This window comes from Sus scrofa, chromosome 6 (genome assembly GCF_000003025.6).
Source record: "Sus scrofa isolate TJ Tabasco breed Duroc chromosome 6, Sscrofa11.1, whole genome shotgun sequence".
NCBI lineage: Eukaryota > Metazoa > Chordata > Mammalia > Artiodactyla > Suidae > Sus > Sus scrofa.
The window spans coordinates 134,996,564-135,116,700 of record NC_010448.4 but is presented as its reverse complement, the minus strand read 5'-3'; the positions used below and the strand labels follow the sequence as shown (position 1 = coordinate 135,116,700).

Genomic DNA, 120,137 nt, shown 5'->3' with positions numbered 1-120,137 from the left:
TCCCAAGAGACTGGATATAGTTCCCTGTGCTGTACAGTAGGACAGGCTCGTTTTAAAAGTAAATGTGAAAGACTATAGTTTCAGGGATCATTTCTATAGTTTGTAAAAGTAATTATGATGGTGAATTTTGTGAATTTTGTGACTGGGCCACAAGTTGCCCAGATATTTGATATTTGGTGTTTCTTCGAGGGTGGTTTTTTTTGGTTTGTTTATTTATTTATTTTTTAGGGCCGCACCCAAGGCATATGGAGGTTCCATGACTAGGGGTCTAATCAGAGCTATAGCTGCTGGCCTATGCCACAGCCACAGCAACTCGGGATCCGAGCCTCAGCTGCAACCTACACCACGGCTCACTACATCACGGCTCACACTGAATCCTTAACCCACTAAGCAAGGCCAGGGATCGAACCCACAACCTCATGGTTCCTAGTCGGATTTGTTAACCACTGCGCCACAACAGGAACTCCTACTCTAGTTTTTTATTGAAGATATCTATGTACCTGTATCTATATCTATGTATCTCTCATATACATATACACACACATGCACGCACCTGTATGGCTTTTAACGGTCTCTATTTTCTACAGAATAAAGCCCAAATTTTTAATTAAAAAAATTTTTTTTTGTCTTTTTGCCTTTTCTAGGGCTGCACCCGAGGCATATGGAGGTTCCCAGGCTAGGGGTCGAATCGGAGCTGTAGCCACTGTCCTTCTCCAGAGCCACAGCAACATGGGACCCGAGCCTTGCCTGCAACCTACACCAGAGCTCATGGCAACACCAAATTCTTAACCCACTGAGCAAGGCCAGGGATTGAACCTGCAACCTCATGGTTCCTAGTCAGATTTGTTAGCCACTGAGCCACGACGGGAACTCCCCAATTTTTAAAATTTATTTTTTCTTTTTCTTTGTTATGGCACCCCTCGCATGTGGGAGTTCCCAGGTCAGGGATCAAACCCATATCACACTGACAATGCCAGATTCCTAACTGCTAGGCCACGAGGGAACTCCCAAAGTCCAAATTTTTGCATGTCGTTCAAGATCCATAGCAGTTGGCCCAAATGGCTAACCCTTTTGAGTTCATTTCCTGCAACTCTCCCCGAGTGCCTACCTTTCAACCAGAGAGAGATCCCCACACTCCTTAGGCCATGTTGTCTATTTCACTCCTTTGCTGGTGTTGTTCCCTCTGCTATATGTACGTTAGTGACTATAAGAGATAAACCCCTAAACCTCCAGGGCTTAGTCTGATGAAAGTGTACTTATTGTATTTGCTCAGACAATAGTGAAATACAATCACTTCTGAGGGTGGCCTTTCTCCACATGTTTCAGGGCCTGGTTTCCTCTATCCCGTGGCTGCTCTACCTTCACACCACGACTCCCAAGGTTTTCCTCTTCATCTCCCTTCAGCTGGAAGGGAAAGGGCATGGAGGGTCATGTGTCAAGGGCTGCATGGACCAGGTCTGGAAGCAATAAATGTGATGTTTCGTTGGTCAAAAGTGATACGTGGCTGTGTCTAGCCACAAGGGAGGTTGGGAAACATAATCTAGCAGTGTGACCAGGAGAAAAAGGAAATGGTTTTCAGTAATTTGCTAACCAGTGTCCTCCACAGTCTTTCCTTCTGGCTACAAATGCTTCCATTCTTTCTTCTTTCCGTAGACACATTCTTTTCTCCCAAGAGGCAACCCCAAGACCCATGACATCATTGTAGCAGGACCAAGTTGAACTTCAGGTGACATACATGGTGTTTGGATGGGGCTTCTTGGGGAGATCTGTGAATAAAAAGATAAGCTGTTGGGGAGTTCCCATTGTGGTGCAGCAGAAACAAATCCGACTAGTATCTGTGAGGGTGCGGGTTTAATCCTTGCCCTTGCTCATTGAGTCAGGGATCCGTTGTTGCCATGAGATGTGGTGTAGGTTGCAGATGGGGCTTGGATCTCACATTGCTGTGGCTATGGCTGGCAGGGGTAGCTCAGATTTGACCCCTAGCCTGGGAACTTCCATATGCTGCAGGCGTGGCCCTAAAAAGCAAAAAAAAAAAAAAAAAAAAAAAAAGATAAGCTGTTGGTCCCTTCTCCCTCTCAATATATGTATGATAGTGGTCAGAGAACAGATTACTACAATAAAAACTCTCTTGGAAAACAAAAGAATGGAAGACACTCAGGAGTTACTGGTTGCTCCTATGAATGAAATCCTGCTGAGTGAGCCTCAGGAAGGCTGGCCCTGTGGGTGGGAAAGTCCTTGATTAGATTCTGATCCTGCTGCCCGGGGTGGAACTCCCGTGTCCACTTGGTCCATCCTCTGGGAGGGTCCTTGTCCTTGTCCTATAGTCCATGGCTGCAGCTGGAGAGGATACTTGGCAGTTTTTCCTTCTGAAGGGCTCTCCAACTCTCACAGCCTGCTTCCTGCTTGTGCAAGGGCAAGATCCTGAGATGGTTTCAGTGTTCAGACAGTCAAAGGCTTTTTCAGGTTAACCTCATATATACTTGGCAGTATAGTTTACCCAGAAATGTAGGTTTTTGATCTGTTAGCTTCTAGTTAGCTCCACCTGCCGGGAAATGTGTTCAAAGTTTTGCAGACATGTCATTCTTGAGTCTTACTTATTTGCTTTCTCGCCCCGTGCCCTTCTTCCTCGGTTAATGATGGTTACTTTGGGGACAATATATTGGGGTGGAGGCCACACCATTAATGCAATCTTTCTAACAACACTTGAGGTTTTTAAAATAATTGAAATGATTAATTCTTATTGATTGCTAATTGTATTACAAAGAGTAATACAATATTAAAATATAGCATCCTCAGTAAATTAATGTGCACTTAGAAAATCTAATGGTTAGGGGTAAATTATAGCATATAGAACTTTCATTAAAAATATAAATTTTATGAACATTTGTTTTTTTTGAGATTCGGGATAAAGACATATCTTAAAATATTGTGAAAAATATTCTTTATTCTGAAACAATGTCAGAAAAGAATATTCAAATTCCCCTAAAACAACTGGTTCTAGTTAGTTATCCAGTTGCCATTTTTTGGGCAAAATTAGCAAGAAAACGCATTTACAATTTTACATTGCAATCATATATCAGGTAATTAGGATGGAAGAAATATGGTGGACATAGACATTAGGTTGATTATTACTTATTTTCAAAACCAGTGTTCTTTCACTCATTTAAATTAAAAAAATTAAAACATCCACTTAAATCTTACGCTAGCATTCTAAAAATGTTTAGGAATATTTTTCTTATTTTTTAAGCCCTAAAATCCTTCCTAGGGCCTTTAGCAATAGTCCGTAACCAATGCAATGAATATTTTGTGGTTTTAATTGTTTGTAGGACTTAATTACATTTGAAGGTGTGATGAGGTAGCCCCATCTTTCCATTTGTTTATATGGTCTGAAATCTCGCTTTTGCACAGCAGACCTATATTCTCTCTGTAAAACAGTAAGGTAATGTACTCTTCAGAAAATACATGCTGACAGATAGGAAAAATAACTTTCTGAAATTCAGGTTGGCATATTGAACAAGTATCATCCACACCTGAGCAGGTCACTCCAACTTGGTCATGTAAAAAGTATTCACAAAAGCGCTCTGAAAGTTCTCAGATTTCCAAACAAACAAACAAAAAAACACAAAAACCCAAAGTTTCAAAATGAGGTAGAATAAAGATAGTAATATCCCAAGATCTTATTATTAAACTCCCTGTAGCAAATAAGGTAATGAAACCAAAACTGATATAGGAACAAAATTCAGTAAAACTGACATAATTCTTCTAAGAGCACAAGCCAGTAACCCTTGGATTTAAAAGGCATGATGAAAGAAGGCATCACTATAGCAAGACTTTTTGAGTCTTTGAAAAGCAATTTCAAAATCAAGTCTGTAATTCCAGTAATCCAAATACTTCTGAGAAGCCCGAATGATCCAAAGTAGGATTTACAAAGATTAAATTGTAATAAAATGGCTGAGAATGAAAGAGAACAGAAAATCCTGCTAATAATACTAGTAACCAAGCTTACTGAATCTCTGTGCACCTTTTTCTTAGAAAAGCCTGATTTACAGTGTTTCTGTGTGCACACATGAAAGTTAGAAGCCCAGTTCCAAGAGAAATTCCACATTTTCTGGAGCTTGGATTTTCACATCCTTTAGGCAGGAGGTTTATCCAAATACAAACATCTCAAGTGAAGACAAGGCCTTTCTCCTGTCTGTCTTGCACGGCCACTTTGGGAGATCTCAATGCCTGATTGGCGTGGCCCAGGAATACTTTTTCCTCTGATCCAGTTTCTTAGCAACAATGTTAGCAAATGCTTTGCCTGTGTATAAGGTGGGTGTCCACCTTTACAGCTCTGTAATAGATTCCTTTATAATGTGCTTTTTGTTTGTTTGTCTTTTTGCCTTTTCTAGGGCTGCTCCTGCGGCACATGGAGGTTCCCAGGCTAGGGGTCTAATTGGAGGTGTAGCCGCCGGCCTACACCAAAGCCACAGCAACATAGGATCCCAGTCGGATTCGTTAACCACTGAGTCACGACAGGAACTCCAGTAATGGTTGAAATCAAATGGCGTTAGGTTCTCTTTGTTCTTTTTCAGTGCTGTTTTGACTGTTATACATCCTTTGCAGATCTGTATGAATTTTAGAATCATTTTTTCCCAATTGCTGCAAAAGAGCCTGCTGTGGTCAGGAACCAAAGCTGGAGGAGTAGGGGCCGGAAAGGAGAGCTGGTGAATCAGGGAGGTCACTAAGTAGTTGTCCTGAAGCACTGGCTTGGTGGCCAAGTCCGAGCTTGAGGGAGTTTGCTGAGAGGGACCACAAAGGAGGCTGGCGTAGAGGTCTTTGGAAGGTCATGACTTGGTCCTAGCTATTGCCTCTGTGATTTTTTGCATTCCAGCTTCTGGTCACAGTTGCTTTCAGTTGGTGGGGCAGACAGAAGGGAAGAACAACTGGCCCCGGAGGTGGAAGAGGCTGCAGTGTGGGGAAGGAGGGCAAGGACAGACTGGCACCTGCCAGTTTCTCCACCTCTGCATCACCTTAACCTTGACAACTTTCCGAGCCTAAGGGCAGCTGCTTCCTTCCACTTTCTAAATCTTATCTCTAAATTTAGGGTAGGAAGGGAATTCTGAGTAGGAAGGGAATTCTGAGTAGGAGTGGAATTCTAAAATGTAGAATCCCTGGAGTTCCCGTCGTGGCGCAGTGGTCAACAAATCCGACTAGGAACCATGAGGTTGCGGGTTCAATCCCTGGCCTTGCTCAGTGGGTTAAGGATCCGACATTGCCATGAGCTGTGGTGTAAGTTGCAGACGTGGCTCGGATCCACCGTTGCTGTGGCTGTGGCGTAGGCCGGCGGCTACAGCTCTGATTCGACCCCTAGCCTGGGAACCTCCATATGCCACAGGAGCGGCCCTGGAAAAGGCAAAAAGACAAAAAAAAAAAAAAAAAAAAAGAAAAGAATAAAATGTAGAATCCAATGATTCCAACTCAGCCAGACTGATGTACAATAAAACCACGTTCTCAAAGACTCACGGGCATAGAAAAGAAACTTGTGATAACCAAAGTGGATAAGGGGGTGGGGGTGGGAGATAAATAGGAGTTTGAGGATTAACAGATACACACTACTGCATATAAAATAGGTAAACGAGGAGGACCTACTGTATAGCACAGGGAACTCGACCCAATGTCTTTATAGTGACTTATAATGAAAAAGAATCCGAAAAAGAATATGCATGTATATGTATAACTGAATCACTTTACACTTGAAACTAACATGAATTACGTAAATTAATTATACTTCAATTAAAAAAAATCACCCCACAGTCTCTTTGTTCTCTCTGCATCACTGTCTTTATCCAACCAGCCACCAGCTCCGAGTGATTCCACATCATTCTTTCTGCATTGTGACCCCTTCCCTTTTCTGCCATTGCCCTTTAGTTCAACCCTTCCTACTTTTTATACCTGGATCGCTTTGTTAGCCTCCTCACTTGCACCTTCATTAAATCTGGCTGTGTAGGATGGGCATTGTACCACCCATGGGGTGCCATTCACAGACCCATGGAGTGGCTCTCCCTAGGTTGTTTAGGGCACAATGTGCAGAACTGTAAGTAGCGGTTTCATCTCAGATATTCTTCTTCCCTCTAGTAACTTGGACCATTTTTTTACAAGGCAAAACTCACCATGTCATCTTCTTGCCTAAAATCCTTGGCCTTCCATGACCTTCAAGGTAAATATTTCTTAGCCTGGCATTAAAATCCATTTTATTTATTTATTTATTTTTTGTCTTTTTGCTATTTCTTTGGGCCGCTCCCGCAGCATATGGAGGTTCCTAGGCTAGGGGTCGAATCGGAGCTGTAGCCACCGACCTACGCCAGAGCCACAGTAACGCAGGATCTGAGCCGCGTCTGCGACCTACACCACAGTTCACAGCAACACCGGATCATTAACCCACTGAGCAAGGGCGGGGATCGAACCCGCAACCTCGTGGTTCCTAGTCGGATTCGTTAACCACTGCGCCACAACGGGAACTCTTAAAATCCATTTATGACCAGCAGATGGGCCTATGCTCTGAGATCAGAATTTCTAAATTGCAATTTTATCTTAGCTGTTTTCAAAATATATGACCTTGGGCAAATCCCTTAATCTCACTGGGCTTGTTTCTCTAACTGTGAAATGGGAAGAGGGTAAGAGGAGGGTCCTTTCCTCCACAAGTTTTGTCAGCATCCCCTGAGATGTAAAGATGGCATATTCCTTCTATGAGACAATCTCTCACTACGATCTGACCCTACCCCAACTCTACGCTTCAGCTTAACTGAACTCTTTATAGCAGTTTTCCATGCTGTGACCCATCCTGCCTCTGTGACTTTACACAAGGCCCTGGAATTACCCCTGGCTAGAACCTGCTCATTCTCTTGGACTCACTGACTCATCACTTCCTCCGGAAACCTCCTCTGATCCCCTCAGCATCAGTTAGTATCTGCTCCCTTGGGCTATATTTTAGCAGTCAGTGCTTGATTATACCACTGTAAATTCTCTTTTTCTGTTATTTGACTATCTCTTCTGCTGTGTAAACTACAGACTCTGTCCCCTGCCTGACCATGAACTCAAGATCTTGTTTCCCTTAAGGGTAGGAACTGTTTTACCTGCCTTTATCTGCAGCTCCAAATATAGCACAGCCTAGGTGCTTAAGAGTGTGTGTTTGCAGATTCTTAAAAATGTTTATTAAATTAATGAATATAATGAATGATGAGGGCTGGAATGGGCATTGTTTCACTTCAAGACAATGGAGAAACTTCAAGACAATGGAGGGAAGATTTGGGGACAATGCATAACAGCAGGAATTCCAGAATTCTGAAACTTAGTGATTTGGTAATTCTCTTAATAGAAAGAATGACTAAGGACATTTTTGTCAAGGCATTGTGTATTAGCAGTTGTCCAATATCCACTGCTTTGATACCTTTTATAGAAATATTATTGAGGGAGTTCTTGTTGTGGCTCAGTGGAAATGCAGCCAACTAGTATCCATGAGGGTGCGGGTTTGATCCCTGGCCCCACTCAGTGGGTTAAAGATCCAGTGTTGCTGTGAGCTATGGTGTAGGTCACAGGTGCAGCTCAGACCCCATGTTGCTGTGACTGTGGTGTTGGCTGGCATCTGGCAGCTGGCAGCTGGCAGCTGCAGCTCTGATTTGACCCCTAGCCTGGGAACTTCTATACGTCCACAGGTGTGGCCTTAAAAAGCAAAAAACAAAACCAACCAAACAAACCAAAAAACCCCCCAAACCCACCCCCCAAAAACTATTGAATAATCCATAAAAGTTATTTAAAGAGTATTCTCTTTGTCAGTGGTCAATGGTAATACCTAAAAACATAAAGCAGCTGTCCTAGGTAAATTATGGATCAACATTCTGGGAACTATCTGTTAATTCCATAATGTCTGTATGAATGCAATCATTTTGAAAGTGCACCATGCCTCAGTTAGTAGTTTATACCTGAAGTTTCTGATGGTGATCTTGAGAACGAGTAGTTGTTTTTTTCTCCAAAATTTCAAATTTCCGTGTATTGAATATGTAATGAAATAAAAAGTACATCTGTAGGGATTTTTTCATATTAGAAACTTCTGGATGAATAATCAAGTTTCTTAAAATGTATGATAAAAATGTCAGTGCATAGCCTTAATATCAGAAGACATTAAATCTAAGCACTTCTGTGCGGCTACAGAATTTGACCTTTTCCAAAAACCCATCTCTTCTTCCAATTGGTACGTGTTTTGGTACAAGTGAAATTTTAATAAATATGGAAGTACTCACGCTCAACACCAATATCATGCCTTGTTAGGCTTATGATTCTAACTGCTACCCCATGCATCACAATTCTAAGATTAAGGAGAGTGACTTGCTTAAATATTTTACATCTTACAAATGAATGAGACTATGAAGATCTCATTAAAGAAATGGGCAAAGGGCATATCAAAGCAGTCAGAAAAGAAGAACTAGAAATGACCAATACTTGTATGGAAAACTTTGCACGTGGAAAAACGCAAACCAAACAGTAGTGAGATACCATTGGAACCTATCACGATAGCAAAGGGTGTGAAGAGGAAGCAGTTTCATCTATCGCTGTTGGGAGTATGGATCTGTGTTGTCTTTCTCTGCAATTGGAGAATAAGTGTGAAGAGCTTCAGAAATGCTTTCAGCTTTGACTAGGAATCCTACTTTAGGAAATGCATTCTAAGAAAATAATAGGACAAATGGAAGGTCTATGTTGAAGCATATTTACTGCAACCTTGGTTTTCAAATGGCTTTGGGTGGGGAATTGGCTTTAGCCTGATTTCTCTGTGGGGGGACAGCTTTTTCTCTAATCGTTTTGGTCCCTTTCTAATGATACACTCTTGCTCTGGGGGAAAGAAGCCACTCGTTGGCGTGTGGAGTCAGGGCTCTGCTCCCTGCTCTCTGGCACTTTGGGATGTGCCTGCAGAAAGGACGAGCTGTCATCAACTTCCTGCAGGTGTAGTTTCTGTGGGGAAGGCTTCCCTCCACTGGGGAGGCCTGCAGTTTCCCATCTTTGTCTGCATGTTTGGGGAACTCTGTTAAATTCCAGGAACTGTGTTCGGAGTCTCAATGGACTGCATACCTGACCTATGAGCTATATCCAATTTTTATCAAAAATAAGGCCAATAGGATTTCCTGAAGTTGCTCAGTGGTTACAAACCCGACTAGTATCCTTGAGGATGCAGGTTCAATCCCTGGCCTCGCTCAGTGGGTTAAGTATCTGGCATTGCCATGAGCTCTGGTGTAGGTCACAGATGTGGCTCAGATCTGGTGTTGCTGTGGCTGTGGTGTAGGCCAGCATCTGCTCCAATGCAACCCCTAGCTTGGGAACTTCCGTATGCTGCAGGTGTGGCCCTAAAAAACAAGAAAACAAAAGAAAATTGATGTTTTGTATTCCAGCTGTCAGACTCCTATTGCTCAGTTAGTATTGAACTGGGACTTCCTGATGCTCTCAAGAAATAACAATGGAATAGAATTTGGGTATTTAAAAATTGATTGATTAAAAAGATGTGTGCATAAAATTGAATATGATGCAGCAAGTCAAAATGATTTCACTGATGCACTTATTGATAAATGAGGAAGGTTCTAACATAACATTTTGCATATTAACACATTTATTATATGTCTATAGTTAGTTCTTTTCCTATCTCTTTCCTTCCTCATCTGTATTTTCTAAAGCTTCCTTAACTACATAAAACAGGTTAATTTACACGTTTGTTTCAGTCCAGGCTGTTTTTAATCACTGTGTTTACTGTTCATGGTGGCTGGTGACTGCTTTGCCTTCTTCTTTTGTCTCACAGGCAATTTCCTTGGTGGGGTGAGCAGGGTCTTGGCCTCAGGCAGGAAATCTGGAATCAGGTCAACTTTTCCCAGCTGGACACCTCCTTACGTGGACTCTCACACAGGACCCAGCCCCCTTGTGGTCTATGGCTTCTGACTCCATCCCTCTCCCTTCTGTGCAGAGAGTGGGCCCAAGTGAAGCCATAGTCCTCTTATTCCTCCACCGCCCCATTTGGTCTCCTTCCCAGGCACCCGGGCTTATGTCTGAGAAGAGCCAGTGCCTCGGCCATCCTAGGCCCCTTGAGGGTTGGGAGAATTCTCCCACCGAAGAGAATAAAACTGTAGATAGTAACAAGCCCATGGTGAGCTGGTGCTCAGTTTCCTCTAATTTATGGAGATGCCACAATCTCCGTCTTTCGCAATGGATTCTGGGAAATGGAGTTCTCCACACCAGTGAGGCTTCTAGGTAACTAACATTTACTACCTGAAGAGCTGACACTATTTTCTCCATCATTTTTAATGGAAATCGTACGGAAGGGCTTTCAGTTTATTTCTGCATTCAGTATTTTCTTGATGACGCAGTCTCTCTTTAACAAGAACATATGTTATTGTGCTGTAAAAAGGTGATGTTCCCTGCACACAGTGTAACATGTAGTCCTGAAGAGCAGCTCCTGGTTGTACTTTCAAGGTCATGCTTGTGTTTTTCAATGGTTGGCCTCCTTTCCTTATGGACAATGGTTCCAGCTGACAATCTTTGTATCTGGTTGAGATCTTGCTATATTGAAAGAGTGTTTGGTTGGGAATGGCTCTGATGAGCACCAAGATTCAGCACCTTGTGGCAGACATTTCTGGCCATGTCATTTGCTTCTGAGTTTGCAGCTGTGTTTCTGTCACTTAGTTATAGTGGTCAGTGGTCTGACCTGTGGGTGAAGGGGCTATTCTTGCCCTTTGCAGCAAGATTTCTAGTCACCTTTTTGACAACCAAATTAAAACTCACATTTTCTTTTACAATCAGGCTTCCTTACAGATTAACGATCACTTACCTTGTAATTTTATGAACTGTGGTTCAAAGAAATGAAGTCAATTTTCTAATCTCGTTGGCAATGAAATGTTTATGAACTTCAGGATCTGTTCCTGAGGCTATGACTGGAAATCACAAGGTAGTTCTAAAAGAATTTTAAGGGGATAATTAAACGCTCATGCATTAATTTATTTAATAATGCTACTCAGCTTAATTAAGAAATTAATCTCTTATTGATTTTCCATTGCCGAAAGCGTGTAGTGCGATTCTTTTTAACATCCTATCATCAGGTGCCTTATTAGCTCAATAGGTAGCGCGTCGGTCTCATAACCGCCTATCATTTAGTTTGGCTGCCTAAGAAACACCCAGAACATATGGTTTAAAACAGGGTTTTGCTATGTTCTATGATTCTGTAGATTAGTCAGTGGGCAGCCCTGCTGGTCTGGGTCATCTTGGCTTGGGCTAAATGGTCTAGATTTGTATCACTCCCATGTCTGTTTGCTGGTTTTTGTTTTTGTCTTTTGGGTGCCACCCCAAAGGCATGCAGAAATTCCTGGGGCCAGGGATTGAACCCACGCCACAACAGCTACCCAAGCAAGGGCAGTGGCATGGCTGGATCCTTAACCTGCTGAGCCATTAAGGGAACTCCATTATATATTTCTGTTGCTCTGGGACACTGTGAAAAAATGAACAAGACAATAAGGATGGTGTGAACTAGGAAAGGTTGGGAACTACTGTTCTACATTTTTTTTTTTTCAAACTACCAGTAAAAGTAGAAAGTCAAGAAGGAAAGCTAGGTTTGGGGAAAGCTGAATGGATTCAATTTTGGATAAGTTGAGTCTGAGGACCTAATGAACCATTCAGAGAAAGATACAGAACTGGGATTCAGGCAGGAGATTTCGAGTGGAGCTAATTCCACCCTTGAATACTTGTGTGCAGGCTCTCTTGCTGACTGGACAGTGTATATACTCAAGAATTAAATGTAAAAAGAAAAGGTAAGGTTTCCAAAAGGGAAGGAACCTCAAAAAAACAAAACTCAAAACCAACCTGCAAAACAACTGTTCTTGGGCTTTTTGCCTTTTCTAGGGCTGCTCCCTCAGCATACGAAGGTTCCCAGGCTAGGGGTCTAATCGGAGTTGTAGCCACTGGCCTACACCAAAGCCACAGCAATGCAGGATCCGAGTCGCATCTGTGACCTACACCACAGCTCACAGCAACACCGGATCCGTAACCCACTGAGCAAGGTCAGGGATTGAACCCACAACCTCATGGTTCTTAGTTGGATTTGTCAACCACTGAGCCATGACGGGAACTCCAGGGCTTAATATTTTTGCAAAGGTTAAATGGACACATTTAAATTTCCCTCTCGTGTCATATTTTATTGCAAAGGAAGATGTCTAAGAGGGAGCCATGAGGTTTATTGCCCTAGAGAAAGAGAAGGTGAGCTTTCGACGTCTTAGCCAGATGTTGTGGACACAGAGGATTTGTTAAATTACTTTATTTCCCATTCCACACATCACTAGCTGAGCCCAGAAAACTTAGATCCTAAAGGGGTCCCCATTATACAATAAGAAGGCACCTTGGACAAGTTAAATCTTAACAGTTTTGACATCAAGAAGCAGGAGAGGGAGTTCCTGTTGTGGCTAAGTGGTAATGAACTTGGTTAGTATCCATTTGATCCCTGGCCTTGCTCAGTGGGTTAAGACTCCAGTGTTGCTATGAGCTCTGGTGGAGGTCACAGATGCGGCTTGGATCTGGTATTGCTGTGGCTGTGGTGTAGGCCAGCGTCTACAGCTCCGATTAGACCCCTAGCCTGGGAACCTCCATATGCCGAGGGTGCGGCCCTAAAAAGGCAAACAAAAGCAAAAACCCTAAAACAAAAAAACCCTGCCTCTTTCCCTGCATACACAGATTAATTTTTGGCTAAGGTGGTTGTGGACAGGAATAGGAAGACAAGATAATAATTACTGTCTTGTAACTCCCCTGACAGCTTGGAAAAAAATGATGTTTCAAAAATGAGAATAACAATAAAGGCAAAGGAGATGTTGCTTGTGTCCCAGCTGGGGGCTCTGGAAAGCTCATCTTTTTTTTTTTTTTTTTTTTTTTTGTCGTTTTGCCATTTCTTGGGCCGCTCTCACGGCATATGGAGATTCCCAGGCTAGGGGTTGAATCGAAGCTGTAGCCACCGGCCTACACCAGAGCCACAGCAACCCGGGATCCGAGCCGCATCTGCAACCTACGCCACAGCTCACAGCAACGCCAGAATCTCAACCCACTGAGCAAGGCCAGGGATCGACCCCGCAACCTCATGGTTCCTAGTTGGATTCATTAACCACTGAGCCACGATGGGAGCTCCTGGAAAGCTCATCTTTTATCCTGTCCACCTGTACCAACCTGGGGGTAGGACCACAACAGCACGGACACAAGGAGAACTTGTAGTTTTATTTTTCTACGTTGCTACTACTGCCCATGTTTTATAGATGGTGGGACAAGAGCTAGTAGGTTTCCCAAGGCACCATCTTCCCAGCCTGCCCCGCCAAGACAGGGTGGACTGCCAGGCCAGGAGCCTGGGCGAGGGACAGGGTAGCCACTGTATGGTCTGCAGCAGACACTATAGAGGTGAAGCTGAGTCATGCAAAGGTTCTGACTGAGCAAGAAGCCCCCAGTGAGTAATGGTAACTGTCTTGAGTCCAGTAGTAACTTCCTAATGCTTGCCAAGGACCCCCATGAAGCCAAGAGGCCCTTCCCTCAGTGTCCTGAGGACCCATTGACAACCCCCTCCTCTGATGTCCAGTGTCCTCTTAGGGAGAGATGCAGGGGAAGAAGGCATCTGTCTGAGGGCGAGCACTGGCTACATAATTTTCTGGGCCTAGTGCAAAATACCAAGCCCCTTGTTCAAAACTTATGGATTTTAAGACTGCTATAGCAGAGCAGTAAACCTTGCATTGAGGCTCCACTTCACAGGTCTTGGACCCATGAAGCCAGCTGAGAACCTAAACATTTTTTTTCCCACCAGAGATTCTCAACATTGCCCAAAGGAATTAAGTTATCAGAATCAATTGAATTTAAACTGCCTCGGGAGTTCCCGTCGTGGCACAGCTGAAATGAATCCATCTAGGAACTATGAGGTTGTGGGTTTAATCCCTGGCCTCGCTCAGTGGGCTAAGGATCTGGTGTTGTTGTGGCCCTGGTGTAGGCTGGCAGCTGTAGCTCCGATTGGACCCCTAGCTTGGGAACCTCCATATGCTGTGGGTGTGGGCCCTAAAAAGACAAAAGACAAAAAAAAAAAAAAAAAAAGAAAAAAGAAACTCAAACTCAAACAAAGAAACAAACAAAAAACTGCCTTGGACATTGGGTTAATTCTTTTCCCATTAACTAGTGAATAGGAGCCTGCGAGAAATACCAGATCGGTTTAGGACAATCAAGACTTTAGGGAGTTGGGTCTGTTGTCCTGTTGTAAAGGCATCCTGTCTCCCTTTGACTGAGAAGGACTGGTGATCTGAGAGGTTAAGGGATTGCTTATGGTCACCCAGGTAGTGGTGAAACTGAGGTTTGAACTTAGATGTGACTATAAAACACACATCACATTCTTCTTTGCAGATAATAGATTCCAAAGTCAAAGTTAAGTCTTCTAAAAAAATTTTTTTTAAAGGTTGATTTTTTTTTTTTTGTCTTTTTGTCTTTTTAGGGCTGAACCTGAGGCATATGGAGGTTTCCAGGCTAGGGGTCTAATCAGAGCTATAACCGCCAGCCTGCACCACAGCCATAGCAACGCCAGGTCGGAGCCACATCTGCAATCTACACCATAGCTCACGGCAACGCGGGATCCTTAACCCACTGAGCGAGGCCTGAGTGAGGCCATGGATGGAACTCACATCCTCATGGATACTAGTTAGGTTCTTAACCTGCTGAGCCACAGTGGGAATCCCTGTTCCCCAGTCTGGAAAACCACATCAGCCAATAACTAGGCTGCTTTTGACATTCAAATGCCCAATCCAACACACCTAAATTAGTCCTTGTTAGAGGTCGAGGTCCCATGGATTCCACCTGTAGATGCACTGACTGCTTCACTAGTCTTCTTGGAGCGCTATGCCTGAGCCCTTGGCATACACATTTTATTTTATTATTAGTATTATTTTTTCCTTTTAGGGCCACACCTACAGCATATGGAAATTCCCAGGCTAAGGGTTGAACTGGAGCTGCAGCCACTGCCCTATACCACAGCCACAGGGTGGCAATGCCAGATCTGAGCCAAATCTGCGACCTACACCACAGTTCATGGCAACTCCGGGTCCTTAGCCCACTGAGTGAGGCCAGGGCTCGAACCTGCATCCTCACCGATACGAGTTGGATTTGTTACTGTTGAGGTATGATGGGAACTCCACACATTATTTTATTATAAATTCTATTCTTTTTTGTTTCTCTATTGTGTTATAGTCTGGGCATTATGTAGTTTTGTGAAAAAGTTGTGTGTGTAGGTAGGTTATAGTTTGGTATGCATTCCATTTTAGGGAAGTCCAGGGAGTGTTGAAAAATATTTGCTCCAGAAAGGTGTGAGTCTGGTAGGCTGAGAACCACTGAGGTCAGAAACATAGTATTTGGAATCAGTAAAGAACAGATTTTTTTTTTTGCAAGAAAACACTGGAGTTATTGACTTTCCTTGAGGGCTTATTTGGTATGAGGGCAATATTACTGGGCCTAATGTGAGAGAATTATTAAATCTTTCAGAAGATTATATTTTGTGTGTTAGGCATCAGGATACCTGACCTCATTTACCCAAAGAATTGGGCTTTTTGGGTGACCTATTTTTTTTTAAGTTAATTTTTGTCCTCTTGGCTGGACAAAGTTGTGCTTTTCATCTGAGGGAACAACTTTTGGCAGGAAAAAAGAGAAAAACTCTTTTGGTTTACGTTTATTTTTTTCCTTTTGGGGAAAAATATCTCTTGGCAGGTAGAAGAACTGTGCAGGACATTGGCGCTGCAACGCAAAAGGCTCCCTGTTACTAATTGTTATAAGGAGGCTGGCACCAGGCAGGCTCTGGGCAAAATGTCCTGATCTGCAGTCAATCATATAAAAGTGGTTGAGGAAAGGTCACAATCAGTATTTTACTTTGGGCTGGACTCAAAGAGAGGGAATTCTTTGTTCTAGACACTCAGGGTCTTGCCATGTGGAGAGGTCTATTATGATCCTTGGGGAAAGACTTTCTTCTCCCTCCTTTGACCCTCTTTCCTCTGGAGATGTCTCTGCCCCCTGCCTTGCCTGGATAGAACAATGCTGCCCAGGCACTTGCCTCCTAGACGCTCAGTCTCTGGTCTGGGTAACTGGTCAACCAGGACGGAGGGAAGGGTGGGACAAGAAAATGCCTTGGCTCTTTCAGGCAGGGAGTCTATCCCTTAACATAAGAGCTTAGTGTTTTGTTTGAGAACCAGACTCTGGACCCAGACAGCCAGGATTTCACCTCTGGCTCTGTAATTAAGAGCTGTTTGGCTTAGATTCTCTGTGTTCCAGTTTCCTCATCTATAATAGAGGAATTATAATAATACTTAATCCTCAGGCTTTTGTGGTGATTAAATGTGTATATAAGTGGGAAGCAGAGAGGAAAAAACCCTCTCTCTACCACACTTACATTTAAGCAAAGGAATGTTTTGTTTGTCTCTGTCTCCTGGTTGGTGTTTTATTGCAGACTGGTTGAACCTTCAAACTTCTGGCTGGTGGGACTAAGAGAACAGCTTGATAGATAACAAGTAAAAGGAGTTATCAGCTTAGCCTTTAGGTGGAGAAGTTGGGCTCATTGAAGTCTGCACCCCAGCTGGACCCATCGTAGCCCAGAGAAATTGGTGACTGGTAGGAAATGGTTGTGAAGTCCTATTCATTTTAATGCTGAGTGCCTGCAACATTCCAAGCACTGTGCTCAGCCCTGTGGCTGAATAAGACATATATGTGGGAAGACAGACATACATACATACAAAGTAAACAGGCGAAGCCTGCTGCCGTGTCCTGTCCACCGGCCACCGCACATGGTAGGGTATCCATGTAGGACCTTGCTTCAGACGTGTAAGCTCCCCTCTATCCATTAAACCCCCAAAGTCTCTGAAAAAAAAAAAAGTAAGCAAGATAACTTCACCAAATTTGAAGACTCTAAGACCAAATTCCAACTTTAGTTATGGGGGTCAGAAGAGGCCTGATCACCCCTGAGTGGATTGGTGAATACAAAGATCTGGTGGAAAATACTGCGCATATAGTATAGTGAACAGCAAATATAAATTCCTATAGATGGTAGGACCAGTTGACTTATCTGTTTTCTCTTGAGTGAGCTTTGGCAGTGTGACTTTCAAGGAATTTGTCTATTTTATTTATAGGCATAGAGCTCTTCATTACATCCTTTTATTATTCTTTTCCTATCTATAGGGTCTATAATGATATCCTCTCTTTCATTCCTGATATTTTGTAATTTGTGTCCTCTCTCTCTTTTTTCTTTTTTGTCTTTTTAGGGCCACAACCATGGCACATGAAAATTCCCAGGCTAGGGGTTGAATCAGAGCTGCAGCTGCAGGCCTATACCACAGACACAGAAATGCAGGATCCGAGCTGTGTCTGTGACCTACCCCACAGCTCATGGCAATGCCAGATACTTAACCCACTGAGTGAGGCCAGGGATCAAAGCCACGTCCTCATGGACACTAGTCAGGTTCATTACTGCTGAGCCACAATGGGAACTCCTGTGTCTTCTTTTTGATCAGTCTGGTTAGGAGTTTACAAATGTCATTCATCTTTTCTAAGAGTCAGCTTTTTTATTTAGTTTTTCCTACTGCTTTTTTCAATTTTATCAATTTCTGCTGCTACCTTATTCTTTCTTTCTGCTTGCTTTGGGTTATTTTGCTCATTTTTCCCCTAGTTTCCAAAGGCGGAAACTTAGATAATTGAGAAGTTTCATATTTCTAACATAAACATGTAATGCTCCAAATTTCCTTCTAAGTATTATTTAAGCTGCATCCCACAAATTTTAGTATACTGTATTTTTTATTTTTGATCAATTCAAACATTTTGATGGAAAGCCAGACATCTGGAAGTGAATATACTTACTCCTTTGCTAGGCCTTTATTGTGGTGGCTGATTTATTTGCAAGCTCCCACTTTCTCCCCCAATCATTCTGTCACAGAGACAGGGAGAAGGGTTTTGGCAGAGCTTTGCACCTTTTCTATTTCGCTCGTGTCTCTTCTCAACCTCCCTTGGTGTTCCTTCTCTTCTCCTGACCTCTTTTATGTTGGCATGCTTGTTTAGTCTTTGATTCTCTTCTCTTCTCTATGCACAATCATGCTTGGAGATCTCTTCTAGTCACATGGTTTATTTTTTATTTTTATTTTTTTTGTCTTTTTGTCTTTTCTAGGGCCACTCCCATGGCATATGGAGGTTCCCAGGCTAGGGGTCTAATCGGTGCTGTAGCTGCTGGCCTACACCAGAGCCACAACAATGCCAGATCCAAGCCACATTGCCACCTACACCACAGCTCACGGCAACACCGGATCCTTAACCCACAGAGCAAGGCTAGGGATTGAACCCACAACCTCTTGGTTCCTAGTCAGATTCATTAACCACTGAGACGGGAACTCCAAGTCACATGGTTTAAATACTATCTACATGACTGCCACATCATTGATATCTTCAGGCCAGATCTCTCACTCGTTTATGTCTAAAAGTGAACTTCTGGTATTCCTTCACAAATCTGCTCTACCCTCAGTTCTCTTCTCAGCTGAGGGCTACTTCATTCTTCTAGTTGGCCAGACTAAAAACCTTGGAGGCAGCCTTAACTTCTCTTCCATACTTTGCATCCAACCCACCAGCAATCCCTGTTGGTTCTACCTCCAAAATATATTCAGCATCTGCCCCTCTACTGACCACCTCCACTGCCACCATTCCGGTACAAAACACCACCCTCTCTCCTTTGAGACACTCTAACCTAATCTTTCTGTGTCTATACCAGCTGCTCTAAAGTCTATTCACAACAGTAGAATAGAAACAGATAGTCAGAGTGATCCTTTCAAAATTGAAGTGATGATGTTACTTCTATGTTCAAAACCCCTTGAAGGGTCCCCACCTCATTCAGAACACAAACCAGAGACTTCACAAAACCTACAGGGTCTTGCATCAGCTGGATCTTTGTGACTTCTCTGACCTCATCATCAACTGCTCTCTCCTTTGTGCCCTTCACTCCAGCCCCACTGGCCTCCTGGCTCTGCCTCTGATGTGCCAGGTATGTTCCCACCTTAGGGTCTTTGCTCCAGCTGTGCCCTGGGTCTGGAATGCCTTTCTCTTTGACACCAGCCATGGCTCGCTCCTGCACCTCTTTCAAATCTTTGCTCCAATCTCACCCTCTCAGTGAGGCCTGTCCTGACACCCATCGTATTTAATGCTGCAACCTGCTCCCTGTGTCTACCACTAGCATTTTCCATTCCCTTTGCTCTATTTTTTCCCTGATAATGCATTGATCTTCTAATAAAACATTTAATTTACTTAGGTATTATGTTTATAGTTTCTGATCTCTCTCTACCAGAATGAAAACGTCAAATAAACAGGATTCTGTCTGCTCTTTTCACTTGCATCCTTAGAGTCTTGAGTGCTTGGCACATAAGAGGGACTGAATAAATATTTAGGGAATGAATGTATGATTCACTCACTGAGGCCGAGCACATTGCTGATCTAATCAAATCAGGATCTCTTAGCAAGAAACAAAGGAGAATATGGGTTGGATGGGCTGTTAACAATATCTGACATGGATTCTAAGGTGCCCAGCTACACATGAGGGAAACTGGATTTATGACTGCTGGAGGAGTTATCTGAGGATTTCCCCAAATATGATATGCAAATAAATAGGAGTTACATCTTATTTCTTTTTTTTTTTTTTTTTGTCTTTTTGCTATTTCTTGGGCCGCTCCCGCGGCATATGGAGGTTCCCAGGCTAGGGGTTGAATCGGAGCTGTAGCTGCTGGTCTATGCCAGAGCCACAGCAATGCGGGATCCGAGCTGCGTCTGCAACCTACACCACAGCTCACGGCAACGCCGGATGGTTAACCCACTGAGCAAGGGCAGGGACGGAACCCGCAACCTCATGGTTCCTAGTCGGATTCGTTAACCACTGCGCCACGACGGGAACTCCACATCTTATTTCTTGAACTTGTTTTACTTTTAACAAGAATAAAAGGAGTACATCTTTATGAATTGTATGCATGAGAGGTACCATTGAAATGGTTGTAGTCTGGCCGAGATGCTGTGGTACCAGGGGTGGAGGGATGTAGGGAATACATATAAAGACACGTGATTGCTGACACACAGAAAACACTCAGTAAACATCTGGCTATTTTTCTTTGTGAAAGTAATCAGAATATATAATCGAATATATTGAATATATCATAGTATCTTACTATTGGGAAGGATTGGAATGATGCTCCAGGACAGTGATTTTATTTCATTTGCATATACAACCAGAAAGGGAATCTTTGGATTATATGGTAATTCTATTTTTTTTCTTCTCCTCATTGTTTAAGAAAATGCTGTGCATCAAGAAAATTTCTAGGGGAGTTCCCAGTGTGGCTCATTGGAAACGAATCTAACTAGTACCCATGAGGATGCAGGTTTGATCCCTGATTTTGCTCAGTGGGTTAAGGTAAGGATCTGGCATTGCCATGAACTGTGGTGAAAGTCGCAGATAAGGCTTGTATCTGATGTGGCTGTGGCTGTGGCTGTGGCTGTGGCTGTGGCTAGCAGCTGTAGCTCTGATTTAACTCCTAGCCTGGGAACCTCCATATGCCGCAGGTGTGGCCTTAAAAAGACAAAAAAAAAAAAAAAAAAAAAAAAAAGAAAAGAAAGTTTCCGGGAAATAGATGGTTTATAAAAGTATAGGATGATATGATTTATAGAGGATCTACACTGCTTACTTTCTTCATGATGATTTTAATGGTTGAAGAGGAATATTGTATTGTTTACCCAAGATGTTTCATTCATTCTGCAGTTTGTAACAGTGATTGCTTATGGAATTTTCTTTTCTTTTCTAGGCTGCGCCTGTGGCATATGAAAGTTCCCAAGCTAGGGGTGGAATTGGAGCTGTAGCCGCCAGCCTACACCACAGTTACAGCAACTTGGGGGATCTGAGCCGTATCTGTGACCTATGTGGCAGCTTGCAGCAATGCTAGATCCGTAACTCACTGAGCGAGGGCAGGGATCAAACTTGTATCCTCACTGACACTGTGTTGGGTTCTTAACCCTCTGAGCCACAATGGGAGTTCTCAGTGATTCTATTTTTGATTTTTGAGGAACCTCCATACTGTCTTCCACAGTGGCTATAGCATACGTTTCCACCAACTATGCACAAGGGTTTTCTTTTCTCCACTCCTTCTCCAGCATTTCTTATTTGCAGATTTGTTGGTGATTGCCATCCTAACAGATGTGAGGTGGCTTTCATTTGCATTTCCCTGATGATCAGTGATTTGGGGCACCTTTTCTTGTCCATTCTAATGTATCCTTTGGAGAAATGTCTGTTAGATCTTTTGCCTGTTAGATCTTTTGCCTGTTATTCTTGATTGGATTATTTGTTATTTCTTGCTATCGAGTTGTATGAGTTTTTAAGTATTTTATTTTATTAAAAAAATTTATTTTTATTTTTATTATTTTGGCTGCCCCATGGCATATGGAGCTCCTGGTCCAGGGATTATATTCGAGCCACAGCCTTGAACTAAGTTGCACCGTGGAAACACCAGATCTTTAACCCACTGTGCCAGGCCGGGGATTGAACCCACGTCCCAGTGCTCCCAAGATGCTGCCAAACCTGTTGCGCCACAGTGGGAGCTCCTATTTTAGATGTTAAGCCCTTGTCAGATGTGCAGTTTGCAAATATTTTTTTCCCATTCAGTAGGTTGCCTTGTCGTTTTGTTGATCTGTTAAAATCTTTTGTGCTTATTTTCTGAGGCTTCTTATTTTCTTATTGCTGAGTTTTGAGTGTTCTTTGTATATTCTAGGTAAAAGACCATCATCAGTTATGTGATTTGTAAATATTTTCTCTCAGTCTTCTTTCATCTGTAGATTATTTGGAAGTGTGCTATTTAAAAATATTTGGGGATCTTCAGCTGTCTTTCTTTCATTGATTTAAAATTTACTTCCTTGCAGTTCCCGTCGTGGCTGAGTGGTTAACAAATCCGACTAGGAAGCATAAGGTTGCGGGTTCGATCCCTGGCCTTGCTCAGTGGGTTAAGGATTAGTGTTGCTGTGAGCTGAGGTGTAGGTTGCAGATGCAGCTTGGATCTGGTGTTGCTGTGGCTCTGGTGTAGGCCGGCAGCTACAGCTCGGATTGGACCCCTAGCCTGGGAACCTCCATATGCCACGGGAGCGGCCCTAGAAAAGGCAATAAATAAATAAATAAAATAAAATAAATAAAATAAAATAAAATAAAATTTACTTCCTTGGTGATCAGAGAATATACTTTATGGTTCTTGAATAAGGTTAAATTTTTTGAGATTTGTTTTACGGCCCAGAAGATGGGCCATATTGTGATACCTTGCACTTGAAAAGAAAATGTTTTCTGCTGTTGTTGGTGGAATGTCCCATCAATGTCAGTTAGGACAAATTACTTGACATTTGTATTAGTTTACTAGGGCTACAATAATGAGGTGGCTTAAACCAGTAGAAATTTATTCTCTCACATTTTCTGAGACTGGAAATAAAAACTCAAGATGTCAGCAGGGTCATGAAGGTGGTAGGGGAGGATTTCTCTGGCTTTTCCTAGCTTCTGGTGGTTGCTGGCAATCCTTGGTGTCCTTAGGCTTAAAGATGCTGCTCCAGTCTCTATGGCCATTGTCATAGGGTATTCTCTTTGTCTCTGTCCAAATGTCCCTCTTTGTATTCGGACACCTGTCGTTGGTTTAGGATCCCCCTCTTCTGGTACACACTTATCTCAACTTGATTACGTCTGCAAAGACCCTATTTTCAAAATAAGGTCACAGTCATGGGTACCAGGGGTTAGGGCTTGAACATATCTTTTTGGGGGACACAACTCAACCCAAAACAACAATGCTCTTCCATATTGTTACTGATGGTTCTATATACTTGTTTTATCAATTATTGAGAGAGGGATATTGAAACCTTTGACTGCAATTTGTGGATTTGTTTATTTCTCCTTGCAGTTCTATTGGCTTTGTTTCATGAATTGTGCTCTGTTATTAGGTGCATAAACTTTTATGATTGTTATGTTCTTTGCATGAACTGACCCATTTATTATTACAAAGTGACTCTGTATCTGGTAATATTTTTTACTTTAAATTTTACTTTAGATATATAATACAGTCACTAAATCTTTGTTTTGATTACTATCGACATCGTACGTTTTCTCCCATCCTTTTACTTTCAACCTATTTATGTCTTTATATTTATTTATTTATTTATTTATTTTTGTCTTTTTGCTATTTCTTTGGGCCGCACCCGCGGCATATGGAGGTTCCCAGGCTAGGGGTCCAATCGGAGCTGTAGCCACCGGCCTACGCCAGAGCCACAGCAACGCGGGATCCAAGCCGCGTCTGCAACCTACACCACAGCTCACGGCAACGCCGGATCCTTAACCCACTGAGCAAGGGCAGGGACCGAACCCACAACCTCATGGTTCCTAGTTGGATTCGTTAACCACTGCGCCACGATGGAACTCCTATGTCTTTATATTTAAAGTGTGTTTCTAGGAGGCAGTATTTAATTGGGCCTAACATTTTTAGTTTACTTAAATTTTATTCTGGAATTTCTAATTTGCTATTAATCTTACCAGTACATTTTTCAGACATTGTAGTTTTCATCTTTAGAATTCTCTCTCTATATATATTATATTATCATATATATCTTAGTTCAATACATATGGGTCTTGTAAAGTCCCTTGAACATTTAATTTTTTTATTTTTAATTTTTTTGACTTTTTAAGGGTCACACCCATGGCATATGTATGGTCCCACGCTAGGGGTTGAATCAGAGCAGTAGCTGCTGGCCTACACCACAGCCACAGTAGCACTGGATTCAAGCCGCGTCTGTAACCTACACCACAGCTCATGGCAATGCCAGATCCTTAACCCACTGAGTGAGACCAGGGATGGAACCTGCGTTCTCATGGATACTAGTCAGATTTGTTTCCTCTGAGCCACGATGGGAACTCCCCTTGAACATTTTGAAATAGACATATGAGTTATAAAATTCCAGTAATAAGTTGAATAAGTTCTGGGAATATAATGTGCATCATGGTAACTGTAGTTAACGATACTTGAAAGATGCTAGATGAATAAATCTTACATGTCTCACCATAACAAAATGGTAATTATCTGAAAAAAAAATAGAAATATGTTATGGCTTAAAAATACCTAGGTCTTGGGAGTTCCCCTTGTGCCTCAGTGGGTCATGAACCTGACGTGTATCCACAAGGATGTGGATTCTATCCCTGGCCGTGTTCAGAGGGTTAAGGATCCAGTGTTGCTGTGAACTATGGTGTAGGTCACAGATGTGGCTTGGATCCTGTGTTGCTGTGGCTGTGGTATAGGCCTGTAGCTGCAGCTCTGATTTGACCCCTAGCCTGGGAACTTTCATATGCTGCAGATGTGGCCCTAAAAAGAAAAAAAAAGTATGTCTTGGACTTCCCACTGTGGCACTGACTGCTTCGGCTCAGGCTCAGGTTGCTGTGGAGGTACAGGTTCAATCCATGACCAGTGCAATGGGTTAAGGGTCTGGTCTTGCTGCAGCTATGGTGTGGGTCATAGCTGCAGCTCTGATTCGATCCCTGGTCCAGGAACTTCCATATGCTGTGGGCTCATCTGGGCGCGGGCATAAAAAAAAAGGTACACCTTTTATGTCTCTACTTAATGTTTAATCTTTCCTCTAAATTTTCCAACCTATGGGGTAGAGTTATAAGCACTTTTAAGACGTATTTGTTTATTAATTTTATCATGAATGTCAGTTCAACTTCAGTTTTGATTACATTTTCTCTTTCTTATAGGTTATATTTTCCTACTTTATTTTGCCTACCAGGTAATTTTTGATTGGATGCCAGACACTGTGAATTTTACCTTCTACTTAGGTTCTAGATATTTTTGTATTCCTATAAATATTTTTGAGTTTTGTTCTGAGATATTCAAGTTATTTGGAAATGCTTTGGACCTTGTGGATCTTGATTTTAATCTTTATTAACTTGGCCAGAGTAAAATTCTTTCTAGGGCTAAATTTTTCCCATTTTCGAGGCAAGACCCTTCTGAATACCTAATGCCTTATGACTTGCGAGTTTCTTTTTTCCAGTCTGGATGGTGGAAACAGGCCCAGTTCCTGGATAGGTGGGAGCCTTAGGTATTGTTACTGTGATGTTTAATTTTATGTGTCAACTTGGCTGGGCCATGGTGCCAAGATATTTGGTCAAAGATTATTCTGTTAAGGTTTCTGTTAAGATTTTTTTTTTTTGGTTTGTTTGTTTCTGTTTTTGGATGCGATTAGTATGTAAACTGGTAGACTTTGAGTAAAGCATATTACTTTTGTAATGTGGCCAGGCCTCACCTAACAGACTGACTTTAGCAAAAAGGGATTCTGCCATCAGACTTCCTTGGAACTCGAGGTACAACTCTTCCCTGGGTCTTCAGGCTGCCAGCCTACCCTGCAGCTTTTGGATTTACCAAGCTTCCAAAATTGCATGAGCCAATGTCTTATAAGCCCCTGTTCTCTGTATACTTATATGCTATTGGTTCTTTTCTCTGGGGAACCCTAACACAGCTACTTCTTATAATTTCAAGTAGTTCCCTCCCCAGCTTCAGTAGTTTCTCACACAAGTACTCAGCTGAATACTTGAGGAGAACCTTCTTGAGATGTCCAAAGTTATCAGTCTCTGCAGCTCTCATGTCTCTGATATTATCTTTTGTAAGCTCTTGCAGACTTTGCCTTACTATGGTCTGAGCTCTGTTTCATCACCTAGGGAGTCTTCCCTGAGTGCCTGGAAACTCTCTGGAGACAGGAAGCTGTAGCAAATGTTGGGCTCATCTTTATCTGTTTCCCATTGTTCAGGGATCCATGTTCCTTGTTGCCTGATGTCCGGTATCTTGGAAATCATTGTTTAATGTATTTGCCTGGGTTTTTTGTTATTTCAGATAGGATGGTAAATCGGGTTCCTATTACTCCCTATTGACCAGAAATTCAGTTCTATTTTCGGTATCTTCTCTTATCAATCTCCTGGATTTATTCAGTGTTCTTGTAAACACATTGTTCCCTTGAAACTGTGACTTCCTTATTTCTCCTTTTGTCTTTTTAATGTATCTTTTTAGCTTCAGTTTTTGCAGACAGTCTACACATGGGCTGCCCTTGTGTTAAATGCTCTTCTCTTACTGAGCTACCTGGATATTGTGGATACAAAGCAGGACCGAATGTGCTTGCCTCATTTGCAACCAGGTTTTGTTTATTTTGTATTTATTTTGTTGCTTTTTTGGTCCGCACCTGTGGCACATGCAGCTTCCCAGGCTAGGGGTCCAACTGGAGCTGCAGCTGCCTGTCTATACCACAGCCACAGCAACATGGGATCCGAGCCACATCTGTGACCTACGCCAACAGCTCACAGAAATGTTGGATCCTTAGCCCACTGAGCATGGCCAGGGATCAAACCCATATCCTCATGGATTCTAGTCAAGTGCATTACCACTGAGCTGCAATGGGAACACCTCAGCTGCAACCAGATTTTAAATAATTTTTCTTAGAAGAGCTATTGGACAAGACAGCCCCTATCCAGAACAAAGCCTATTTTTATTTTATAGAAATGAAATAATTTTTATTTTATAGAAATAAAATAATTTAGACCTTTGTCACTTCTTAGGCCCCTCTGAGTCCCCTTAATTCCAGGGAGCTAAAGACTTTGGTGGAGATTCTGAAAGTGATTCTGAGAAAGTTGAATAACTCTATGTAATTAGATATCTTTGTTTAAGGATGGAGAGTAAGACTAAAAGACAGCTTAATAATGTAGAGAAAAATCCCTACCATAATAGAAACTGCACTATTTTAAGGAGATTAAAAAAATTAGAAATAGAAATAATATCCACTTCTTCTAGGCAGGTGTGATGATCTATACTTAGTGGTCTGATTGCATATTCTATTATTCTTATCATTCATTCATTCATCTATCCATCCATCTACTCATTTGTTCATCATATATTTGGTGAGTGCCTGTTATAGGCTCTGTGCTAGGTATTAAACAAATGGATAGGAAGAGTATTTTCTACCTATGGGTTTATTATATAGTTGGGAAGGTGGAGGGAAGGGGCAGGAGAACGATGCAAATGTGCACATGTATGTGCACACACACATGCAATATGTATGATAAAAGGTTGAGGTGTGTATTCTTTATAAATAATGTAAATATGTAAATAATGCTAGCCTATGCTTCTAATATCTCCCCTCAACTACCGGGACTCAATTCTGGAAATTATATTTCCTAGGCTACTTTAAGAGCAAGATTCTTACTAGAGTCTCCTAATGATAGGCACTCAATTTGAGATTTGGCAGGTGGAAAGGAAGGAGAGGTCATTATTTTATTGCAGGCATTGCAGTCATTAGCAGATGGCTGGTGTGAGTTTTGCCCATGGCTGTTGAACATACTTCTGGGATTATTAGTGATGTCTCCCAGAAGCAATAGAAACTTTCTAAATTTTGCTTATTTTGTTGCTGCAGCTGTGCCTTGACTCCTTGCTCTTGGAGATACCTAGACGTGGCCCCCCCAATCTTCCAACAGTGGTATAAATCTTTATTTCCTTATATCGAACTTTTTCTTACTCAAAAATCTAGTGTGGGAGTTCCCGTCGTGGTGCAGCAGAAACAAATCTGACTAGGAACCGTGATATTGCGGGTTCTATTCCTGGCCTCCTCAGTGGGTTAAGGCTCCTGCGTTGCTACGAGCTGTGGTATAGTTTGCAGACGTGGCTTGGATCTGGCATTACTGTGGCTCTGGTATAGGCCAGTAGCTGTAGCTCCGATTAGACCCCTAGCCTGGGAACCTCCATATGCCACGGGTGCAGCCCTAGAAAAGACCAAAAAAAAAAAAAAAAAAATCTAGTGTCGCTAGATATTCTAATTCAAATAACTCCGATTTAGGGAAATATTCTGTTGAGTAATTACTGTATCCTACAGATTACTCAGAGCTGCGGTGGGCAGAGAGTTAGAGGAGGAACTCTAAGGTAAAACCAATTCCCAGTGGGCAGAGAGTGAGGTTATCCTAAAGGAGGCTGGAGAGTTCCGCTCTGGAGGTTTAATGAAGACACGGGTGCAAGATTAGAAACTGGCAGGTGACCAACAGGACAGCACCGTGAGGGTTTTACCTTTTTTCCTGCTTTACCCTTGGCTATTAATGGCAATCTTATTTACCATAGAGTTAAGAACATTCACCCTCCATGTTATAATTTCCTTGGGCTATACCTAATCTGTGCTGTCAGTACAGTGGAGAATCAGAGGATGGGGAAGTGAAAAGATGTGTGGCCTGTCCCACAGTCATCTCTGTTCTAAGACCCATTGGCAGCATCAGCCTCCTATCTAGGGGGCCTGTGATCCACTGGTGGTCCCCAGTGGGCTTAGAACAGGGGGGGTGGAGCACAATTTACCAAAGGAAATATTTTACACACGTTTCAGGGACATTTCTGTAATGTAAATCTTGTGATTTTAGATACCATCAATATAATGACTCCTAAAGTCAAATCTCTAGCCCAAATGCCTCCCTGAATTTCACGCTCGTATTGTCACTACTTGGCAAATATTTCTGTGATCCTATTACCAACAGGACATTAGGTTAGGTCTTGGATAAATATTGAGGAACAAAATCCTCAGGTTCATATCTTCATGGGGTTAGTGAAGGGTCTCCTTTAAGCAAGTAAACTCACATTGGTCCGTATCTTGGATGGAGAGATGGGTGTGGCAAGAGAGACTAGAGTGAAGATGGAGTCACATCCTGTGGTCAGGAAAGGCCTTTCCAAGGAAGTCACACTCCAAGGCTGGGATCAAAGGATGTGATGGCATCTGAACCAGGGATGTATTGGGGAGACTGAAGGGGATGAGGTGATGGCTTTGACCTGGGAAAGACCTGACAGGTTTGAGGGCCTGAAGGAAGGTCAGTGAAGCTGGAATAAACATTTGAGTAAGTAGACTTTTTTTTTAAGTGTATGATTCCATTTATACGAAATTTCCAGAATAGGTAAATCTACAGAAGTAGGTTAGTAGTTGCTGAGTATGGGAAGAAGAAAGAGAAGAATGGGGTATAACTGTTTAACAAGTGTGGGGTTTCATTTTAGGGCAGTGGAATTTTTTTTTTTAATTTTTAAAATTTATTTTTATTTTTTAAGATGTTTATTTTTTCTATTATTGCTGATTTGCAATGCTCGGTTGATTTCTGCTGTATAGCAAAGTGATCCAGTTATACATTTATATACATTCTTTTTTTCACATTGTCCTCCATCATGTTCCATCACAAGTCACTAGATATGGTTCCCTGTGCTATACAGCAGGATCTCATTGCTTATTCACTCCAAATGCAATAGTTTGCATCTACTAACCCCAACGCCCCAGTCCATTCCACTCCTTCCCCCTCCCTCTTGGCAACCACACGTCTGTTCTCCATGAGTTTGTTTCTTTTCTGTAGATAGGTTCATTTTTTTTTTAATGATAGCAATAAATCAAGGCAGTCAGTCGGGGAGGGCTGTTGTGAGAGGAAGCAAATAAGAGGTGACTTGGAGCTAGTTTAAGGATTTATATATGAAAACCTGGGCTTTTTCTAAAACATCATTTTCCCCCCTCATGTCAGTTTTGTCTGTACATTTGATCAAGGAAATAGTTAAATACTTACTCTATGTAAGTATCTGAAGATTATCTGAAAGTGAAAATGCTTTCTCTGATTAATCGTGCTCAGTCATCTGATTGCAGGAGAACATTTTGTGTTGCACAGTTATTTGCATGCTAGTAGACTTCTGACCTGGGTTATTTAGTATTCACAATAGCTAATGAGACTGTGTGCTTGAAAAAGCAGAGTGGGTAAATCTACGACAATTTTATAATTAACTCTTGGTTCTTGGGTAGTGTTCTCTTTGTTCAAATAAAGTTGTTTAAAAAAAATTAGAGATTCTTATTTATGAAGTCCAGGCTGATTTTCCAAATTATTTTAAATCTTACTATGATTCATTAATTCAATTCATCCGTGGTTAACAACATTTTGCCTTGCCGCCTCTATCTTAACTGTCATCAAATTCCTTTGACCAAAGGATTTTGTTTTTCTTTATTTGCCAAGCTTTACCCTTTCCTTAGTCTTGGTGTCTTCTATTTGAAGATAGGTTTTCCATTGTTTTAAGAGTATTAGATAAACCTGGTAGAGCCCAATTTTGAAGACCACCGTGGTATGACTTAGTGGAATAGGGGAAATAGCATTAGTGTTGGTGTTGAAGCTAAACAAACTTGAGTGTGAACCTCAGCCCATTATTTACTTAGCTATGTCATCTTTGGTTAGTTACATAAACTTTTCTTTTTTTTTTGCTTATTAGGATGGCACTTGCGGCATATGGAACTTCCCAGGCTAGGGGTTGAATTGGAGCTGCAGCTTCCAACCTATGCCACAGCCACCACAACGCTGGATCAGACCCACGTCTGTGAACTACACCACAGCTCATGGCAATGCTGGACCCTTAACCCACTGAGTGAGGCCGGGGATCGAACCCACATCCTCAGGTTCATTACTGCTGAACCACAATGGGAACTCCCAGTTACATAAGCATTTGAATCTTACCTTTCTCAATGTATTTATTGGTGGCCATGCCCACAGCATGCAGAATTTCCTGGGCCAGGGATCGAACTCGTACCACAGTGGTGACAACACCAGATCCTTAACCTGCTGAGCTACCAGAGAACTCCCTTTTTTCATATGTAGAATGAAGATAAGGATTTCTTCCTCACAGGATTCATTGATAGGATTAAATGAGAGGATGTGTATAAAGTATAACCTGTGCCTATCACTTGCTATGCACGCAACCGTGTATGTGTTCTTTGGTAGGTCAGACAGACTGCTTAGAATTGCATTTCAAGCAGAGGATGTAGGTTTGCATTGGTTCTTTACATTTATGTCCAAGGATGTATTTATATCTCCTTTGGGATAGAGAAAAAGTTGCTGGGTGGCCCAAGGCTGGCTGTGGCCAGGAGGGAGCACCAGATTATCATACTACTTGCTGAGGGAAGTCAGGCTAGGGATTAAGTAAAGGGTCCCAACCTTGGGGAAGAAAGTGTGGTGGAAACTAAACCTCAAAGTGCAATCAGAGCTAGGTCAAGAGACAGGCCACTTATTCAAAAAGCATTGATTGAGAAACTTCTATGTGTCAAGGCTCTATTCTTGGCCCTTGTTCACCAAAGTGACCAAAGCACAGTGCCGGGGGGCTTCTGATATAGAAGGGGGTCCGCAAAGTTATACTGTAGTGAGGCAAGCATCATCCTACTGGTTCTAAGGAGGGAAAAGGGTTCGGGGATCTGAGAGTTTGAAGGAGGCAGGACTGGTTTATATTTCAGGAGAGGGGTAGATGGGAGGCAGAGTTTAAGAAACCTACACCTGAGCCAAGAATGAAATCAGTAGTTTAATAATAACAAGGATTCGGAGGTAGGTTGTGGGCCAAATGGTGAAGAATGGGTTCTGAATTGATGTTTCTGGTCCTTAAAGGGACCACTCAAGAAGCTAGAGGAGCAAGATGAGACTGGTTCTGATAGTACCTGTGGGATGATCTCTGCTGGGCTGAATGGCTCAAAGAACAGAGAGATGCTGCCTGATCCAACAGTGGGATGAAAATTTGAACCTGCTTTCATTAACTTGAAGCAGAAATGATTTCTATGACTCTGAACTGTAACCTGAAAGAGTTCATGTGTAATCTCTGTTGGACCTAGCTCCAAGCACGATAAGATTTACCTATAGAGCAGTCAACATTTCTGCTGGTTTTAGGGGATGGGAGAAATGACAGTGAACTACCTACTTTTTTACCCTGGAAATTCTGAGGGGCTGCTGTGCTTGGGAACATTTTTGAAACCTGGCTAAGTATTCTAAATCTTTCTATTTAAATTTTGGAACATTTTTGTTTTGCTGCACATTTTTAAAAATTAAAGTATAGTTGATTTATAATGCTGTGCCAATTTTTGCTGTACAGCAAAGTGACCAGTATTCTATATCTTAACTGGAAATCTCACCAAAGATTTGTTTTTGGTGGTTATGGGGGCTCACAGTGTGTATCGGTTGGTTTATCCTGTTCACCTTGTCTGGCAATGTCTAGCTGTACAGATGTAGCATGAACATGCTTCCAGATGCTGATCTGTCAGAGAGAATATAGCTCATCTGTGGAAGCCAGGAGAACTGAACGTTTATTCAGTTCTGGTTGTTTGTGTTCAATTCATCTCCTTTTCTTTAAAATGGACTCTCAGAATGGGATATAATTATACATATAACTGATTCACTGGGATATAATTATGCATATAACTGATTCACTTGGCTGTACACCTGAAACGAATACACCATTGTAAATCAACTATACTCCATTAAAATTAAAAAATAAAATGCACCCTCAGAAGACCCATTTCTGTGACTGTGGGAAGATGCAGCTGAGAGAGTTATGCTGGAGAGACTAGTGGTGTTACCATTTTTCTCTGCAGCCAAAGTTTGTCAGGTTGATTTCCTAGTAAGGGTTCCTTTGAGGATAAGTAGCAACACTAACTTGTGTTTACATGATTTCAGAATAACTCTGTTGCAAATTGTTCTCAAGTATTATAATTCTGGGAAAGTGAAGATTTATAAAGGAACTCTTTTATCTACTTCTTATTACACTTTATCCCTATAGTTCCTAGAGTTTCCCATTTCTACAGTTCATAGACATAACCATTTAAGTCAATAAAGATCTGGAAATTATTTGCAGATTGAGGCAGAAGGTACTCACTGGTTGAGTTACTAAAATCTGTGAATATAATTTAAAAATCATCAGGGGATTTAAAAAAAAATCACCATTTGAGTATAGCTCTCCTTTTTTTGGGCCATTTCCAGGGCATGCAGAAACTCCTGGGCCAGGGATCAAACTGACTCCACAGCAGTGACAAGGCTGGACCCCTAACCTGCTAGGCCATAGAGAACTCCTAACTCTCCATTTTATTTTATTTTATTTTATATTTTATGCCACCCTGTGGCATGTGGAATTCCCGGGCCAGGGATAAGATCTAAGCAGCAGTTTCGACCTATGTTGCAGCTGCCACAATGCAGGATCCTTAACCCACTCTGCTTCCAAGATGCTGCTGATCCCCTTGCACTGCAGTGGGAACTCCTATCTCTCCTCTTTTATTGTTGTATAGTCACTGTTATCTGGATTGTTGTTTAAAGCCAGTTTGCTTCAGGGTGGTTTGTTACACAGCAATAGATAACTGAGACAGTGGATCAAATAGTTCCTGATGGGTGGTTGTGGTCCTGTTGAGCATGAGTCTCAACTGGCCCCATAGTAAGCTAGGAGCTCTTTCTTAAAAGGTGAGTACTTAGTAGCAGAGGAGGACCGGAGGGCTCTTTGCTGTGATTCTTTTCTTAGGGCTTGGCAGAGCCTCCATACCATGTCTTTATTAACCACAGACACTTGGCGTTCCCTGGATTTACTGGTGATGAGCAGTGAGTGGGAGGTGATAGTGTGTACAAACTTGGCCCTGCTACAGAGAGACATTTTCCTTTTTGATTTAATGGGACTCATCATGCTCTACATTCCCAAGACTTATTTATCGTACAACTGAAAGTTTGTACCCTTTGACCACAATGTTCCCTGTCTCCAGCAACTACCTATTCTATGAATTGGTTTAAAAAAAAAAATGTAAAAGTTTCCGCATGTAAGTGAGATCAGGCGGTATTTGTCTTTTTCTGTCTGACTTATTTCACTTAGCCTAATACTCTCCAAGTCAATTCATGTTATCACAAATGGCAAGATTTCATTCTTTTTTGGGGGGAGGGGTTGGGATGGAAATGCTATCAAATTTGGTTGTGATGATGGCTGTAAAACTGTAAATGTAATAAAATTCATTGAGTAAAAAAAGATTTCATTCCTTTTTAACAGCTAAATTCTCTATCCATATATATATTACATATCTCCTATCTTCTTTACCCACTCATAGGCACTTGGGTTGCTTCCACATCCTGGCTTTCATGAAGAAAGCCAAAATGAACATGGGGGTGCATAAATCTGTTTGATTAGTGTTACTACTTTGGATAAATACCCAGAAGCGGAGTTGCTGGATCATATGATAGTTCTGTTTTTAATTTTTTTTGAGGAAACTCCATGCTATTTTCCATAGTGGCTGCTGCAGAGACTTCTTTAATTCTGGGCCCCCCTCAAAACTAGTAGCCTAAGTGTTATTTGGTACAAGGGGCAGAACAGCACACCCACTGTAGTATGGTTCCTCTAATCCAAAACAATGCTGACTTGCTTTCGGGGTTTATAATTTCTCCCCCAACTGGCGGTTTATGAGAATCCCCATTTTTTCACACCTTTACCCATGCTTGTTATTGCTGTGCGTTTTAGTGTTTACCAATCTGTTGGGTGTAAAATAGAATCTTGCTGTGGTGTGTTATGCATTATACTGATGGCTAAAGAGGTTGAGCATCTTTTTTTTTTTTTTTTTTGGTCTTTTTTTGCTATTTCTTGGGCCACTCCCACGGCATATGGAGGTTCCCAGGCTAGGGGTCAAATCGGAGCTGTAGCCGCCGGCCTACACCACAGCCACAGCAACGCTGGATCGGAGCCGCATCTGCGACCTACACCACAGCTCACAGCAACACCGGATCCTTAACCCACTGAGCAAGGCCAGGGATCGAACCTAAACCTCATGGTTCCTAGTCGGATTCGTTAACCACTGTGCCACGACGGGAACTCCCGAGCATCTTTTTATATATTTATAATTTTTGTTACTTCTCTTCTGAGACATTTGTTTGTGACTATTACCCATCTTTTTGTTGGATTATTTATCTTTCTTATGATTCTTTGGATGTTATTTTTATAGTTTGGGTAGACTCCTCATTTGCTTGCTTTCTTTTGGCAAGAAGAAAATGGTGACTCATAGTGGAGAAGATTCTTTCGCCAAGGGGTCCCCTAAATATTTCCTGGGCTGCTAGTTTTCCCTCTCCATTTACTTTTGCCTTGTTGAAGACTTTAGTGAACTTTCCTCAGGACTCTGTCACCTCGCCTTTTGTCCCTTGGGTTACTTGAGGTGTGGGGGTGGGGATTGGGTAAGGGTGAGTGTGGGGGTGGGGGAGAGCAATCCTCAATGCCTGGAATCTTCTATTTCTTTGTGTCCAGTCACTATTTCAAAGGTTGCCTTGTGGTTGAATTCCTTCCTTTGAGTCTCGCTAGTTCTTAATATTCATCTGCTGTTCATTTTGTTAGGTTTGGAGTGGGCAAGGGCCTGTGTTCTGGCTTCATTCTGCCATTTTACCCTGGCAGTCTCTAAGGCAACTTTCAAAGGCTGCCCTTGATGTTCATTTTAAACCAATTGCCTCAGGGTAACGATGTTGGCGAGAAGAGATTGTTTTTACCCTGGACGCTGTGTTTTTCCAGGAGGGCCCTGCCCATTGATGCAAAACTCCACTGGAAGATGGAAATGGATTTCACATGCCACAAACGGGACTATATAATAATGAAACCTCTCCCTACCCCCACAATTGAAAAATTCTAGCCTGAACCCCTATTTGTCTGACAGAAATCTTACCCCCAACATTTAGAAATAAACTCAGGTACTTCTGACTTTTTTTTTTGTGTGTGTGTGTGTGTCTTTACCATTTCAAGGGCCACTCCTGTGGCATATGGAGGTTCCAAGGCTAGGGGTCTAATTGGAGCTGTAGCTGCCGGCCTACGCCAGAGCCACAGCAATGCCAGATCCGAGCTGTGTCTGTGACCTACACCACAGCTCACAGCAATGCCGAATCCTTAACCCACTGAGCAAGGCCATGGATCGAACCCACAACCTCATGGTTCCTAATTGGATTCGTTAACCACTGAGCCACGACAGGAACTCCTGACATTTTTTTCTCATACATTTCAGGTTTAAATTCAGTCAAATTTAGGGTTTTCAATACCACCTTCCACAACTTTCTTGTGCCCAGAGTTGTCACTAAGCTTGGCTTGGGGAGAGATGCACATGCCACCTCAGCTAGGTGAGAAAGTTCCGTGTCTCAGGTAAACATGTCTAGGTCTTAGTTGCTGGCCCCCTGAGAAAGTTGTTGTCTTGTTAACTCTTTGGTGTCCCCATCCATGCCAACTGAGATGTTACCCATTTCCCCCCCAGTCCTTGGCCTTGTGGTCCAATGCTGCATCCTCTCATTCCCGGCTGTGTGAATTAGTTTTTTATTACTGCATGACAAAGGACCACAAACCTAGTGGCAGAAAACAGCACCTGCTGGGCTATACCCTATAACTGCCCAGTTGCAAGACTGAAGAAAGAGCCTGGGGTCAGTGACAGAGACATCAACAATTTATTGGCTAGGGGACCTTACACATACAAAACCAGGTCCTGGGGCGACACCCCACCATGTACAGCAGACAGCAGGCAGGACATGGTAGTGGTCCTTGCTACTGTGGGGAGAGGGAGGTTACCAGTTATAGAGGTTATTGATATCAGGTTGGCCCATCAGTTACCAGGGAACCCAGCAAAGGGGCACGTCCTTCTCCTCCTCTTTGAGAAACTATCATAGTGGAGATGTTCTGATCTCAAGATTAGAACAATCACTCGCTGGGGCCAGGGTGGAGGGGCAAGCACGTAGGCAGTTACTGATTAAGCTCTATGATTAAGAGGGAAGGTCAGCCAGGTGAGTAGGGTGCAGGTGAGATAGGAACTGGTTGAGCAGGGGATGTACAGAGAGCAAGACAACAGCCATCTTGAGTGGCCTCTTTGCATAAGACCCATATATATTCTAACAATATCTATGAGTCAGGAGTCCAGGCTCAGTTTAGCTGGGCCTACTGCCTGTGTCTTATAAGGCTGAAGTCAAGGGGTCAGCCAGGCTACACTCTCACCAGGATGTTCTGGGGAAGCATCTGCTTCTAAGCTCATTTAGGCTGCTGGCAGATTTTATTTTCTTATGGCTTAATGGCTGAGGTTCTCATTTTCTTGCTAGCTGCCCGGCAACACTGCTGTCATGTGGCCACCATGTGGCCCTCCTCCCTCAGGGCTGTTTGCTTCTTCCGGGTAAATAGAAGAATCTCTCACTTCCAGTCTCTCCCTACAGGGAAGGTCTTTTATTTTTTTATTTATTGTTCAAGCTTCCTGACTTCAGACAATACCACAAAGCTACAGTTATCAAAATCATATGGTACTGGAACAAAAACAAAAATATAGATCACTGGAACAGGATAGAAAGCCCAGAATTAAACCCACACACTACAGTCAACTAATCTATGACAAAGGAGGCAAGAATATGCAATGAAGAAAAGACAGTCCCTTCAATAAATGGTGGTGGGAAAACTGGTCAGCTACATGTGAAAGAATGAAATTAGAATACTTCCTAACACCATGCACAAAAATAAACTAAAAATGGATTAAGACCTAAATATAAGACCAGATACTGTAAAACTCTTAGAGGAAAACACTCTCGGACATAAATCCTAGCAGTATTTTCTCAGATCCAGCTCCTAGAGTAATGACATAAAAACAAAAATAAAAAAATGGCACCTAATTAAACTTAAAAATTTTTGCACAGGGGAGTTCCCGTCGTGGCGCAGTGGTTAACGAATCCGACTAGGAACCATGAGGTTGTGGGTTCGGTCCCTGCCCTTGCTCAGTGGGTTAACGATCCGGCATTGCCGTGAGCTGTGGTGTAGGTTGCAGATGCGGCTCGGATCCCTCGTTGCTGTGGCTCTGGTGTAGGCCGGTGGCTACAGCTCCGATTGGACCCCTAGCCTGGGAATCTCGATATGCCACGGGAGCGGCTTGAGAAATAGCAAAAAGACAAAATAAATAAATAAATTAATTAATTAAAAAAATTTTTTTTTTTTTTTGCACAGGAAAGGAAATCTTAAACACAGCAAGCAACAGAATGAGAGAAAATATTTGCAAATGAAGTGACTGACAAGGGATTATTCTCCAAAATATATAAATACTTCCTGAAGCTCAATTGCAAAAAACCCACAAACAACCCATCAGGAAATGGGCTGAAGATCTAAACATATAATTCTCCAAAGAAGACATACAGACGGCCAAAAACACTTGAAAAGATGTTCAGCATCACTAATTATTAAAGAAATACAAATCAGAACTACTATGAGGTACCACCTTATACCAGCGAGAATGGCCATCATCAAAGAGTCTACAAATAGGAATTCCCGAGTTGGTGCAGTGGAAACACATCTGACTAGTATCCATGAGGATGAAGGTTCAGTCCCTGGCCTCGCTTAGTGCGTTAAGGATCTGGTGTTGCCATGAGCCATAGGGTAGGTCACAGATGAGTCTTGGATCCTACATTGTTGAGGCTGTGGTGTAGGCCAGCAGCTGTAGCTCCAATTTGACCCCTAGCCTGGGAACTTCCATATGCCACAGGTGAGGCCCTAAAAAGCATCCCCCCCAAAAAGTCTACAAACAATAAATGCTGGAGAGGGTGTGGAGAAAAGGGAACCCTCTTACACTGTTGGTGGGAATGTACATTGGTGCAACCACTATGAAAAACAGTATGGAGATTCCTCAAAAAACTAAAAATGGAATTACCATTTGATCCAGCAATCCTACTCCTGGACATCTATCCAGAGAAAACCATGACTTGAAAAGATGCATGTACTCCAATGTTCATTGCAGTGCTATACACAACAGCCAAGACATGGAAGCAACCTATATGTCCATCAGGAGAGGATTGGATAAAGAAGATGTGGTACATATACACAATGGTCAGCCATTAAAAGGAAAGAAACAATGGCATTTACAGCAACATGGATGGGGCTGGAAATTATCATGCTATGTTGAAGTTAGTCAGACATTGAGACACAGACATCATATGCTATCGCTTATATGTGGAATCTAAAAAAAGGATACAGTGAACTTCTTTGCAGAACAAAACCTGACTCACAGACTTTGAAAATCTTATGGTTTACCAAAGGAGACAGGTTGTTGGGGGAGGAATGGGCTTGGGGTTTTGTTTGGAAATATTGTAAAGTTGGGTTCTGATGATGGTTGTACAAATCTAAATATAATAAAACTTACTGAAAAGTATTTTATTAGAGTATAGTTGATTCCAATCTTGTGTCAATTTCTGCTGTACAGCAAAGTGACCTAGTCATGTATATACACATTTTCCCCTCATATTATCTTCCATCATGTTTTATCTCAAGAGATTGGATATAGTTCCGTGTGCTGTACCCAAGGACCTCGTTTCTTATCCATTTAAAGAGCTGACCTAATCAGGATAATCTCCCTCTTGATTAAAGTTGATAGATTTGGGCACCTTAACTACACCTTCAAATTACCTTCACTTTTGTTATGGAATCACCTAATCCCACTTGTCAAACCTCATTATATTCACAAATGCTACCCACACTCAAGGGGAGGGAGCATACAGGAGCAGACGCAAGGGGGTTGAGAATCGTTGGGACTATCTCTGAACTCTGCCGACTAAACTGTGGGACCCTCAAGCTATAGTTCTGTCTGCTGACTCTTGTGTCTCTCTTGGCGTCTGGGGCTTAGGAATTACAGATGCTTTGCTGTGTCACTCTGGGACTGAGAGCACTCAGGTCTCTTTCCAGGCCTGCCAGGCAGGCCACCTTTTTCATCAGGCCTGGGGCTTCTGGCTGAGGTCTGTGTCCTGTCTTTAGGCTTAAAGGGAGAACCATCTCCTTTTCATCCCACCAGTCCCTGGATGGGCAGAGCAAAGAGCATAACCCCCATATCATTTCTAGTTCTTTGTTTTCTTCTCCAGACTCCTTCTACCACCTCCAGTCCACAGAGGTTTTATTTGCTTCTCCCATTGGTGGATGTGGGAGGAATGGAAGAGATGGATGGTTAAGTAGTCTTCCAGATCTATTGCTGACGGCAGGACCTCAGCTCTGTAAGTGTCAAAGCTAAAAATTAACTTCTTCTGTTCCTATTTGAATTTCGACTATGGTCTAAGCTTTCCTGGGGCAGAGGCCAGGGTTAGTTTAAAAGAAGTGGTGTGAATTATAGGGTACACAAAGGGATTGCAGGGCTATCTTCAGGCCCCTCTTCCCCCATTATATGTGAATTAATACTTCATATACAACCTTAATTTTCCAAAACAGTCTAGGTTTTCTGAATCATCCTGAGAATTCGTTCCATGTTAAATTTTTTTTTTTTTATTTTCCAGGAGTTGAATTCCTTTTTGCAATTGTATTAAAATTTATAGCAAAGGGCATGGTTGAAACTGGAAATATTTATAATGCTAAGAAGTAGGAAATTTTATCTAGAATTTCAGCCTCTTTCAATTTTCCTTGACCAAGTGGGGCTTTAAAATTGCAGACTCTTTGAAGACAAAAATCTGTTTAGCCGTAATGTCCATCCAACCTAATATTCTAATCACAGGGGGGGTCAATAAGCACTTGCCCATGTAAATGATGAAATTAACACAACATTTCCCTCTTCCCCACTCTGAGACAGGACAATGGGAGTTCCATGTTAATTTTTATGCCTCATCTACTGTATTCTTTATCTATGGACATTTTCCCTTTTCTCTGAGCAGGTGGAAACCCCAGGGAAGGGAAAATTGAAATAGTTCTTAGAAATTAACACATGTTAATTAAATTTCCTCTTACTGAGGGGAAAGCTGAACTAGGCAGTGTTTCAGAGAAAATAAAGGACTTGTGCTTATACTAATTAAGAGTATTACTCAAGTGAAATAATTGGAAGTCAATATAAACCCCAAAGCTAAGTAAATATAAAGAACTGTGCTGGATTGAAATAAAAGTAAATGGGTAAAAAAAAAAATGCATGCAAAAAAGCAGTTGCTACTTCTCACCAAAATCGCAGTGTGAGGATAATTTCACACTTAGCTATGAACCACCGTTTCCCTACATCCCCAACCCTCAATACCCAGGCTTGGTTGTCATTAATGCTACTTGTGGAAAAAATCTCAAAAGAGAACACAGTGATCTTGATTGGCCTGCTTCCTCAAAGCCAGATGGGGACCTTATCAGACATCTAATTCACCAGGCAGAGCTTCCAGGGTATTGCTTTTCTTTCCCCTTTTTTTGCCTTCCTGGCTGCCTTCTTCATATTCTTTCATCCCATTTCCAAAGGCATAGGACTATCTCAGACCCAGTCTATCTCATTTCCACATAGCTCATATCAGAATGCTCATTTCCTACCCACTTATAAATGACCTTTATTTTCTTTTGAATTTATCTGTACTTAACCGGGATAGTAATACTTTTTTTGTGAGTGAAGAACAGATCCCAGCATCTAAAATGAACACCTGGAACAATAGTAGCTGCTCGTTTTGTTGATGATATGAAAACATCAGTGAAATATTTATCTACTTACTTGTCTAGCTCCTCACTGGACAGTGACTACTTTGAAGGTAAGGCCCTGTTTCATGCATTTTGAATCCCAAGTACCAACACACTGCCTAGCACATAGCAAGCACTCAAGCAGATTTTACTGAATAAATGAATAGTAACCGGGAATTTACTGACACCTCCTAGCACACTGCTAAGGAATAATGAGCTCTGGTGTTATAATTTAAGAGTATAAAGTAGGGGAGCTCCCCTGTGGCACAGTGGGTTAAGGACCTGGCATCATCACTGCAATGGTGTGGGTCAGCGAGAGTTTGATCCTGGGCGCAGGAACTTCTAGTATAGAAGTAGGTAAGGTGAGGTTGCCAGGTTGGTCCTCCAGCAATTTTTTGGGAAACTGATCAGAAGAGAGAGGCCATGAGGAACAATCTTGAAGAAACTATAGGTGAGTGTTCAAAGTCAAGCATATTTCTGATCTGAAGCAACCCCCTTCTCCTTGAGAAAATATACAAACTTTAAATGGTCTCTGGAAGATCATTATGAAATCCTTTCAGCTGAATGGCTGTGGGGAATTGAAATCTGAGCAGACGTCTGAGTCAGTCAGGATAATTTTCATTAGCAGGACTACTTGTGCCACTGCTGGTTTGGTAACTGCCGCAGAGCACATCTCTTTTATTCCCAGAGTGGATGACCTTAATTTGCTTCAGCCAAAAATGAACAAGAACAGAGTCCATTTCTTTCTCAGTGGTGTGCTCAGGTTTGAAAATGAGATGATGCCTCTTTTTTTTTTTTTTCTCCTTTGTTTCCCTCAAAATTTTCCAGGCTCCATACGCTTCCCTCCACCTTTGCCCACAGTTTCCTACACATTTTAATTAACTAAATTGAGTCATTTTTCCTGCCTTGTTAAGCTGGTGGAGTCTGATTTTCTCTGATAATTCTAATTTAACGAAGGTAGTACTTTGATTCCATAAGTGCCATATTTTTCTTTTGGTCAACCCATACTTCCAAATTAATAATAATATCCAAATTTGAATGGTGTCTCAATTTCTTTGAGGTAGCATTATGCATTGTTAAGATCATAAGTTTTAGAATCAAACATATCTAACTCCTAACTCTGTTACTTTCTTCATGTCTCCTGATTAACAAAATGTGGGGGAAAAAAAATGCCTACATCATAAGAATTGCTTGAGATTATTATTATTATTTAAATAAGGTAAAAGGCCTCCTTAATAAATAACTATTTTTTTCTCCAAGCAAACACTGTATCTAACATCGAAGTGTTTTTGTTGTTGTTGTTTTATTTTGGCTGCACCAGTGGCATGTGGAAGTTCCCAGGCCAGGGATTAAGTCCGTGCCACAGCAGTGACCCAAGCCACTACAGTGACAAGGCTGAAGCCGTAACCCGCTGTGCCACAATAACTCCCAGCTAACACTGAAGTTTAATATTGATTCTCTAATCCTACTTTTAAAGAGCTTAGTGACTAGTCTGAGCATCAGTAAATGCAGGGATTATTGCCAATAAGGTTTTTGTGACATTAATTTATTTTTTATTTTTGTTTTTTGTCTTTTTAGGGCCACACCAACAGCATAGGAGTCAAATTGGAGCTGTAGCCACTGGCCTACGCCACAGTCACAGCCGCAGCGACACCAGATCCAAACTGCGTCTTTGACCTACACCACGGCTCATGGCAACGCTGGATCCTTAACCCACTGAGCGAGGCCAAGGATCGAACCTGTGTCCTCATGGGTGATACTATAGAGAATAGAGTTAACATAATATGGCATCAGTTAGTGACAGAGGTCATGAAAAACTGAAGCAGGAAAAGAAATTAGATCAATTGGGCCATCAGTGAGAATCACTATCTACAACCTGTGCTCTGGTTAAACTGAATCACCTAAACTTCCTTGAACACAATCCGTGCTTTTCTATGTCCAACCTTTGTAATGATCCTCTTTCTGCCTATTTTGTCTTTCTCTGCATTTTTATCTGTCATGATTAGATAAATTAAAAGGGAGAAGAGATATTGGGGGACCACTTTCAGTGTCCGTCATACTCCCCAGTGTAGGCACAATTCCAGGTAAAAGCTTAAAATGAGCAAGTAAGAAGTACTGAGATTCAAACTCAGAATGATTTGTTGGATAATGATTCAGGGGGACTTTTATTCACCATAATTTACTTTTTTTTAAGGGAGGTATTAGAAACGATGAAAGAACTCTACAATCTGTCTTTTCAAGCTTGATTATTCCGGGATTCACCAGTTGATCAATTGGCACTATTAGGCTGGGAAGCCATTTTTATTAGAACCCCGAGCTTGTTTTCACATTTCACTTTCTCCTGCTTACTTTTCCCCAGTGAGAAAGACCTCACCAAGCCCTTTATGCCACAAGTGTTCCCAAGCTTTCTGGTATCATATGATACCCTTGCCCTTAGGTCTCCCCGAGAACAATACTCCTCAGAAGAAACCCTTGGGGTCTTGCTCAGGTTATGAGGTTAGTCTGCATACTTGTTCCACACAAAAACAGATATAAAATATTTGCTATTTCAAGGCACTAAGAATATTGGGGGCATTGAACCTATGCTACATGTTTGCTTTCCAGTTTCGTCTCACTGCACGTAGATCTTAGCAGATGATAACGCCTGCCTTTATGTTTTGAGTCCGGATATTTATTTCCACAGAAATCTTCACTGGGATCTACAGAAGCATCCGTTGACTCACTTACCCTCTCCCTCCTCCATGCCTTTCCGCACATAACGTCTACTTCCAGTTCTTAGTGCTTTCAGAACCGTCACGCCTCCACAAAAACATCTGGGATTTCTTTCTTTCTTTTTTTTCCTTGCCTTTCAGGGCCACACCTGCAGCGCACGGAAGTTCCCAGGCTAGGGGTTGAAGAGGAGCTGTAGCTGCCAGCCTATGCCACAGCCACAGCAACTCGGATCTGAGTGTGTCTGCGACTTATACCACAGCTCACGGCAATGCCGGATCCTTAACCCGCTGAGCGGGGACCAGGGATTGAACCTGCCTCCTCGTGAATACTAGGCGAGTTCTTAACCTGCTGAGCCGCAATAGGAACTCCCAAAGTCTGGGATTTCTACACAAGTTGAGATACAAAAGAACCCGTTAGCAATGGCATTTACTGTGTTTGTTGTTATTTTGCTATTTGTACATGTCTTACTCTCTTTGGACCATACACTTCTTGAGGATCATCTCTGTGGGAAACAATAGTTATAACGTGAAAAAAAAAAGTTGCCAGCAGTTGACATAAATCAAGACAGGGATGGTGACAGGGGATTTTTTTTTTTTTTTTTTTTTGTCTTTTTGCTATTTCTTGGGCCGCTTCTGCGGCATATGGAGGTTCCCAGGCTAGGGGTTGAATCGGAGCTGTAGCCACCGGCCTACGCCAGAGCCACAGCAACGCAGGATCCGAGCCGCGTCTGCAACCTACACCACAGCTCACGGCAAGCCGGGTCGTTAATCCACTGAGCAAGGGCAGGGACTGAACCCGCAACCTCATGGTTCCTAGTCGGATTCGTTAACCACTGCGCCACGACGGGAACTCTGGGATTTGTTTTAATGGCATGAAATTTCCCCCAAATAAAGGGAAATTTCCCCCAAATAAAGACCATTACACAGGACTGCACCGGTTCGTTCATCTCAAAAATATTTATGGACCATCACCCCAGTGGTGAGCAGTCTTGACGCAGTCCCTGCCCTTATGGTACGTATGCTATAGAAGAGAAAGACAGACAAGGAAGTAATAACTGTAAGATACTGCGAACGCTTGTTGGGGGAGCACAGATGGCTATGGGGGTACTCAGGGGGGGCATTTACCCTAGTTAGAATCTTTATGGAGATTTCACAAACAAACACCTCATTTGAGCCTCACAAAGCCCTCTGCTATGAACAGTGCAGGGATTCTTCTTCTCATTTACAGATGAGGAATTAGTCTCAGCAAGCTTAGCAAGACCCAAGCTCCCATAGACCCTGATCTGGGCGTGGGACTCCAAACCCAGTGCCCTCATCCACATTCCACACAGCAGCTGCAGTGCCAGAGTGTGAGCTCTGTGGCTGTGCCACATATGCTTCTGGGCCTTGCAGTGTCCTTATCCCAAGCTTACAACTCTCACTGGCATCAATTAATTAATCCTTGGCGTCTACGGCAGCTGCCTGGAAGTCATGCGGGTGTTCTGGCCAGCGGGGCTCTGAGTGCTCTTTAAGCAGGGCTAGTCATCCAGTGTTCATGCTGGGAGCAGCCCCTGCAATTAGGAAAGGGGCCAGGGGATCCTTCAAGCAGACACAGAAACTCTGGAAGCCCAGCTATTACGCCTTAGGAGGAGGCACCAGGCAGCAGTCTGCTTGGTGGGCTCTTTTCCTGTCCTATTAAGTAGAAGACAGATTCTCCAAAAAGGATGCGTATTAACGTCCAGAGTTCCTTTTGCTTTATGTTTGGTGCTGTTGAGTTGAACAGAGGAATGAACACAGCTGTTGGGGAGAACATTTCCCCCTTACAGCTCTGGAAACCCAACTATATGCTATTCGCTGATTATTCCAGAAAAACTCCTTTCTGGCAATTTTTGAACCTGCTGGACATTTCAAGTGATCTTTAAGGGAATAATGTACTCTATTAATAGCTCTGTGAAGCTCTGGGAAAAAAAAATACTGTGCCTTAAACCACTTCTGGCCTTTTAGAGACTTCTGTGCCAATGATGTCATGGGTTTAAGCCAATTCAACCTGGTTTTTCTGCTGCCGACAACTCAGAGATTCCTAACTCCTTTTTTTTTTTTTTTTTTTTTTTGCGTTTACACCAAATATATTTCTGACTCTTAACATTTTACCCTTTGTAATTAAAATCTTGCTTATTTCTGAATTTTTATTATAGCCAGCTCCTAAATCACCACCTGTGAAAGTTAAGAACAAGAACAATTTATTTATTTATTTATTTATTTTGATACCAAAAAGAGTGAAGGTATAATTTACATACAGTTAAATGTATATAGTTCCAATGTAGATTGATTGGTTTTTGCATACATACCTGAACATTCATGAAACTGCCATGTTGATCAAGATAAAACATTTCTAGCGCCTCAGAAAGTTTGTCCATGTCCTTTTCCAGCCCACTCCCATCTTCACAAAAGCAATAATTAATCTTAATCTTTTCATCATAGTTTAGAACAAGAACAATTTAAAAAGCATCAGTGTTTGGCACACAGACGTTGCCTTATGAATATTTGTTGAATGAATGACAGTGAGAATAATTTAAAAGGAGGAAAGATGCTATTTCCTGGGCTGGAAAGTGGGGAAAGAAATTTTGTAGAATTTTCTCTTGGGAGAGGGGCACATGCTAATGAGGAAAGCTGTGGGCTGATGTTAAAGCCTAAACTGCTGGGCCTCTGAAGGCAAGAATTGTCCTTCTCTTTTCCTTTGTGATGTTGCCTAATGTTTATTTTCTTGCAGTTTTGAATTCAGGGAAAAAGAAGGACCTAAGGTCGCAAAATACACTTTACTTCCGTTGCATCCATTGCCCAACTTAGCAGATGTTGTACACTTAAAACAATCTCCGCAGTCATGAAGTTTGCTATTTAGTGGGGAAGACTGGTAAATAAATCAACAGTGACTACAAGTTGACAAATATTGTGAGAGAGGAAATACAAGGAATTATGTGAACAGAGCAAGGGGACCTAACATAGATCAGGGTAAAGAAGGCTTCTTTAAAAATTAAAAAAAACTTAAAAAATTGCAGTATATTTGATTTACAATGTTATGTCCATTTCTCCTATACAACAAAGTAATTCAGTTACACACACACATACATACACATATTCTTTTTTCATATTCTTTTCCATGATGGTTTATCATATGAAATTGAATAGAGTTCCCTGTGCTATACAGTAGGACCTTTGCTGTTTATCCACTCTACATATGATAGCTTACATCTGCTAACCCCAAACTCCTGATCCGTCCCTCTCCCCTGGCCCCCTTGGCAACCACAAGTGTGTTCTCTATCTCTAGGAGTCTGTTTCTGTTCTGTAGATAGGGTCATTTGTGCCATATTTTAGATTCCACATATAAATGATATCATATGGTGTTTGTCTTTCTCCTAGGGAAAGCTTCTTTGCGGAAAGGATATTGAAGCCAAGATCTGAAGAATGAGTCAGGTGGCAGATGACAATGGGAGGGGACGTGTGTTCCACATGATGACCCAAGACCCAGTGGTGGCAGGGATCAAAGCACCTGTGAGGACCCGAGAGAAGTTCAGTACAGATGAAAGGAAGAGGTGAATGGTGAGATAAAGCCAAGAAGAGGACCAGATTTTGCAAATCCTTGTGATCAGGTGAGGGAGCCTGGGCTTTGTTTAAAAGAGAGAGGGAGGCCTCTGCAGGGCTCAAGCAGAGGGGCAACATGATCAGACTGGCATCCAGCTTGGACCATGTCTGGCACAGTGCCCCCCGCCCCCCAGCTCTGTTCCTTCATGTGGCTGCACTGTTGATTCCACTTTCTCTCTAATTGCTGTCTCTTTCCTGTTAAAACACAGACAAAAGAGTGCACTCTTTGTTCCCAGAACTGGTTACAGTACTACCTGGTAAGCAATTGGTTTTTCCTGGTAAATCTAATTTACTCTTCCTTAATTATGGTTTGGGTTTTTGGTAACTCTGACCTATAATTCAGCACTGATTTTCAGCCCTTAAATCTTCAAAATGGGATCCAGCAGGGCAGGCATAGGCTCTCCTGGTCTGTGACTGGCTTTCCCTTGGCAGGAAGCTGCTGCTGGGGCTCACGCTGTGGCCCATTTTTGGTGCAGTCAGAGCTGCACCTAGCTCTTTTCTCTGAGGTGCAGAGTCTTTCTGACTCACAGATTTCTCTCTGTCCTCATTCTTTCCTATGGTTCTGTATACTGGAAATCAAAATAAGCCTCCAAAGCTATAAATCAAAGTCTTCAGTCCTCTCTTGCACCTGCTGTATGCACTTCAGGGCATGCATATTGCTTTGCTTTGTTTCACTCTAGAGGTTTGGGCCTTCTTCCAGAGTCTGACTGTAAACTCTTGGAGGGCAGGGACCTCCAATGGCCTCTTAGGCTTTGGACAGAGCGGAGTGCTGGCTAACAGCAGCAGAAGGATGGAAAGAAAAAAGAGTAAAACATTCTGAGCCTGGACTGTGTGGTTATCAGGAACAGCACTTTGCTGAGAAGAGAATGACTGGCAGCTGGGTGGGAAAATGTGGACATTTGGGTTTGATAATTTGAAGAGTACCTCATTGATTGGTGATCAGAATCACTGCTCTGAAGTCTACTTAGAGCCTGACTTATTGACATATAAGGATGCACTTCTCAACAGGGAACACACTGCTCAACAGAGGAGGTCCTTTACTGGGCACTTCCTCCTCTGAATCTCCAACATCGTTGAAAGGCTCAAATGAGATAAGCCACATAAAGTGCTTAGGAGGATACCAAGTATAAGTGAGCAATCAGGCTTGTTGCTGTTGTTATTCTTATGGAAGCTGCAGTCATTGCAGAACGCGGTCTGGTCTGTGGACAGAGCCGTAATCATTCTTCCTGCAAGACGGTAATCCATTCACTTATTTGTGGAGTCATTGATTTCTGCAACAACTATTTATCAAGCGTTTAAATGTACCAGATACTAATTCTAGCCTGTTAAAAGAGGTGTGGCAAGGTTGCTTTCTTTTCCGAGACTTTGGTTTCTTCCTGAGGCATATCATTCACTCAGAAATATTTACTGAGTGGAGTTCCCCTCATGGCTCAGCAGTAGCAAATCTGACTAGTATCTTTGAGGATGTGGGTTTGATCCCTAGCCTGCTCAGTGGGTTAAGGATCCGGCATTGTTGTGAACTTTGGTGTAGGTCACAGACGCAGCTCGGATCTGGCATTGCTGTGGCTGTAGTGTAGACTGGCAGCTACAGCTCCGATTTGACCCCTACCTTGGGAACATCCATGTGCCATGGGTGTGGCCCTAAAAGGCTGAAAGAAAGAAAGAAAGAAGGAAAGAAAGAAAAAAAAGAAAATATTTACCGAGTATTAATTAATGGTGTGGTCCTTGCTCACTTGAGGATTTAGGGCCAGAGGAGATGATATTGATGGAGTAATGCATGGTTTTTTTCTGCTTTACCATGAGAGTTATCCACCCTCGCTCTGTTTATTCCCATTTTTTGCTTGATTTTTCTCATAGCACATGTTACCCATCAGATGTACTATATATTTTATTAATTTAGTTGTTTATTGTCTGCTCCCTTGCACTGGAGCCTAAGCCCCCTTGTGCGGGAAGTGTGAGCTTTCCCACGATGGAAAGCTTTTGTCCATTTTTGTTTCATGCTGTACTCCCAGCTCTGGACTGTGCCTGGCACAGGTGTCCTAAAACTATTTTGTTGAGTGAATTTGCCCCACCTTTGAATGTTCCATCTCCTACTCTGCTTTTGCCATTCTTTCCAGAAACTCTTCCTAGGGCTGAGTTGTCTGGTAGGCTATCTGGCTATTTCGATTTAAGGTTGTCTTGCTCTGTGGCGCTTTGCAAATCATACTATTGAGGTACCCAGATAGCTGGTATCAAGGCAAAGTAGGATCTGGCTGGTAGCTCACCAGCCATCTTGGAGGTTTTATTCAGATGAGACCTGTTTGGTTTGTTTCAGAATCCATCAGGAATGATTCTCAAGTGGAAATAACATTTTTTTTTTTTTTTTTTTTTTTGCTTTTTATGGCTGCAGGTGTAGCATATGGACGTTCCCAGGCTAGGGGTCTAATCTTAGTTGCGGCTGCCAACCTATGCCACAGCCACAGCAACACCATATCCAAGACTCGTCTTTGACCTACACCACAGCTCATGGCAATGCAGGATCCTTGGCCCACTGTGCGAGGCCAGGGATTGAACCGGCATCCTCATGGATACTAATCGAATTTGTTTCTGCTGTGCCATAACAGGAACTCTTGGAAATCACTTTTAACACATATTTACTATGTACTACACCAAATGCCTTACCTATGTTTTTTCATCTCATCCTTACAGTGAATCTATGAGGTCTGTATTAGTATCTCAATTTTACAGGTGAAAAAATTGAGGCACAGACTGGCTAAGAAAATTGAAGGTCACACATCTTGTTAGTGTCCACAGTGGAATTTGAATCCTAGTCTCATTCTCCAAAGCCTACTAACTACTAGGCTACCTCTACAGGCTGTTTGGACTTCCTGTTGTGGGCTTTCTTGTGGATTTTTACCAATTCTTGCATCTTAAAGGAGGCGAACAGATTTGATTTCATTGATTCCCAAGATCAGTAGTGATCCTGCCTTGCAGTTGTACCTCACCTTAGTGATAGCAGTTCTTAGTGATAGAGTAGGGGTTTTCGTGTGGCTCAGTGGAAATGAATCTGACTAATATCCATGAGGACGTGGGTTGATTCCTGGCCTCGCTCAGTGGGTTGGGGATGTGGTGTTGCTGTGAGCTGTGGTGTAGATTGCAGACGTGGCTCAGATCCTGCATTGCTGTGACTATGGTGTAGGCCAGCAGCTGTAGCTCATGTTTGGTCCCTAGCCTAGGAACTTCCATATGCCATGGGTGCAATCCTAAAAAGCAAAGCAAACAAACAAAACAAACAAGCAAACAAAGAATACAGGATTTTCTGTTGAAGATAACTGTAAAATGTTCCAACAAATGAACTGGTAAGATAGACATATAATGCTTGGCAATGCAGTCAAGGCTTGTTTCGAAATGCTACAGATTTTAGGAAGGCAGAATAGTAGTTCTCAGACTTTAGAGTGCATAGAAAGGACAGCCTGTAAAATACCAAAAATTGGAGCCTTACTCCCAGAGATCATGACTCAGCTGACATGGAAAATCTGAGTTTTAGTAAGTTAGGTAATTTTGATGTCAGTGGTCCTTTTTTTTTTTTTTTTTTTTTTTTGGTCTTTTCCAGGGCCACACTTGTGGCATATGGAGGTTCCTAGGCTAGGGGTCGAATCGGAGCTGTAGCTGCCAGCCTACGCCAGAGCCACAGCAACGCGGGATCCAAGCTGCATCTTTGAACTACATTTCAGCTCAAGGCAACGCTGGATCCTCAACCCACTGAGTGAGGCCAGGGTTCGAACCCACAACCTCACGGTTCCTAGTCGGATTCGTTAACCACTGAGCCACGACAGGAACTCCTGACGTCAGTGGTCCTTGACCACAATTTAAGAAACCCTAACATGGAAATATCAGGAAAAAATAGAGTTGAGGAAGTCTAATATGTAGCCCCAGAAAGGTGCTAATACGTAATATTGACCAATCTGTAATACCAAGAGCATTAGCATATCTCAAACAGGCTTCAGAGCTCTTTCTGCATGTGGACTTGGTAGGTTCTTTGAGAATATCATAAAGAGAATTTGGAATCATTGATCAGTCCTCAAGGAGACTAGAATTCTCCAGTAAGGTATGGTGCAAGACCGTGTATATAGGAGTTCCCATTGTGTCACAGCGGAAACAAATCCGACTAGTATGCATGAGGACGCAGGTTTGATCCCTGGCCTCGCTCAGTGCATCAGGGATCTGGTGTTGGCGTGATCTGTGGAGTACATCACAGATGAGGCTTGGATCTGGTGTTGCTGTGGCTGCGGTATAGGCCGGCAGCTGTAGCTCCAATTCGACCCCCTGCCTGGGAACCTCCACATGCCGTGGGTGTGACCCTAAAAAAGCAAACAGCAACAACAAAAGACTGTGTGTGCATGTGTTGCTGTGGGGGAACAAACGTAAACTGTAATGATACTGATTAGAGAGCGAGAGTAAGATGTCTTATTTCCTTCTTTGCAAGAGTAACCTATAATCAGTGTGAAACGATTTTTTGAGCAGGTTATTGAATCTGCCACTCAAATGTTTTCTGACTTGGCCCAGGGGGTAGCTTTTATTGTGTTATCAGAAAATCTGTCCTGTAGGAAACTAAAAAGGTGAAACTACCCTTTATGGGAGACTTACTTAAAAAAAAAAAAAAAAAAGAGAGAGAGCCAGGTCACACCTAGTAATTTGATAACGAGATGCAACACAAGTGGAGAGAATCCTCTTATATATTTGGGGGAGCAACAGGATCAACCCAGGAGACCGGGAGGTAGCACTGAGAGGCTGGAGAGGGCAGTGGTGAAGGATATCCATGCCATTGTGGGGGCATTGCTGAGAAGACAGGGCAGCTTCAGCAGGGGCTGGTGAACAGTGGGTGGAATGACTCCACCACTTCAGTGGGATGAAAGCGAGGCCACGGGTCCCTAATCATTCCTCTTGGTGGTGACAGGACCTGTTACAGCCAGGGTCCTAAAAATCAATAACATTTAGTATAGTACTTATCACGTGCTAAGTTGTTATCCAAGTTCTTTGTATTTATCACTCTGAGGTTAAATTAATTGTTTGTCCTTCTTGACCTACAAAGGGGCAGATGTGGAACTTGAACCCAGGCAAACTTCAGAGTCAGTGTGCTTAACCACGGTGCTATATGGCTTCTCCCACGTGTGTTAATACCTTAGTTTTCCATCTTCCCGGTCATATAGGTGAGACCCTGGCCGGCTGCTTCTGAAGCAATTAACAAGACATTCTTGTTTTTTTTTTTTTTTTTTTTTTTTTAAGGGTTGCTCTCATGGTATATGGAGGTTCCCAGGCTAGAGGTCAAATTGGAACTGTAGCTGCCAGCCTATGCCACAGCTCACGGCAACGCCGGATCCTCAACCTACTGAGCGAGGTCAGGAATCGAACCCACAATCTCATGGTTCCTAGTTGGATTCGTTTCCACTGTGCCACAATGGGAACTCCAAGACATTCTTCATTGTAGGGAAGAAGGAAGAGATTAGTACAGATCCCTGCTTGGAAAATGACTTTAAGGGAACAGCCTTGTCCACGCCAGACCCATAGAAGTTATCTAAGACATGTTTACTTGAATGAAGAATGAAAGAATCTTGCTTAAATGGCTTAAGCACATTAACTTTGAGTACCTTACACTTGAACAACTCATTCTAGTGACAAAAGCCAGACACTGTTTATAGTCATAAGATGAATGGCCTCACACAGGCTGGTAAAATGGAGCATTGCACATCACAGCCAGGAAAATGATGTTTCCTTGAAAAAAAGCAAAACCAAAGCAATGTTTTGTTGAAAAAAACCGAACATTTCCAGACCCCCGGTGTTTTCCTCTTCCTCCGCAGAGTCAGGATCTGATTTGAAAAGAAACCCAGCATCCTCTGATTGGCTTATTTTAATGCGTTAATAGTTCATAGTGAACCACCTGTGCTCTGCTGCTGCTGTTGAAGAACTTACATGCCATCGAGGGGAAGAAAATAACGCTGTTTATTGACTTTCCCCGAATCTCAGAGCTTTCCAGTGCTGATTCCTCTCCTTTCCTTTTGCCAAAGAAAATAGGATGCAACAGTAGGAGCTGACCCATGAAGCCTGGAGAAGAAGGGTGCTTCCTCAAAGGTAAAGCCAGCAGCTAAGAACTACCCCTGTGAAGAGGAAAGAAAGAGCAGCTCTCAGAGTGTCGAAGCAGATCTCTTGCCACCCTATCCTGCCTCTGGCCAGTTCTCTTGTCCACACTGGAGAAACATCTCTCTTCCGGCTCTTTGGGCCACACCTCCCCCCTTTCGCACTGGGCTCTACCGGGAAGGCAGCTGTAGCATGTCTATTCGAAAGACAAGAAAGCATAAAAAGAAGAGATTCGGATTGCATCAGGATTATGATTTGGGTAATTTATTTGTGCAGTTTTAGTATAGAAAACAGATCTGGGTACAAATATCAGGAGGATGAAAGAAAGCATTTTCTGTCATCACAACTGTTTTTTACAAAGATGTCAGAAAATGCAAACAAATTTGTAGCACGATAAATACTTGTGTGCTGGACTCATCAGCAGAATGAATTGTTATATCCACACAGTATTATTTACTGCTGCAGGGGCACACATGGTTACTAAGTGGTTTCTTGTCACTTTGGCCTTCAGTTGGCTTTGGTATTTTCCACTGAGGGGCGTCTGACTGTCTGCACCACAGCCCTGAGTCTGAGCAAAAGCCTAAGGATTGATCAATGGGTGCTCCCGCTGTCCTTGGGAGTGGACACGCTGGTGGAATCGGGGAAGGGGAGAAGATGCTCATAGACACTTCATTTGTTTTAAGAACTCCAGCATGAATATGAATGCAGTTTCTCCCTTCCTTCCTCCCTCCCACTCTTCCTCCCTCTCTTTCCTTCCTTCTTTCCTTTCCTTTCCTTCCTTCCTTCCTTCCTTCCTTCCTTCCTTCCTTTCTTCCTTTCTCTCTTTCTCTTTCCTTCCTTCCTTTCTTCTTTCTCTCTCTCTCTCTCTCTTTTTTTTTTTTCATTTTTGGCTGTATGGTGGCATATAGAGCAGCAGGGCCAGGATTCAGATCCCAGCTGCAGATGCAACCCATGCTGCAGTTGTGATAACGCCAGATCCTTTAAACCACTGTTCTGGGCTGCAGATTGAACCTGTGTTCTGGCGCTGCAAAGATGTGGCCCATCCCTTTGCACCGCAGCAGGAACTCCAGAATGTAGTTTCTAATCCTGCAAAGAGGATTGCTTTAGGACAGGTTAAAAAGAATGAGTAGGTATGCTTATGTGTATGTGGGTGCATGGGAAACATACCCACAGGTGAGCAGGCGAACAAAGAGCCGTGTTGCTGCTTTATATCATTTCCTCCCTTCAGTCTGAAAATAGAAACTGTCAGGATTTGTTGAATCAGTTTGCCGCAAGCAGGTGAAGGCTTCTAAGGGTGTGGTCACTCAGCCTTTTTCTTTCTCAGATGTTCTTTCCTTCTTGATATTGAAAATCCTGGCAAGGAGTTTGCTGAGAGACAAACAAAAAAATCTTTGAAACGCTCCACCTGCTCAGAGATAATGGCAAGTAATCCTCTTAGAGGCACTAAGCTTCTAATGAGGCGGTGGAGAAAAGAAGTAAATCCCAATGCATTGAGCTTTGTTGCACTGGGTATCAGAAAACAGCAGAGGACTCCAACAGTTGTTGCTCTTTATTCCAAGAAACCAAATGCATACTAATACTAATGAAAAAAAGAGTCACCTTCTGAGCAGAAAACAAGAAATGGAGATGAGTTATTTCCTAGACACTTGGTAAAAGGAAATAAATATCAGTCGGCCCCTCTGGCTCCACCTGCTAAGGTGGGGAGCCCGCCTGGTGTGATACTGGTGAATTAGAGATGCAGAAGAAGGAAACTGAATCTGCTCTTGCAGAAAGAGAAGGCTACACAGAGTGAATGTTAATGCTTCTTCCAGTTGTCTCTGTGCTGATCTAGTTGCTCATATGGTTGTCAGATTGTTTTTGAATGTAATAGCTGAGAATCAGTCCCTTTTCCACAAGGCCTAGGGAAGACAGTTTTTGGAAAGGAGAAGCCAGGATGGATGGGTTTGGTCAGGGTGGGCAGCCAGAGAATAATTAAATTCAGAATCTTGGGGAAGTGGTGTCTACTGACACTGGGTCTTTCATCCTATGGATCGCTATTCATTTTTTTGGCTTTTTATGAGAAGAAAATCAGTGCCTCTGCTCTGTGACTTGCGGTTGCTGCAGCTGCATTCCTCTGGCCTTGGTCTTTATAATTTTACACACAGAAGAAAAGAGGGAAAGCGATGGGCAGGAGGAGACTCAAAGGTATACACCAGAAATATTTTCTCAGTTTGGAGAAATTTCTTCTCCATCTTTGTGACTGGGCGGGCCACTTACGTGGAGGGTAAGCAGCTCCGGGTTTGAGCAATCCGTTTGAGCGGATTCCTTCCACCGGGCTGAGAGGCATAAGGGGGGGCGTGTCCTTGCGAGGCTCCTCCCCTCTCACTTGAACCTATTCAATGGTGTCCTAGTCTGGTTCCCTGTCTCCCTTTCCCTCTTTCTATTCAGAGTTGATTCTGATTATAGCCACCAAATGAACCATCCTCAAGTGAGCCTGGATCATGTCACCCATGTGCCCCCTAATCTATGGTGGCTCTTGAGAGCTCACCAGAGGATGTTTATGCCCTTAGTCTGCCCCTCATTGTCTGCTGTGCTCTGAGCTTCATGAGGTTGCCTTCTACAGATTACCTTCCCGAGGCTCCTTTGCTGTCTAGCTTTTTGTTGGGTTTGGCCACTGGCAGGTGCTGGCAGGCTGTTGGAGGGTGACAGCAGAGGGAGACGGAGTGCCTGGCTGTATATTCCTTTCCTTTGTCTTCCTATGGATTTTCATTTTGGCAGTGACTAAATCCAGTTCCTCTACTTAGGCTATGACTCATATCAAGCCACCCTGCCACCCCCTTTCACAGGGTTCTGGTAATTCCGCTTCCTTTCTGTTGCCCCTTTGGAATGGCTTCCTTTGCGTGTTAGGCGCTGTAGGCTTTATCATTACACAGTGGATACTTTACCTTGCTAGCTTCTCTTAAATCATACCCTTATTAAATGATATTCTTTCACCATTCTGGTTGTGTCATCTCTTTCTTGCTCCAATCTGATTTTTACCCTGTCCTTTGTTGCCCAGACAAACTGAACCACTTGCTATTCCCCAAATATACAACTCTCCCTTCTCTGTGCCTTGGTGATTGCCAGTTTTCTCCACCTAGCCTCAAGGACTCTGGGGTTTGATTGGTCCCAGTTCGTAGTTAGCTAATTCATTTATCAGATGTTTCAGTCCTTTCTGAACATTTCTGCTAAACAGCTGTCTTGTCTTTGCTTAAATATTTCTGGTGGCAGGAATTCACTGCCACTTAAGGCATTCATTCATTCATTTCATTCAGTGAACTTTTTTTTTGCTGCCTATTATGTGCCAAGTGCTGTGTATGGTCTCGTGTCTCAAGAGGCGCATAACAATGAGGAGATGCATGCGTGAATAAGCAGTTTTGGTAAAACGTGATACTTTAGAGATAGTCACAATGCTACGAGAGCAGGGACAAGTGGTCACCCTATTTTGTTTTGTGCAGTCAGGAAAATATTCCCCCATGAAGCAATGGATGAGTTGAGAGCTGGAAGATGAATAGAAGCTCTTCAAGCAAACGCAAGTGGGTAGAACATGCCACAAGAAAGGACTGGGAAGTACAAATGCGCAGGCATTTAAGAGAGCTTGGTGTGTTTGGGTTACGACAGGCAGGTGTGACTGCTGAGTCTGAGAGGGTGACAGGAGAGGAGTTCTTCCGCATATGCCTTTAACGTCTATCAACACATATTATACGGAATGACCTATGCTTCTTCCACCTCAAGACATTTATATAGTCCCTCTGATTTCTTTAAAAAGCTACCCTTTAAAGACTTCTTAGCACTGTAGCAATATTGTCCCTATTTTAGAGATGATAAAACGGAGGCTTATAGACCATAAACGACCAAGGACATGCAGCCCTTGATGGACCTGGGATTACAGTTCAGGCAGTCCGATTCCAAGGAGTCTGAGCCAGAAGCCTCGGTGCATCCTGATCTATTTCACATGGATTCAGGCTCCTGCATCAGTGTGGTGGTTAGTTTCAGGTCACTCTAAGAATGACCAGAACTCATAATTGACATAGTTGTTTGACCAGTGCCATTTAGGGTAGGACCAATATCTCCATGCTTCCAGAGACAGTTCTCACAGTGATGGAGATGGAGTCATATGACCTTTCTTAGTCATGCCTTACAGGCAAGTAATGATCAATCCAGTCAACCAAAGTCACTAAGCCAACAATTACCCTTCTTTGCCTGCCTAAATTCTTTCAGGTCTCCGTTTAAATGTCAGTTTGGAACCCTTAAAGTAGTTTAGGTCTCCCCTGCCATATGCTTTCAGAGCATCTCCTACTCTCCCAGGCGTGATGCTTATCACAGTTTATGGCAGATGTTTATTTAATGGTCTCTGTCTTCCGGGATAGTTTTTTTTTTTTTTTTGGCTTTTTGTCTTTTTAGGGCTGCACCCACGGTATATGGAGGTTCTCAGGCTAGGGGTCGAATTGGAGCTGTAGCTGCCGGCCTTCACCACAGCCACAGCAACTCCAGATCCGAGCCATGTCCTTGACCTATGCCACAGCTCACGGCAATGCGGGATCCTTAACCCACTGAACAAGGCCAGGGATCGAACTCTCAACCTCATGGTTCCTAGTTGGATTTGATTCTGCTTCCCCACAATGGGAACTCCATTCCCTGGTAGATTTGAAAGCTCCATGTAGACAGAGTCTTATCTGATTTCCATGGAATCCTCTTAACTTAGCATCTGGTAAGTGTTCGGTGTGTACTTTTTTTTTTTTGCTTTTTTAGGGCTACACCCACAGCATATGGAGGTTCCCAGGCTAGGGGCTGAATCAGAGCTACAGCTGCCAGCCTATGCCAGAGCCACAGCAATGCCAGATCTGAGCTGAGTCTGTGACCTACACCACAGCTCATGGAAATGCTGGATCCTTAACCCACTGAGTGAGGTTGGGGATCAAACCTGCGTGCTCATGGATGCTAGTCAGATTCATTTCTGCTGAGCCACCTCGGGAACTCCTGAATAAGCCCTACTTGTTGAATGAATAAATCTTTTTCCTATATGCTACTGTTTCCATTCCTCCATGACCCTAGGGGTGCCCACTCTCTTGACTTCTGGCAGCACTGACTAGTTTTGCCTATTTTGAACTTCATATAAACTGACTCAAACAGCATGTACTCTTTGCTGGTTTTTTTTGCTGTGTGTCATGTGTACTGTTTTCTGTCCATGTCACGTTCTACCAGAGTTCTAGGAAGGCCGCCAAGATTTCCTACCCTCTCCTCTAGTACACATGGTTTGCCTAATTCTCCAGACTGGGACTTTGACAGATTTTACTCCAGTGATTAGGTCTTGTTATATTGCACAGTCGACTTTAGAAAGGGAGATTGTCCAGGCAGCCCTGACCTTATCACATAACTACTTTATTTGTTTTTTTATTAACAGTTTTACTGAGGAGTTCCCTCATGGCTCAGTGGGTTAAGGACCTGGCATTGTCACTGCTGTGGCTCTGGTTACAGCTGTGGTGTGAGTTCCTTCCCTGGCCATGGCTGCTGGCATGCCACCAGCACAGCCAAAAACAAAACAAAACAAAAACAAAAACAACCCCCCCCAAAACCACAAAAGACTTCTTAAAGTTAAAAAGCAAAACAAAACAGTTTTATTGAAATATAATCCACAGACCATAAAACTCATCCAAGTTTTCTGTCCTTTCCAAGTGAGTTTTGGACTGACATATTGGTCATAAAGGCTATTGTTTTCCTGTTCCTGTGAACCCAGGCGAGGAAGTGGGGGCCAGAAAAGTGCCCCCCAGATACCCACTCCCTCCTCATTGCTCCTGGTCCGCCACCCTGAAACTTTTAGGGAACATTCGGGTCTCACAAAAGGACACTGAAGCCTGGATCACCCCTCCCACAGATCTGAAGGCCTTTCCATAACGCGCGTCCGGAGCTCTCTCCAGTGAGTGAGGGAAGCGTGGCCATGTCCATTTTTCTCTGGGAACCTATAGGTTCTCATAGGTCAAGGTCAGGGTTGGGGTAGGGATGGGATGCAGCAGCCAGGCCCTCATGCCAGGCCAGCCAGCTTTGGGTCCTGGGACAGGATCCGGCGTTTCCTGTGGACCTTCTCCAGGCACAGCACCACCTTGGCTGCCTTTTCCTTGTGCGACTTCTGTGCGTCTGCGTCTTAACTACGCCGGCGCGCGCCTCTCCCACGTGCCCTTTCCCCGGCGCCTGGCAGCGCCTCTCATTCCGCTTCAGGGCCTCCTGCTGCAGGCATTCGTCGTCGTGGATCTTCATGCTCTCTGCCTTGTACAGGTTGGTCTACTGTATCTCAGCTTGGAACTCCCGGGCCTTGCGAAGTCCCGCAGCTCCTATCACCGGGCCCGCGGAGCCTGCAGGCGCTCTTGCAGCTGCGGTAGTTCCTGCTTGTCTGGTTCCCCTTCAGCTTCGGCCTCTTCTCCTTCCTGCGCTGCGCCTTGGTGGTGGGCTCCTCCTCTGTCACATCCACCTTATTGAACAGCAGCTGTCCCTGCGCCTCCTTGGCTGCCTCCTCCTTTGCTCTCAGCTCCTTCCGTTCCTCTTCTTCCCGTCCATCTCCAGCTTTCTCTGTGGGCTTTTCTGCAAAGCGGCGGGACACAGCCCCTTGGTGGTGCCCGGGCCTTGGGACTCCTGTATCTTCTCCTGCGGGCGCGGCTCCAGAACGTCTAAGGCAAACAGAGTCGGGCTCCTTGGCCAGGCCATCCGCAGGGGCCCGGGTGGAGCCGAAGGCCCTTTGTTCCTTGGCTGCTACTGGCTTCCTGGCCTGAGACTTCTCGGCCGGGCCCGTGTCTTGGGTTTTGCAGTCTCCTCCTCCCGCTCCCAGGATTTCTTCTGTGCTTTCTTCTTCCTTCCTCTCCTTTTTTGCGGGCCCAGTAGCTTCTGAGACTTTTGCCAGCCGATTTGCGCTTCTGCAGCCCTGGGAGCAGATCTTACTGGCCAGGCTTGGCAGGTAGGCGTCCTTTGTCAGCAGAGAAGCTTTGGCTGTGGCTCTGCGGTCGGGATGGGCTCGTTCAGGGTCCTACTCGAAAGGGGGAGGAGGGCCGGGGTCCAACTTCCAGGCCGGCATTGTCCACCCTTCCCCTCCTCCTCCCCCAACACGCACACGTGCACACACACACACACACACACACACACACTCACAGCTGGCTCCGCTGGCCGGGAACCCCTCACATAAGCACTTTAAGTGCAGTCTTCTCTGGTTGGCAGCCGTTACCTAGCAAATGGGGACCTCAGTCCTACAGCAGCAGGGAGCTGAGTTCTGCCAACAAGAAGAAGCTTGGAAGTGGGTCCGCCCCCGCTCCGGATCCCCAGACAAGACGGCGGACACCTTGATTTCAGCTTTATAATTTGAAAATGAAAAACCTAGCCAGGCCGTGCAGTACTTCTACAAAACTGTGCCCTTGACAAGTGGTATTTTTTAAAGCTGCTGAATTTGTGACTCTTTGTTACTCAGCAATAGGAAAATAGCATAGTCATCCAACCCTTAACTAGCTTGTAGGTAGTAATCCCATAAAATAAGTTGCCTTATTATACTAACATTTTGTAGCTACTTTATTACAGGGGACTCATCAGGAAGTTATGCTGCTTAAAATTAGAAAGTTTATAGATGCTTTCCTAAGATTGCTTTCTGGCCAAGACAAGTTTTTGACTTTAATAGTTTTTGTCTGTTTTTTTGGATCACAGTAGTATCTTTTTAAAATTCCAGTTCTTAGCTCAATTGATTGCCAAAAGCTCTGCACTTACCTGGCAGAACATAAATGCTGAATTCTAGGTACTCATCAGAGTTTGAAACTTGGCTCTGCCAATTATTAGTTACGTGTCCTGAACAAGTTACTTAGCACCTTATAGTTCTTCATTTGTAATCTAGGCATAATAGTGCCCACCCTGTGGGCTGTCTCTGAGGCTGACAGATGTGTATTAAAGTACTCCTCTGCTTCTTCTTGCTCCTTCATTTATCCTTGTTTCTTTATCCTTTTATTTTTAAAAATGTGGTTTTACAGAGAGATGCTTAAACAAAGGAAAGGAAACAGCCTTTGGGGTTTCATCATCAGTTCCTTTTATAAATTTATTTGTCTGTAAAGGACACTTGGTACCATAAAGAACACCAAGAAGAAATGTTTCCTGCCCTCAGGGTGCTGACATTCAAAAGGGGACAGGGTGAGCCCCATGTATCATTTTCTCATGTTTGTGCTTCCCTAGAGTTCTCTGTTTGTGATGACAAGGGTGGGGTTCCTTTAGGAAGTGGGATTGCTCTCGTGCATTTTTCTAAGACCGGTGAAGTAATCTTTCCATTGCGAACTATCCTTGGAAAGGAGAAGGAATGGGAGGGAGGAATATGTATTTTTTCAAGGTGGTGACACATGACTGACAGCCCCTGCTGCTTGTGGTATACAGGAATGTTTCTGCAACAGAGCATGTAAACATACGAATCATGACTAAGTGTTTTGTAGGATGGAAAAATCAATGACCAGATTTGGAAAGAAACTGTCATCATAGACAAATACCATGGCTGGCGTCCGTGGCACAGAAAGATCATAGGCTTGATGTAGGGGCTGTTGAAGATGCTCAAGTTATTAAAAAAATCTAAAAAAACAGATTCAATATTCCTGATTGTTTCCCAAAACACACAGATGAAAAATATAGTCTAGTATAGTTGAATTTTCTTGCTAATATACAAAATTTTACAAAGCTTCAGAGTTTTTTTTTTTCCTTCTTTTTTTCATAAAATCCAGTGAAATTCTCACACTGCACTTGGGAGTTGTGTTTGAGTTCCGAATACAGATGTGTGTGTATGTCTTAATTTCCCATCCACACAGATGTTTGTTTCAGAAACACAGTCACTCTGTATGCTTCCTTTGCTCTTACCCAAGTTTTTTCACAAGAATATTGTATTATGAAATAAAGCAGCTGCCAGGATCTTTTACACTTTTTGGAAAGTTCTTTAACTTTAAATAAAATTTTTTTTATTGAATTATAATTGACGTACAGTATTATATTAGTTTCAGGTGTACAACTAAGTGATTTGACATTTGTCTTCATTGCAAAATGCTCACCACAATGTCTAGTTACCATCTGTCACCAGACAAATTTAATAAAATATTATTGACTATAACTTTTTACAAATGAGGATTTCTGCAGAGGTGAGATAGTTTTGTTTAGAATTTCTCTTTTTGAAGAGAATCTAGTGAATTGCTATGAGCTGTGAGCGAGGATAAAGAGAGTAGAAGTAGGACTAGTGCAGACAATGTTACTTATGTAGATTGCTGTCATGGAAAAAGGAAGAGGAAATAATGAAATATTCTTATTTTACAATAGAGGGAAGGCTAGACTCCTGACAATGGACCTAGTTTCCAGTATCAGATGACTACATTGTTTTTTAACCATATCTAATCCACAATACGTGGGACACAATTACTCCTTAATGTTTAGAGCTTTCTTTTTTTTTTTTTTAGTTTTCTAAATTATATTCTTTACTTTTTGAAATGGTTTTATTTTTATTTTTAAAAGATTTTTATTTTTCCATTATAGTTGATTTACAGTGTTCTGTCAATTTCTACTGTACAGCAAAGCGACCCAATCATACTTTCTTTTTTTAATTTTTTCTTAAAAATTTTTTTTTAATTATAGTTGATTTACAATATTCTGTCAATTTCTGCTGTACAGCAAAGTGGCCCAGTTATATGTATATATACATTCTTTTGTTCACAGTATCCTCCATCACAAGCGATCAGATATAGTTCCTTGGGCTATAGCAGAATCTCATTGCTTATCCATTCCAAATGCAATACTACTAACCCCAAACTTCTAGTCCCTCCCACTCCCTCCCACTCCCTCCACCTCCCACTTGACAACCACGAGTCTATTCTTCATGTCCCTGAGTTTCTTTCTTTTCTGCAGGTAGGTTCATTTGTGCCAAATGTTAGATTCCAGATAGAAGTGATAGCATATGGTCTTTGTCTTTCTCCTTCTGACTTACTTCACTTAGTATGAGAGTTTCTAGTTCCATCCATGTTGCTGCAAATGGCATTCTTTTATTCTTTTATTTTTTATGGCTGAGTAGTATTGCGTAGAGCTTTCTACACTCAAGGCATATCAATTAAATTGGGCACTCTATAACCAGTCTTAAAGCATCAACTCAATACAATATAGGATTAAAGTATAGTTTATAGATATTACTTTTTTATTCCTCTGTCCCTCTTTGCATCAAGTTAGAATGAGAGAAGAGATCTTCATCTCAGAAGTCAGAGTCTCTTGCAGTGGGATTTAGTAGACATTTTTGAGAAAAGTTTTTTATCAAGAATTGGAACAACATAAATGATTTTTGGTAAATTCATCCAATACGTGTTTCTGTGCTCCTCTTTCCCATTTATACATTTTTCTGTATAGTTTTAGGATTCTAAGTTTTAGGATTCTGATACAAAGTTGACTAGATCATGTATCTATATGCTGGTTCCTCAAAGCTCAACATAGATGCGCCTGGCAGGATATACTGTAATGAGAATTTCTTTCTGTCGAAGGCTCTAGAAAGACTAAAGCTAAGGTTGAAGTTTGAAGTAATGGTTAATATATAGATTTCCTTCAGTGTTCTCTATACTGGAGCAAAAGGAAACACTTTATATAGCTTGAAAAAATTATTTGAGGATAATGCTGCCCACTCAGAGAGTGAGAAATTATGGAACTCATTATTTCAGTTGAACATGTGAATATAGCCAAGTGACTCTAGTAAAATTATGGAGAGAAGCAGATGATTTGGGGTAAGTCCCCAAGCTTCTGCCGTTGGTAATGTGAAGGATGACATACAGAGTATGACAGGAGTCACTGTCAGCTGAAGCCTTCCAGGGTGGACCACTGGTCCTAGGCACCAAGGCATTTTTAAAAATGGCAACTTTGGAGTTCCTGTCATGGCGCAGTGGTTAACGAATCCGACTAGGAACCATGAGGTTGGGGGTTCGGTCCCTGCCCTTGCTCAGTGGGTTAACGATCCGGCGTTGCCGTGAGCTGTGGTGTAGGTTGCAGACGTGGCTCGGATCCCACGTTGCTGTGGCTCTGGCGTAGGCCAGTGGCTACAGCTCCGATTCCACCCCTAGCCTGGGAACCTCCATATGCTGCGGGAGCAGCCCAAAGAAATAGCAAAAACACACACACACAAAAAAAAAAAAAAAAAAGGCAACTTTGTACTTGTGATACCCCCAAGCATCTAAGTGTAGGTAGGAAATGAGACTGTGAAGCAGTAGGTAGGATGCCTGTCATTTATATCCGCATTTTTGAAAAAGTGAAGCACGTGGTTTGATTCTCCACTCAGGTACATCAGGTTATAATTAACGTCATGATATTTTGATGGATGTTTGCTATCACTTAATGGTTGTGCTAATGAAGTTTTCAGAGGAAGTTACCTCATCTGACTCTTGATTCTGTGCAGCTTATGGTGACTCCATAGGGACCCTTTGCTAGAAGCCTATTTTTTATACGAATATTTCTAAAAATTTATTGGTTTCTCCCTTGCTTCTGCAATGATTAGATTTTGGATACCCATGCTGGTTAGGAGCCAGTTCCTCACTGCTATAGGCAAGTGTTTTCGGCTGCTTATAGACACAGTAATCTCTCTCTCTCTCTTTTTTATGTAGTTTTAAAAATTATAGTTGATTTAGAATGTTGTGCCAATTTCTGCTATACAGCGAAGTGACTCAGTCATACATATGTATACATTCTTTCAAAAAATATTTTTTTCTATCATGGTCTATCCCAGGAGATTAGATATATTTCCCTGTGCGATATAGTTGGATCTCATTGCTTTTCCATTCTAAATGTAATAAGTTTGTGTCTGCTAACCCCAAATACCCAGTCCATCCTACTCCCTTCCTCCTCCCCGTTAGCAACCACAAGTCTGATGTCCATGTCTGGGGTCTGTTTTTGTCCTGTAGATAGGTTCATTTGTGCCATATTTTAGATTCCATATATAAGTGATGTCATATGGTATTTGTCTTTCTCTTTCTGACTTACTTCACTTAGTATGAGAATCTCTAGTTGCTACAATTGGCATTATTTCTGTCTTTTTTATGGCTGAGTAGTATTCCATTGTGTATATATGTACCACATCTTCTTAATTCATTCATCTGTCGATAGACATTTAGGTTGTTTCCATGTCTTGGCTACTGTGAATACTGTTTCTATGAGAATAGGGGTAGGGTGTGTCTTTGAATTAGAGTTTTGTCTGGATATATGTCCAGGAGTGGGATTGCTGGATCCTGTGGTAATTCTATTTTTAGTTTTCTGAGGAATCGCTGTACTGTTTTCTGTAGTGCTTTTACCAATTACATTCCCACCAACAATATAGGAGGGTTCCCTTTTCTCCACATCCGCTCCAGCATTTGTTATTCATAGACTTATTAATGATAGCCATTCTGACCAGTGTGACCTCATTGTAATTTTGAATTGCATTTCTCTAATAATTAGTGATGTTGAGCCAGCCAGGTACACTAACTTTTTTTTTTTTTCTGTTGTACCCTCAGCATATGGAAATTCCCAGGCTAGGGATTGACTCTCAGCTGCAGCTGCAACTTATGTTGGATCCTTAACCCACTGTGCCAGGCTGGGGATTGAACACACACCTCAGCAGTGACCCAAGCTGCTGCAGAGACAGTGCTGGATCCTTAACCCACTGTGCCACAGTGGGAACTCCAGATGCAGTAATCTTAAAGGTAGCTGGGTGTGGTGAGAAGAGCAGTAACTGAAGTCAGACACTCCTGGGCTGAAATCTTGATTTGCTGCTTATTATCTGTATTAGTCAGGGTTCTCCATAGAAACAGAACCAATAGTAGCTATCTGTCTATCTATCTATCTCATATCTATCATCTATATCTGTCTCATCTATTTATCATCTGTATATGAGATTACTTGCCATGCATTGGTTCACAGTCTACCATATGCATGTTGGAAACCCAGGAGAGCTGGTGGTATAATTCCAGTCTGGGTCCAAAGGACTGAGAATGGGGGAATCGATGGCAAAAATCCCCCTCCAAGAGCAAGAGGAGACATGCGTCCCAGCTCAGGCAGGTAGAAAGGGGGCAAATCCTTCCTTCCTCTACATTTTGTTTTCTTCAGGCCTTCAGTGCTTTGTATGGTATCCACCCACAAGGGAAGGCAATCCAATTTACTGAGACCATCAATTCAAATGCTAATCTCATCTGGAAAGGCCTTTACTAACTCCTCCAGAAGTAACGTTTAATCTGGATACCCTGTGATTTTAGGTTGACGCATTAAAATAACCATCATAGTATCTGAATGATTTTGACAATGTTACTCTTTCTTTGTACCTCAGTTTCCTCACTTGAAAATATAGATAATAGTTACTTGGTTCTATTAGAGTAAGGATCAGAGACAGTCTGTTCAATGTGTCTAACTTGGGGTAGGAACTTTGTTTTTTTTTCAACTGGTTTTTGTGAGAGGGGATCAAACTGAAAATATTTTCACTCAAAAGCAACACATGCTTATTATAGAAAATTTAGGAAACAGTTAAATACAAAGAAGAAAATAACCCCCCTCCCACAATCATAACACTATTAATCTTTTTAGCAATGTTTTCCCCATTTATATCTTTAGTGTATACTTCAGTTATTCTAGTGCATCAGTTTTAAGGATTGCATCATATTTTATTGTATGAGCGTACAATAATTTAATCATTTATAGCGTATCTATGTTTTGTTATTGTAAATATCCATGTATATGCATTTTTGTGCATAAGCATAGTTATTTACTTAGGATACATTTTTAAAAATAAAATCACCAGATCAAAAAATATGTCTTCTTTTAAGGTTTTTGATATGACTTATTTAATAATCTAGTTAAATATTGCATCAGTATACACTCTCACCAGGAATGGATGGGCGTGCTCACTTTCCCTTACCTTTTCAACCTCTTAGAGGCAAAAGTGGCACATTTTTGGACTTTGCATTTTAAAACTATGTGAGAAATTGAAATCAAAAGATCAGATTTATTGATCCTTTGCATTACATTTATTTTAGAATTATTTAAGGTTTCACAGCAAACTGAGTAGCCGGTACAGAGATTCCCCATATTCCCCCACCCCCACGCATGCATAGCCTCCCTCATGGTCAATATCAATCATAGCAATGGTACATTTGTAAAATTGATGAACCTACATTGACACGTCATACTCACTCAAGGTCCATGATTAATGTAGGGTTTACTACTGGAGTTGTACATTCTAGAGTTTGGACAAATGTGCAATGACAAGTATCCATCATTATAATATCCTATGGAGTACTTTTGGTGCCTTAAAAAGTCCCATGTTCCACCCATTGCTCCTTTCTTTCCCCCAATTCCCTCACAACCTCTGATCTCCACAGAATTTCCTTTTCCAGAATGCCATATGGTAGGAATCATTAAGTATGTTGCCTTTTCAGATTGGCTTTTTTTACTTAGTACTATGCACTTAAGATTCTTTCATATCTTTTTATGGCTTGATAACTCATTTCTTTTTAGTGCTGAATAATATGCCACTCTTTGGATCTACCACAATTTATTTATCCATTCACCTACTGAAGGATATCTTGATTGATTTCAAAATTTGGCAATTATGAAGAAAGCTGCTATAAATATCCTGGTGCACGTTTTTGTGTGGACAGAAGTTTTTAACTCCTGGGGGTAAATACCAAGGTGCACAGTTGCTGGATTGTATGGTAAGAGTATGTTTACTTTTTTAAGAAATCTCTAAATAGTTTTCCAAAGTGACTGTACCACTTTGCACTCTTCATCAGCAATGTATGAGAGTTCCTGTTGCTCTGTATCCTCACCAGCATTTGTTGCTCTCGCAGTTCCAGCTGTTGGTCATTGTAATAGGTGTGTAGTGATATCTTACTGATGTTTTAATTTATATTGCTATGATGATATATGATATGAAACTTCTCTTATATGCTTTGTTTGCCATCTGTGTATCTTTTTTGGTAAGATGTCTATTAAAGTCTTCGACCTATTTTAAAAATTGTTTTGTTTTGTTTCTTTTTCTTTTTACAGCTGTACCTGTGGCATAGGAAGTTCCAGGGCTAGGGGTTGAACTGGAGTTGCAGCTGAGGCCTATGCCACAACCTCGGCAACACTGGACCCAAGCTGCATCTGTGACCTACACTGCAGCTTGCAACAGTGCTGTATCCTTAACACACTGAGCCAGGCCAAGAATTGAACCCTCATCCTCATAGAAAAAACATGGGGTCCTTAACTCAGTGAGCCACAATGGGAACTCTGGTTTGTTTTCTATTTTTTATTTTTATTTTATTTTGAGGCAGTTTTATGGTTTTTATTTCCATGTTTTTTTTTTTTTTTTTAAACTCTGGTTTGTTTTCTAATTATTGAGTTTTAAGGGTTCTTTGTATATTTTGAACAACAGTCCTTTATCAGATGTCTTTTATAAATATTTTTCCACACTATGTGACTTATCTTCTAATTATCTTGAGCAAAATCAGAATTTTTTAATTTTAATGAAATTCCGCTTATCAATGGATAATGCTTTCATGCATCATGCTTTTGGTGTGATAGCTTAAAAATCATTACCAAACCCAAAGTCATCTACATTTTCTCCTATGTTATGTTATTGGAGTTTTATGGTTTTGCATTTTATATATAGGTCTGTGATGCATCTTGAGTTAATTTTTGTGAAGGGCATGATGTGTGGATCTAGATTCACTTTTTTACATGTGGATGCCCAGTTTTTCTAGTACCATTTGTTGAAAAGCCCATCTTTGCTCCGTTGCATTTCCTTTTCTCCTTCATCGAAGATCAGTTGACTGCATTTATGTGTGTCTCTTTCTGTGCTTTCTGTTCTATTCTATTGATCTATTTGTCTCTTCTTTCATTAGTACCATATGGTTGTGATTCCTGTGGCTTTCTAGTAAGTCTTGAAGTCAAGTAGTGTCACTCTTCCAACTTCGTTCTTCTCCTTCAATATTGTGTTGGCTATTCTGGATCTTTTGCCTCCATATAAACGTTAGACTTTGCTGATATCTATAAAATAACTTGCTGGGATTTTGATTGGAATTGCATTGAATCTATAGAACAAGTTGGCAAGAGCTGATACCTTGACAGTATTGAGTCTTCCTATCCATAAAGGCATTGATTTTTTTTTTCAGATGGCATATTTTATTTTCTCCTTTTTTAATTTAAAAGAATTATTTGTATCATAGAAATACTGAACTTTAGTCTGGCCATTATTTTGTCTGGCATGCTCCTTCCTCCCCCCCTGCCCTTTTCTGAGTATTAATTGTTTTTGACTGTGTAGAAGTTTTACATTGATTTCAAGCCAGAACTTTCTTTAACTCAATGAATTTTATTACATTTACAGTTGTACAGTGATCATCACAACCCAATTTGATAGCATTTCCATCCCAAACCCCCTGCTCATCCCCCTACACAACCTGTCTCCTTTAGAAACCGTAAGTTTTTCAAAGTCTGTGAATCAGTATCTGTTCTGCAAAGGAGTACATTGTGTCCTTTTTTAAGATTCCACATATAAGTAATAGCATATGACATTGGTGTCTCACTGTCTAACTTCACCTAGCATAATTTCTAGGTCCATATATGTTACTGCCAATGCCATTATTTCACTCCTTTTTATGACTGAGTAATATTCCATTGTGTATATGTACCACATACTTTATCCACTCCTCTGTCAATGGACATTTAGGTTGTTTCCATATATTGGCTACTGTTTATAGTGCTGCAATGAATGTTAGAGTACATGTATCTTTTCAAGTCATGGTTTTCTCTGGATAGATGCCCAGGAGTGGAATTGCTAGATCAAATGGTAATTCTGTTTTTAGTTTTTTGAGGAATCTCCATACTGTTTTCACTATGTACATTCCCACCAACAGTGCAATAGGGTTCCCTTTTCTTCATACCCTCTCCATCATTTTCGTTTATAGACTTTTTTTTTTTTTGTCTTTTGTCTTTTTTGTTGTTGTTTTGTTGTTGTTGTTGTTGTTGTTGTTGTTGCTATTTCTTGGGCCGCTCCCGCGGCATATGGAGGTTCCCAGGCTAGGGGTTGAATCGGAGCTGTAGCCACCGGCCTACGCCAGAGCCACAGCAATGTGGGATCCGAGCCGCGTCTGCAACCTACACCACAGCTCATGGCAACGCCGGATCCTTAACCCACCGAGCAAGGGCAGGGACCGAACCCGCAACCTCATGGTTCCTAGTCGGATTCATTAACCACTGCGCCACGACGGGAACTCCCGTTTATAGACTTTTTGATGGTGGCCTTTCTGGCCAGTGTAAGGTGGTACCTCATAGTAGTTTTGATTTGCATTTCTCTAATAATTAGTGATGTTGAACACCTTTTCATGTGTTTTTTTGCCATCTGTATATCTTCTTTGGAGAACCATCTTTTTAGATCTTCTGCCCATTTTTCTATGGTTTTTTTTTTTTTTTTTTGGTATAAGAGCTACAGTGGGTGTTTATAAATTTTGGAGATTAATCCCTTGTCAGTCACTTCATTTGCAAATATTTTCTCCCACTCTTTGGATAGGTATTAACTCTTCTTTAGTCTGAAGTCAGGGAGACTGATTCCTCCATTTCTGTTTTTCTTTCTCTGGGTGTCTTTGGCTATTCTGGGACTTTTGTGCTTCCATACAAACTTTAAAATATTTTGTTCTAGTTCAGTGAAAAATGTCCTTGGTAATTTGAAAAGGATTACATTGAATCTGTAGATTGCCTTGGGGAGTATAGTCATTTTGATAATATTGATTCTTCCAATCCAAGAGCATGGCATATTTTTCAATTTGTTTATGTCATCTTTGATTTCTTTCATCAGTGTCTTTTAGTTTTCAGAGTACAGGTCTTTTGTCTCTTTAGGTAGGTTTATTCCTAAGTATTTTTTTCTTTTTGATGTGATGCTAAATGGGATTGTTCTCCTAATTTCTCTTTCTGATCTTTTGTTATTAGAGTATAGAAATGCAGTTGATTTCTGTGTGTTAATTTTGTATCCTGTGACTTTGCCAAATTGATCAATGAGCTCTAACAGTTTTTTGGTAGCGTCTTTAGGATTTTCTAGGTATAGTATCATGTCATCTGCAAACAGTGATAGTTTTACTTCTTCCTTTCCAGTTTGGATTCCTTTTATTTCCTTTTCATCTTGGATTGCTGTGGCTAGGAATTCCAAAACTATGTTGAATAGTAATGGCAAGAATGGACATCCTTGTCTTGTTCCTGATCTCAGTGGGAAAGCTTTTGGCTTCTAACCATTGGGAATGATATTAGCTGTGGGTTTGTCATATATGGCCTTTATTATGTTGAGGTAGGTTCCCTCTATGCCCACTTTCTGAAGGGTTTTTATCAGAAGTGGGTGTTGGATTTTGCCAAAAGCTTTTTCTGTATCTATTGAGAGGATCATATGATTTTTATTCTTCAGTTTTTTAATGTGGTTATCACACTGATTGATTTGCAGATATTGAAGAATCCTTAGATCTCTGGGATAAATCCCATTTGATCATGATGTACAATCCTTTTAATGTATTGCTGGATTCGGTTTGCTAGAAAATACTAGGATTGAGGATTTTTGCATGTGTGTTTATCAGTGATATTGGCCTATAATTTTTTTTTTGTGGTATCTTTGTCTGGTTTTGGTATCAGGGTGATGATGGTGGCCTCATAGAATGAGTTTGGGAGTGTTCCTGCCTTTGCAATTTTCTGGAATAGTTTTGGAAGGATAGGTATTAACTCTTCTCTAAATGTTTGATAGAATTCACCTGTGAAGCCATTGGACCCTGGATTTTCATTTGTTGGAAGTTTTTTAATCACAGTTTCAATTTCAATACTTGTGATTGGTCCATTCATCTTTTCTATTTCATCTTGGTTTAGTCTTGGAAGATTGTACTTTTTTAAGAATTTGTCCATTTCTTCTTGGTTTCCCATTTTATTGGCATATAGTTGCATGTAATAGTGTCTTATGATCCTTTGTATTTCTGTGATGTCTGTTGTTACTTCTCCTTTTTCATTTCTAATTTTATTGATTTGAGTCCTCTCTTTTTTTTCTTGGTAAGTCTGGCTAAGGGCTTATCAATTTTGTTGTTCTTTTCAAAGAACCAGGATTTAGTTTCATTGATCTTTTCTATGGTTTTCTTTGTTTCTATTTCATTTATTTCTGCTCTGATCTTTTGATTTCTTTCCTTCTTCTAACTTTAGGTCTTGTCTGTTCTTCTCTCTATAGTTGCTTTAGATGTAAAGTTAGGTTGTTTATTTGAGCTTTTTCTTGTTTCCTTATAGCTGGTATTGCTATAAACTTCCATCTTAGAACTACTTTTGCTGCACCTCATAGGTTTGAATTGTTGTGTCTTTGTTGTCACTTGCTTCTAGGTATTTTTAAATTTCCTCTTTAGTTTCTTCAGTGACCCATTGGTTGTTTAGAAGCATGTTGTTTAGTCTTCTCATGTGTGTGTATTTTGCAGTTTTTTTCTTGTTGTTGATTTCTAGTCATATAGCGTTGTGGTCGGAAAAGATGCTTGATATGATTTCAGTTTTCTTAAATTTATAGAGGCATGATTTGTGGCCCAAAATGTGATCTATCCTAGAGAATGTTCCATGTGCACTTGAGAAGATTGTGTATTCTGTTGCTTTTGGATGGAATGTTCTAGAAATAGCTATAAAGTTCATCTGGTCTAATGCATCATTTAGGGTCTCTGTTTCCTTGTTGATTTTCTGTCTGGATGATCTGTTCATTGCTATAAGTGGGGTATTAAAAGTCCCCCACTATTATTATTTTATTGTCAATTTCTCCTTTTAGAGTTGTTAGCGGTTGCCTTATGTATTGAGGTGATCCTATGCTGGGTGCATATATATTTGCAATGGTTATATCTTTTTCTTGGGTTGATCCTTTGATCATTATGTAATGTCCTTCTTTGTCTCTTGTAATATTCTTTATTTTAAGGTCTGTTTTGTCTGATATGAGTATTGTAGTCCAGTTTTCTTTTGATTCCCATTTGCATGGAATATTTTCTTCCATCCTCTCACTTTCAACTTGTTTGTGTCCTTAAAACTGAAGTGGGTCTCTTGAAGACCTAGAACTGATGTGGGTCTCTTGAAGATGGCATGTATATGCACTTTGTTTTTGTATCTATTCAGGCAGTCCATGTCTTTTGGTTGGGACATTAAGTCCATTTACATTTAAGGTAATTATTATTATTATTTTATTTATTTATTTTTGTTGCATTTGATTTTCTTTTTTTTATATATAATGATTTTTATTTTTTTCCATTATAGCTGGTTTACAGTGTTCTGTCAATTTTCTGCTGTACAGTGTGGTGACCCAGTTACACATACATGTATACATTCTTTTTCCTCACATTATCATGCTCCATCATAAGTGACGAGACATGGTTCCCAGTGCTACACAGCAGGATCTCATTGCTAATCCATTCCAAAGGCAATAGTCTGCATCTGTTAACCCCAAGTTCTCATTAATATGTCCGCAAATAACAAATGCTGGAGGGGGTGTGGAGAAAAGGGAACCCTCCTGCACTGTTGATGGGAATGTAAGCTGGTACAACCACTATGGAGAACAGTGTGGAGGTACCTTAGAAAACCATACATAGAACTACCATATGACCCAGCAATCCCACTCTTGGGCATATATCCAGGCAAAACTTTCCTTGAAAAATACACATGCACTGCCATGTTCATTGCAGCACTATTCACAATAGCAAAGACATGGAATCAACCCAAATGTCTATCAACAGATGATTGGATTGGGAAGATGTAGTATATATGTGGTATATATACACAGTGGAATACTACTCAACCATAAAAAAGAACAAAATAATGCCATTTGTAGCAACATGGATGGAACTAGAGACTCTCATCCTGAGTGAAGTAAGTCAGAAAGAGAAAGACAAATACCATATGATATCACTTATATCTGGAATCTAATATATGGCACAAATGCACCTTTCCACAGAAAAGAAAATCATGGACTTGGAGAATAAGATAATTATTGATATGTATGTTCTTATTGCCCTTTTATTAATTGTTTTGTATTTGTTTTTGAAGGTCTTTTTTTCATACCTTCTTCTCTTGTGGTTTGATGACTGTCTTTAATGTTGTATTTGGATTGACTTTTCTTATTTGTGTGTATATCTATTGTATATTTTTGGTTTGCATTTATCCTGAAGTTTTGATATAGGATTATATATATATACAAGATTGTTTTCAGTTGTTGGCCTCTTAATTGCAAGTGCATCTCCAGTATCCTGCATTTGTATTCTCCTCTTATCATGATTTCCAATTTTGGTAGCATTATTTGTGTGTGGATGATTTTCTACCTTTACTATATGTATGCCTTTACTGTTGAGCCTTGTCATTTGTAATATATTTTTTTTCTATTTGTGACCTTTTCTTTTCCATCTAGAGAAGTTCCTTTAGTATTTGTTGTAAAGCTGGTTTAGTGCTGCTGAATTCTCTTAGCTTTTGCTTGTCTGTAAAGCTTTTGATTTCTCTTTCAAATCTGAATGAGAGCCTTGCTGTGTAGAGTAATCTTGGTTGGAAGTTTTTTCCTTTCATCACTTTAAGTATATTGTGCCATTCCCTCCTAAGCCAGAACTTTCCTCTTTTTTGGTCTTTTTTTTTTTTTTGACTTTTGTAGGGCCGTTTCCACGGCACATGGAGGTTCCCGGGTTGGGGGTCTAATCGGAGCCATAGCCGCTGGCCTACACAACAGTCACAGCAATGCCAGATCCGAGACGCGTCTGTGACCTACACCAGCGCTCACGGCAATGCCAGATCCTTAACCCACTGAGTGACACCAGGGATTGAACCCGCAACCTCATGGTTCCTAGTTGGATTCGTTAACCACTGAGCCATGATGGGAACTCCAGCCAGAGCTTTCTAATTCAAAAAATTTGCTTTTCTCTGGCAGGTAGATTTTTTCCCCCACCTAGAAAGTTAAATGTTTACCTAGATTTTCTTCTCTTTGGGGAGTAAAAGGATGGTTAGTCATGATGTAGTCATTTATTCAAATATACAACTAAATTTAATTTGCCAATATCATATCATTTGCTAGTAATTGTAATTTTGTATCCATCTTTCCCATATTTATTCTTTTGTTTATTTTTTGATTGTTGGCATGTATTTACATAATTGAAAAGTAATGGTAACAACAGGTATCCTTTTCTTATTCCCGATATTAAGATGGGAATGTCTTTATTTTTTATTAGGTAGGATATGTTTCATATCTTGGATGGATTTTTTTTTTCAAGCTTTCCAAAGTGGTTAAACAATATAGAGTTGATTTAGAACTTGATTATGTACATATATGAAGAATAAGATAAAATAAAGGCAAAATCATGAATGGGACAAAGTTACTGTTAAAATATGAGATATTGATAAAAGATATAAGCCACCCAAAGACTTGACAGTTATCAACATTTATGCACTAGTAAGTTCTTAATATAAAACACAAATTCTTATTATTATTTAAAAAGAAATAACAGATCCACAATCAACCAAGTAGGTAAAAGAGTTAGGATATTTAATATGATAAATTATATATTATCTATAATATTAATAGAGCTCTTTGTTCAACCACTCTTTATTCTTGGAAATAGATCTTATTTGGTTATGGGTGGTCCATTATTCTTTAAACATACTGAAGAATTTGAATAGTTAACATTTTTCTAGATTTTTTTCTATTGCTGTAGTTTTTTTTTGTGTTATATTTGTTAGGACTTCCCTCCCTCCCCTGCCAGGAATGTACCAGCTTTGTAAAATGAATTGGTAAAACTCTTGTCTTCTGTAACTCTAGGACAGTGTAAATAATAGAGGAGTTCAGGATTTATTGAAAGTTTGAAAGAACTCATTGGGCCCAGGAATTTTTTTTAGCCTTTATTTTTAAAATTTCATTTTACTGTGATATGAACACTTAACATGAGTCTTCACATCTTAACAAAATTTTAAGTGTACAATACATTATCATTGACTGTAGGTACTCTATGGAGTAACAGATCTCTAGAGCTCATTCACCTTGCTTAACTGAAACTTTATGCCTGTTGATGAATAATTCCCCTTTCCCCCTACCTCCAGCCCCAGCAATCACCATTTTACTCTTTGATTCTATAAAGTTAACCTTTTTTTTAGATACCTGATATAAACAAAATCATGCATATTTGTTTTTCTATTACCAGCCTATTTCACTTAACATAATGTCTTCAAGTTTTATCCATGTTGTCACATATTGCTGAATTTCTTTTTTAAGGCTAAATAGTATTCTATTGTGTGTGGGTGTGTGTGTGCGCATGTGTGTATGTGTATTCACACTCATACATATATATACACATCATATTTTCTTTATCTGTTCAGCTTTTAGTGGACATTATGTTGTTTCCACATCTTGGTTATTGTGAATAGTGCTGAATGAACATGGAAGTGCTAATATCTCTTTGAGATTCTTTTTTTTTGGTTTTTTTTTTAGAGCTACACCTGCAGCATATGGAAGTTTCCAGGCTAGGGGTTGAATTGGAGCTGTCACTGCTGGCCAGCACCAGAGCCACAGCAACACCAGATCCGAGCTGCATCTGTGACCTACACCACAGCTTACAAAAATACTGGATCCTTAACCCACTGAGCCAGGCCAGGGATCAAACTTGCGTCCTCATGGATACCAGTCAGATTTGTTTCCACTGAACCATGACAGGAGCTCCCTCTTTCAGATTCTGATACCACTGCTTTTGGTTAAATATCCAGAAGTGCAATTACTGGATCATATGGAAGTTCTATCATTAATTTTTTGAGCGGTATTCATACTGTTTTCCACAGCAGCTATACCATTTTGCATTCCCGCCACAGTGTGCAAGGACTCCAATTTCTGCACATTCTCACCAAAACTTGCCTTTTATTGTTGGTTGTAGATATCCTGACAGGTATGAGGTAATAGCTCATTTTGATTTGTATTTCCCTCATGATTAATGATATTGAATATTTTTTTCTTATTTATCTATTGGCCATTTGTGTGTCTTCGAAGAAATGTCTGTGATTCCTTAGCTCAACTTAAAGTCAGGTTATTTGAGTTATTAGGTTTTTTTTTGCTATTGAGTTATAGGTGATCCTTATCTATTTTGGAGATAAACCTCTTATCAGACACATGAGTTACAAATCTTTTCACTCTTTTTTCCTTTTTTGTTCCTTCATTCATTCTTTCTTCCTTCCCTCCTTTCTTCTTTTCCTCCTTCCTTCCTTTTTTCACTCCCTCCTTCTTTCCTTCCTTCATTGTCATTTGTTTCTTTCTTTTTTAAACAATGGGAAGAAATACACCTGTTCTCCCTGCCACCCTACCTTAAAAAATAAAGTTACTACAGCACTACTCAGTAAATCTCCAACTTAAGAAGAGTCATTTCAAAAATATGTACGCTTATGCTTTCTTTATATATGGTAAATGGTACCATAGCAGAGTATAGGTTAAGAGTATGACCCTTCCAAGATGAACCTCTCTCACATTTAAAATGGGGCTCATCACACCTATATGTCCTGACTGTGAGGATGAACTGACATGATTGTCAAGATTTTAGCACTCTATCTGGGGATACAGTACTAGCAATAATAATAATTATAATTACTATTATTATTTTCATCTAATAAACATTATTGGCCCCAGCTGATTTGTATTAGTATTTCTTCTTTGAAAATGGATGTTGGGAGATGGGGCGTAGAGAGAGTGGTCTTAGATTTCTGTTGGAGGCCAGTTTTGCCTCTGTGGTTTGTGTTAGGGTTAGGGGTTAGGGTTAGGCCAGTTTTGCCTCTGTCTTAGTTCTTGCTGAATGTCTTCTAGGCTCTGTGCACCAGTCTATGTGATGAACAACCTTGTTGAAGCCTCCACACTTTTTCTGTCTTTCAACCGTTAGAACTAACCATTTCTTCCTTCATCCTGTATACTGTACATGAACATAAGTATATACTTGCATTTAATATATTAACAGTTACTGAACACTTAAACCATGAGCCAAGTACTCTATATGTGTCTTATGTTCTATGATCCTCTGTAAACATCTGAAATAGATACTATCATGTTCAGCATTTTACAACGTTACTGCAATTGGTTCCCTCATTAGACCTCAAAATCTTTTGCACTGGGAACACTTTTTTTTTTTTAACTTTTTTTTTTTTTTTGTCTTTTTGCCTTTTCTAGAGCCACTCCCACGGCATATGGAGGTTCCCAGGGTAGGGGTCGAATCGGAGCTGTAGCTGCCGGCCTACACCAGAGCCACAGCAACGCGGGATCTGAGCCGCATCTGCAACCTACACCACAGCTTGTGGTGATGCCAGATCCTTAACCCACTGAGCAAGGCCAGGGATCGAACCTGCAACCTCATGGTTCCTAGTCGGATCCATCAACCACTGAGCCATGACGGGAACTCCAGCACTGGGAGCACATTTTAATGATCCTTATATTTCCAGGACTTATCGTAGCCTGAGGAATAGGATAAGTTCTCCATAATGGTTGATCTATGACACTCTCCCCGGTGCCCATTCCTGTTTCCTGGAGATGTTGCCCTCTTTTCCGTATGCTCCATGCCTCCTGGCACTTGCTCTGGCTCTTCACTCTCCTCAGGGGTTCCTTTCCTGCTAGAAATCTTGCCTGAGCCCAGCAGAGCTCCCCCTACCCCGCACCTGGGAGCACATAGCTTGGTGAGGTACAAGCCATGTGAGCAAGAGGTGGTAATAACTCTGTGGGAGATGTTATGTATATAACCCAGGTTTAAGCTTTGTATGTGCTTAGCTCCTGCACTTTTGCACAGTCCTTTTGTCTGTTTCAAAAACTCTTCCTTCAGAGGTCGGTAACCAGGTGGCCCCACCTCCATCGCCCATGCTTCCTCCACCCTGTCAATGTGCCTGTCACAGCACTGACTGCTCTCTGCTGGTCCTGATGTTCTCCTTGTCTGTATTGCTCCTGCATCGCTCCTCAAGCTGCTCAAGGGCAAGGACTGTGTTCCCTGTGTTCTGCGATTCTGCAACCTCTGTACAGGCACGATACCTGGCACACAACCATGTTCCCCAGGTATTCATTAAATCAACAGAAACATGGTTCTCATGTTGGTAGGTCCCAGAGTATTGTTTACAGAGTGTTTTAGAAACAGCATGGATTAAACAAACATTAGTGGGCTCATCTGGGAATCTAACCTCCAGGTATAACACATTTCCAGGGGAAAGAAGGCTGGGATGCTCATTTAGTGCTTTATTTTCAGCACTAAAACGTTCATGCTGGCTTCTAATACTGGGGGATCCATTGTACTCTTCTCGGATTTGGCACAGTTTCCCCTGGACTCAGTGGAAGTCATGTACCCATGGGGAAGAATCTGGCTGTCCTTTAATAGAAGATGCTGGAGCAACAGTAATACATTTCAGAGCAAATGCAGTTTGCATTTGCAATAGCTTATTCCCATAATTCGGACTTTGCTGAATGACCGAGAGGCTCTGAAGGTAGAGCACAGCCCTCCATCCTTTCCGCATAGTACCGAGGCGAGCTCTGATACGTTAAATGTCTCGTACCATACTCAGAGAGTTTGAGAAGCACCCCTATTCAATTTGCTGCCATCATTTCACAATATTAATAGCTTATGATTCCTGACGTGGGGGGAGATATTGAGCATGTGCTGTTGGCTCCTAGTCTCATGAAGAACACTCTTAATTGTCCTTCCCCCCCCAAGTGTGAATTTTTCAGCAATGATGTGGCACGAGTGGGTTCAATTTAATCAAAGTTTTCCAGGATCTTTCTTGCTAGGAGTGAATCATTGGGGTTTTTGGTGAATTATGGAGGAACATGTGCATTTTCATGTCTGTAGTGTGTGGTGGCAATGTGCTGTCAGACAATCAAGTGAGATTTTTTTCCAAAGTAGTTTAATTTCTTTATTTATTTTTTTCCTGTCTTTTGTCTTTTTAGGGCCGTACCCATGGCATATGGAGGTTCCCGGGCCAGGGATCGAATTGGAGATTTAGCTTCCGGCCTACACCACAGCCACAGCAATGCGGGATCCTCAAACCACTGAGCAAGGCCAGGGATGGAACCTGTGTTCTCATGGATACTAGTCAGGTTCGTTAACCACTGAGCCATGACAGGAACTCCCCAAAGTAGTTTAGTTTCTTTCCTAGCTCTTTACAGTCTGCCTTCTTCATATATTTTGAACCTTCTTTCTTTCTTTTTTTATTTTTGTCTTTTTAGGGCCTCATCCATGAGCATATGAAAGTTCCCAGGCTAGGGGTCGAATCAGAGCTACAGCTGCTGGCCTACGCTATAGCCACAGCAATGCCAGCTCTGAGTCTCATCTGCAAGCTACATGGCAGCTCACAGCAACGCCAGATACTTAGCCCACTGAGCAAGGCCAGGGATCGAACCAGTGTCCTCATGGATACTAGTTGGCTTCATTACCACTGAACTACAACAGGAACTCCTTGAACCTTATTTCTTATTCTCACTTTGGCACTTTACACTTCAGTGACATGGTGTTTGACAGGCCCCTGAAAGCATCATACAAGTGGTGACACCAAAACTATTACATAGAAGAGGCTTAGGTCAGGCAGTCAGGTTGGAATAAAGGACTGGACCCTAACCTTGAAGTTTCATTTGTATAGCAAGTTTGCTATTTATAGGTGGAAGGGGTATTGCGTCCTGATGATTACGCCAGGCTTCTAATAATTCGGCTAAGACCCTTGGCATCATCTTTGATGTGTCTTTTTCTCCCTCTATATCTAATCCTTTAGCTTCTTTCTGACTCTACTTTCAAATATATCAGTAATTACATCCTCCCTCTCATCTTCATGGCTACCATTTTTGTCCAGGCTGCCATCACCTCTTGTTGAGATGTTGCAATAACCTTCTAACTGGTCTCTGTAATTACATTTTTGCTTTTATAGTCTGTCTCCAACATGTTTTTTTAAATTTTATGATGATTTTTACTTTTTCCATTATAGCTGGTTTACAGGGTTCTGTCGATTTTCTACTGTACAGCAAGGTCACCCAGTTATACATACATGTATACATTCTTTTTTTCTCACATTATCATGCTCTTTTATAAGTGACTAGAAATATAGTTCCCAGTGCTATACAGCAGAATCTCATTGCTTGTACATTCCAAAGGCAATAGTTTGCATCTATTAACCCCAAATTCCCAATCCAGCTCACTCCCTCCCCTTCCCCTTCGGCAACCACAAATCTGTTCCCCATGTCCATGATATTCTTTTCTGTGGAAATGTTCACTGAAGCCCTGTTCAGAATAGCCAAGACATGGAAACAATGTAAATGTCCATGACAGATGAATGGATTAAGATGTGGTCTATATACATAATGGAATACTACTCAGCCATAAAAAAGAACAAAATAATGCCATTTGCAGCAATATGGATGGAACTAGAGACTCTCATATTAAGTGAAATAAATCAGAAAGAGAAAGACAAATACCATATGGTATCACTTATATCTGCAATCTAATACAGAGCACAAATGCACCTTTCCATGTCTTTTAGGCCTTGTTTCTTATTCTCACACAGTTGCCCAAGTGATCTTGTTAAAATGGAACTCTGATCATGTTATTCCTCTGTAGAAAACCCTCTAATAACTTTCTAGTTTTACTCAGAATAAAATCCACAGTTCTTAAAATGCCCTACCTGTGTTAAGGAGTAGGTCCTATTCATACTAAGTTAAAGGACCTCTCAACCCATTTCTTACATCATTAACCATTTCAGCATCAGTGCACTGTCCCAAACACATTGGCTTCTTGCTGTTCTTTGAGCATTTGTGAAATGCTCATGGCTTTTGCATATGCTTTCCCATTGTCTGGACAGTTTTTCACTTGAGGGTCTATATGGTGTCTTTCTCCCGCTATCTCTTGCTTCAAAACTTCAGTCATCTCACTTGCCCTTTCAACTTTTTGACTTTGCTTATTTTTTCCCACTTCTCGAAACCATTCTTTTGGCTTCTGGACATTACACTCTCTTGGAATTATTTGTACATGTTTACTATGAATTTTTGGTCTCTTTTATGGTCTGTCATTCCTCTGTCTACCCCTTAATGGCCAGGTGTTCATTTCCAATCTTCAGTAATTCTTGCTACCTATTGTTTTACTATGCTACCTATTTTTATTTGTATTATTATTTATATTATTAAATAATAATTATTCATTATTTTATTATTTATTATTAAATAATAACATTATTTTAATATGCTACCTATTTTTTATTATTAATAGGTACAATATTTTATGCTACCTATTGTTCTACCTATTGTTTGCAATATTATCCTCTCTGAGGTTTTAAATTACCACTTCATGCTCATAAGCTCTAGCCAGCTCTTTCTCTGGAGATTCATATGTATAGGTCTGCCTTCTGCTGAACATCTAGATGCCTCATGGACACCTCAGAATCAGCATGTTTAAAAAGAAGTCATCTTCTTTATTAAAAGAGCACTTTCATCTAAATTCTCTATGTCTGTGGCGTACCTAGTTGTTACTTCGGTATTTAGTTGAAAGTTAATCTTGATTCCTCCTTCCCCTTCATTCCCCACAGTGAATTAATCATCAAATTCTGCTGGCTGTACCTCTTAAACAATTCTCAGATTTGTTCCTCCTCTTCACATTTATTACCTGTGATGGGTTGAATGGTGGTTCCCAAAAGAGAGGTTCACATCTAAATCCCTGGAGCTTGAATGTTATGTTATGTGGAAAGAGTCATGGCAGGTGTAATTAAATTAAGGATCTTTTTTTTTTTTTTTTTTTTTTGTCTTTTTGCTATTTCTTGGGCCGCTCCCGCAGCACATGGAGGCTCCCAGGCTAAGGGTCGAATCGGAGCTGTAGCCTCCGGCCTACCCAGAGCCACAGCAACGCAGGATCCAGCTGCGTCTGCAACCTACACCACAGCTCACGGCAACGCCGGATCGTTAACCCACTGAGCAAGGGCAGGGACCGAACCCGCAACCTCATGGTTCCTAGTCGGATTCGTTAACCACTGCACCACGAAGGGAACTCCAAATTAAGGATCTTAAGATGAGATTATAAGAGAAAGGAGGAGGGAGAATTGTGACAGAAAAGAAGAAGACACAGAAACACTGAGTAGAAGGCAAGATGAAGGTAACGACAGAGGCAGAGGTTGGGGTGTTGTGGCCATAAGCTAAGGAAGCCAAGAAACGCTGACAGCCACCAGGAGCTGGAGAAGACAAGGGTTCCTCTCTAGCACCTCCAGAGACTTGATCTTGGAGTTCTGGCTTCCAGGAGTGTGAGATCGAGAGACAATGAATAGCCGTCCAGTTTGTGGTAATTTGTGGCCACAGGAAACTAATGTGTGGCCTTTGTTGGTTCAGATCCTTGTCTTAGATTCACGTGACAGCCCCTCCTGGTCTCGAGGCCTTCAGTCTTAGCCCTGTTCCATTGTATCTTCCACTGTGCAGCAGAGTAGAGTCAAAGTAACATTGACCTTGTCCTGTCCGTGCTTAAATCTCTCTAATTCCCCTCCGTACATCGTGGATTCTCTCTTCTGCAGCTTTGATGGTTGTATAGCCCGGATCCCTGTTTTTTGTTTGTTTTTGACCCCATTGATTGGTCGTGCAAACTCTTACACTTGAATCAATTCAGCCTTCCTCTTTCTGTGCTTCTGCATTTAGGCTATTGGAAAAATTCATGTAACTGGATGAATTTCTGCCTCTATGAATTTGTTGTCCCGAAATCCAGATGGTCATCCGATCTCAGAGGGACCTTCAAAACTGTTCAGTAATGCGATTAGCTCCCTTTCCTAATTATCCCTATTGTAAAATTTCATCATTGCCCTGAAATCTCTTCCACTGTTTTGTTTGGCTCCTGCTCCCCGCCAAATGAATGGTCAGCTTGCCTTGACTTTTATGAGAGAATGTCAAGGTTCTTGTGACAGAATTTCCCAGCTTCCTGTCCCTATCCCCATCAAGTGTCATTGCTTCTTCTCAGCTTTCTTCCAGTTTCTGAGAAAGACATATGCCCTCATTCTTTCTGTACTGCCAAATTTCTCTTTTCTTTTATGGAAATTATCTCGAGGACTCAATTTATTATTTCCTCTTCTGTTCCATTTTAGCTTTTTCCATGGGTGCCTTCCCTAGTGCTGATAAACATGCTGGTGTCTTGTTTTTTGTTTTTTGTTTTTTGTTTTTTTTTTTTTAAACTATCATTCTTTAACACCTATGAAATTATGTGAGAAGAATTTTCAGAGATAAACTAAACTATCTTTAAAAAATGATGGTGGACTCAGTCAAGGCATTGAAAAGATCTGTGAACTTATTTTTGCTCTCTCTCCTTTTATCCAAGGAAGAAAATTAGACACATTAAAGAAACATACTATCTGCCAGTGTTACCAGCTACTTACTGATAATAACTTTTCTTCCTCTGTGGCTGGAAAGAAGGGTAAATTACGTTGCTGTGGGCGACAACCCCCCACCTTTGCAGTCCTGACTTACTTAGCACTGACTCCTACTAGCACCATCTACTAATGAGTTTGTAACTCGCCTTTGTCCGAGCTGGTCAGAAAATGTGCATTTCCATTATGATCACATATGGCATTTAAAATAGTTTCTTTTTATCTCCAATAATTTATAGATGCAAAATCCTAGAGTGTTTATAAATTTAATAAAATCCCTAACTTCCTTTTTAAGCATTTGCTTTTTTTTTTCCTTTGGAAGGAAAAAAAAAGACTCCTCCTTTTCATGTCTTGGGTTGAATCCTTTTTCACGCTTCTCCTTTTCATGTCTTTCAGGGAATCCTTGTGCTACATGCATTGCCAGCATCAGTATATCCAGAGGTTACCATCTGCATCGAGAGCACATCCTTGCTCACAGAGAGAGGGGACCTGGAGAGGGGAGATGCTAAGCAATGGAAGAGCAGGTAGTGGGGTCCAGTTGTTATCTTCCTTTAGCAGTGACAGTGTCATGTTTCTTTTTGAAATTTTTTATTTTATTTTTTTGTCTTTTTAGGGCTGAACCCAAGGCATAGGAAATTTCCCAGGCTAGGGGTCGAATTGGAGTTATAGCTGCTGGCTAAGCAATGCCAGATCTGAGCCGCATCTCCAACCTACACCACAGTTCACAGCAATGCCAGATCCTTAACCTACTGAGTGATGCCAGGGATTGAACCCACATCCTCATGGATACTGGTCATGATTGTTACGGCTGAGCCATGATGGGAATCCTTTATTTGAATTTTTAATTGAGAAAATCAGTTGAAACTATACATTATTACACAACTGTAATTCTTTTCTCTAGCCTCTGTTTTCCAGATTTTTTTGTTTTTGTTTTTGTCTTTTGGTCTTTTTAGGGCTGCACCATGGCATATGGAGGTTCCCAGGCTAGGGGTCGAATCGGAGCTGTAGCCACCGGCCTTCACCAGAGCCACAGCAACTCGGGATCCGAGCTGCGTCCGAGACCTACACCACAGCTCACAGCAACGCTGAATCCTTAACCCACTGAGCAAGGCCAGGGATCGAACCCACAACCTCATGGATCCTAGTCTGATTCGTTAACCACTGAGCCACGACGGGAACTCCTCCAGATTTTTTTATAACATTTTCTTAGTTGCCTGTCACTGATAGGAAGTTTAGAACTGTGCTTATTGGTTTTATCAAAACTCGATGCAGCATTTAAAATAGTTTTTTTTTTTTTCTTCTCCTATGGATGAGTGTGTAAATAGAATAAGGGTTCCCTAAAAGATGTTCACGTCCTAATCCAGGAACCTACAAATATGTTACTTTACATGATGAGAGGCACTTTGCAAATGTTAAGATCTTACTCAAATTAAGATCTTGAGATAGGGAAATTGTCTTGAATTATCTGTAATCCAATGTAATTACAAGTATTCTTATAGGAGCGAGGCAGGAAGGGCAGAATGAAAGAGTTGGAGAAGGAGCTGTGATGATGGAAGCGAGGTCAGAGTAATGTTATTGCTAGAAAGAGCCATGAACCAAGAAAGGAGGTAGCCTCTGGAAGCTGGAAAAGCAAGAAACAGAGTATCCCCTGAAGCCTCCTGAAAGAACACAGCTCGGCTCGTACTTTGATTTTAGCTCCGTGGGACTCTGTTTTAGACTTTTCTAAAACTGCAGGATGACAGATCTGTGGTATTTAAGCCACTAAATTTGTGGTAATTTGTTAAAGTAGCAACAATAGACCAAAACCCTGGGCTTTTAGTAAGAACCGCAATGTGATTTTCATTCCTTTAACCTCGGACTTAGTGACACATTATTTCAGATCCTATCCTGGGAGCCCTGTCACTTTAAGATGCTCTCACAAGCTCACCAGAGCAGCTGAGGGCTCACTTACTCAGAAACCACCATGACTGATTCATTGTCTTATGGGCTTTCTCTTGGATCCCTGTCCTTACCTTCTTTACTTTGTTCCGTGTTCTCTGGCCACTGTTTTGTCCAGATACTTGCCCTGACCTGCATCCAGGCTTATGAGTTCGTTTCTCACTGCGTCATGGCTATGAGTCTGGAATTCTCAGCTTTTTCTCTGTCTGATTTGGAGTAGCCATGCATATCGATCCTTTCTGGCTTACCCCTCCTTGTGAATCTGATAAGATGACTGGCTTTTTTTTTTTTTTTTTTTTTTTTGCATAAAGAGGCCCTCAACTCTTGGTGCCCTGTTGGGATTAGGTAATCCAATCAGCAGTTTTGGCAGTATTCAGATGCTTGTGTTCCTGCTTCTGTTAGCAGTTGTGCCTGGTGATTTGACTCTATCCTCTCATCATGCATTCATTAAACGGTAATTTGTTGCGGAGCTACTCTATGCCAAGAACTAGGATAGAACCTAAGGATGGATAGATTAATAAGATTTGATCCACATCCTCAAGGAGTTCATAGTCTAATGCAGAAGACCAATACAGGGAGAGATAATTGCCAGACAGTGTGGTACGGGCAAAAATGGAAACATGCATAGACCGTCACTGATCCTAGAGAAGAGAGGCTACTGTGAAGTAGTGAGGGTGGGAAAGCTTCCTGCAAGGAGGAGATGCCTCAGTAGAAACTTAAAAAGAAAGAATGGGAGTTATCCAGGCAGTGGTAGGAGGTGTGTCGGGAGGAGGGTGTGAATGGCGGAGACTGAATATAGTGATAGGGCTTCAGAATAAGAAGGGGCACATTGAGCAAAGGCATAGGGCAGCAAGGGGCTGCGCAAGGAGCAACCAGCACTTACTCGGTATTGAAGGACTGAGTGTGAAGCAGAGCATTGATTAGGAGAATGTGGAGAAGTAGATGGGGGCCAGACCTCAGAGCGCCTACATGCTCTGGTCAGGAGCTTCAACCCTAGCATCTGGCTGTCCATCTTTAGAGTATGTAAGAATCATTCATTCAGTTCATCAGCTCTATTCCAAACCCTGGGGGATCAGCGATGAACAAGAAGGTAAACCTACTGCCCTCTGGAACCCAGCGTAGCAAGGGAGACAAGGTGGTAAGCATGATGAGAAGAGGTGTCGGGGCGGCTCGTAAGCTGAGTGAGGGTCCAAAAAAGCCTTCCCTGATGATACAACTTCTGAGCTGAGTTTGGATGATGAGGAACTTATTAAGAAGGGAGCTCTCTAGCCTCCGACTTCAAAAAATCTTCTTCCCTAGATCTGGGCAGACCCAAGAAACTGCCTTTCACACAACATGGTAGTTGAACCTGGTACAGGTGGATTCATCACAGGGTTCTGGTTTTTTTTTGCTTCTGCAAAATGGGTCTCAGATGTTGGACTTCTCCTGATTCAGAAGGCTCCAACCACAAATAGCTTCACTGAGATGTTGTAACACACGTGATGCTTAAGAAAAACACTATTGCAATGACTTAGTGCTGTTTTACCCACATCGAGATGTCTCTTGAATGATTCAGAGAGAAATGCTGGATGGCATATGGTGAGAAGAAGTTTGGAAAGTTTCCTTTGAAAGGCTGAGTAATGTGAGAACATGCTTCCATCAGGGACTAAAGGATGGGTGAAGATTCTGTTCCTTAATTCCTCCATCAGCTCCCATCAGCTCCCTGCTCCCACCGCTTTCCAAGAAAATGGGGCTCAACTGCTTAATCATAGGCAGAAATTTTGGCTGAGGGTACCTCCAATTCCTGTAGCATCTCTGCAAAACTTCCCAGATGCTAAATGATGGGCAAGTGATTTATATCTTTTTATTCTAGGAAGCAGGGTAGTGTAGTAGAAACAGCATTTTTTGTGTCTATATTTTTTACTCTAATTAATTTACTTAAGCAATTCTATAGTGCTTTATTTTTTTTGTCTTTTTTTAGGGCCACACCCATAGCATGTGGAGGTCCCAGGCTAGGGATCCAATCAGAGCTGTAGCCGCTAGCCTATCCCATAGCCACAGCCATGCCAGATCCAAGCCACATCTTCGACCTACACCACAGCCCACGGCATCGCCGGAATCTTAACCCACTGAGCAAGGCCAGGAATCGAACCCTCAACCTCATGGTTCCCAGTTGGATTCATTTCTGCTGCGCCATGACGAGAACGCCCTATAGTGCCTTATAATTTTCAGAAGTTTCACACACATAATTTCATATAATCGGATAGTAATAATAATTCGCTTTCTCGAATCCTCTAACCCTGTATTGCCCCTCCTCCTTCCCTCTCCCTGCTGGTAACCACTGATTTGTTTTCTACATTTTTGAGTCTGCTTATTTTTCAGAAACAGCGTAAAATTTGAAGCCAGGCTTATCAGTGAATATTTACCTACTTTGTACCAGGCCTCATGCTAGGTTCTTAGAAAACAAAGGTAGGGTCTTGTCCTTGATCTCTAGACACTCCCGATTGAGTAGAGGAGACAGACAACTTTAATAACCACATGGTAGTGAAATGATAGTGCTCACAGGATACTGTGGAAAAAGAGATGAGGCATTTAGGGAGTTCCCTTTGTGGCTCAGCGGTTAATGAACCCGACTAGGACCCATGAGAATGCAGGTTTGGTCCCTGGCCTTGCTCAGTGGGTTAAGGATCCGGCATTGCTGTGGCTGTGGTGTAGGCCAGCAGCTATAGCTCTGATTTGATCACCTAGCCTGAGAACTTCCATATGCTGCACGTTCGACCCTAAAGAGAAAAAACAAACAAACAAACAAATATATATATATATATATATATATAGAGAGAGAGAGAGAGACAGAGACAGAGACAGAGACAGAGACAGAGAGAGAGACAGAGAGAGAGAGGCAGAGAGAGAGAGGCAGAGAGAGAGAGGCAGAGAGAGACAGAGAGAGACAGAGAGAGAGAGGCAGAGAGAGAGAGGCAGAGAGACAGAGACAGAGAGACAGAGAGACAGAGAGAGACAGAGAGAAATAGAGAAAGAGATGAGACATTTAGCCAAGCCTGGAGTGAGGGCTCACAAAGAGATAAGCCCTTAGCTGGGACTTGAAGCTTGGGCAGAAGTTTAACTGAGAAAGGAAAGTGATCTTAGGGCACATTTTATTTCTATCTTTTCTACTCTGTTTCATTTCTTTTGTGTCTTACCACAGAGTCTCTTTATGGTGTGTACACAGCAGGTTTGTGGTCTGATAGAATCACTGTTTACATATCTTCATTAGCGTCTTAATTGATTGGAATGAAAAGATCACTTATTTCTGGTTTGGATGACCTAAATGGGTGATTTACTCAGGGTTTCCTAATGGGTCATGTTCAAAGCAGAATACATTTATTTGCAATGAACTTGTCCTTTGAAGTGATACCCAGTCTCGCCATAAGCTTTGTTTGAAGCCTTTATCAGTGCACAGTTGATTGTTTTGGGATGCAGTATGGGCAGAGTGGGTAACCACAGATGTGGTGACCCATTTATGGACCAGTCTGTGACAGAATGGGCTGCTGGCCTTGCTCAGTTCCTAGAGTCAACAGTCTACACGCCTCCACCCTTGCCCTCCCCGCCCCTGCAGCTGATTTTTGTTCTTTTGATGGTTCTTACCCTGAATCTGATAAACACCAGGACTCTTTAAGAAAAATGCATAAAAGACAAAAATGATTAATGTTGGAATGTGCAGAGATTTTCCCCACCACCTCTGTGTCTTGCACATAGAATCCTCAGTCTAGGTGATTTTTTTCTCTTTTTCTCCCTTCAAAGATTTGTTTTTTGCAGAAGAGAAACTAGATTGATCTCATGATAAAGTTCTTAGAGTGGAAGGGAAGAAGGGATGGGGAGAAGAGAAAGGCTTTGGGCAATGGAGGGTTGGTGCAGGAATGTTTTTTCCTGAAGGTTTTGAGGAAAGAAATCCTGGTCTAACTGTAGGAAAGGACTAAAGTGGGCAGGAGAGTAGAAGGTATTTTGGTAAGTGCTCTTATGCATTATGTGTTTGAGTCCGTTTGAGCAAGATGAGTAAAACATGGGGCTTCTGAATTTTTAAATTTATTTTTGGCATTGCACTGTGCTTCTTGGATTTAACAGGACTTTGAAACTAAATCACTTTATGGGTAAATATGTATCCTCATATGATTCTGTAAATACAGCATTGAGGAAATTGTGAAACACCCCACCCAAGCCTGTCTCTAGGCTCCAGATTAAGAATGTCTGTTTTGAGGTCTGGATTACAGAAATAATCTGCTAACTTGTCTCTTTATCACTACTTTCCCTCTTACCCAATCTTTTCTGGATACTAGCCACATTGTTCTTAAAATATAAATTAGATTATCTCATTTCTTTGCTTAAATCCTTTTAATGGCTTTCCTATTTACATAAGTTTCATGGGCTAAATTTTGCCCCCTGAAATTCATGTATTGAAGTCCTCACCCCCAATACCTCAGAATGCAACTGTATTTGGGGACAAAGTCTTTAAAGGAGTAATTAATTAAAATAATGTTTTTAGGATAAGCCGGAACAATCTCGAGAAAGAACAAAGCTGGAGGTGTCGTGCTCCAGACTCAGGCTATACTGCAAAGCTATGGTAATCAAATATGCACCTCAGTGTTCATAGCAGCATTATTTATATGAGCTAAGATATGGAAGCAACCTAAGTGTTGGTTTCTTAGTGTATGGTACTGCATAGAAATAGACACATAAAATCAATGAAACAGAATAGAGAGCCCAGAAATAAATCCATGAATTTAGGGCCAGTTAATCTATGAGAAAGGAGACAAGAATATACAATGAAGAAAAGACAGTCTCTTCAGTGAGTGGTGTTGGAAAAACTGGACAGCAAAGTGTAAAAGAATGAAATTAGAACATTTTCTCATGCCACATGCAAAAATAAACTCTAAATGGATTAACTCCCTAAATGTAAGACAGGAAACCAGAAACTCTAAGAAGAAAACTTAGGCAGAATACTCTTTGATGTAAATCATAGCAATATTTTTTTGGACCTGTTTCCTAAGACAAAGGAAACAAGAGCAAAGATAATTGGAGTTCCTGTGGCGGCCCAGCAGTAACAAACCCAACTAGTATCTTTGAGGATGCAGGTTTGATCCCTGGCCTTGCTTAGTGGGTTAAGGATCTGGTGATGCCGTGAGCTGTGGTATAGGTCACAGACATGGCTTAGATTTCTTGTTGTTGTCGCTGTGGCGTAGGCCAGTGGCTATAGCTCTGATTTGACCCCTAGCTTGGGAACTTCCATGTGCCGTGGATACAGCCCTAAAAAAAGCACACACACACAAGTAAAAATAAACAAATGGGGCCTAATTTCACAGCAAAGGAAACATTGACAGTACAAAAAGACAACCTACTGAATGGGAGAAAATATTTGCAAAGGATATGAATGATAAAGGGTTAATATCCAAAATGTATAAACAGTTCATAGAATTTCATATCAAAAAACCCAAACAATCTGATTAAAAAATGGGCAGAAGACCTGAGTGAACATTTTTCCAAAGAAGACATGCAGATAGTCAACAGCCACATGAAGAGATGCTCAGCATTGCTAATCATCAGAGAAATGCAAGTTAAAACCATAATGAGATACCACCTCACACCTGTTAGAAGAGCTATCATCAAAGAGAGCACAGGTAACAAATGTTGGCAGGGAAGTGGAGCAAAGGGAACTCTTGTACATTGTTGGTCAGAATGTAGATTGGTTTAGCCACTGTGGAAAACAGTGTGGAGGTGTCTCAAAAAACTAAAAATAGAACCACCATATGATCCAACAATTCCACTCATGGGTATATATCTGAAGAAAACAAAAACACTAATCTGGAAAAATATGCACCTCAATGCTCATAGCAACATTATTTATACAAGCCAAGATATGGAAGCAACCTAAGTGTCCATCAACGGATGGGTAAAGAAGATGTGGTATATATTTACAATGAAATAATAATTAACCATAAAAAAGAATGAAGATTTTCCATTTGCAGCAACATGAGTGTAGGTGGAGGGTTTTATGCTTTGTGAAATAACTCATACAAAGACAAATACTTATATGTGGAATATAAAAAAATCAAATGAATGAATGAATATAACAAAACAGAAACAGACTCACAGATATGGAAAACAAACTAGTGGCTACCAGTGGAGAGTGGGAAGAGAAGAGGGGCAAGATAGGGGTAGGGGATTAAGAGGTACAAACAACTATGTATAAAATAAGCTGCAATATGTTACATAGCATAGAGAATATAGCCAATATTTTATAGTAACTTTGGATGGAGTATAATCTATAAAAATTTTGAATCACTATGTTGTGCACTTAAACTAATATAGTATTGTGAATCAACTATATACCTCAATAAAAAATGAAAGACATCTTCCAATCCATGAAAAAATCATGGCATACTCATGCAATGGAATAGTATATAGCAATGAATATGAACAAACCAGTGCTATGACAATAGGAATTAATCTCATACTTACAATATTGAGTGAAAGAAGACACACACAAAATAATATATATTGTAGGAGTCCATATATACAAAGTGCAAAAGCAGGCAATAATAATCTATGGTGCTAGAAATCAAAATAATGATTAAGACTGGGGAATAGGGAAAAGGTAGTGATGAGGAGGGACATAAGGGGGGCTTCGGGAATCTGGTATAGTTCTATTTGTTGAGCTGAGAGATGTTTGCTGGTATATTTATTTTTTGATGATTTATCAATCTATGCAATATAGCTTTTGCATTTTTGTATGTAATATCACAGTTGTCATTTCATTAATAAAATATATGTATATACAACAATGGGCATTCATTCATTTGTTACCAGTGACCTACATGTTCTAAATCTAATGGACAATTGCACTGCTCACCTTACTTGACCTCGTCCTTCTGGCTGTAAATGTAGGAGTTCCTTAAGATCCTAGGCACACCGTTCTTGTCTGACTTTCTAGTTTTCCCAAAATGCAAATGAATTACTGCCCATATTAATGTTTGTAGCCTAGACTTTTGTTGAAGTTTAAGATGGCTGGAGGAACTTAAACTTCAATGTACCCAAGTCAAAATTGGCAATCTTCCTTCCAAAGCCTGCTTCTCTTTCAGTGTTTATAGTTTCAGAGACTGGCACCACAATCCAAAGAGCTGTGGAAACCACCTCACCACTGTTTCCAATATATGACTAAACCCTCCTTTGATCTTACTGCCTAAATATCTCTAAACTTTCCCCACACATCCCTCCATCTTTACTACTGTCATCAAGTCCAAGCCACCACGTTCTCTGGTCTGCACTGTGAGTGCAATTCTCTCTGATGGGTTTCCCTTTATTAACTCTTGCTTGTTCCTGTCATTTTTCATGCTATATCCAGAATTATACTTCAAAACTAGAAATGTAATCGTACTGTTTTTCTGCTTACAACCACTTGATGGCTTCCCATCGCCTTTGTTAATAGAGCCTTCAAGTCCTTGCTTGTCTTCTTGGCTGCTTTATCCTGAGTCTCTTTCATCTCCTTTCCAGTCCATGTGTTTTCATCATTTCCAGAAATGGCTCATTTTCCCCTCTCTGCTCAGGTTTTGTGGCTCTGTGCTCCCAAGTAACTGTCTACCCCACATCTCACCTCACTCTATGTCGCTTAAATCACTTCAGTTTGTCCCTCTTTGCTTGTTAGGTCAGCTTTTTTTCCCAGTGATTTTTTATTTTAATTTTTAAAATTATAGTTGATTTACAATGTTCTATCAATTCCTGCTGTACAGCAAAATGACCTAGTCGTATATATACACACAATTCTTTTTCTCACATTACCCTCTATCATGTTCCATCGCAAGTGACTAGATATAGTTCCCGGTGCTATACAGCAGGATCTCATTGCTTATCCATTCAAGTGCAATAGTTTGCATCTACTAACCCCAAACTCCCAGTCCATCCCACTCTTCCCCTTCCTCCTCTACAACCACAAGTCTGTTCTCTATGTCCATGAGTTTGTTTCTTTTCTGTAGATAGGTTCATTTGTGTCTTATATTAGATTCCAGATGTAAGTGATATCATATGGTATTTGTCTCTCTTTTTCTGACTCACTTCACTTAATATGACAGTCTCTGATTCCATCCATGTTGCTGCAAATGGCATTAGTTTGTCTTTTTTACGGTTGAATAATATTCCATTGCTTATCTGTACCACATCTTCTTAATCCATTCATCTGTCAGTGTCATTTAGGTTGCTTCCATGTCTTGGCTATTGTGAATAGTGCTGCAATGAACATAGGGGTGCATGTATCTTTTTCAATGAATGTTTTGTTGGGACAGATGCCCAGGAGTGGGATTGCTGGATCATATGTTAGTTCTATATTTAGTTTTCTGAGGTACCTCCATACTGTTTTCCATAGTGGCTGCACCAATTTACATTCCCATCAACAGTGTAGGAAGGTTCTCTTTTCTCCATATTCTCTCCAGTGTTTGTTATTTGTAGACAGGTCAGCTTCTTAAATGTATTTTTCAAAGCACTGAACACAGGTTATAATGATACTTGGGTGATTAGACAAACCACCTGCATTATTTAGGACAGGATAGAATATTATGCAGTAGCAAATAACCTCAAATCTCAGTGACTGAACGCAACAAAAATATATTTCTCCTTCATGCTACTTTTCCAGCACAAATTGGCAGGGAGAGCTCTGTGGACCATTGCCACTCAAGAACCAAGGCTGATGAAGAATCCATCAATAAATGTTCCATAATCACCTTGTCAGAGAGAAAAGAATATGGGGACAGGAGCCATGACTTATCATTTTAACCCAGAAGCAATACCTGTCCCCTCTCTACATAGCTTGTTGGCCAAGGCAAGTCAAACATCCTACCATGTATTTGGAAAGAGGAAAGGTGGAAATGTTTGTTGAATAGCACTGGTGACTGCCGCAGCAGCCTCACAGGGAGGCTTCTATGAGTCAGTGTGTTACCCCCACCCCAACCTGCAGCCCACCCCCTCCCACCCACTCTGCCACTGAACTCTGGGCAACCTGTCTAGACTAAATTCTGTCAGAGCGGGGGCTGTGCTGTCTTGGCCATTTTTGTATTCCACTGCAGAGCATCTGACCATGTAATCTCAGCTGTTAGTAAACAGTGACTGAGCAAGCAAATTAATGAGAGCAGTTATTGACTGGTTATTGTGTTAACAGGCGCAGCGGGTTAAGGATCCAGCGTTGCAGCAGCTGTGGCTGAAATTCAATCCTTGGCCTGGGAACTTCTGTATGTCCCAGGGGTGGCCAAAAAAACAAAAAAAGAAATTCTTACCATGTGCCTCAAGGCATGTTTTATCATTTTGTATGTGTACAAGCTGAGGTAATTTTTGAAAAGAACATCCCCAGAGGTCAATAATCAGTGTATCCTCTTCATTTGGAGCGAAGAAGCAATGGTCCAGTGTCTTGTCCTCTTGAACTGTTTCCACTGTGTGTTTTGAATCAGACCTTTTGTAAGGAGAGGATCTTATCCAGAATCCCTGCCGCCTTTGTTTTCTGCTTTATTTTGTGGATTCTTTACTTGCATGTTCTAAAGATACTTTCAGGGTATTTATTGCTCTTTGCAATTTGATTGAAAACATTCTTTCCCAAACATAATTGTGCCTTTTTCTGAAAGTGATAAGATTTGAACCAATCTCTTTTTTAGACGATTGGTTTCCCTTGGAATTGGAAACATTATTCAGATTCTGAAACAAACAAGTTAAAATGAATATTTCTTTCTGTGACCAGGCTTTGGAGGAAGGAGAAGAGAGAAATACAATTTTCTGAACTCTCTCTCTCTCTTTTTTTTTTTTTCCAGTCTTTTTAGGGCCACACCCACAGCATATGGAGGTTCCCAGGCTAGGGGTCAAGTTGGAGCTATAGCCACTGGCCTACGCCACAGCCACAGCAATGCCAGATCCACGCTGCATCTGTGACCTACACCACAGCTCACGGCCATGCTGGATCCTTAACCCACTGAGCGAGGCCAACCTGCACATGGCTAATAGATTCATTTCCGCTGAGTCATGGTGGGAGCTCCCAGTTTTCTGAAATCTTAATGAACCATATTTATTGTTGTTATTGAACGGATGTGCCTTTGACATTTTTGAGTTGAAACTGTCAAGGAGAAAACTAGGCAAATGGCCAGAGGGAGCAAGATGGTGCAGCTCTAAACCCTTTGCCAGCCTGTGTTGTCCTAGCCCAGAGCTTGAATAAGGTGAGCATGCTGGAGCCCTGTAACCTGATATTTCTTCATAAAATACTTTTGTATTCATTGGGCTTCAAGAGAGGAAGTCTAATGCTTGGGTAACCTGCTGCCCTGTGGTATGTGGACTGGCCAGTTTGCCTGCCCTCTTAGATGAACTGAAAGACAAAAGTCCTGATGGCTGTTCCATCTCATTTCCTTTTCTTTTTTTGTGTCTTTTTCTAGGCCCGCACCTGTGGCATATGCAGGTTCCCAGGCTAGGGGTCAAATCAGAGCTATAGCCGCCTGCCTTCGCCACAGCCACAGCAATGCAAGATCTGAGCCACATCTGCGACCTACACCACAGCTCACAGCAACACCGGATCCTTAACCCACTGAGCGAGGCCAGGGATCGAACCGCAACCTCATGGTTCCTAGTTGGATTCATTAACCACTGAGCCATGACAGGAACTCCTGTTCCATCTCATTTCATCACTGAATTCCAACAATCCATCTACAGCCTTGCTATTAGGTGGTTACTGCACCTTAGTCAAGCTTAACACAGCAGAAAACAGTCTAATTAAAACAAAGAGGTTTAATGCCTTATTCTTACATTTGTCTGGTCTAAAAAGACCATAATGAAGGAATTGTAAAATAGACTCTTTGGAAATAAGTTGGTCTCCTAAACTGAACTAAGGCTGAGCAATTCAGCACAGTAAGAAAATCTAGCTGATTTGTCATTCTAAATGTCTCATTTGTTCTCAGGGTGAAAGTTTTGGTTGAGAGTCTTCAACTTGAGACTATCCTGAGAATTCTGCTCATGATTTTATGGGCTATTAGTGTTGCAAGATACATGCAGCCTGTCAGTAGGGGATAAAATTCTTTTAGTTTCCAGAATTTATCTGCTTTTTAGGGGTATTTGATTAGACCAATAATAAGCTCATATCCCCTTGGGTTATAATGATCTGCTTTCTTGTTTGCCTTTTTTTTGGGGGGGGGTATAATTCAGAGATCTTTGAGAGCAAGAATTAGATTGTATGCATTTTCTTTTTCTTTTCTTTTCTTTTTTTTTCAGGGCTGCACTGCGACATGTGGAGGTTCCCAGGCTTGGGGTCGAATCGGAGCTATAGCTGCCAACCTCAGCCATAGCCACAGCCTGTGTTTTCCAATTAACTTTATATTTCAACCTGAAATGCTTTATTGCAGCTTGGAATTTATTCCTAGGTAACAGTGATGATATGAATTTGGGGATTAACCTAGCTAGAGATGCTGGGTTTAGCTGAAAGCAGCTTTTTCCTTGGCGCATCTGCCATAGCCTTTTCCACACACTGTGTGATGGGCCTTGGGGCATTGTCACTTTGACTCTTGGGCCTCATTCAGATGTGATGGGGTGTTTCAGCCTTCAGTGTCTTCATTTTCATGGTATTTGTAACTCCTTCCCTCTTTGATTATTCCTAATCCACTGTGGGTGCTTGCAATATTGTGATTTTTCCTATAAACACCAATATAAATACATATTTTACATGTCTTTGGTCTTTATTCACAGTTCCTGTCTCACGCGTCCCCAAACCTTGGAATTTCCTGAGCAATAAGAGCAATGGGATACTATTTGGCCTCTTGTCCCAATTCCTGAAAATGATTTAGGGAAGGTGACTTTTGCATCCTACCCATGGGTGGGAGCTGGATGCTAGGAGAACCAGCCATGTTATTAGGGGGTTGAAACTTTGAGCATCACCTCTCGATTTGGGGGAGGGGTGAGGAGCTGGAGATTGAATCAGTTGCCAGTGGCCAATAATTTTCGTCAATTGTGAATATGTGATAAAGTCTCCCTGTGAACCCCAAAGAATAACTTTTTGTCCTCCCCCCACCCCTTTCCACATTGGGGAACTAAAATGTTTCTGTGCTGTTAAGTCCAAGCTTGTACTGCTCACCACGTGGCAGGCTGGTAAATCGAGAGTTGAGTCGTTGGGGCGAAGAATAGAGACTTTATTCAGAAAGCCAACAGACTGAGAAAATGATGGGCTTATGTCTCAAAGAACCGTCTTCTCTGAGTGAGAGTTTAGGCTTCTTTTATCGTGAAGGGGGAGGGGTAAAGTCCTGGTTCTGGTCAAACTTTAGAGATACGTTAATTTCTTCCTTCCTGCAGCCACTCACAGGTAGGTCTGGTCAGGAGGTTTCCTGTGAGCTAAACAAAGGTATTTTAGCTTAACACTCATTGCATGGGAGACAGGGTTCCCAGTTTAAGATTATAGGCAACATCCCTTTAGTGATTAACTTGTTCTTCCCTATTATATGTGCCACCATGTCAGGCTCCATGCTCCACAAAGACAGAAGTTCCTTTGGGATCTTGCCTGAAGTATCTCTTCATTTGGACGTTGCTTTGTATTTTTTAAATATCCTTTTATAATAAATCAGTAATCTAATGAGCAAACAGGGTTTCCTGAGTTCTGTGAGCTGTTGTAGCAAATTAAATGAGCCATAAGGGGTGGGGGGCGGGTTGTGGGAACCTCTGATTTATAGCCAGTTTGTCAGAAGTACAGGTAACAACCTGGACCTGTAATCGGCGTCCTATGTTGGAGGGAGTTGTTGGAAGCTTTAGTGTGCAGCCAGTCAAAGCACAGGTAGCAGTCTGGGCTTGCAACTACTGTCTGAAGTCAAGGATGCTCTTGTGGGACTGAGCCCTTTACTTGTGGAATCTGATTCTAGCTCCAGGTAGATAGTGTCAAGGTTGAGTTGGACTGTCCAACTCTCTGCTGGCATCTGAGGATTGCTGTTGGTATGGGGAAGCCTCCACACACATGATGGAACTGGGTCTGGGGACCCCTTTTAGTGCTGAATATGTGCTTGATGAATGAACAAGTTGAGAGTGTGTGTGAATGCCTCAACCACCTCTTGTGCTGGTTTTTCAAATTTCTTATCACAACAGTTTCCCCTTTAGGATTTAAGCATTATTTGTGCTTGGGCTGTGGGATGGAAATCCTGTGTAATCAGATTGTTATGATCATTATACAACTACAGATGTGATAAATTCATTTGAGTAATAAAAACAAATGAAAAAAAAAGAAAATACAGGACACCTCCATCACCCCCCCCCCAAAAAAAGCATTATTTATGAAGACCTAAATGAAAATCCCTACCCAACAGAGAGACATCATTGTCTTTTGTGTTAGCGGAGTACAGATCTTATAAAGACTGATATGCCTTGGAACAGAAACAGTTTGATGGGAGAAAGGAGGGTGGGGGATTACGGAGGCCCAAATGAGGGGTCCTTTTCAGGGTACCAAGCTAGGATGGGCTGCTGGTGTGGTCTCTGGGTGACTAGGGACCAATCAGTAGGAGGATCCTGAGCCCTGGGGAAGTATGCGTACGTATTACTGCAAGAAGGAGGGTTAAAGACAGAGAGGGGTGCCTAAGACCAACCACTGGCTGTGAGGTTTTGTGTCGGAGACCTGTTTATCCTGCCCACAGCAAAGCTTATGTCTAATGGGATCTTGAGTGTGGTGAAAAAGAACTCACTAAATGCAGGGTCACTTGGTGGCCTGTGAGAATCCCAAAGCCTAACTTACTCTCCATCTCAAGAATGCTTGTAAAGCAAGACCAAAGTCAGTTTGGACATAGTGAACCAAAGAAGCAAACCAAAAATAAACAGAAAATACCCCCAATAGCTAAAATGCTAGCTTACTGGGCACTCATAAACTAAAAGTTTGCTTTGCTGAATGCAGAGAGCAGATCTGATAAACAAAAAGATAATCAACAGTAAGTAAGAGCTTGCACATAGCACCTCATCATTCATAAAGCACCATCAGTATTCCAATAAACAGGTAATTCGGTTGTTATCGCCCACGTACAGATAGGGACACTGAGGTTTGGAGGTTACTTGACTGTGCATGTTTATGCGGCTGGTAAGTGGTGGAGTTTAAGACCAGACCCCCAGCCCCTCCTGATTTGAGATCCACATGTTCTTCTGGGCCAGCCTCCCTCACGTATTTCCCAGAAGAGCAGCTCCAGCTGAATTGCCCAGGTCCTTCTCTTGCCTTGCCCTCTTGACCTGAATACCCTAAGATTGCTTCTCCATTCAGTTTTGACCTCAGCAAAGGTGTTGAAATAAAGATGGTGAAAATTTGGGCTGATAGAGATTGGGTATATTATGGCTTCTCTTTCTCGAGTCTGGTATTTATGAAGGTTTTCCTGGCTGCAGCTGAGGTTATGATATTTACGCAGTGTTCAGTGGGGCAGAAGCAGATTATAGAGCTTGATATTTACCCAGTGTATACAGCTGAGAGATATTTATTCAGCCTGTAGAAATTTGGAGCCCTATTGATATCTTGACTGTATTGCACTCCTTGGAAAGAGAAGTTGCCCGTGGAAGTGTACGATGCCCTTAGGGTGAAACGTGACTGTTTTCAGCAGGTACTCTAGGGTACTCTATAGATCATATGCGGGAGGGGAGCCCACACCACTGCCTCAGTATAGGGTCAGCTCTGCTTACTTCAAATAATTATTATTATCATTAATTATTAATAATGGGTGCCACTTATTGCATGCCATCTTTGCCAGGCACAGTGCTCCACATAGTATATAAATTATCTTTATTCTGAAAACCATCATATAATATACGTATCATGGTCTCCATTTTATCAGTAATGGGATTGGAGAGGCTAACTTATACAGGTTCTAAAATTAAGTTAGTTTAAACTTGGTCAGTTGCACTCGTATCTGAAAAGTTAGTCATGGATGATTCTATAAAAAGTTAAAAATGTACTGAATTTTATTAATTCTTGTACACTGTGGCTGATAAATTAAAGACCTTTCTTAGTGAATGTGCCTAATTGTGGGACCTCTCTGAGCATGTTATTATTCCTCAGGCCTTCTGCTCTGGGGGTGATAGGTGTGTGTCTAGCTATATCTGGAGTCTTTTCTTTGGTGACGAGCAAGCAGGACAGTCCTTTGCAGCTCTGACCTTACATGGGTCCCCTTGAAAACCCCCTCCTCCATTTTGATTGGTTGAACTTTTCATTTTCGATATTATTCCCAGATCAGTGAGTTGAAAGGGTTCATTCTTCTGCTAAAGGTAGATTTAGGCTCAAAGAATTTATTTACCTTAGAGAATGCCTTTCAGATAGGCATACTCACTCTATTTTATTTTTATCTTTTTAGGGCTGCACCTGTCACCTATGGAAGTTCCTAGGCTAGGGGTCAAATTGGAGCTGTAGCTGCTGGCCTACACCACAGCCACAGCAACATGGGATCCCAGCCGTATCTGTGACTTACACCACAGCTCAAGGCAATGCCAGATCCTTAACCCTCTGGGCAAGGCCAGGGATTGAACCTGCATCCTCATGGATACTAGTTGGATTCATTAGCACTGAACCACAATGGGAACTCCCATACTGGCTCTTTAAATTGGGTGTCTTAGAGTTTTCTGCAGTAACTGCTATCCTGATCTCCTATGTGAATAATTTCTCTTAGGAAGTGACTTGAGTCTTTGGGAACATCTGGTGAACTACAGCGTCAGCACAGCTGGGCTTAGGAAAAGTGGTGTTGGCAAGGCAGCTGTAGTGGAGGACATGACCTGAAGTTAGAAGACAAGGCTAGAGCTCCAGCTTTACCAGGAAACCAGCAGTATGACTTTGGCAAATTCACCTTTCTTATTAGGACATCAATTTCCATAATTTGAATTTGCATATGTAACCCAAGTTCCAGCTGCTTGAATGCCAGACCGTAAATCCTCTAGTACTCTGGAATGACACTTAAAACATGCCTATGTAAAGTGTCTAGATTTTGCAATACATAAAATGTGAGCATATTGTCGCCAGTATTTTTATTTGAGTAATTTGTGTTTTTTTTGTGTTTTTTTTGGTGGAGCTTAGGTTTCTCCTAATGGCAGGTTGCAGTGAAGCCTGCTTATCTCTTGTCCCTCTTAAAATTTTTTTTCTCAAAACTGACACCAATCACTTGTGCGCAGTAGACCCATTTCATGAATGTTTTGGGGGCACTATAGAGGGTGTGTGGGGTCGTTACATCTCAACACAGAAAAGTAGACAGCCTAAAATGGAATGTGAGACATCGTTATGTTCAAGTTCCCACTGGCTCAGGCTACTGCTTTCTTCCAGCACTGTTTTCCATTAGCTCACATCAGAGTAGCCCAAATCTGTTCACCCCTTCTTAGAGGGGAGTACTAAAAATTTATGTCAATTTATTAAAAAGGCCAATTTAACTCTTCTCTGTTTAAACCTCTCTCTTTTGGGATCTGCCCAAGGTGAAGGTGATGAGGCTTCCCTTCAGACCCAGGCAAGTTCATTAAAGTTTTTCCCATAGTCTCGTGTGTGGAGGAAGTTTTTTTTTTTTTTTTTTTTTGGTTGGTGTGTTTTCATAGCTATTGATTTACTTTATGGGTATATTCACCTTGGTTTCCCTACAGCCTATGTTTTAGGCAGAGTGGTTGTTCTAAACAGAAGTTAGATGGTATGTTCTTTTGTCTCCTTAAAACTTTTTATAGTTGAGAGTAAAATTCAAAGTTCCTAATGTTGGAGGAGTTCCCATCGTGGCGCAGTGGTTACCGAATCTGACTAGGAACCATGAAGTTGCAGGTTCGATCCCTGGCCTTGCTCAGTGGGTTAAGGATCCAGCGTTTGCCGTGAGCTGGGTGTAGATCACAGATGCGGCTCGGATCCCACATTGCTGTGGCTGTGGTGTAGGCCGGTGGCTACAGCTCCAATTAGACCCCTAGCCTTGGAGCCTCCATGTGCCGTGGGAGCGGCCCTAGAAAAGGCAAAAAGACAAAAAAACAAAAAGACAAAAAAAAAAAAAAAAAAAATCCTAATATGGCCTTCAGGGCGGGAAGTGCAGCTGCCCCGGGATCCCTCTTTGACCTCTGACTGGCCATGACCTTCCCTCACTGTGCTCTAGCCACAGTGGCTTCTAGGGACCAGCCCAGCTCCTTACACCTCAGGGCCTCTGCAGTTCCCTGAGAGCCAGGCCTCAGCTTCCCCCTGCTTTTCTCTGGGCTCTGGTTAAATGACTCAGACTCGGAGCCTTCTGTGACTGCTCTGTAAAATTGTACCCCTCCACTGTTCCTCTACCCTAACATGCTATTATTAAATCATTTGTATAATTATATGTTTATTTTTTGTTTCCTTGTACTAGAATGAGAGCTCTAAGAGTAGAGTGTTTTTTTGTTTTTTTTTTTTTTTTTTTTTTTTTGTTTTCCTCCTGGCTTTGTGCTCTTTCTATATCTTCCGTAATAGTGCCTTGTGGTTGGTAAGCCCTTGGTACATACTTATTGAATGAATGAATGACTGTATTTACAACATATATTTCTCAAGCACCTACACATGCCAGAGCCTGTGATAGCTGTCTCTGTAAATTATATTGTGAGCATTAGTTATGCAAAGATCCTACCTTAAATTCAGTGTTCTCAAATGGAAAGCATTATTACTTCAAATTCCCCAGCTTCTCTTTCTTTTTCTCCTGACTTCTAGGTTCCCAAGAGGCTCATTGCTCTACATCAGGAATTGGTAAACTTTTTCTGTAAAGGGCCAGATGGTAAATATTTTAGGTTTTGTGGGCCATACTGTCTCTGTCTCAGCTACTTCACTTGGCTCTCGCAGCACGAAGCAGCCATAAGCAAGGGGTAAGGAATGAATGTGCCTATGTTACAACAGACGTTTGGCCCACAGTTCACTAACCCCTGCTGGGCTCTTTTACAAAGCAAAATTCATGAGAGCACAGAGTGATACCTTTCTTACAGTAATTGACATTTTAGGGGATCCTGAGGGAGAAGGCTTCATTTAACACAGACCAGTGACCAGTTCTGGAATTTGAGGAATCAGCAAATTGTCAGAGGGAAGATCACTGTGGGAAAAGGAACTTTCCTAGTCAACTTTCAACTGTATTTATTATGCTCAAGTAAGGCCCTAGTCCTTGATAATAGTCAATCTAAGGGGAGTTAAGACAGAAAACAAATGGGACAGTAATCAAATCATTTTAACTTACACTAAGGTCAAAGCAGTGTGAAAAGTAAGTGTTCTTTTGTCATCAGATTTTAATGTATTTGCTATTGATGAGCTGTGCCATCTGGCAGTTATAGGGCTTCATTTGCCAGCATTGTTATATATCTTGTAGGAGGTATATTTCTAAAGATAAGGCTGGATGACCATTTTAGTGCTGAGAAGTTGTATCTCAGGTTCAAGTTCCAAACTGTCTTAGGGTTTATTTTTTCATGGCTTTTCTTTTCTTTTCTTGCTACCAAAAGTTGTCTTTGGTGAATATGCTTGATGACATTGCTGAATTTCTGGATCTGGAGACCTGCTCAGACCTTTGTAGCCATAGGAGAAATTGTGTTCATTTAATTGTTAGGTTATGGGCAAGTCAGTGTGTTCCATTTGTTCACTGTCTTATGCCAACTCTGTTATTTTGAAACATACTGGCAGGCCCAGAACAAATTTTTGGCTACTCATGTATGTGTATATGTGTAGAGTTTCTTTTACAAAAAATAAGGGGAAAAAGAGATGATGAGTCAAAGTATTTCACAAAACTGGGTTTCCACATATAGATTACAGAAAAATGTGCCTCATTAGTAAGATGCTATTGTATTTTGGTAACCACAATTAAAAACATATTTAGGAAACATTCCATTGCTTTTTCAGGATTCCAAGTTCAGTCTGGACTGTTTTTTTTTTTTTTTAAATTTTAGTGTTTATTCTTCTTGAGTGATAATCAGCTTTTAAGATGATGTTTCCTGATAGAATGTTGAATGGTGATGTCATGCCATGGTATAGGTTTGGTTTCTTTGGTTTGATACAGAATGGATTTTCTTATCACAAGTTGAAATGAAAACACATTTAAAGCCCACATCTAGGAGTTCCTTTCATGGTTCAGTGGTTAACGAATCCGACTAGGAACCATGAGGTTGCAGGTTTGATCCCTGGCCTTGCTCAGTGGGTTAAGGATCTGGCGTTGCCCTGAGCTGTGGTGTAGGTCACAGACGTGACTCAGATCCTGCATTGCTGTGGCTCTGGTGTAGGTGGCGGCTACAGCTCCAGTTAGACCCCTAGCCTGGGAACCTCCATATGCCGCGGGAGCGGCCCTAGAAAACCAAAAAAAAAAAAAAAAAAAAAAAAAAAAAAAAGCCCACATCTAACAAGAAGCAGAGAGACTGGGAAGACTGTGCAAGGGCAGGTGACCAGGATGGCAGAGTAGGAAGAACCTGGGCTCATCTCCTCCTACCTACACACCATGTTACAACCTTTTCCAGAAAAGCATGATTTAAGACTAGCAGAAAAGATTTTCCATGCTAAAGACAGAAAGAAGGGGAGTTCCCACTGTGGGGCAGCAGAAATGAATCCGACTAGTATCCATGAGGATGTAGGTTTGATCCCTGGCCTCACTCAGTGGGCTGGGGATCCGGTGTTGTCGTGAGCTGTGGTATAGGTCGCAGATATGGCTCAGATCCCATGTTGCCATGGCTGTGGTGTAGGCCAGCAGCTGTAGCTCCGATTTGACTCCTAGCCTGGGAACTTCCATGTGCCACAGGTTTGGCCCTAAAAAGCAAAAATAGATAAATAAGTAAATAAAGATAGAAAGAAGGAACCACAGTGAGATAGGTAAGGGGGACAGTGATGCAGTATCATGGGGTGGGTGACCTAAAAATGGGAGGGTAATCACAATAGCAGAGGTTTTCCTTCCCCAAGGAGTGAGGAGGGGTCTGAGCCCCACATTAGGTACCCCAAGCTGGGGGTCCTTCTCTGGGAAGATGAGCCCCCAGAATATCTGGCTTTGAAGGCCAGTAGCAGAGCCAGGTGGCTGTATGAAACAGAGATTTTGCTTTTAAAAGGCACACATAAAAATCTCACGTGCTCTGAGACCTAGGTCAGAGCAGAAATTTGAAAGGATCCTGGGTCAGACTGACTTGCTGCTCTTGGAGAACATCCCAGAGAGGCAGGAGGCAGTTGGATTCTCCTTGGGAATATAGATGCTGGCAGGAACCATTTTTGGGAGCTCGTTCTACCATGACGACGCTGGTGCTGAGAGACTCCACTTTGGAGTCTTCCCTCTAGTCTGTTAGTACCTGGGGCTTACGTGCCCAATGGCTGGCTGGAATTACCCTTTCCCTCACCCCTCCCTGTGCTCTACAAAGGCTGCACAGCCAACAGCCCTGGGACCCTCTCTGCCAGTGGGCTGGCACCAGCCTTGGCCCCATCCCCTGCCTCCTGGGCATGCAGTCAACTTGCTGGGACTTGGTCCCATCGACCAGCAGGCCTGCACCAGCTCCAGACTCCCTAAGCTGCACAGCGAGTGGTGCTGGGACTCAGCCTCACCCAACAGTGGGCTGGCTGGCAGCCGACTGGACTAGGTATCAGCCCCACCTAGTAGCACCCCCACCACAACAGAAAGGGGGCATACCCCATGGAGGGGATAATCCTATAGCACAGAGCTCTGATGATCAGAGGAGAATGTGCTGCTAGGCCCATAGGACATCTACATAAAGCCACTTCTTCAAGATTGGGAAACAAAACCAATCTACCTAATACATAGAAGTAAACACAGAGAATTTGACAAAATGAAGAGACAGAGGGATATGTTCCAGACAGAAGAACAAGATGAAATCTTAGAACTAAATGAACTCCTTAAGGAGTTCAAAGTATTGATCATAAAGATGCTTAATGAACTCTGGAGAGGAATGGATGAACACAGTGAAATTTCAGCAGAGTTAAAAAAATATAAAGAACCAAAGAGAGCTAAAGAATACTCTAACTGAAATAAAAATACATTAGAAGGAATCTATAGTATATTAGATGATACAGAGGAATGATTTCAGTGCTCTGGAAGACAAAATAATGGAAATCATCCAAGCTAAACAGAAAAAGAAAAAAACCAATGAAAAGAAATGAAGGTAGTTTGAGGCTTCTGAGACAACATCACATGTACTAACATTTGCATTACGGATTTTCAAGAAGGAGAAGAGAGAGAAAGGGGCAGAGAACTTATTTGAGGGAATAATAGCTGAAAACGTCCCTAACCTGGGAAAGGAAACAGACATACAGGTCCAGGAAGCACAGAGAATCCCCAACAAGATGAATCCAAAGAAGTCCATGTCAAGACACATTATAATTAAAATGGCAAAAATAAAGGGTTAATCTAAAAGGCATTGAGAAAAGCGACTGGTAGTTGTCAAGGGAAGATCCAGAAGACCTTCAGCTGACTTTCAGTGGAAGCTTTGAAGGCCAGAAAGGAATGGCATGATACTTCAAAGTGATGAAAGGGAAAATCCTACAACCAAGAATACTCTAACCAGCAAGTCCATCATTCAGAATTGAAGGAGAAAGAGTTTACAGACAAGTGAAAGCTAAAAGAATTCAGCACTACTAAACCAGTTTTACAAGAAACATTAAAGGAAAAGAATATAACTAGAAATATGAAAATTATGGAAGGAAAAAAATCTCATTGGTAAAGACAATATACCGTAAAAGGTAGTAAATCAACCAATTATAAAACTAGTAGGAAGGTTAAAAGACAAAGGTAGTAAAATCATCTATATCCGCAATAAATAAAGAATACACAAAACAAAAAGTATGATGTCAGGACTACCTGTCATGGCTCAGTGGAAATGAATCTTAATAGCACCCATGAAGACACAGGTTTGATCCCTGGCCTTGCTTGATGGGTTAAGGATCTGATGTTGCCGTGAGCTGTGGTATGGGTTGTAGACATGGATTGGATCTTGCATTGCTGTGGGTGTGGTGTAGGCCAGTGGCCACAGCTCTGAATTGACCCCTAGCCTGGGAACCTCCATAGGTTAAAAAGAAGACAAAAGTATGATGTCAAAAACAGTAAATATGGTGGGGTGAGTAAAAGTGCATCATTGTTAGAATGTGTTCAAACTTGAGGTCATTGTAGAGTAATCACATGTGTAGATTGTTATATATGAATCTCCTCGTAACCACAATTCATAAACCTATTATATATATACACACACACAAAAAAAAAAAAAAGAGAAAGGAAGGAGGAAAACATAGGCAGCATACTCTTTTACATTGATATTAATGTATTTTTGGACATTACTCCGCAGGCAAGGGAAACAAAAGCAAAAATAAACAAATGGGACTAAAAAGCTTTTGCACAACCAAAGAAACTATCAACGAAATTTAAAGCCAGCCTACTAAATGGGAGGTGGTATTTGCAAATGATATATGTGATAAGGGGTTAATATCTAAAATATATAAAGAGCTCATATAACCCAATGTAAAAAAAAAAAAAAAAAAAAAAAAAAACACCTCAAAACAACTTGGTGAAGAATGAGCAGAGGACTTGAACTGATTTTTTCCAAAAAAGACATACAGATGGCCAATAGATACATGAGAAGATGCTCAACATCACTAATCATCAGAGAAATACCAATCAAAACCACTATGAGGTATCACCCCACACCTGTCAGAATGGCTCTTATCAAAAGACAACAAGTGTGGGTGAAGATGCCCTGTGGGAATCCTTGTGCTCTGTTGGTGGGATTTAAATCAGTTCAGCTACTATGGAAAATAGTATGCTGTTCCCCCCCCCAATTAAACATAGAACTGCTAAATGAGCCAGCAATTTAACTTCTGGCTATTTGCCCAAAGAAAACAAAATCACTAATATAAAAGGATATATGTACCCCTCTGTTCACTGCAGCATTACTTACAATAGCCAAGATAGGGAAGCAACCTAGTGTCCATAGGAAAATGGAAGAAGATGCGAGATGCCTACACACAGAGGAATATTAACTAGCCATAAAAAATAAAATCTTGGAGTTTCCATCGTGGATAAGTGGAAATGAATCTGACTAGCATCCATTACAGTGGGTTAAGGATCCGGTGTTGCCATGAGCTGTGGTGTAGGTTGCAGATGTGGCTCGGATCTGGTATTGCTGTGGCTGTGATGTAGGCTGGTGGCAACAGCTCCAGTTTGACCCCTAGCCTGGGAACCTCCATGTGCCACAGGTGTGGTCCTAAAAAGACCAAAAAAACAAAAAGAAAAACAAAACAAAAAAAAACTCAAAAGCAAAACAACAACAACAACAAAAATCTTGCCTTTTGGGATAGTGTGATCTAGAGGGTATTATGCTAAATGAGTCAGAGAAATACAAATACTGAATGACCTCATATATATGGAGTCTAAAAAACCAAACCAGCCAACCAAACAAAACAATACAAAGACTAACAGATACAAAGAACAAATGGATAAGTGCCAGAGGGGAGGGGAGTTGGAGGGTGGAAAAGTAGGTAAAGGGGATTAAAAGGTACAAACATCCAGTTATGTAAATAAGTCACAGGGATGACCACATACAGCGTAAGTTATGTGGTCAGTAATATTGTAATTTTTTTTTTTTTTTTTTTTTTTTAGGGCCATACTCTTGGCATATGAAAGTTCCTGGGCTAGGGGTTGAATTGGAGCTGAGCTGCAGCTGCTGGCCTAGGCCACAAGCACAGCAATGCCAGATCTGTGGTGCATCTTCGACCTATGCCATAGCTTGAAACAGTGCTGTATCCATAACACTCTGAGCAAAGCCAGGGACCAAACCTGCATCCTCATGGATACAAGTTGGGTTCTTAACCCCCTGAGCTACAACAGGAACTCCTGCAATAACATTTTATTGCGACAGATGGTTACTAGATTTATTATGGTAATCATTTAATAATGTATGTAAATGTCAAATCATTATGTAGTACATCTGAAACTAACATAATATTGTAGTTCAACTATATTTCAGTTAAAAAAAAGAAGAAAGGCTGTGTCAGAAAAGAAAATTTATTTATTTTGAAACATTGTCCTGTCCAATCAGAGGGAAAAATGGGAGAAAGGTGAAGAGGGTATTTTATGGAAGAAAAGTACTTTCTTAGCTTAAATAATATTGGTAATGAGTTATTTCAGAGAGTTAGGTTTTCTATTAGTCTGGGCTTTTGTTTTTGGCTTGCTACATTGTTCCTTACTAAGATAAAAATGTTTTCAATATTTTTGCCTGAAAAATAAATTTCTACACATATGTGATGTTAAGATTACACATGTATACACTTCAAGTAGGAATTTATACATCAGACTAATTTCTCGCCACATCTCGAATTGTTTTTATTTCTTCTTCCTCCTCCCTTTTAAATTTCTCTTCTCCTTTCTTTATCCTTCCCATTTTTGATTGAATCTGTTATTAAAAATAGTAGCATTAAACAAATACTTCATTTTAAAATGTGATTCTGTGTAACAACTCATATAATGTGGACATTAAATGCAAAGCCAAACAGTTCTATTATTATGAATGCATGCCCTTCCCATTTCTAGAATAAGATATTTTTACGTAAAACTCTGACTATTTTTCCTTTTTAAATCCAAGTTAGCTCTATTATGTTAATATAAGCAGATGGGTTTAATTTGAGTGATTTTTCCCTTTGGACCACCTCATGCGTTTTCCTGGGGGCCAAAAATAAGAGTGATCTCATGGAAGGGATTGCATAAATGATACTCTTTAGGGTTGTTTAAGAACTTGAGTGGATGGGCCCCGTTGATAATAAAATTAGAAAGTAAGCAGTAGTTTAACATTAATAAAAACCTTATGAAAACGCTTGTTTATATCTAGATATTATGGTATAAGAACTAAATGAGCTATTTTGGCTGATGTTAAAAAACATAAATATGTTATTTTGGAATGTAAATTTATGGAAGTTTTTTTTTTTTTTTTTTTTTTGGCCAAGTCGAACCCTTCAAATTATGCATATTTTAAATACTATGTTACTTTTGATTTAGAGATTTAACAACATTTTCATCTTTCTTGTTTAATTTGTTGACCATGTCAGTCTCCCGAGATGGGCCTTTTATGCCTGGTTTACTGGAGTGGCAAGCAGTCCCCAAAAGTTAATCCAATCCCCAGTGAATGGGAGTGAAATTAGACCTGGAAACCAGACGGAATTGACACTCCAGTATGACCACTAGATTTTGACTGTGGGCACATGCTATGTGAATTTCGGAGTTTTATTTCAGAATGAATACGAAGTGGTGGCTTCTCTAATCTAGACTTCATCTAATGGAAACATTAGAAGTAGCTAAAATATGACATTCCAGTTGTGGACAGTTACCTAACATCACATGCTACTAAAAGTTACAATTAAAAAAAAAAATACCCTGAGATATCATCTTCCCTACTTTAACAAAACGAAGAATAGTTTCAGTTAAACTTTCCACATTGAAAACTACTTGTGAAATCGCATCGCTGGTATCCAGTTTGCAGCCACGTGTGGTCGATGTTACTTCTGTGCACTGGCATCTGATTCTTACCTTTTCCTGCTGGCCGTCTGGGTGGGACAGATGTGGGTATGGCCATGTGATAGGCTGTTGCCAATGAAACACGAGTGAGGGACGGTCGGGTATGTTCCCGCATGCCCTCTTCTCTTCACTTTGGCAGTCATGGAGGCATATGTTGAGATGAAGATGCCATTACACTGAAGCAGCTGGGAGCATGCAGCCAACACATGGAGAACAGCTGCCCTGGAGAGTACCGTGGACCAGCCGTGGACTCTGAACAAGAAATAAACTTTCGTTGTCTTAAGTCACTGGAATTTTGGTTACTGCGCAACCTGGTTTGTCCTGATCAAAAAGGAATCTGAGCTAACAGCTTTTTTAATTTCCAAAGATTCCAACTGGGCCATGGAGTGCTGTTATTCCTTTCAAGCATGCTGTTTTCCTCCTACACCATCCTCAAAAACAGTATTTTTGAGTAATGTGTGATCATGATATCATAGGGTTATGGAATAATAAATTTCTAGAGAGTCTAGAATCATGAGGACAATTTGTTCAAAATGTCTTTTAAATTATTTCAATGAGGTCAAGCCAATTAATTTACTTTTGGAGAGTTAAAAAAATACCTAACCAACCCATCAATCACATTTTACCATTAATCACCAACAAGGTACAGAATATATGTCAATGAACCAACTCAAAGCTTACTATGTATAATATACACATGCACACACATGTATATTTAAATATTAAAAATTATGACTATTTTATATCTTTTACTATGCAGTGCTATAGAAACAGATTACCATTTTAGGAGTTTGTTGCCTTTCAGAGGAGAGGCATAGCCAGATCAGAAGCTCCATGCTGGCAGTGATGATACATATATAGATTTCTTCAGCTCTGTATCCCTGAAGCCTGTAGTGCCGTGCTCATAGGCAGGACTTTAATCAATATTTGTGAATGAATAAACCAGTGCCAAGAATTTGAGTGGTTGTGTCCCCACAGAAAAGTGAAAGGTGCAAGTGGGTACCTAGAGGGGACCCTCACCTTTGTAAAGCACCTGGAAGTGAGATGGCAGGTGAGTCCAGTCTGTGGATATGTGCGTGTTTGTGGAGCACTGAAGTAACCTGGTGTGGGTGGAAGGAAAAACATCACTGTTGGGGTCAGAGGATCTGGGTTCACTTTTCTGCTAATCAGTTCACTACCTGGAGAAAAATCAGTTGACTCCTTTGAGTCTCAGCTCAATAGCTTGTCTCCTATTAGAAGAGATCTAGTAATATCACAGGATTTGAAATTTGGGCCTACCTGGAACCCCTTGGAATTTTTGGGTGAGCTTATGTATGTATGTATGTGCTTTTCCAGGGTTGGGAGTCATTAGCTTGCCTCATTCTCAAAGGGGTTAATGGGCCAAAAGGGGTAACAAGTGATGTAAGCCTGCTATTATCAAGATTCTAAAGCCTAGAGTAGAGAGGAGGCTGGGAATGAGGAGGTGCTATTATTTCCAAACATCCATTGATTTCATTTTTATGCTTTGTGACTAGTCCCAAGGACCAGTTTTAAATGGAGAATAGGAAAGTCAGTATAAATCATCAGTGATTTGTAGTGCATGGGAGATTTTCAATGTCTTTACCCATATCTTATTGTGGAGACAAGCAGTGTCATTAGTTCCTTGAGCTGCTTTGGAGACTGACTCAGTGTTGTGTGACCTGAATTGGCTGGGCCAGGGGCTCCCTCTTCCCTCAGTGACAGTGGCTGGTTTTGACTGGAATTCCCATAGCTCATGGGCCTCCAAGGTTTCTAGGTGGGGCAGCTCTTTTTTCCCCACATTCCTACCCAGCTGGCATCCATGCTTACACTGCCAGATACCTGGACCCTGGTGTTCCTTTCATCTCTCAAGGATGAGCTCATGCTGGTCCCATAAAAAGAGAGCGATGGGGGGCATGCCATACCAGGGGCACAGCTCCAGGGCACACATCATCTTGTGCTGCTCTGGCTCATGAATATCACAGGTGGCTTCAAGAAAGGGGACCCTGAGGAGCCTAATGACCCTGTGACCTCCAACCTGCTCCAAAGTGACATTCACTGATGTCTGCCCATCTTATTGCCTGACACCCATCTCAATTAAAAATGCAATCTTAGTAACAACACTGTGAGGCAGACAACCTTCTCCCTTCTCCAGAAAAGAGGGCTCTGAGCACTCAGGTCTTTGTCATGATTCTAGCTGCCGGGCCAGAAATCTGGTCCGAGTTTTCCTTCTCAAGTCTGGGATTCTCTGCCCTGAATCCTGGCTCTTTCTTCATTGAATGGTTTTGAACATCTTGCTTTATGTGTAAAACAGGACTAATGATGGCCGTATCACAAGTTGTCGTGGGTATTAAGTGATATGTGTGTGAAAAGGCTTTGTGAAGAAGGGAAAGTCCCATGTCTACAAAGGGATTAACCTGGTATCTGGCCACCTCCTAGTGGAGTTTACTCCAACAACCATCTAGGAACAAGAATGGGAACTTGGGTGAATGGAAGCACTTTGGGACAAAGACATAGCTATTAGAAGGAAGCAAATGGATGCTTTTGTGGCAAGGAGGGAGAGGTGTTCAATGTTTCCCTAATTAAATATCTTTCCCAGGCTTAGTAGTGATAGGAAATAAGAATCAATTCAATAGCTACCTTGAATGCAAGGCTACCTCTTCCTGCTCTATGTGTTTGGGCCTAAGCTCTGCAAAGACAGGAAGCCCACAAGAATTCTTGACCTGGATCTAGAAGCATGACCTCCTACCTGTGGTGCTAACTTGGGGGTGGTGGGCGGGGCTGAAACCTCCCAAATACAGGCTTGTTAGTCCCTTCTTTTCCCATGTTAGCAGACAATTTCTGCCACCCTGATTGGGTTCTCATTACACCTGCTCTTCCACTGGGGGTTACATTTTGTTAAAATCTGGAACAGTTTTTTTTTGTTTTTTTTTTTAACCATGGTTTTACAATTGTCTGGATCTTTGAGCAAAGATAAGGCCACAAAGTGCTGACTGGACAATGGAAAACAGTAACCCTCATGGGGCCTCATAAAAATATTCACTGTCTCCATTTGGATCTGTGTGAGCAGAGGCCCCAAATTATTAATGTGAGAATGTTTCCAGACTCACCTCCCTTCCCCAGCCTTCTACATTTCCTAGTCTAGGGTTGACCCGTGTCTAGATTTTTGTGATATGGAACCAGAGAATTGGCAGATTGGCAAAGAGGCTAAGTTGGGGAGCAGGGTGGAGGAGGAGAGATAGACCACATGGGCTCAGGGTTGATGAGTGAGAGCTTTGGGGCAACTGGAGAATAAGAAGATGTGAAATAATTAGAGGACCAAGAAGAAAGGCATATGAAAGTGTTATGTTATGAATCAGATTTCTTTCTTTTTTCTTTTTTTTTTTTGGTCTTTTTGCCTTTTCTAGGACCGCTCCCGTGGCATATGGAGGTTCCCAGGCTAGGGGTCTAATCGGAGCTGTAGCCACTGGCCTATGCCAGAGCCACAGCAATGCAGGATCTGAGCCACGTCTGCAACCCACATCACAGCTCACGGCAACGCCGGGTCCTTAACCCACTGAGAAAGACCAGGGACCAAACCTGCAACCTCATGGTTCCTAGTCGGATTCGTTAACCACTGCACCACAATGGGAACTCCAGGAATCAGATTTCTTTAAGATTCTTCAGGAGATGTAAGTAAAGAATGGGATTTCTTTCAAGCTAATTTTTGAGCTGTGAGAGCATGCTTTTAAAATGCACCTTGGCTTGGAATTTCCATTGTGGCTCATCGGTAACAAACCTGACTAGTATCCATGAGGACATGGGTTCAATCCCTGGCTTCACTCAGTGGGTTAAGGATCTGGTGTTGCCATGAGCTGTGGTGTAGGTCAAAGATGTGGCTCAGATCCTAGGTTGCTGTGGCTGTGGCTGTGGCTGACAACTGTAGCTCCAATTTAACCCCTAGCCTGGAGACTCCATATGCTGCAGGTATGGTATTAAAAAAAAAAAGTTGAAGCTGATCTTGCATTTCTAATCAGCACTGAGATTAGATGTGTGTGTGTGTTTCAAATCAGATTTTTCAAGCTGAAAAACAAAGCTAAGGTGTAGGCCGGCAGCTTTAGCTCTGATTCAGCCTCTAGCCTTGGAACCTCTATATGCCCAGGGTGCAGCCCTAATGAGAAAAAAAAAAAAAAAGCAACTTGGCTCAGAGACTGCTACACGTAAATTATGGGTTCAGTAGGGTTGCAAGTGGTTGTCATCTGTCAGAGTTCTAACCAGAGCCTTGAGATCAATGCTGCCATGCTGTCATTCTTGTCTCATGTCAAGACCCCAAACCTAAGCCCTGGAGTGATCGCTGAAGCCTCAACATGCATCTACCACTGTTGTGTGTTTCCTGCTGCCAGCCCATACCTACCCTGATTCTCTGCTTGGCAACCTCTCCCCAGTGTGCTTTTTATTTTTATTTATTTTTATTATTTTATTTTATTTTGTCTTTTCTAGGGCCACACCTGTGGCATATGGAGGTTCCCAGGCTAGGGGTCTAATAGGAGCTACATCTACTGGCCTACGCCAGAGCCACAGCAACGTGGGATCTGAGCCGCGTTCTGCGACCTAAGCCACAACTCATGGCAATGCCGGATCCTTAACCCATTGAGCAAGGCCAGGGATTGTACCTGCAAGCTCATGGTTCTTGGTCAGATTTGTTAACCACTGAGCCACAATGGGAACTCCTGCTTTTTATTTTTTAAATTTTTAAATTTTTAAGGTTTTTCTTTATTGTAGTTTATTTACAGTGTTCTGTCAATTTCTGCTGTACAACAAAGTGATCCAATTATGCATATATATGTTCTTTTTCTGACATTATCCTCCATCATGTTCCATCACAAGTGACTAGATATAGCACGGTGTGCTTTTTAGAAATATCTTTTCTTTCAACAAATTTCTGCTAGTCTTGAACATCTATCTCTACAGACTCCTCGCTCTGTTCCTCATTTTAGCAGAAAACTGCCTTTCTGAGAGGAACATTGCCTCCCAGGCTGAATATAATATTTCTGATGCTGCAGATGAGATGAGTTGATGAGTATGTGTGTGTGTGTGTGTTTGTGTGACCTAGAGCCGTTAACTGCTGTAAGAGATAGACCTAAATATATATAATGGTTCAAACATAATAAGGAATTATTTCTTGTTCACATTATGATACTGCATGGATGAAAAAATGTTATAATTGGCCTTTCAGTATTTCAAGAAAAAAATGAATATAGGGGTAGGTTTCCTTTTACTCCTGCCAAATCCTGACCTGTTGAAAATAACAGCCTTACCAGTTGAATTCTTGGTTCTGACCCACTAAACATGCCAGCTGTACTGGTTGAATCCCTAGTCCTAGCCCTGATAAACACAGTAGCTATGTTGGCCATATTTGCCCTATGAACCATGCTGGCTGCATGGGGACTCTTTAATCACACAGACTTCTCTGCTCTTGATGGTCATAATAGCTGGATCCTGGGTTTTTAGACCTGCCTCCATCAAGCTAGCCGTAACCTTGACCCTGGCCCTAAGGACCACACCAAACATGCTGGCCACGTGGCAACCCGTATTGCAAAGCCCCAACTACTACACTTGGTCAGGACAAGATGCATCCATTATGCTAAAATGTGAACTTATTTTGGAACGTATAAAGCACGAAGCATCAGAAACAGACATATTTGCTGTTTATAACTGATGGTTTGGTACCCTACAAAGACAGGAATCATAGATCTTTCATTTTCTTTATTTTTTTCTTTTTAGGGCCAAACCCATGGTATATAGAAGTTTCCAGGCTAGGCGTCTAATTGCAGCTATAGCTGCTGGCCCATACCACAGCCACAGCACTACCAGATCCAAGCCTTGTCTTCGACCTGCACCATAGCTCACAGCAATGCTGGATCCCCGACCCACTGAGCAGGGCCAGGGATTGAACCTGCGTTCATTTCTGCTGCATCACCATAGGAACTCCCTGATACATTTTCTTTTGGATGGATGTATAGGTATAATTATGTATGTTGCCTTCTTAAATCAATTTTTGGTGGTAGAGTTCTCCATTCTAAATTAGGTGTTGCTGAGAATGCCTATTAACGCCTCCCTTTATAATTTTACTCAGCTGATGATTAGAAGTGTGTTCTACAAACCTGCTTCTGGCTCTCTGTATTTTAAATTTTGTTTTACTTCCAACCCCACAGAACTTTTGGGGCTGTGACGAAGTTAGAGGATGTGTTCCCTTCACAATGTGATTTAGGGTCACGATGCTGGCACAGTGGGCCATAGAGTGTCCCTGCTCTGTGACGATGAGCAGCAGTAACATGACACACGAGAGTGATCGTGAACCACATCAATAGGTTCCTTGAAACCTCTGCTAAATATATCACCAACTCAGTGTGCCCTGAACTCCAAAATACACGGACTGTATCTTTTGTAAAGTTTAATGACTATTTAAAAAATGTCTGTCTCTGGGAATACATTGCTAGGGGTCTTGAAGCTGAAGCTTTCTTAGCTTAAATAATTTTTTTCTGGGTGTTGGCAAGAGAGACTGAAAAAAAGTTGTTAGGAAAAGAAAAAGGACATAGCAGGAGAAATGGTGGTGAAAAGCCAAGGAGAAATAGCCATCGGTGGATATTCCACAGAGAAGCTAAGCAAGATAAGGCCTAGAAGGATCCTGACAGATTCAAGGTCATTGCTGACCTCCTTGTACATGTGGGCAAATACTCATTAGTTTCTCCTTCTCCCATTCTTTTAGAATGGCTTCTAAAACCTAGGAATGAGGCTATAACCTGGAAAACATGATTAGCTATCTTTTTTTTTTTTTTTTTTTTTTTTTTTTTAAGGGCTGCTCCCGTGGGTTATGGAGGTTCCCAGGCTAGGGGTTGAATTGGAGCTGCAGCTGCCAGCTTACACCAAGGCCATAGCAACGTCAGATCTGAGCCGTGTCTGTGACCTACACCACAGGTCATGGGAGAGCCGGATCCTTAACCCACTGAGCAAGTCCAGGGATTGAAACTGTGTCCTTGTGGATACCAGACAGATTTGTTTCTGCTGAGCCACAATGGGAACTCCTGATTAGCTATCTTAAGATGAAAGAAGTGTCATGAATTCTGAGAACGTGTCCTAAGAAAGTTCAAGAAACAATTGTATTACAAAGATCATTGTACTCTTTTATCAGAGAGCCCTGATGGCAGCTATTTACATAACAGCTCCACTGGTGAAGGTGCAGTGACAATTTTATTTGTGTGTGTGTGTGTGTGTGTGTGTGTGTGTGTGTGTGTATGTGTGTGTGTGTGTCTGTGTATTTTGCTCCACAACAAATTTCCTTGAGGATGCTGACATTTTTCTCCTCTCAAATGTTGTATTTTTCATTTCTAGAAGTCTCATTTAGGTCTTTTAAAATTTTCCCATTTCGTCTTCTTATATCCATATTTTCCTTTCTGCCTGGAGTATAGGGATTATAGTTAAAATAATTATTTTAATGTCCTTTTCCACTAATCCCATCATTTCTATAATTTCTGGACCTACTTCTTTTGCTTGGTTTTTTTCTGACTGTGGGTTATATAGTACTCTTTTTCTTATATAAGTTTCATGTGTTCAGCATTATA

At 41.5% G+C, this 120,137-nt stretch overlaps 1 protein-coding gene and 1 pseudogene across 1 annotated transcript; both read right to left on the bottom strand.

Annotated features, from left to right (window-relative positions):
* LOC100511460 (RING finger and transmembrane domain-containing protein 1) lies at positions 2,032–59,719 on the bottom strand. The gene is given in 8 exon segments (XM_021097615.1): positions 2,032–3,541; positions 3,543–3,622; positions 3,624–3,679; positions 3,682–3,888; positions 3,891–4,163; positions 53,848–53,957; positions 56,369–56,432; positions 59,653–59,719. Coding segments are annotated over 8 exon segments (1,065 nt in total). The 3' UTR covers positions 2,032–3,333.
* LOC110255241 lies at positions 59,750–107,263 on the bottom strand (annotated as a pseudogene).